Below are 118601 nucleotides of genomic sequence, written 5' to 3' on the forward strand. Positions count from 1 at the left end.
AGCTACCACTTAACCCTTCCTAGAGGTGTAAAGGTCTAACAAAGACTCTCTGTCTTCAGAGAACCATTCAGTTTACCTCACCCACTGCTTCTTTTTTTTCCAGATGTACTCCCAAATCCCAAACCAAAATTGGTGTTGTGGGTTGGAAATGTGGGCTTGTGAATTGTTTCCTTTTGTTCAGCTGCACTGTAATATGAAAGGTCTAGAAAGGGTCTGATTGCCTCTGGTTGATCAAAAGAAAATGCTTTATCTGCTCCAGCTTCTGTCTGAGTGATGGTGGTGTTATTTGAATGCTGTGCTTGGAAAGAGGGCTCTGAACCTAAGTACAATGAGAATTCAGGGCAGGCACAAGCACTGCACTGTTCATCCTAATGACACTGAATATATTCATTCTAGTACAAAAGATATGCGTTCAGTGTGTTTCCTGTGAGATAATAAAAGATTTCATTAACTGCAAGAGTTTATTTCTTATATATTTAGCAATTTTTAATACACTTAATTGTATATAAAATGCAGCTGTGATTTCTTTTAAACAAAAGACAAGGAATCAGATAGCGTGATTTCTGATGTGGTTTCATAGAGGGGCAATCTTAAAATACATCTCTAAGGCCTGTGTTCTGACAGATACCACACTGTCAGATAACAAACTTACTTTAGTTGCAGTTCCATGATACATTTTCTTTAGCAGTTGGGCTGCTTTAACAAGTTCTGACCACACTCCGCTCCTTGGGTGCTCTCCACACATCCTTAGCACAGGCAAAAACTTTATTCAGCTGTGCTGCAAATATCATAATATATATATAATCAGGGTTAAAAATAACCTCTAATTAAAAACAATTGATTAATATTGATGGGTGGAGGGCTGGAATGGTGTGTCTGTGATACAGAATAAAATGAGCAGTGAGGGGGTAGTACAAAAATAACTTCTATTGTGAACTTCAGTGTTACTGTAAAAGCACGTGGCAGAACTGATCAATGAGAGCTGCAACACCAGACTTGCAGAGCCTTGTAAGAACTGGGCATGAGGCTAATTTGACAAGGTATGTTTTTAACATATTGGAATGGTATAGTCAATCTGTTACTGTAGTGATACTTACCTCAAAGTTCAATGAAGCATAGAGCTACAAATAATGCTGCATACTATATTAGCATAAGCTTGGTTATTTTTTAAATTTTATTTTACAGCATTTAAAACTGTTACTGCTCCAAATTACCTTTTGTCATTTATTTAGGAAGAAGAAAACCTTTAGAAATGCTGCAACCTGGTATTTACTGTGTTGTCATTCTTTTACTTTGCTGCATAGATGGATAAAAAATCTGTTGTTCAGAAATATGTACTATTACTGAAAAGAACCCAAAGAATATAGTTTAGACTACTGAATTTATTCTGCCTGGATATTTTTAATGTTATAAGAAAATTCATGTGTAAAAGCAGCTCCCTATTTTGCTTAACACAGCATTTTTCTTTCTAAAAAAATCAGTCTAAGAATAAAACAATTTTACTTAATTCTAGCAATTATATTTACAGTGGGAATTCCTGCTAAGTACTGTAGAAATTTAGATGTTGACAAACTTCAAATAATTCAATTACTACTTAATGCCTACTGGCATTTTCGATCAACAATCCCACAGCACTTACCATAAAGTAGGCTCCAATAATAATTAATTATTATATAATCAATACATTGCCTACTCTAGGGATTGAAAAGGGCATCTGCTCTGTGCCAGGAATATACTTGACTGTCTGTTTGTTGCTCTGTTTATTTAAAGGAAAGTGAAAACTATTTTATCTAGAAAAAAAACTCAATTATAAATACTTAAGTAGATTAACTGTACATGTATTTATTAAGAGCTTGGAATTTTAGTAATATAAATTCTGCCTTCATAAGTGGTGATAAAAATTTTGAGAAAATTTGTGTACTACAAATTACCTCAAAATTATCAACTTCAATAAGCTACTATTAATTATACATTAATTTTTTTAACCTAAAAATTTGATGGACCTTACAGTTAAAGGTTTCCTAAAAGGAAATACTTTATTCCTAGAGATTTGTTCTAACCATTACTGCTTTTTTGAGGGTGCTGCTAGAATCCTCTAACAATTCAGTTCAAAATTTCTGGATTTCAGGTATACAGGTCTTGAACACAGCCAAAAAAAGTAAGACAAAGTGTTATGTTTTGATTAATTTTTATCAATATCATGAAGACTGATAAGGCACGCCACTATACTGCACTAATTCTTGCTTATGGGACCAGATTTCCAGCTTAATTAAAGCCTGTGAACTGAAGCAGATTTACTTGTGTATGATTTAAGGCCTGACACGATGATTAGCAGTTCAAATTCCTACGTAGCACAACATTTCATTCATTCTGCCCAACAAATCACTGGCTTGGAGTATGTATTGCAAGGAGACATCACTTCTAGGGCAGACTTGAAGTGCTTTTCACTGTATCCCATTTTAAATAGTTCCTCTTTCTGCCACTGCTTCCAAGTGTCAAGGTATTCCTGCATTTCTGAATATGGCACTCTGCAGTGGCATGCAGGATCAAAATAGATAACTGATGTGGCTTTTTTCTTTTTCTGTGTTACTTTTAATTTGGGTTCAGCAGACAGTTCACCATTCAACTACACGAAGAGCTGCCTGGCAGAAGTGAGAGAACAGCATGAGAGTAGGTCTAAGTAGTAGAGGATGAGTGAGGAAAGGGCTTCACACAGCTGCTCTGCTATCTGTAGTTGTTCTGCCCATTTTTCTCCTCTATACCATAGCTGACAGAAGGCATGGCAGAGCTGCACCTCACTAGCTGAGGTTCATAGTCTAGCATTTTAGCATGAGCTGACTTCTCAGGCAATTAAAGCAAATGTGCTTGGCTGTGAGCTGAAAGAGTTCTGTTGTGGAAATGTCCTCAGGCAGAGGGGATGGCAGGACTGCTGGGGGTACCAATGCATTAAACCATTGCAGCTGTTTTCTGCTTTGCACTTAGGTCAGAGCTCTCCTAAGTGCACCACGTGTTGAAAAATGTGCTACCCTGCTTGGTGATTCGTTCCAATACTATGTTTCCTTAGGAGGTAAAAATTAGCGTCTTCTTTCTGAATTGAATTCTGCTCATCTTCTTCTCATCTTGGCCTTCTCATATCAGTATGTACCAGCTTCCATACTGGAATCTACTATTGAGAACCTAAGAGAATTTTTTAAAGAGTGGGGGCTAAGGCTTGATATTTCCTAGCTCTCTGAGCTACCTTATAAAGTAAGCAGGAAAGTGCAAGTGTTAATTCAGGGGAAGAAATTATGGGAAATGGGAGTAGGGCATGAAGAAAATGCCAACTAGGCTGTTTATTGGAGAGACCATAAATAGGAATTAAGACTAACATTTCTATTATAAAAGGTTTGTGGTTTTTAACAGATGGCTACCGCAAGCATAAAATAACACAACAAAGAAGTATTTTTCTTCAAGCAGTGTGAATAGAAGTTCAGAGTGGATTGTAACTTTATTTTGCTTATTTATTTTAGAAGTTATTTTCATATATCTTTTAATTCAAAGTACGAAACAGCCTGGATAATTAAGTAAAATAACCATGTTGAAAATAAGTCATCTGAGATTATAAGAGGCTTTCCAAACAGGAAATAGATTAATGCTAGCAAGTGTATTCTGACCATTTAACATTTTAATATATAACATCAATTAATCTTGGGTAAAATTACTGAACCTTGTAACTCCAGCAATTAATACAGGAAGTAGATTTGAAAGGACAGATATGTACAAAGGAAACCTAATTTTATTGGTTGATTAAATCTGAACTGTGTTGTCTTTGTAGACTTTGAAACAATGTAAACATAAATGCAAACTGTTGTTTAGTATTTGCTTACAATTGACCACCTTCGAATCTTCTTCTGAGCACAATATTTCTGGAGTTTTCTTAGTCCTCTAATGTACACAGGATTGTAACATATAAAGCTTTCTATTATGGTTTTTTGAAGACCTATTTACTCTAGATATGTTATGTTATTAAAACACATTTACTGTAATGTTTTTAGTACATTTTGAATTTTAAGAAATATATCAGAATAAAAGAGTAAACATTATGTCTCTCAAGCAAAGTCTTGTCTATCAAATTAATCAGTATCTCTGAATGTTTAATAATAGTGGTTGTATCTAATCTCAGTCAAGAGCTATGAATGAGTCACACACTTGTATATAATTTATCTGATGGTAAAAACGTGATCTTTTCAAGGATATGTGTTTAAATGAGATAAAGGTTTCAGTGGTTACAAACAGCTCTTTTGCTCCCATGTACATCCAAACCACTGATGAAAGGAATCGGAGTGCCTCTAACCTATCTCAGAGGAAAAAAGAGTCAAGATTAGTTCTTAGTTCAGATCATTGATCTAGTTCTTTAGACAACAACAGAAATGTTTGTGCCAACCCAAGGGAGAAGGTAGGCACCAACAGCAAGAGAAGGTGACACCATCTGCTTCAGAAGCAGTGTGGATTTTTGTGGGATTAAAGTGACCATATAAATAGAGCCTTAGGACTGAAACCTGTTGGCTGGAGTAGTCTGTTTCCTCAAATAGATTAATGATTTGTTTATACCAAGTTAAGCCACAAGGGAATCCTTAACAGGCTGTGTCTGCTTTCTGGGTAAGAGATGGCTCCATCTACTCATACAATAGAAGCATTAGCATTAATAAAAATCTGAATAGGAAATAATAGGAAATAATCTATTAGGATAAAATTAAAGCTAACACACTGATTAAGTCAGAGTTCGCAGAAATTTGCAAAGGGGAAGGAAACAGTATCTCTCTGTGAAGGGAACATGGGGGGAAATTTAGACATAAGGGTTGGATGGGTCCCCAGGTCTTCATTCTCATCCACAAAGACAGGCCTAAGAAAGTAGAGTCTGTATAAAAACAGACACCTAGACAGATATGTGAGTAAGTAGATAGCTGAGTAGCACAAAAAGAGAGAAACCTCAAAATTTTTCCAGACTTTACTTTAGGAAATGTGAGTTGTTTTCTTTTAAATCATTACCATACTATATATTGTGTAAATGCACTTATTAAATGCAGCTACAAACCTGGGCAATGACAAATGCTAGGGCATCACATTCTATGGGTGCTGTAATACTTAAAGAGTGCAGTAGCTGCTCAGGATCATAGAATATTTCTTAGGCATATCCAGAGCAAAATAGCATTAATCTAGGAAGCCACGCTAGGCAGAGTGGAAGTTGGTAAAGCTGCTGTGAGAAAGAGAAGTCTTGTGATTATTAACATTAGCCAGAGGCTCTCTGCATATAATATGATGGTGGGGAGAGTGGGCCAACCCTGAGGATTTCCCGTGGAGTCTCTTATGACAGCATTTGAGTTAAATCAGTATGTAGGTGCAGCTGCTTCAAATAACTGAAAGAAGCAAGTCCAGCACCACTACAACAAGTTAATGTTTAGCTTTCATGTGATGTTAAAACCTGTATTACTTGCTCAAGTTACAGAGACTTGCCTTCAAAATAAATTATAATAAAATTATTTATTATACTTTAAAGGTGAACATTACACTGACTATCTTGAAGAATTCACATTCTTCTCTGTAGCTTTTCAGTATTTTCATTTGTCTCATGTATTCATTCCTTATATGTCCAGAATTCCTGGATGCTTCAGTCTTTGCAACCGTTTTTTTGTTTTTACTGGGTTATGCTTAATGTGTAATAAGCTCCAAATTGTCATGGAACTGCAGGTTAATGTAAGAAGGTATTGTAAAAACACATTTACCTTTTGACATTGTGAGTGACAAACACTGTGTTGTACAACTAGCAGTCAATTTCTATCTTATACAAAAACCCTGCATCACTGGAATAACAACATTTACTGTTGTTATAGCTGGATAGGAAACTTTAGAAGTAATAGGTAGCAATAAATCAGCATAACTTCTACTGCTTGGACATTAAGATATACCAAGCTTTGGTGTGGGCCTACAAAAATGGATTATGTGCGAACTGTAGAATGGAAATGTATGAATGGAAAGGCTGTACAGTAAATAATACATCAGTATGACTTATGTTCTACCTGTGCGGTTTTTTCTGCATCTGCCCCCCAGTCTAGAATATTCCTTTAGGAATCCTATGATCCTATCCTCACATCCTATGAGTACCAAGTCAGTGCATGTTACGCAATTCCTTTTACTGTTCTGGTTTATCTGGCCTAGATTTTCATGGGAGTTCTCTACTGAGCCTTAACTGGGAATTTAACAGGTAACTGAAAAAGACTGACTTATTTTTTAGCATTTAGCAAAGCCTGGGCACAAAGAGTACTTGAAGAAGAACTAAACATTTCAGTGCTGGAATAAAGCACCTGTTCTCACAGATTATGAAGATCTCATGTACCAAGTGAAAAATGTATCCCCTAATGAACATATGCCAGTAACTGTTTGGATCTAGATGTAACAGGAATGAAACATTTAGATCCTTGCCAGCCATATGGGACACCGACATTTCACAATTACTCCCAGCCTCTCATTCCAAGGCTTGGCATAGAGCGCTGGATGAAGTAAGGGGTTGATATTATTCAGCAAAATGTTAAAATGTTTTGCTCTGTGGCCTCCTCTTGTGTTGCTGTTCTGTTGCGTGCCCATAACCCACCTGGACTTGTGCAAACCACTGACCTGCAGAGGGAGGTGATGCAGAAAGCACAGCCATCTGGTCCTGCTGAATAGGAAGAGAAGAAAAGCCTGTCAGAGTCACTGGCTGTTACTAAAGCCAGGATTGCTTTTACGGGAGTGCCAAATCTTACTAACTAATTTTCAGATTTATGCTTCAGGGTGACTCTGGCAGTGATTCTGTTATTCAAAGAACGGTCACAGACTGTTCTTGAATCTTCAAGCACAAATCTCTAAATTCTTTGTGAGCTCCTAACATTTGATTTCCATATTCACATCTTTCCATGAGAGTAAGCCCTGCCAAGAAGTGGCAGCTTATCCTTACAGTAGTATTTTGTGACTCGTCTTTTCATCAAAGCAGTGTTCTTTGTGTAAGTGCGCTGAACACCCAAAGCCATAATGTGCTATGTTTGTCTCATTTTTACCCCAACACCTTGTCATAATCTTTGTGCCTATAGTCTCATAGACAAAAACATCAGGACTGGAGATACCCAGCTTCTGGCTTTGACACTGTTAACACTCTGCATTAAAAGAAATCACAATCAAGTCATAAACACAAGAAGGCTGGACAAAATCCAAACCTTGCAGAAGAAAGGATGATTTTACTTGAACTTAATAGTGTTCCCACAAATTTCAATCTGACTGAGGCTTCCCACAATGCAGGAAGGGCTGAGAGATCCCCTGGTGAAGAAGAAACAGGTAACTTTTCCCCACTTTATGGCACTAATGTAGAATTATAGAATGGCTGGGGTTAGAACAAACCTGGAAGATTGTCTTTTTCCAACCCTCCTGCCATGGGCAGGGACAACTCCCAGTAGGCCACGTTGTTCGAGGCCTTGTCCAACCTGGCCTTGAACTGAAGCATCCACAGCTTCTCTGGGCAACCTATTCAGGTTGCTCTCACCAACCTCACGGCAAAAAAAAAATGCTCATCTGTGTTAATGTGGGTCCAGATAAATGCTCCTTCCTTTCTTTGGAGAAACTACTCCTTTTTGGGGTTTTGTGTTTTTTTTTTTTTTTAGGTGGTTGGTGGGGGTCTTTTTGTCTTATTTTGTTTGTTTGTATGTTTTTGGGGTTCTTTTTAGACTGTAAGGAGCCTGCAGCTGTTTTTAATACCTTGCCCGATAAATGACAGAAGCCTGTTGGCAATCAACGACTCGCGTTATTTATTAACTGACTTCTCCATAATTGTCCCCAGACAGCACCCCGAGCACTTTCTGGCAGGCACGAGGGGAGCTCGGGGGTGGCTGTCGGCTCCACGGGCTCCGGGCGGCCCTAGCGGGGCAAAGGCAGCGGGACAGCCCCATGGGCTCGGGCGGGCGGGGCTCGCCTCGCCCCCTCAGCCCCGCCTCGCCCCCTCAGCTGCTGCGTTCGCCCCTCGAAGCGGCGGCGTGAGCGGAGGCTGAGGCGGCAGCCGCCCGCCCTGCCCGCTGACAGCCGCCGGTGCCCGGGGCAGCTCTTCCCCGCCGAGCCGAGCGGAGCGGAGCCGAGCCGGCTGCAGCGGCAGGCGGGGGAGCGCTCCTCACCGCTCCGCCTCCGACCGCCGCCCGCTGCGGGGATGTGTGATTGCCATGGCGAGGCGGCTCTTCCCGGGGGCCTGGCTGAGGAAGCCCCACTCCGCGCAGGTAGGCCGGCGAGGGGCCCGTCCCTCCCCGCGAAGTTCCCTCCGGAGCGGGCGCCCCCCGCAGGGCTCTCGCCGCTTCCCCCGGCCCGGCCCGGCGCCTGGCGGCGGTCTCCCCTCACGGTCTCCCCTCAGCCGGCGCCTGGCGGCGGTCGGGGCTCGGCTGCGCCGCGCTGCCGCTCGAGCGGCGGGAGGCGGCGGCGCCGGGCGGGCACGGCCGGCGGGAGTCGGGGCACGGGAGCGGGTGGCGGCGGCCTCGGGCCCGCGGTGCCTCTGGCCGCCCGCCCGCCGGTCGGGTCGGGCCTGTCCCGGCTCGGAACCTGTTACGCGGCGGGCGGCCCGCGGCTCCCCGGGCTCGCGGCGCTGCCGGCGGGGCAGCGACACCTGCGGCGCCGCCGCGGCCCCGGAGCTGTGCTCCGCGCCCCTGCTTTACCCCGATCGCCCGTGCTGCGGCCATGAGTCCTGTCAGCGCGTGGACCCCGCTTGCAGCAGCAACTCGTGCCCTTTTTTTGCGTGTCTTCTAAAAAATTAATGTCGGGCACTTGTCTTCTGCTGCTCCGCGCATTTCCTTATATGTTCATAGACGCGCTTTTGTATTTCTGTAGGCAGGTACATGTTTGCATTACTTCAGATAGCAGAGTAAGGATGTTTTGGTTGGAAGTACTGTGGCTATTGTGCCGTAGGAAGTTCTGCGGTGAAATGCCAGTCAGTCATGTCGTTGTGGTAGCTTGATGGTTATCCGCTGGGTTTCCCCTTATCAGCTGGATTGTATTTTAACTAGAGTGTAACTAAGGTGAGCATTTGTTGAGTTGGAGGAGATAAATAATGTTTACTTTTCTTATATGCGCTGCATATGTGTTTGTCATCTGTTGATATGCTTAATGATCCTTGGGTTAAAAAATTTTAAGCTTCATATTGGTGCATTTTAAAATCTTGAATGTTTGAATTTCTCCTCATCCTGAAAAGTTCCAGGCGAGGAGAAATCTTCTCTTTCTGAAAGTACCTGGAGCGGAGTGTAATGTTTAATGAGAACCATACAGATACATACCATGAAACAAATGCTAGAGAGGGTAAAATTGTATCTGCAACTCTGGGTTCATATCACTTGGGTTTTAAACCAAAAAAAGGTTATTCTAGATTTAATTACTGAAATAGACACTTGTACAATATTTGGATTCCCATGGCATAAAGCCTTCTGTATAAATAAAAACAAATTTATAATCTATACGCTACCTTTCAAATTAGGAGTCTCCAAATTGTCTGCTTTGCCTCGATAGTCTCTTTCTTATCATCATATAGTAATATGATAATATTCTTCTCTATTCCTCTTCTCAAAATTTAATTTAAGGCCTTCCAAGCAAAGTATGTCATTTTAAAATCTGCTAAGAAACAATAAGACCAAAAAATCATTTATTAGAAAAGCCAAAGAAGTTAAATGTTTGTTTCTATTGCAGATTAAAAAAAATCTGCTTGTGCTTTCTAATACTGAGAGCTGATTTTGGATATTCTACAGAGTTGCTTTAGGAGATCTAATAGTGGCTTTGTGAACTTAAATGTATTTTTCTGTGTTAGTGAATGTATGTTGATATTTGATGCATCCCTGGAATGGCAGCAACTATTGTTATATTGGCTTTTCTTGTCACTGCATGTGACTGTTGGTACATGACAAATGTAGTCATGATTTAGCTACACTGATTGCTGAGTGCTCTATTGAGATTTGTCTCCAAAGAAGCCAATGCTCTCTAAGTAAAGGGTAGACTTAACTCACTGAGGGCTATGAGCAAGGTGGAAAGACTAGTGCAGTGTTTCTGTGCAGCATTTCAAGTACCTCACTGGTGGAGATGTTTGTACAGTGGAAGGTTATCACTGAGTGAATTCCAGCTTTTGCTGGCTGGTGCTCCAGACTTCTTGAATATTATGTTGTGAAATGAATTGCCAGAACATCAGGGTCTGTGAGACAGAACTTAACACTTGTTCCAGCTTTTCTGCCCTAATGGGAGCAGCATGTTAGGAGCTGGGTTGCAACAGATATTCTGTGGCAAATTTCTCATACTTTATGCATGCTTTTGTGCAGAATGCAAGATCCATAGGTAATGAGTTGATGATCTTTGAGCCTAAAAAGGACTTCCTGCCATGTGTCAGATCATGTAAAAGGAGCAGGGCACACTCTTAGCTATCTTGGCTCAGCCCAAAACTTAGTGTTAGGGCCTGCCTGAATAAATGTTGAAGTCCTGTCACTATGAAGAATAGTAACTCTGAAGTACAAAGCTTTGTCATTGCTTAGATTGCAAATCGTGTAATAATAGTAAAACCTAAAACCTGTCAAACTTTTAAACACCACTAAAGACCACAAAACAATTTAGTTGTAGTTACAGGATTTTACAGTTGGGTGAGTAACCCTGGGGTTTTGTTTGACAAGGAGAGTTAGTGTCCCAAATGTAAGAGACATTGCCCTAAAGTTCTTTCTGAGAGCTGTAATTACCAATTGTATTGTGAGACTGAGGGCTAATCAGCATGATTGCTTATGACAATAATCATGTAAAGAGCACTTGCATGTGTAGAAATTTGATTTTATAGATTCTGGACCAAGTTTAAAGACTCTTGAAAGGTGCCTCATGGAATTCAGTGATATACAAGAGACTGTCTTTGAAAGGCCAAAGAATAAGCAATTTTAAGGTCCCACATAGCAGAAATTTCCTAAATAATCTCTTTGCCCTAAGATTTTAATCCCTTCTGCCTTGCTTAACCTTTTAAGGAGAGATGTCCCATTTTCCATCTTGGTCATTATTTTATTTCAAAAGATAACTCAGCTCTGTATCCTCACTTTGGTAACTCAGGATACAAAATAATTTAAGACACTGTCATAATCATAAGCATGCACTGTCTGCTTTTAAAGATGTGAATGTGTCCTGTTCCTGGCATCCAAAACAGTGTGGGCTAATGCTGTCAGACATCACATCAGCCTACCTGGGGTCCCTCCTGTGATAGACAAATCAACCTGAACAGAGAACAAAACAATTTCTGACATGATTGGCCTACTTTTTTTCATCTGTCCTCCTCTACTGCAGACATGTAAGACAAATGGAGTGAGCAACTGATTTGGAGATTACTACACTATGGTTATGTGTAATACTTTCCAGAATTAAGTTCTCTGTACTATTAAACAAAGAAACACTTTTATGGTTAAAGAGTATGAAAGTGTTTTGAATAAAATGTACACTCACCAAAAATCTGTCAAGTTATGTTGCATGTTGATTCACTATTCTCCATATGCTTTGGAGTGCATCCAGGCTTGAGTTTTGCCAGAAGTGGTTTTCCAGTTCTATTTCAGGGGATGAATGTCTAATTATTATTCAGTGCACATGACTTGGCGGAATATACAACTGATAGAAGAAGTTGAATCTGTAACATCAAGCACTGCAAGTGCTTCCATCATTCTTGCATTCCCTGGCTTATATTTAAGTCTTGATGGAACAGTAGAGTTGAAAAAAGAAACTGTTTCCTTGTTTTGAACACTTTCTTCCCTTTTTTTTTGATAATTTTGGAACTCTCAGTCATTCTGTTGCCCTAAAAATGTTCTTATGACAAGTTTCCTGGCAGTTTGTCATAGTCTCAAACAGAGTCCATCTATATGTGTTGTTCCCTAAATGCTGCCTGGGACTTCTTGCTCAGAAGTGAGCAGGTGTAAGTCCTTGTACTCAGAGTACATCACCCGTGTGACCAAAGCAGCTCAGGAAAGCCCTGTCCTTGCATTAGGGCAGCGTGTGCATGTGCCAGGTGAAGGGAGCTAAGTGTGTCTACACCCACAGACCCATTCTGGGAAGAAAATGAAAATTTGGTAGGGGAAGAAATCAAATAATGGTCATGCCTTTTGCTGAACATGATGGGGAAGTCCTTACTAGAGAAGTAATTCCCTCTGAAGCAGAGGGATGCTGTAGTCCATGCTCTGAACTGACTGGGTGGCTTTTGCAAGTCAAAAGCTGCACGACTCCATTGGCACAGTGCTGAACTCAAAATAAATTTAGCTTCTCTGGAACTTCCTGCCAAATACATGATGTAGTCATATGGCATTTGGAGAGGATTTTCGGTCTCAAGTACATTCCCTTTCTGCCTAGGGAGGAGGACAATAAATACAGTATCTGTACTGGGAGAATGGTCAATATTCTGCAGTGGTCCTGAGGCCTGCAGGCTGCTGCTGGTCTCTGAGGTTGTACTAAATGTATACAGTAATACAAAATTTCATTGAACAGCACTTTGGTTTAAAGTGTGTTATGAAGGTTTGTGGCAGGATGCAGGAAGAAACACTGAGGAATGAGCAGGGTTTGCTGTCCCAGAAGCTTTGGTTCCCAAGCAGTTTTTACACATGAAACAGCTCTCCCTAAAATTGTCAGATTTATTTCTGTTGGTCTTCCCCTGATTTTACCACTAGTTTTCTGTGCTTCATGTTCTGCTACATAACAGGGTTATTAGAAAAAGCTTTAAAAAAACCCCAAAATTATAAAACCTGTCTCTAAAAGAAAATCACTGGAATAAAAAGTTAATTGTAGCTCTCTCTTTTTAACTAGGTAGTTTTAAGATTGTCAAGTGAGTGTGTGTGACAATGTGAAGGAAGAGGGATGCACACCTGAGGCATGTGGCAGGACCACAGCTTTGTGAATTGGAATCAACATTTGGGCCTTCTGCAACTGATTTTGCTGGATATTTTGTTTCCAAGAGAGAAGATGTAATGCGTGCTGGTTGTTCGTTATATTTTAATAAATGCTAATAGTTTACTGCAGTCTTTCTGGTTTAAAAAAATTGCTTATTTGCATCTGCTGCAGTTCTGTGTATGTATGTGATGGCAAAACTGCTCATCATTACTACCTTTCTTAGAACCTTTTCCAAACATAGGGAATAATTTCTCTATGATGAACAGTCAAGTTAGGACCTGTCAATTTGGAAAAGAGACGACATCACAGAGAGGTGTGTTATGGAGGCCTACAAAGTCATGTCATATGGGGTCAGAGTGAACAGAGATTGTTCTTTCTTCTCTTCCAATACATGAACTAGGGGGTCTCAAACAAAGCTAATATGAATCAGACTTCAGTAAAATAAAGTCCAGTCCCTCACCTTGGTAGTGGATAGTAGACCTGGGAATTAATTGCTAAAGTTTGTTGTGGATGCTAAAAGCTTATGTGGATTTTAAAGGGAATCTGGGTAAATTGGTGGAAGATAAATGATTTGAAATTTACTAAATATAGAATATTACGTCTGGCTTAGCAAGTCCTTCTAGAGGAAGCTGGGAGAACAATTGATATATATAATATATGTTATCAGTCTTTGAGAGCATCTTTTAATAGCTATTGCTGAAGATCAGGATACTGATAGAATGGATCTTGTACTGTCCAAATATTGCTGACCTCACGCACTTTCCTTATATCCTGCTGCTAAAGCTGATCCTGATTTTCTAATTAGTATTTGTTCCTGATGCATGAAAATCAACCTGTTAGGATACCAGACTCTGAGGAGGAGAAAAAAAAAAAAAAAAAGGAAGGAAAATATCAAAACATCCCTCCTACTTAGTAAGACACTTGGCTCTCCCTCAGTTCTTAATTTATAAATAGTTTTTCCTTCTGCCCTGTGAAAATGCTATTTGTGAGGCCACAGACACAACAGGAAAGTCATGCATACAATTGTGGGAAGGTGAGGCTAGTACAGAAGAATTTTATTTGCATAATTAATGGTGTATTACAAGGAGGGAGTGTGAGACTTCAGCACATGGAACCTGACCCTGATATCCACCCTGCTCATTGTATCTCTATCTTGCAAATTTACACATTAACACAGATTATTTTTTGACCAAATTCCTGGTCTGTTGAATTTGATTTACCGAGTGGAACATAGGTAATTGGTCTTAGAGAAATGTGCACTAGGTTGAGCTCTGGGAGTTTATGATTTTGATCAAATTGGTTCCTGCAGTCTGGCTTGCCCTGTGAGGGTCTGACACCTTTTCTTCTATTTATTTATATCTCAATTTTCCACTTACACAAGTCAAACGGACCTCTGCTGTCAGTTTTGCTCACTGAAGGAAGCAGATGTTCCATATAATGGAGTCTCCTTATTTTATCACTGTGGAAGTCAAGTTCCTTGCAGATGAAACAGTAAATGATGTTGACTGGTGCTCAGTGTATTACAAACAATATTTTCTCTGTGTGCTCTAGGTCCGTCTGTCACACGTGCGGATCAAGTATCTCTTCATCTCCTGGTTAGTAGTGTTTATTGGCAGCTGGATTATGTATGTCCAGTACTCCACCTACACAGAACTGTGCAGAGGACATGACTGTAGGAAGATAATAGTAAGTATATTTAGTATAGCTTTCTGAAGTGTTTGACAAATTCAGTCAGTGCCACATGTGATTAAATCAAATTCTCATAATGCATCATGCTGCAGTAAGATTACAACTTCAGTTAAAGATTAAACCAGCTGTGTCTCTTAACGTTATTTTGGCATATGGTTATTACAATTTTTTCTTAGGTTTTTCTTTCAAGACTCAGGTGTTGGAAGAGACACAGTTGTTGCTTCCTTTCTTAGGCAATTTGTTATATGTTTTTCTCCCTGTTTGTTTCAGTGTGATAAATACAAGACTGGTGTTATTGATGGGTCAGCATGTAGTAGTCTTTGTGCTAAAGAAACACTGTATTTTGGAAAATGTTTGTCAACAAAACCCAATAACCAGGTAAGGCTTTACTCATCCAATCTAGTTTTATTATTTCCCACTGAAATGTCATTGTCTGAAATGTCAGGTAGACCTCAGTGTCCTCTGTCTAATACAGATTATTTCAAACTTTATTTGCTGTGACAGGCAGAGTGTGTGTGTGCTATGTGTGTATATTTATATGTACCCACACATGTATATACACACACCTATACAGAGAAGATACACTGTAATACAAATTAATATATATATAACATGTACCTATATACAATAATATAAATTAGTCCTGTATGTGGAGGTGTATATGGTTATTTTAATCCTTCCACAGTTTGCCAGGATGTGCATACTTTGTACATCATACTGCTGCTCTGCTGTCCTGCATCACCAATAGAAGCAGCAGCCTTGTAAGAAGCTATGCAAAGGTGGCAGTGATGCCAATCTGCTGTTTGGGAAGCTGTTTTGACAGTGCAGTGTCTCTGAAGTACCTGCAGCAGTGGGTTGTCTTTGAAGCTGCCATTGTTCAAATTGCCATATTCATTGTCTGCACACAGGATTCAGGTTCTGATCTGTGTTGCCATTTGACTCTTGAAGCAGTGGCTGGAGGACAAGTGGTCTTCAGATGGACTTCTAGAGTGTTTTATACTTTTCCCTTCTTTTTCTGCACAGATCTATTTAGGAATCTGGGGAAATCTGCAAAGTGTTATAAAATGCCAGATGGAAGAAGCTGCTCAACTTGATTTTGGTACTGACCCAGAACCAAGGAAGGAAATAATCCTATTTGATAAACCAACAAGAGGAACCACTGTTGAGAAATTCAAAGAAATGGTATATGGTCTTTTTAAAGTAAGTATATTCTTATTTATTCTATTTTCACAGAAAGGATTTTCTTGAAGCTGGAGAGAATGCCCTGTTGTATGAGCCTTGTTCAAGAGTATGCTAGAGAAATAATCAGCACAAAAATAGTTCTTCCCCAGAGGTGCTTATCTTGAGGTTTGAAGTAACTGATTATCAGGGGTTTTTCCTTATTCTTTAAATTATGGAAGCTGGCATTCATCTTGTGTGTCTACAGAGTTTGCTAGTATTGGTACAGAAAACATGATGTAAAGCTGATGTCAGTCATGCATTACAACAGCTTTGTCTCTATCAGTGGTGAGCAGCAGGTGTATTAGCGTAGTTTTTAAGAAAATTTGGAAAAAGTTGATCTGCCTAGTTGAAAATGGAACAGTTCTGACCCCAGCAATGGCTTCTTTCTCTGTAGTCCTACAGTGGAGGTGGTTGCATCAAATAACAAAGCATTTCAGTGTAATTATAGGATTTGTATTCAGTTTTGTCTTGGTACCCTTCATAATTGGACAAAATGTAGTTGGTAACATTATTCCTCTATATTTGCAAGGTGAAATCAGCTGAAAACTAAACCTCATCTAAACTTCTGAATTCTGCATACCTTTTCTTAGAGAATATTGAACAGGCTACTCAATAACACTTTTCTAAAGACTGATCCCAACAAGAACAATGATTGAACTTTTAATATTTGCATTTTGAAGTGCAAAGAAAGGCAGTACTTTTAGAGGATGGTATGTTTGATGCCTATGAAGACAGAACAAAACCGAAGCTCTGCAGGCAGCTGATGGCAGGTCCTGTTACATCCATAACCAATGAAGAACAGAATATAACCAGTTATTCGTATTATTCATAGGAGAGTAACAGGAGGTACAGTGGCAGATGGATTGGAGGTAGTTAATGGAGTCACAAAAGTCATCACTTCATCTTTTTTCTTTGTTGCTTTTAGGCAAAACTAGGTGAACAAGGAAATCTTTCAGAACTGGTTAATCTCATCCTGTCTTTTGCTGATGGAAACAAAGATGGAAGAGTCTCTTTGCCGGAGGCAAAATCTGCATGGGCACTCTTGCAGCTAGAAGAGTTTCTGTTAATGGTGATCTTGCAGGATAAAGAGCATACTCCCAAGCTGATAGGTTTTTGTGGGGATCTCTATGTGACTGAAAGAGTTGAATATACCTCTCTCTATGGAATCAGCCTTCCATGGATTATAGAACTACTCATTCCCTCTGGCTTCAGAAGAAGCATGGACCAGTGGTTCACTCCATCATGGCCAAGAAAGGCAAAAATAGCTATAGGGCTTTTAGAATTTGTGGAAGATATTTTCCATGGACCTTACGGAAACTTTCTTATGTGTGATATGAGTGCCAAAAATTTGGGATATAATGATAAATATGATTTGAAAATGATGGACATGAGAAAAATAGTGCCAGAAATTAATTTGAAGGAAATAATTAAAGATCGTCAGTGTGACTCAGATTTGGACTGCATTTATGGTACAGACTGTAGAACACTATGTGACCAAAGCAAAATGAGATGTACCACTGAAGTAATTCAGCCAAACTTAGCAAAAGCTTGTCAGCTCCTTAAAGACTATCTGCTTCGTGGTGCTCCTTCTGATATCCATGAAGAACTAGAGAAACAACTGTACTTGTGCATTGCCCTGAAAGTCACAGCAAATCAGATGGAAATGGAGCATTCTTTAATACTCAATAACTTAAAAACTTTACTGTGGAAGAAAATTTCTCATACAAACGATTCATAGCTTCTCCACCAGCAGAAGAGAATATCGATGCCTGCCTCTAGAGGTGGCCTAAGACATTTGATAAAAACAATCTGCACCTTTTTAAAAAGATATTTCTTTTTTCAGATTTTATTAATGGTTCTTTCAGCCCTGCCCTTCAGTCAGTAACTCGTGACAGGGCTTCTCAAAGAATGAACATGCCACTGAATGATCAGGTAGAGGCCAGAAGTCCTTCTGGTGTTCAGTGCTGTTATGGAAACAGGAACTCTGCATGCTTGACTGTTCTGTGCACTTTGTCAGATCTTGAACAGGATGAAAAGTGTTCACTGTGCCACCACATCAGCTGAGGGAACATCTTCCATTTCTGTGAAAAACACTGCTTGCTTGTGAAATACCTGCAGAGGATTTTTTCCTGAGCAGTTTTATGAAGAATAACCACTACTGCAAATAATGTGTCCAAGTCCAAGCTGCTGTTATGAATAAACTGAACTGTGAGATTGAAGTTTACTAATATCTTGGCATGGCAGAATTTGCACATTAAATACCTTTTTAACTGTGGAAAATGAGAATTTTATTCTAGACTGGATAGGTTGTAAAATGAGACAAATCAGATTCTGTTTACACATTGTTACCTCATGCTTATGTCTTGAATGTTTAAGTAGTTCAACAGTTTAAATTAAGTCATTTTTACAGTGAGCCCTGTGGCAGCCAAGAATTTTAGAATATTATTTCTTTGTCATCTGTATGGTTTAGCAGCAATACCAACACCTGTTTCAAAAACTTCAGTGGAAACATTTAACCCAAATTAAGCTGTAGCAAACAGTGAAAAGCAAATTTGTGGACCAAGCTTTAGGATAAAGTTAGTTTTTAAAAATAATGAACAGCAGATGTGTCCAACTAGTCAAAAAAGGAAGTTTCTGTAGTGTAGGAATCAGCTCTATGCCATGAGACACAATTAATAGTTGTGGATAGTCTTGCCTCTTTACTGTCCTTCCACCCTTAGCTACAGACCTGTAGAAAACTTCAGTTTTCTTAACTACTGCAGAAAGTATGTAAGCAAGAGCTAGACCTGAATTTTAAGACGGAAGCTGGATTGTTCATGATTGTGCAATATTGATCAAAGAGGAGCCTGAGATAGTAACAGCTAGGAATGAGCTGGAAAATAAGTGAGCTGCAGTGTGTTATTATTCTTTTTTTCTAGTAGCATCTATGAGTCACTGTTAAGACTCAAGTCAAGAATAAATATCACATGATACTGGCACTCCACAAAGCATGACCACTCTACCACCTTTAATCTGCAGCCTTGTATTTTTCAGATTTACATCTGTGTTCACAATTATGCAGAATTGGATGTCCATAATACACCTGAATACATGCTCAATACTTAGCTGTTGAATGTTTAATTTACAAGTGCTTTACTATAAAGTTGTCCAATCTTTATGATTTTAATGGCAGTTATCTGTATACTTCTGAATCCTGGCTCCTTAATTCATTTTCAGCAGAGGTTAAGAAGAAACTTTAAGTATTTCCTAGAATGATGACACTGAAGTACAGGACCACAAAGTAATTTCTCTATACCAGATCTAATAACATGCAGCTTGGGTTAGGATTGTTTTGTGAACATCAGCCTTTGAGTTTATGAAATACTATGCTCATGCTAATTATTGTCTTGAACTTGTAATGTGCTCCAACTATGAACTGATAAGTATTTGTAACCAGCAATGCACTAAAAGTGTAAAGTGGTCATGTTATTGGTGAAAAAAATCTGACAGTGACTGCTACTTGAGCAGAGATTACGTAAAGTACCCAATGGCATTAGGTATCTTAACTGGGGAATGTTTAATAGTGCAGTTTGTTGTACAGAATCTTCATTTTTATTACTGTTGCATCAAGTTGAAGCTTTCATTGAAAAAAAAAAAAATACACTTTTGTTTACAGTAAATCACAGGCCTCTTTTTTTTTTTCAAAAGCAGTATTTACACCAACTACTGGAATCTTGGAGCAAAACATTCCTCCACCTAGCCTACTTGACTGGTGTTTAAACTGTGCAAAGTTTCTCTGAGTCTAATGGGAAACCTACTGGCCCACAGAAGTGTCCGTGAAGCTGAGAGGGAGGCAAAGCACCATGGCTGGTGAGCTCAGCCTTGAGCTGAGTGAGCTTCCAGGTGGCCCAGCCTGCAGAGGGAAGCACAGGCTGGGCTCTGGGTAGGAGTCACTGCTCAGAATAAGGAGATGAAAGCTGGTGATGGGTGAGGTGGATGGACACGGTGAGGGAAGGCAGGGCTGAGGAGGTGGAGACTGGCATCAGGGGAAGGGGGGAGTGTGAGGGGTATAAAAGCTCCTCAGAGGGACCATCTCCAGTTGTTCCTGCACCAGGAACACACTGCCTTGTGGAAGGGGATGTTGTGGGCTCTGCTAAAGGAACCCTAGGGGTGAACTGGAAGGGAACGTGGTCTGGCTGTGCAGTGAGCATGTGGGGAGTCAAGGGGAAAGGCTCTGATAACTGCCAGGGAGTGTCATTAACATTTCCTTAACAAGGCCTCTGTACCTGCAACTTAGCATTCATTATCAACTACATAATGTGAAGTATCCAGCTCAAGATAGTACCTGTTTCAGTAGCAGCCAAAGCTTGAAGGTGGTAAGTGCCTGAAAGCCTAAGGTTACCTTGGGCTAGAGGCCTTAGAACCTACACTTTTTTGAGGAAAAAGCCTCTTTTTTTTCTATTGTCCAGACATCCCCCCCCAAACATGAAGCGTGCTGAAAGAATTGTGAAGAACAGGTACAACCTTTTAAAAAAATTTTACATCTTTATCTAGTTAGAAGCAGCAAGCTCTTATACTTAGTCCTTGATACTAACCATGCCAAAATTAATTGAATTGACTTCCTTCTTCTTATAGTAGTAATTCTGATGCAGCAGCCTTGGTCTTTGAAGTCTGTTACCTCTCTTCTCTGAAAACTCAATTCACAGTACTTTGAGAAGGGAGAAAAAAACCCTTTCAGGTACAGAATTATCTATTCAATAAAAAATATTCTCTATTTTTATAAACTATATAAATAAGCTGGTCTTACACAGTTGCTTCCTCAATAAATTTATTGCCACTTTTTCAGAACCTTCACAGAAAACTGTGGAAGTTGTCTTAACTCTCAGTTCTGCGTTCCTGGGCCCTGAGGAAGCTGGCTTTCTTCTGAGCAACACGGTCTTTCTTCTGGGCAAGGGACATCTTGGGACAGTTCCATCTGCAATGGAAGCACAGTGTGCAGTAGGTCCAAGGCAAAATAGTAGCAGTGCATCACAACTGTGATTAAAAGTGCAGTGGAGAATACATTCCCACTTCTGTAACGTGCTTTATTTCCTCATAATGATCTAAGGCTGACAGACTGTCCAGCCACAAAAAGCGTGGCTGGACAATTTTAATTTCTCTAGAGGGAAACTCTCTACTCTCTGTGACCGAAGTATACACATTATCATGCCAATACAATAGCTGTGTCTTGATTTCTCCTACACCCTTAAAAGTCAAAATAGCTTGGTACTGACAAAATAGTAAATGAGCTCTCAGCTGAAGCAGCTTTCCCACTGAAAACACTGGGACCTGACAATACATACTGTTCCAGCTATTCGAACCACAAGCATTCTTCACTCTGATTTTTTTATATAGTTAGGAGCTCTTGAATTTCATATTCCTACTGCTAAAGTTAACTGCAAAGTCATACAGAACTCCTTGTACCTTAATCTGGTCCAGAACACGTGACTGGTGACACAACTGCAAAACTGCATTACTTGTTTTACTGTAACTAAGATATTGCCAACAGAAAAGTCACACAGATGTTAAAAAGAATGAGAATTTTACCTCTTTTTCTTAACTTCTCTCTTGGGTTTCTTTTCATGGACTGGATTATCCCGTATAGCAGCATGGGCTTTTTTATACATTTCTTCCATCTTGGAGAGAAAAAAAAAAATTAAATTTACTATAGTGATCCAGTTTTAGGATTACCAGAAATCCAGGATCCCTGTGCCTGCATTATCCCCAGGCATGCAATAATGCTGCTCTGTCCCAAAGGCAACTCTGGTCTGTAAGGGCACAAATTTTAAGAACATTTTTGCTGGTGGTTAATTAAGACCACTAAGATCTCAGCTGTGAAAAACTTTTTAGATGTACAAAGAGCAAGTGTCTATCTAGTGACCTATGTCTTAGACTCACTTCATTTGAATACAAACTATAACTGCTGTTTGCTTAGAAAGCAGATTAAGCTGGCATTTACATTACTTTCTTTTTAGAATTTGCTAGGAAAAAAACAGCAACTAATTAAATTTATAGACACCCCAAAACCCCATTGAAATGAAGGGACAGAGAATGAAGTTTGCTGTAGCCTAAAAGCGGGATATGAGGGAGCTATGTTTTAAAGGAGAACCAAACAGGAATATTACAGCAGGACAAGCCATCTGGAAAGAGTTTAACACTTGGAAAAAAATAGAAGCAACACCTCCGTATTCTTACCCATCTTCTAGTATTTTGGTAACTAAAATGTGAAGTGAAGCAGTACTAAAATAAAGTGTATTACAGTCTAGGCTTTCATGAAACGCTGCCTTGGGCTTTCTCTAGTCACCTGGAATAGCAGAATTCCCTTCTAGGGTCACACAAACAGCACCACAGATTTGACCCACAACCACATGCTCCCTCTCAGTTACAAGCACTACAGCTGCAGAAATGAGAGGCTGTGGGGCAGGACAAGGAAAGAGCAGAGTCTGTACAGAAACTTCTACTTTAGTTTCTCTAATGGGGAGGGGAGAAACTGGTCCAGCACAAATATAAGTTCTGTAAGCCTGGATTTATAGGCAGAATATTAAATTTCACAGCAGGCAAAAAGGTCCCACTTTCAGAAGTTCTGCAGTATATTACAGAGCCCTTATGAAGGAAAAAAATGCTTGCTCTGCACGGGTAACATGCAACACAAGTCCCATAATTTTACGTATCAGACTTTGCACAGCGACTGCTGGAATAATGCAAGACTCAACAGCGTCCCTGTTAATGCTCCAGCAGCATAAATCTTACCCCATCAGGTGTTACATTGTTCTTTATGTACTGGGAGAACTGTTTCTTGTAGGCATCTTCATCCTCCTCCATCAGGTACCGCATGTAATCAGCCACATTCTGGCCCATGATGTGCTTGCGGTGAACCTCAGCATTGAACTCTTTGCTTTCTGAGTCGTAGCCAGGGAAACGTTTGGTGCTGTCAAACAGCAGGGACAGTCACATTAAGGCTCTAATTTAGAGGCTAAGATGCACACTGAAATGACTGATACACCAGATTCGCCTACAGATAACTGAGGGACAGGAGCCTCTAATAAAAAATAGAAGCCTTAAGTTCATCTCAGCTGCCATCAGTCCCGTCTTGAAACACTGCAGTACATCATATACACACCATGGACCAACTACAGCATGCTCAGTCACTGCAGGTATCATCATGTAGCAGCCAAGTCAAAAAAACGTGGACAATTAGCCAAGAATAGGACAACATGGGAGAGGGTAGGCAAACACACAAAAGATCTCCAGATTTTTTGATTTTTTTTCCTCCACTGCTGCTAGCAGAAAGAAGCACTCAGCTGTAATATCAGTGTTAGGCAACTCTCAAAATATCCATGTGGAAGTTCTATATGAAGGTGGACTGCTCAGACTTACTGTTGTACTGACAACTGGAGCAAGTACCAGTGGGTTTCTACCTGGTATGTTGTTTCCATAGTAAAGTTAATACTTACATACAATCTGGTGAAGACTTAAACCAATTTGATTTTTAGTAAAAGCAACGAGATAGCTCTTTAGTTTCCACAAGTTTCATAACATCTCTTTGACAGTGGTAAGATTCCCAGCAGCACTACCGAACTGCATTTGTAGATTAAAACCCAACCAACCAAAACCTCCAAGCCCAGAACCTAACTACATAACCATTACCATGTCAGTACAAAATTATTTCAGCATAAATTGATTAGTATAAGTAGACTGTCACATACAGAAGCATCTCAGGCTAACCCTGAAGAAATTCTTTGTAACACACATTACCTATGAGGGATAGACAGTCCCCCATCCACTGCACCCTTCAGAGCACCAAAGACTTTGTTTCCAGTGGTAGTTCTAGCAAGACCTGCATCCAGGTAGCATGTAAAAGCACCAGGCTTGCCATCCACACTTTCCACATTGTATTCATCACCCGTGACTTCAACTTGGCCTTCATAGATCTTATCAAGGCCAAATTTATTCAGAAGCTGTGGGGAAAAAAAAAATGCACTTTTGAAATTCCCTCGATTTATTGATAATAATGTAGAATTTTAAAATGAAAAATTAACTATTTAAAAATGTGAATTTGCAGTAGAATACTGCTTTTAACAGATTTCTTCATAAAAACTATGCTCCCAATACTAATAACAAAGCTTTTTAACAACCACCACTGTTAGTGTGTCGGTTAAGTTCCAACCTCCTGCTTCTACAGGTACACCACTGAAGTTCATGAAAGGGAAGGCTGCTGTTTATGTGGTTTTGAACTCTAAAAGGTCTATTCCTTGGACTTTTTATCCTCACTCCCTCCCTCCCTTCCTCCACCAAACTGGAGGGCTGAGACATAAAAGTGCGCTGCTGGAGCCGAGACTGCATGCCGTCATACCCGTCACGGTGACCTGACACTCACAAGACACATCAAATCCATTACTGCAGCAACAGTCACAATTCTGAGAACCCCAAAGAACCGGGTGGGCTGACACACCAGCGGAGGAAGCGGTGTCTCCCTTGCAGAGGAGCCAGGGCAGCACTTACCCTGCGTGCCAGCAGCAGGCCGGTGCAGTAGGCAGCGGCGTAGTTGGTCAGGCCCACCTTGACGCCGTACTTGGGCAGCTCGTGGGCGTAGGCAGCACACACAATCATGTCCCCCTCGATTCTGGCATAGGCAATCTGGCAACAAACCAACGTTAGTGCTCCACCTCTGGGGCTCTGCGCACGGTCCCTGTGACACTTACTCAAGCCAACACAAATACTGGATCCCAGCGTGCAAAAAAACTGCCAACCTCTGCATGGAAGCTCAAGGAGCGGTGCCGCTTTGATTTTTTGGGGGGTTGTTCGTTTCTTCCACCCCCACCTTGTGGTTTGTTTGCTTTTGCAAAAGGAGTGATCAGCTCCTCAAGTAAAGACACAAAGAATTCTAATCCGTGTTAGGCCAGCTAAAATGTTTGTCAGCACCAACTGGTAACTACCCTTCCACATAAATCAAGAGGCCAGAAACTGCCTAGAAAAGCAACATTTCAAAGAACCATTATGAATGGGGATGAATTTTGTCCTATTTTCTAATACATCCCAAAAATTACAAGAAGCGTGTGACACTTTGTGGTAACACTGTTAGTAACCTTATGGAATGATTTTATTAACCACAGTCAGAGACCATCATCATCCCAGGGTCTCCTGTGGGACAGCAGGACTATCAGATACGTTTCTGCTGTTCCTTTTGACTCTCACACCTCCTCTCCACATCCAAACTTGGTCCCATTTCTGCAGGACTCTGACATACTGGAAAGGCACTATCAGTCAGATGCAAGCCCTGCCACCACTGATTTTCATTCTGAGTGTCAAAGAACCTCATTAATGACTGAACTGACTGCTCTCAATAGGTAATTACTCTATGAAGAAACAATTTAACTTTAAAATAGTCAGAAAATTCTAAAAATTGAACAAGAAAACTGAGCCACAGTGAGCAACTGCATAAATTGCTACATACAACTGCATACTTAATGACCAGGAAAAAGTGCCTACTTTTACCAGTCTCCTTTAACTTCACAGGAAAGCCATCATAAGGCCTCAGTGCTCCATGTGAGCCACACACCATCACAGAAATAGAACTCTCAAAAGAGAAGGCACCTTTAGATACAGCACAAGTCAGTGCAGGTTGACAGGTCACACTGTCAACTTGGTTGTCTTCAGCCAAGCAAAAAAGCACCTCTTATTTATGCCCTTTAAATACAGCAGGAAAAAAAAAACCCCAACCCCAGAAACAGCATCCTTTTCCCAAGAATGTTCTACTTATTGCAGTATCATCAAAGCAGTAATACCTCAGACTACAAACAACCTCACAGCAAAAGTGCTAACACTTGTAAAACTGCTTTTCTACAATGCACACGGTTTATTACTGATGTTGTGATAACACTGAAGACTGTCCTCCTCTAAGGAGCTGTCTTACAATACAAACACTGTGCAGACCAGGCCTAAGAAACCCCAGGTGCTCCAAGCCTCCCTCTGTGCTGACTTCACCCTGGCAAGGCTGGCAGGTAAGCAGAGAACACTGCAGGCCTTACCTGGCAGATGATGTCTCTGTTGGTAACACGCACAATCATCCTGTACTTAGGAGTGTTGTACTTGTTTTTATCTTGAATTACCAAACGTTTGCGAGCATAGTAATCAGTTTTTCCCTCTGAAAAACAGTTTCGGTGTGCAAGATGCGTGATCAAAGTAGGGATATTGACCAAGGACATTTAATTGTGTATTACAGAGAATTTAATACCTCTCCTTCTCCTGAATTTCACTTGGTATCTCTTGAAGTATGCCTTATTCTTGACAACTTTCACAAACCCCTTGGGTAAGAAACATAAACTATATGTTATTAACATACAACCCTGGAAGCCCAAGACCATTGCAACTAAACATGCCATGAATAAAACCATAGTGCAATCAGGAATTAAACAGATTTTCTTGTACGTTTAGATAAAAAGAGCACCATAAAAACTAAATGGGAAAAAAAAAAAATCACCCGGCACATCAAACCCCATAAATTCTATCCCTCCCACAGTAACTAATGTTTTGAGAGAAAAGCAAAATCTCTTTTCACTGAAGGCCCTACGGCACGGACCGGGCCGGACCGTGCTCATTTCCTGGCACTCCCGCACATCCAGTGACTTCTCTGGCCCCTTCTGCCACGGAGCCGCTTCCCCTGCGGCCCCCCGCCCTCAGCCGGCCCGACGCGGGTGCTGCAGGGCACCGGGGGCTCTATCAGCGCCGGCCCGGCCGGCACCGTGAGGACGCGGCCCATGAGGGCGGCGCAGCCGGTACCGGGGCCGGGCCGGGCCCCGCCGCAGCCCCTCGAGCTGCCCGCGGCGCAGCGCCGGCAGAACGGCAGCCATTGCCACGCCGGCGCCCGACGGCCGCCCCGAGCCCGCGACAATCGGGCTCCATCCGTGCGGGCAGCGCCGCGCGGCGGGCGCGGAACGACGGACGCGATGCCCCCGAGCCCCCCCGCGCCGGTACCGACCATCGTGCCAGGCACTGTCCGGTCCCTCAGGCCGGGGCCCGCTCCGCACAACGACTGCGCTCCGCAGCGAACGGGAAAAGGCCGCGCGCCCCGCGCAGCCGCAGCTCCTGCCCTGCCCGGGGGGGCGGGGCCGCGCGCGCGCCCTGCTGCCCCCTGCCGGCCTGGCGGACCGACCGCGGGCGGCTCCCGCCGGGAGCGCTCCCGGCTCCGCAGAGCCCCCGGGTATCCCTACACCGCCAGCGCTGCCTCCCGCCGGGGCCGTCACTGCAGGAGACACCGAGGTGCTGGAGCGAGTCCGGAGAAGGGAAACGGAGCTGCGGGCGAGTCTGGAGGATGAATGCGTCCTGTGAGGAGCGGCTGAGGGAATTGGGGTTTAGCCGGGGAGGAGGAGGCTCAGCGGAGACCTTGTCACTCTAGGAATGCCGGAGAGGAGGTTATAGCAACGTGGGGGTCGGCCTCTTCTCCCAGGCCACCAGCGACAGGATAAGAGGACGTAGTCTTAAGCTGCACTAGGGGAGGTTTAGGATGGACATTGATTTGGGATGGGCATTTCTCCACAGAAAGGGATGTTGGATGTTGGAATGGGCTGCCCAGGGAGGTGCCCGCGGTGGAGTCACCGTCTCTGGAGGGGTTTAAGACTGGACATGGCACCCAGTGCCATGGTTTAGTTGACAAGGTGGTGTTCAGTCTGCTGAAGCTCTGACACAATGATCTCAGAGGTCTTTTCCAACTTAATTGATTCTGTGATATCAGAGAAACACAATTCTGAGGAAAAAGTAATATTGCTATCATCTAATGCATGATTGCTTCCAAGTGGCCTTATGTTAAATGCCTGGGTAGTTATTAGCCAGGGATATGTCACAGAAAAGGGGTTCTTAAACAGAAGAAAATCCACAGATTTGGTCTTTTTAAAAGTCACCAATTATATATCTTCTAATTTCCATCATTTTCTAGGGAAAATTCTCACAACCAATCAAGCAGAAAGTAATTAAAAACATCAAACCAATCAAATTTGAGTTGAATACTGTTCTTACAATAAATTATAGCTGCTTGGGATTATTGATATTTGATGAATTAAAGCAATAATATAGACTTGCATATATATATATATATATATATATATATATGTATTCACACTAGATCAAACAGGTCAAGTGGCATCAGACAGTAGTGAATCTTTATTCCTGATGCATTTGTCTGGTTATGCTCATTCATTTCACTAAAAAAAAATACCATCAATCCGCTTTGCTAATTATACATAAGCCAATATTAAAAAAAAATATTAATTCAGTATAAATAACCAAGAAAATGAAAGAAAAAGTAAACGTTTACTACAGCAGGCAAGTACCAGCATGGTTCCTGCTTGGTAGAGGCCTGCTAGCTTCACAAGCAATTTAACTGTCTGAAAGGATGTTGTAGCAAGATGGAGATTGGCCTCTCCTCCCTGGCAACTAGTGACAAGAGAACATAGTCTTGAGCTGTGCCAGGGGAAGTTCAGGTTGAATATCAGAAAGAATTTTTACCCTGAAAATGTGATTAAGCTTTGGAAGTGGTTGCCCAGGGAGGTGGCATAGTCACGATCCATGGAGGAGTTCAGGAAATGACTGGATGTGGCATTTAGTGCTTTGGCCTAATCCACAATGTGGTGATCAAAGGTTGGACTCAGTAATCTTGGAGATCTTTTCAGCCTAAGTGAAAAATGATTCTGTGATCTAAGAATGAATTTTAGAAAGTTCAGAATCCTATGTGCTTTTCAATTTGTACAGAAAGTATCTCCAGAAGAGCACATTGTTTTTTCTCCCCTCTAACATACAAATCCATAGTCTTCAAAAAGTCTGCTGCTACTACTGGACAATTATTTCCATGAGAAATGCCTCGCAGTCAATGATACCATAAGCAAGACTTGTTAGTCTTTTTGTTAAGCAAGGAAAAATAAAATCGATTGCTTGTCCTCTGCAGGACTTTTTACTCCTCAAATAGCTCACCACGGCAAAAATCAACCTGTTAACCTACCACACCCACATGCTTTCTTGCTCATTACCACCCTGCCAAAGGAAGACTCCAGCTGGCTTTATTAGCCCCACCCCAGCATCTCTTACAAATTCAGGATGAATGGCTCCTCTGGCCTTTAGTGACAATGTCTGTTGGAAGGGTGACTGCTGTTCATACACACTCTGAACATGTTAAGGTAAAAGCTACGATTTTCAATGCTTTAATGAAGTACCTTTTATTCATTACACATTGACAGGGAAAAAGTATAAGGTTTCTTTTTTTCCCTTTAATGCTATTTCTCAATTTTTCTTGTATGTGGTGTTTTTACTTAGGTATGTTCTGGAGAGCAATGTATCAAGCAGGGGTTTTAGAGCAATGTCTAGTATTTGTAAGTCTCTTGGACTGGCGAAACTGATGCTTGAGCAGCATCTCCTGCAAGCAGGGTCTCTCTCACTGTTTGTCTGCAGGACTCAAGACAGTGACGCTGTTGTTTGTGACTGGACTGACCCATGTGGTGACTTGTAGGAATTGTTTGGGATTTTTTTTTTCTCTGTTACTTGCAGAAGTGACGGTCTTATTTCAATGAAAAAGTTTGGCTGAAGGCGTGGTGATAACCTATCCCTGCTATTGCTGCATGCTTTTTTTCTAAGAGCGTATTCTTTGCATACTTGGCTATAAAGCAGTGTTGTAGAGTACTATACGTATTGTGGTAGTGTTGGAATTACTTTCATAAATATTTTTAAAATAAAAATACTTATCAAAGGTTTTTTAGAATTCTTCCAAATGAAAATTTCTGTATGGTTTTGTCTAGGAGTCTCTACTCACTGTAGCAGGACGATGGCGAGTGGGCTCATTATAAGATGGGGAGCTGCTCCGGGCAGACAGCCTCAACTGTTTGTGTAACCTAATCGGCATCTGGCTGGAACGTGTCTGACAAATGTGTGTAAGGACGGGCCCGCCTAGCCCGAGGCGGTGTTGCTCCCGGAGAACGCGTTACTGTACGCAGCTTCCAGTGCGGAGACGGCGTTACGGAAATGCCCGGGCACACGCTCTGATGACACCAAACCCCAGCTTTCCGAGGAGCGGCGGCTTCGTCTCGGGCGCCGGCGGCGCGGCGGCTTCGCGTCGCTGCCGTGAGGAGCGAGCGCGGGCGGCGGGGAAGCCGCGACCCGGGGCCGGGCGGGGGCTCGGCTCACGGCCGGGGCCCGTGCGGAGGCGGCAGCGCTGACACGAGCGGGAGACTGCGCGAGGGCAGCGCACGAGCGACCCGCACGCTGCGGGGACGGCTCTCCGCCCGGCCTCCCGGCGAACGGCGGCGGGACCCCCGAGACCCGGGCTGGGGGCGGTGGCAGCTCCGGCCGGCGGGCCCGCGGGCAGCGCGGCGGGGCAGAGGGCAGAGCCGCCGTCCGCCCGCCCCTCCCGGGGGGCCCGCGGGCCGGGGCCGCCCCTCGCGGCGGCTGCGCGCCCAGTGCGCCTGCGCGCGGCGCGGGCAGGGACGTGGCCCGGGAGCCGGGGCCGGCGGAGCGGCGCGCGGGGCTCGGCGGGGCGCGGACGCCGATGCCCGCACGCGCCGCCGCTTCCCGCCGCGGGCAGCGCTCCCAAGGTGAGGCGCGCCGGGCGCGCGGCCCCGCCGCGGGGGGCGGGGGGCGGCCGGGCCCGGGCGGGGCGCGGCGATCGCGGCCGCGCCGTCCCGTCCCGTCCCGTCCCGTCCCGTCCCCTCGGGCGACGGCGGGGCCGGGCCGAGCAGTGTCGGGGCAGCGGCGGCCGCCGCCCCCGCCCGGGCCCTGCAGGCGCGGTGGGCGGTGGAGCGGGCGGCGCTGCCGGGCGGGGTGAGGGGAGGGGAGGCCGCGCTGCGCGGCCCTGCCCTGCCCTGCCCGGCTCGGGGGCCGCGGGGCCGCAGCGTCCCTGCCCCTCCGCTCCTCGGCCCGTCGGGACACGAGCGGGCAGCGGGCGCGGTGGAAGCGCCCTGAGGCAGCGGGCGCGGGAGGGGCCGCGGCCCGGGGAGCCTCCGGCGGGTCTGTCTGCAGAGGGCGAGTTGTTCCTCGGCTTATCGGCGTAACGCCGAGCCGGGAACCCGGGGGTCTGTCATTCTTCAGCGAGATAATTTTCAATTTGTAAATGCGAGAACTCCTGCTGTATCAGCCTGAACAAGATTATATAATGAGGGTAAAGAGTCGATAATAATGTTCCGGCTACTTGTTGTATATTCCAGGTTTAGTTATTCAGTTGTGGTTGTGCTTCCATGTAACACCTGCTAATCGTCGGCATCGATAAAGCAATTTTGTAGCGAAGGAGAAATTGGATGATAAGCTTTCAGTTTCCTGCGTGAGCTGCCATTAACACTGCCTGTATCAAAACACTGCATTCCAGATCAGCCTAGGATAGCTCTTTCTTTTCAAAGATCAAAAGGATAGATACAGAATAGCATACATACGGAAGATGTAGAAGGGAGACAATGATACAGAGAAGGACAGATAATATTCGGTATGTTTTACTTATCTCCAAACGTATTTGCAAAAATTCAATTTTTTTTCTTATTTTTGTTTCAAATCACTTTGCTTCACGTTTCTAAAGGAGATGGCAGTTGGTTTACTGGTAGATAGCATTAAAATATTTTGTATAAATGTGCCTGCTTATTTCTCTTCCCTTCCCCAGTGTGAGTTGTCAGCTTTGATCACAATTGTACAGCTCTCTATTTATGCTTATAAAGATTTAAGGCTTATTTTGAAATGCACAGATACGAGTTCTTTCTCAAGTAAGGATTAGGAGAGGAAATAGAGACAGCCAGTGAAAGAAGGGCATGATCAGGAGGAAAGCACTCAGTATTATGAGTCAGCATTGCCTGAATTTTATCAAGTGGGCTGACAGCAGCTGTAATGATTGCCACTGAGTGTCCATCCAGCCCCACAGCTCTTCGAAGAGGAACAGATGTTTGGAGAAGAAAGCTTCAACAGAACAGCACTACTTCCTTCCCATATCTCTTCCTACACTCCCACAGGCTGAGGCTTAAGGACTTCTTGAGCTACAGCTGGTGGCTTGGATATTTTGTTTTGGTAATGTTGGTTTGTTTGGCTGGGTTTTTTTGAATTGCTCTTTGTATCTTTGTCTTCTGTGGACTTGTTTAATTGCTGTTGAACAAGTAAGCAGGAGGTGGTTGGAGTAGTTGAAAGGAAGAGATAGGAGAAAAGCCCTTCCAGATTTATGGCAGAGGAAGGGATGGAGAAAGTGATGTGCCTAAACAGTTACTGTCAGTTTATTTTCTGAGTAAGGCTGATCGTAAGCAGAGAAGTTTTAAAAATGGGAAGACAAGTCCTTTGTCAGTGAATTTTGGAAAACAGAAATGCTTACTTTGCTATTTCAAGGTTCTAATATCATAATTTAGAAGGGGGAAAACAGCTGAGTTGGGAGTATGCATATTTATGATTACATTTACACTTTCTCATTCTTAAGTTTCCTTGACTTGTAGAAAAAAAGAAATTCTAATACTTAGAAACAGACAGAATTTAACATTTTGCATAATTCAGTGTCAAGTGCATAATTAACAAGAAAAAATGTTTTCTGGTTGATCCAAGAAATAATAATAAAATCTAACCCTGAGTTTATGAGTGTTGCTTTCTAAACCAACCTATACTTGACTTGATTATAGTCTCTTAATTAATTATTTTTTTCTAGACCCAATTAAAACAGTAATAGTTTTAGAAAAGGCAAGTAGTAAATATTATAGTAATATGTAATTTTGAGTTGTTAAATGCTTTCCCTGATGTTCTTGAATATGCCACTGCAGTTTGTAGGTAGCAGGCTGAATTCCAGCCTTCTGTGTTTATAGCACCCAACATCATGTGTTGCCAGTGTTTGGGTGCCTTTAAGTTGGGAATACTGTCCTGCTTTCATTGTAGTGATCTCTGCTCAAGTGTCTGTGCATTGCAGCACATCCCTTCCTTCTCCAGCCAATGGAGGAATGGGTAGCTGGTGATGGATAGTGCCTGGGCTCTACCTCTGCTCATTTTACACATGCTTGTGATGTGTTTTTGTTGTATGTGTGTGCACAGAAACCGTCTGCTCAGAGCAGCAGAAGTGGTTTAGTGAATTGTCACTTTTCCATAATTACTCTTAGTGTCATCTAACTTCTGAGAACTCTGGAAACTATTCAGTTTAGCCACCAAGTGGTGTTTTGGGGACACCCTAGGAAGTGTTGAGCCTGCTCTAGGGTTCAAGCAATGGATCTCCTTTCAGTCATGATGACAGGGATGATGTTGACAGTGTGATATTGACAGATATTGACACCTTTGCTAGTTGTCTGTAGAAGTGATCCTCCCCAGTCCCAGCGAGGCGGTCAAAGTAAAATACTAGGGTGGGTCTTTATTCTGGACAAGAAATAAGGTGATGTGATAAAATGACTGTGGATGCCTATTTTGTTCCCATTCCCAACTTGGAAAGCAGCCAAAAGCCATCATCAAATATCTTTTTGTTCTTTCGCCTGAACAAACTTTACCTGTCTCTGATGGGTTATGTTACATCTTGTCTGATCAATATTGTTTTTGCTTCTATGGTTCAATTCTTTGGGGGGTGAATCCAAATTTAGTATTTTGGTGTAGTAGGCTGTGTTCAAGTGTTCTGCCATATGGTAAGCTATTGATCTTCCCAAACTCCTGAGTTTTCTTATGGCTTATTGTCATGACTAAATCTTAGTGATACTTAGCATAGCATTAAATACCTGTTTGATGAGATCATAACATATTCTTAGAATTCTGACTCATCAGCATCTTATACTGCATTAACTATGTATTATTTTCATTGTTTTCATCAGGCTGGCAAATGGGGTTAGTTTTTCAGTAATGGATTGTTGCCACCATAAATTAACTCTGCACTTGTAGCTAAGATGATGTTAGAAGAGCCTACTGTTAATTTTTGTTATAGAAGGCTAGAACTATCAAACGTCACTTAAAATGGATGTAAAAAATTATTAGCTAGAAAAACCTAACATTTTGAACATGTACTGTTGACATAACTATTGTGTAGAAGTTAGTTTTATGTCTCTCACTTTTCATGCATTCTTCTTGATTGTATGTAGCTCAAGCAGTGAACTACTTCCAGGCATAGTAAGAAGAAATTCTAGCTTCTATGCTGTCTGAAACAGCAGAGCTAAAACTCAATGTTCATTGAGCAAAGTAATTTTCTCCTCCATCAGAATGCATTACTGGTGGAACTTGATGGGTTTGGCTGAATTCTTAGTCTTTCCCAGCCCTTTGGAGAAAGAATTGTGATCAGTCTTTCTAAAGACAAGATTAAAAGCAAGTTTAAATTCTGTAATGAGACACGTTATGTTAAAATGGACTTGGGATTTTTAAATGAACTTTTTGGTGTCAGGGTGTAATGAAAAATCATCTGTTTCATTGGTCTCCTTTTTGTTCTACCCTTAGTAGGCTGTTTTGAAAGAAGTAAACAGGCCCTTATTTCCAAATAAAAGTGCAGAAGTCAGTGGCAAACTAATCAGAATGTAACTGACTTCATGTGATGATTAACAGATACATAATTTCTCTGAAGAGCCATTTCTCTTTATTAAATATCTAAGAAAAATTAGATTTCTCTGTGCTGTGCTCAAAGAAGGCTGCTGGAGCACTATTACAGACTTGAATAGCATGGAGAGAGACTGTTCCACAGCACAGAAATACCCTGCTTCCAGTTATGCTGTAAGTGCTTGTGAAGGCAAGTCATGGCTATGATAAGTAAATTAGTGGGCAAAATGGAATACTACTGCAGGACCACAGATGTTGGCATGGATTGTGTTAAAAGAATTGTCTGTTGATGTTTGCAGCTGTGGTTATATCTCCTCTGTTTACTGGATAGCTTGGACACCTTTTCTGTGTGGAAATTACTAATTAGTTATGTTTCTCACTGCTGCAACTTTTATGTTCTATTTCTTGTCTGTCAGCAGCTGCAGGTTGCAATGAGTTGTAGTTCACAAGAAAGGCTGGTGACCAGTCAGTCATTTAGAAGCTGTTTCACTCTTGAGTGTAACTGGTAGAAAGTTGGCCTTTTAGCTGATCACATGAAGGAGAGGAATATCCAGAAGATGAGGGTCTCACCAGCCTCTGTCATGGTTGTTTCTTTTTATTTGTTTTTTTTTTTAACTTTTATTGAGTAAAGTTTTAAATGTTACCATATTGCATAAGGGACATGCTTTTGTCCTTTGATTTCTTCATTAAGTCACATTTCATACATCCCTTTTGGAAGGGAACTGTGCACAACTTGGTAAATGAGAGATGAGCGCTTCGGTTCTAACCTGCACACTGTGACATAAGTTTATCTGGTCTCTGTAAAAAGGAGAATTAGACCTAGAAAATTCTTGAGCCTTTAGTATGCAAACAAAGTTGCATGGAATGGTGTGTTTTTACGTGTCAGATAATAAATCCTTTTAAACTTACCAATTTAACTGCTTGTAAATTTTGAATCCTTTTAAAATTAAGAGTTGTGTTAGAAACGTTGATTTTGATTAAGGGTTAATGTATGTTTAAAAATAGGACTCAATTGTTTCTCACTTCCAAAATATGGACATAAAGATTTTAGTAAATTTAACTGCATTTGTGTACTTTTGCTTATTTTTGTCCTAATGTAGTGTAGATGACCTGCCTCCTTTCCAGGAGGAAGCTAGGCTTTGGGGAATGAGTAGGAAAATAAAATCTGTAGAGAGGAGCTATAATTATAAACATGTGTGCTTCAGAGTGTGTTACTCTTTTGTAAGTACCTGATGATACTTGAACTCCAGTTAAATGATTGAGTTGCATTTTACTGAAAAGACCAAACCCCTAAATCTTATTATCTATTGCATAAAAAAAATTGACATGGTTTATTTTATGTGATTAATCTGATTGTTCCCTCTGTTTTGTTAGCCAATGGGATGTATATGTGTGTGCCGTTGACATGCTGAACCTCAAATACAAAGGAATTTTCCAGACTGAGGTCTAAGAGAACAAAGGAAGTCTTCTGTTAAAGGTTTTTACTGTAGTCCATCAGTATTTTCTCTTGCTGCTCTGAGGAGCTCTCAGCCATCTTTAATACAAAAGCACTGTATCTAATTATTTTCCCTGGAAAGAAGGCCTCAGTTTCTTGAAGGTTGTTACATTCCTGTGTCAGATGTGAAACTTTTTCTGACAAAGGACCATCTCTAGGTGGACAGAAGATAGTGTCAGCAAAAGCACTGTGATTTGTCTTCTCAGCACACTGGGACAATGCCTGATGGAGTGCAGAGGTAATTAAAAACCCAGAATTGTTCTTGGAAAGAAATGAAATTTAGTACAACTTGGTCAGTGATGGCAATTGTACTTGTATGACTTTGAGCAATGATTTAAACCTTTAGTGGGTTGCTACAACACTTCTAATGAAGTTCCTCTTTAAAACTCATCATATATTAGTTGCACATGTGAACTGCCACTTCAGGTTTCTCTGCGACCATCAAAACGCCATGACATGTTAGTCAGATTATGGATTTTAAAAAATGAGGCTATGCAAAACTTTTGATAGTCTAAATTTTATACAATCTCAAATGTCAGACTGCTCTATTTCTTTGTTTCAGAAAGACTTGAAGAGCTAGTGTGCATCAAATGAAATGGAAGCTAGGGAATGGTAGCCATGATATTCCTCACTAGTGTTAGGTGACATTACAAGAGAAATCAGGAATATGAGGATAAGTGAGGACCTCTCATTTAGGCATCGGCAGAAATCAGTTAGATAAGTTTTTAGTGTGAAAGACCCAAACAAAGTTTATAGTGAAGCCATGTTTGAGCCCTGAATTAGGTTTTTAGCTTGAGCACGATAGCAGGCTGACTCACCAGCTACATCTCCTGCATGTGTCATTGACTGAGTTGGTTTAATTTGTTCTGCAGATATTAGAATGCTATTAACTTTGAAGCAGGAAGAAGACTGGGTCTATGGAATGCTATAAAACTGGCTTGAAAACCACATATACAATTTCAGACCCAATTATGTCAGGCTTCTTTTTATATGTAGAGTAGTATGGAGATTACTTCCTGTATTCTGGAAGTTCGCATTTCTTTCTTTTTTCATGAAGAGAAGAAATTGTTGAAAGTAAATGATACCTGCAGTAGTGTTTGTGTAAGACTTGCAGTTATTTTTACTTCATAATATGGTAAGAATAATTGAGACAGTATTTCAAGATATCTGTAATCTTTTGGGTAATCAAGATATCAAGATATAGTTCTTTGACACCAATGTTCCTCAGGGAAATGCAGGGAAAAGGTAGTAAGCAAATTCAACATATACAGTGAAATACCTTTCTGAAAGAAATTTAAATAGACTTCTTTAGAAAAAAAACAGATTTTGTCTGGCAAATGCAGATACACAGAGTGCTAACATAATTAGGCCTTCTGGAAGGTGCTGCACATTACCTGAGTATTCTTAGGGAAAGAGTTTTATACATTGGTATGTAATGTAGAATGTTGCAGTCTACCTTTAGCTGGCTTGGCTTAAAATATTGTATATGCAACCTTATTGGAGTATTCCTTTGAGTAGTTTGGAAAATTAAACACAGTATTGTAGTCCTTTTGGTAATAAAGGCCTGTAATCCTCAGCTAATTAAAGATACTAAACATAAAGTTGAGATACTGAATTTTTGTATATTTTAGTTGGCATATATATATATATATATGCTGCATATCCTGCATCTGTGTTTAGTATCAATATAAATATTTATTATCTTTGCAGTATCTTAGAGGATGTAACAAACAGGTCGATGTCTTACCTGATTGACTCATCAGGTGGCTGAGAATTGCTGGTAGTTCTGTTTTCCCGATAGAAACTGCATAAGAGTACAAAGTCTTTGGTAATTAGGTCCTGTATCTTGTGTCCCCTCATCTTTTTGAAGATCAGTTCAAACTCAAAATTCACACATTTCTTTAGGAGGTATCTACATGACCTTAGGCAGGCAGATGCCAATGAATTGTTCCTGGGGTTGGGTTCCTTGGCTTGTGTAGCTGTTAATAGGGCTGGGAGCCTGGATGAGTGTGCCTGCTTTGGAGCTGGGAAATGCCTGCTCAATTCCATGTGCCCTCCTGTGCAGGGTAAGGAAGATGTGCCCCTGCCTGCTTGTCTTCAGACCTAGCCATCTTTAGTGGAAGGGGTTGGTGTCCCAGGAGTGGGCTGGAAGTGGCATTTCTGTTCAAAATCTTGGATAAACTGGGAGGTTCTTGAGTGATCTCCCTCCAGAGAAGAAGCACATTTTGAAAATTGATTCTATTTTTGATCACACATCAATAATAATTAGTAATAGCTTGAGCATCCTGATGGTGTTCTTGGTGGTTTGGCATGCATCCCAGCCAATGTAGGTTATCTTTTGTACTCTTTGAAGGTAACTTGGATTTCAGCATCTGAAAAATGCTGGGAATAACAAGGAAACAATTCTCTTTGCAGAGCTGAAAAAGTGGCTGAGGTGAGTTGAGCAAAGAATCGTGTTCACTGGGGACTTCCAGCCTGGGCTGGTTAGCTGAACGCGGGGGGAGCTCGCCTGGATCTGGGAAGTGCTGGGACTCGGGAGCAGGCCGGGCTTGAGCTCTGTGTGCGGCGTTCGGCCGGGGAGCGCCGGGCTGCAGCAGCTCGGAGAGCGGGAGGGCTCCGGCGGCGAGCCGGGCGAGGATGACGGCAAAAGTCCGGTCTCTGTGGTTGGATTTACCCCTGTGACCTAGCTGAGACCGTAGGAGGGGCGCTGTGGCGTATCTGGCTGTCCTTGTTACTGCTACAAACAGCTGAGCGCATGACCACGATTTCTTTTCCACGGCAAGGAAGAGCAGCAAAGGGAAGGACACTTTATAACTGAAGTGCAGAGCCTCGTTCTTGCAGGCAAAAGGCAGACACTGCTGCAGGCCTGCAGATGCAGCTGTTAAAATAATAGCAAGCAGGATTTTAAAGAAACGCCTGTTTTGGAAAGCCTTGCGGATACTATGCAAACAAACCCAAAGATTAAAGGTTTAGTGAGACTTGTTCTCCTGAGTCTTTCCAGAATACTGTGTTAAGCAAAGTCACATCTCTAAAGAAGGGAGGTTAAACCGAATGTTCACACACACTTTTCCCGGTTTGCTGGAGTTGGCAATGCCCAGTGAAATTATCTGCTGTCGTTCATACGGAATGTATTCCATTGCTGCCACTGTGATTTGTAACTGGGGGAGCCCCAGTTTGTCTGTCAGGGCTAGAGTGAAACCTGTAGTTCTCCCCTTTGTGCTGTCAGGGGAGGGGTATGGATCTCCTGGGAGTCAGTAGGAATCACTTGGCTGCTGTGTGCGTGCTGACAGACACACCAGTCTTGGTGTGTGACGGATCTCTTGCTGCAGGGGGTGTCGGCAGAAAGGTGGGAGGCAGCAGTGGTGGTTTAGTGATAGCCAAGGACAGCTGTGCTGTTGGGTCGAGCAGTGTGCGTGGAATTGGAAAGCTGGTGGTGTAGCAGGGACTTTCTGTCTTTATTAAATGTAGGGTAAAGAGTTGATAAAGCAGGTATACTCACTGTGTCCATAGGAATGCTGGTGCATTGCTCTTCATAGAAAGAAAAAATAATTAAACCAAACTCTAGATTTGCAGCTTAAATTTGGTAAAATACTTACTTCAAGTAATTGGATCTTTACATGTTAATATGGGTATTCCATGTTTTCCACATCACTAGAATCAACTCAACAACTCTAACTGCTATTCCCATACTTTCCTGAAGAGAATCATCATTACTAATAAACTACCATCAAAATAATTTGCTTTATTGCCAGTGATTTTCTATTACAATTTAGACTAAGTTCTGTTTGCATGTTAGTATTTAAAGGGAACGAAAAGAAAAGACAAAAGAAACAAGCAAAACCAAACCCCTAAAATTACTAATGACAATATATAGTTACTTTCAAAAATCCTGGTATTTTCTAATTGACTTCCTGGACATTTTAGTTCCAAATCAGAGTATTTTATTTCCACTTCTCATCAAAATTCAAATTTATTCTCATATTAGAGTAAAACCACATGGAAAGAAATGCTAAAAACTGTGCATATTACTTATTACTTACAATTAGTGTTCTGAAGCATATTGGGTTCTGGAGGCAGTTTTCTAGAGCCATAGACATAAAAACCACAGAATTTTCTTTATTAATGGAGTATACATTTGTTCAGATCAGGCTTCTTGTGATACAGTCCAAGGTTTTCTCATTTTCAAATTTCGGTGACCTGTTTTCTACAAGGTCTGAAATCACTTTTCAAAGGTTAACTGTGAAGTCTTCTGCTGCTGTTATAAATTTTGAAATTAGGGTAGATGAAATGATGAAATGTGAAAAATCCTTTTACTGTATCCTATTTAGGGAAATGGATGATGAACACGTAGATAAATACCTTAGTGTCTTGGTTCAGGAGTCTTTGCTGATGCTGGCAAGTTAGGAGAGCTGGCTTTAGATATTTAGAAAACCTGGAAAAGCGTGGCAAAAAGGATGTAGGTGTCACTAGATTAGCTGTAGATCAGAATTGTGTTTTTATTAGTTTAGCTTGGCCCTAGGTGACTGCCATAACTATTTTCCCCCAAACAAATTCTTCATGTGTTTTTCATGCAAATTTCACTGTGAGCCTTTTGATCTTCAAACATTTGATTTTGGCAGTTGTGCACTTTGCTTGCTGTGTGTGTCAGGGTTTTCAGATAGCTGGCTAGAAATAGTTTTTGGGTACTAATTCTCTGATCCATTCCAATGCACCTCTGAGCTGCCCTGAGAAACAGTATTGTTAGGCACACTGTTTTGACTGAACTGCTGTCTTGCGTGGTTTTCTTGACCATACTTTTTTATATTCCTCATGGGATTGGCTTTTTCATGCTTTTGAGTTAATTTTTTAATGCCCAGTGATATGTTGGTGAATGAATGTTAGCAAGATTCCTGATTTCTGTCCCCACACCACCCCCCTTCAGCTCTTTTATTGTCCCGTGTAAGCCTCATCCTTTATAGGCCAGATCGACCTTGAATTTTGTTTTATGCCTCAAGTCTTCCCAGTTACTTTACTTTGTGAAAAGATAAAAATTGAATGTATGTTTTTTCTTCCTGTTTGCACCACATAGGGTATTACTCAAAATATTTGCTTTTCTAATCCTTATACCTAAGATTCTTAGAGCGGGTGACTCCTAAAGCCTGCTGTGTATGGCAGTCATTTTTACTGTGTTAAGATTGGCCCTGTTTCTGCCAGCATTTATTTTTGGAATAGTAGCATTACTTGTGATATTTTAAGCAGTTTAAAGCCTTTGAGAAAATAATCAGTCTTAAGTGAGATGTATGGGTTACCTTCATTATAATGTGATTTTATTCAAAGTGAAACAGCAGTAATTTATCCTTTCATAGCAATAGTGAATAAAGGATATAGACTGAATGAAATATTAATACATGTATTAAACTTAGAATTTTGAAATATCTAATAATTTTCATTCCTTTCTTTTATAAAAGATGGTGTCAAATGCTAGTATTAGAAGGTATTTTTCCAAGATTATATTTTAAAAATATGTGTTGGGGTCTTTGTGTTTTGGGTTGTTGTGGAGTTTATTTTCTTTTTGCTTTTTTCTTCTTTTTATATACCTGACTTTTGCTGTCCAACAGTGACAAGAACCAACTGGAACCTTCCTGGTGCTTATGTCGGTATCTTACTATCCCCACCTGTGGTTTGCCTCCCTGCCTCTGATAACTTGTAGCAAAATTTGATATAATTTTCAGAATGAATGCTAAGCATATGGAAATTGCAAACTTTTTCTAGTCTTTTAGGAGAGCTCTTAGGTGTCATGTTGTTATTGGAGAGTAAGGTTGAGTACCACTTGTTTGGGTTTGGCCTGCATTGTTCCTCTTGTTTTCTGAAGGCATTTCACTGTGTCTTCTTTTTAATGTGAAGTGAAAATAAAATACTGCTGGATTTGATTGATAGAAAGTTCTTTGTAGCATTGTATCAAAATAAAAGCTTCTGTTTCAGCAGTCAGTTTATATATTGTGCTTCAGATAAATGCACAGTGTGATGAGTTTTTTATTTCAGTTGAAATTTTGCTTTAATTAGATTCTATTGGATGATCTTGGGAAGGGATTTTTTTTTTTTCCCTGTAGCTCAGTGTCTTTAGTATCCTAGTAATTATTTTTAGGCTGTACTGCAGAATTGTTTGTGGCATTCAGTAATTCAGTGTTTTGAGGAAATCAGCAAAGCTCAAAATAAGTTACCAGCAGCACCACTTCAGAAGTTCCTCTTCAGCCTTGGTTTTGCCAAGTTTTAACATTTGCTGGGCAGCTAGCTCTTCCTCTAAGGTGCATCTAGATTTCCTCTGAGTTGCGCAGGAAGGATTAAATTCTGAGTTACTTTGTGTCAAAGCCTCTTATATTTTCAGACGCTGAAGGGAAGCTCTAGTGAGGGGTTCACTGGAAGATGCTCTCAACAGCTGCTCTTCTTCCCATGGTGCTGGTCAAGAAGTAGGAGCAGATAATGATCAGCACCAGTTAACCTTGGCTTTCCTGAACCCACTGCTTCCCTGACTCTTGCTTTTTCCCTGAAACCCTGGGGTCTGTCCAGGCACTGGCAGTGGGACTGGGGATCAAGAACACTTGGTGTAGGAGTGACCTGAAGAGAAAGCGAGGAAAGAAAAGAGGCAGCAGTGTGGTGCCTTACTGTGAGACTTCCAACTGTTGTAGATTCATGGGCGTAGATTCTTTGTGACTGTTTTCTGCACACTGGCAGTGCCAAAAGATGCTTTGCTTTGGTGTAAGTCAGAAATATGGTGCCCCTGCTCCTTTGTCCTGGCACCGTAGGGATTAGTGCAGGTGAGCAGTGGGTGGTCTGGGAGGGTTACACTGATATTCTGTTTCAGTATCTATCAGTAAAGTAGTTGATTGTTTCTATATCTGTATTTCTACAGTTTCTGTGCCATTATTTTAGTTTACCAAGATGTTTTAAAACAAGCTTTTATTTCTATTTATTTTTATAATGGGAAGTCGGAGCTGATCCTGGATCCTGTGGTATTTCTGTACTGCAGAGATGAGCTCTGTGAGTATATATCAGGAGTTTCTCGGGGTTTGTCTTTGTGGATTAGCAACATACTTGCATGTTACTTCTATAATACTGTATTGCTGGTGATGCTTGTGTTACTTCTGACAGCCTTGGGGTCCTGGAAAAATAAATAATCTCAGTGTTGCTTTGTGCACATTGTATACTTTTTCCTTTGTTCGATGCAGCAGGTTTGCTGGAAAACATGAGTTTAAAAAGGACAACTTTTGCATCCTCTTCTTTCTGCCAATACAGGTGGCGACAGACAAGGTTGCAGGCAAGCTGAGCTCCACTCTCTCATGGGTGAAGAACACGGTATCGCACACTGTCAGTCAAATGGCCAGCCAGGTGGCGAGCCCATCTGCCTCCCTGCACACCACATCCCCCTCCACCACTCTGTCCACTCCTGCCCTCTCACCATCCTCACCAACACAACTGAGCCCCGACGACTTGGAATTACTCGCTAAACTCGAGGAACAGAACAGGTGAATGGAAAACTTCTTGCTCTTCGAAGTACAGTAATAAGACTAAAATTGGTTTATTGCAATTGTAGCATTGAGGCTGTTAAAGGGGAATTAGTTAAAAGCTGATGGCATAACGCTTCAATTTGAAAGCCCAGAGGTTTACAAATTTGTATTTTTGTGCTGTGTTTTTACAAGTTATATTTTTGTGGAACTCTGAAAGGTGTTTTTCTCTCCTGGTTTTACAGGAGTGTCTATAGCTGCCTCTAACAGTAAGAAATTGCTGATTTTTAGTATCCAATTTAAGGCAGAGTATCTCAGGGATGAGACTTGTGTATAACCTTACCTTCTAAGATCATAACTATAATTTCCATTGATTTCTTGAAATCTTAAGTATTTCTCAATTATTTTTTCCCACTTTTATCCAGTCTTGATTTCAGCTACATAACCTGCTATGTACAGAGATAGAGCTGTGTTCAGTTGCCTTCCTGCTGTCACACTAGTGATTCCAGATGCATAGTATCTTAAATGAATTAAAAGTAAATTGTTAATCAGTTGTTTTCTGTTCATCTTGCCTTTTTATGTATAGTCAGTAACAGTTTTCATGGTAGCCTTTCCATGAGTGCCTATTTATCTGCACCATGTACAATTCAAGGTGCTACTTTAAGGTGGATCAGTTGGTCTTGATGTGCACAGTGAGGCAGATTCACAATATCAGTAAGAAATGAAATTGGACTGTATAGTTTCTTAATGCTGAATTTCCAGAAGCCATACTCATTTGCATTTTTGAGGCAGGACTCCTAAGCCATCTGTCCTTTTGCAAGATCTGGTTATTTTTGACAAGCAAGTTTCAATAGTTTTTGAGAGGTTGGCTGTAAACAACTTGAGCTCCAAGTTGATTTTTAGACTTGGCAGAGAGCTGCAGGGCTTTGTTACCTACTGGAGATGACTATTCCTGAGCTGTAGTGAAGTGCAGGATTGGATAATTTAGCTCAAACTAGCTTCTGTTCCACTTCTGTGACTGTGCTGGCCTGTATACTAAGGCAGTTGAAGTACTCTATTTTGATTGGGTTGGGTTTGTTTGGGGTTTTTCTGGCTTGGATTTTTTTTTTTTTTTTTTGGTTGTTTTTTTGGTTTGGTGAGTTTGGGGAGGGGGATTGCATTTTGGTGACTTTTTTTAGTGGTTTTCTTTTGGTGGTTTTGTGTGTTTGTGATTTTTGTTTTTTTTTAATATTATTCTTATTCTTGGTTGGGAGGGGTTGTTTGGTTTGGGGTTTTGTTTTTGTTGGTTTGTTTATTTGTTGTTTTCTTTACTGAGTCACTTCTGAGGGTAGTAACTTCTAGTGGAGGAAGACAGTAACTGGGGGGAGGAAGACAATGCCTGTGTGTCACCTGACATGTCTTCTCTCACGTCTGCATTCTGCAGCTTGATAGCAGCACAATTTGAATGGAATTTGATACATCTGTCCAAATTTTGACAGTAGAAGGAACTTCCAGGATGACCTCATATACTCTTCCTTGTCTTGGAAGATGAACCCCATGTAATTTTTGCTGTGCAAATGAAAAATTATCAAAAGAAGCAAAAAAAAAAAAAGGTTAAATAGCACTTTTAAGAAGGCTAATTTATATTTAATCTGAGGTCTTGTAGTTTGATCATGACAAACCAAGTTGTATTTGAAAGGCAAACTGTTCTTTGGACTGCTTATCTATGGTGGAGTGTAATGCCTTTATATCTACAGCCTTCTCATTAAGGCCTGCAGTCAGACTACCTGACTTGCTGAAAGAAGAATGTGAGCTTGGGCTTTGTCTCAAGTCAGCTTTCTTCATTTAGTAAGTAAACTAGCCAATCTTGTCTGGTTTTATTTCATTTCAGCCAGACATGTTAGTCCCACACTAGTCCTGTGTGTGAATTCTATTCAGAAGCTGCCCTATCAAGTGTATCTTTGCTGGTGAGATACTGTCCTTTAATACTGAAATTCCATGCTCTTAGGCTGGCTGCACTGTAGTTTCAGAACAGTTTGCATCTGCAGTTTAGCACAGTGGCACTTTGTTGACAATTGTACTCTGTTCACAGGGAACCATTCTTTCTGCTTGCTGGAAGAATTGCTGCTGTGGATGTTTGTAAAGGTTTTGGGTTTTTGGTAGGCTTTTATGTCAGAAGGAGAATATGAATTAGGTAACAGTTAGAAATGGGAAGAACTAAAATTGTTTCAAGCTATGTCTTGTAGCATTCTGTAATCTAATTATACTGAAAGTCCCCACAGAATAAAGAGGAAGCTCAGTCCAGAGTCCTGGTGGAACTGTTTGGCATTAGTAAATCATTTATAAAGTTTTAAATGAAAGAAAACAGTGACTAAACGTCACAGAACTTGCGACTTACTGTGAAAAGAACTTCCTGTTTTCAAATCTAAGGACAATGAGTTTATCCAGGTAAGGTCAAATTACAGAAACTTAGTATAACTTCTACAGAAACCTGTGAAAACTGGAAGTGTCTCATTAGGAACTTGTTTTTATAATCTTAATGTTTATTCTATGCTTTTTCCTCTGTGATTACTTTGAATTTGGTGTTTCGGCATCGTCTTGGATTGAGATAAGGAGTTTCAAACTAACTTTTCATTATGGGTCAGTTTTAAGCCAGGCTTCTAAACATTCAAAGTGGATTTTTAAGGTATTTTCTTTGAAACTAGATTTTATGCATTCCATTAATAAATGGAAAACTATTTGAATTAAAAAAGAATAAAATTCTAAATGAAAATTTTTCTTGAAAAGGCTTGCCTTCTTTTTTTTTTTTCCCTGATGTATTACTGTATTTATTACTGTATTTAACTGTTTTCCAAACAAAATACTCCTGCAGAAACTGTACTATTTGTCTTCATGAGTTAAATTACTTTTTCCCTTGCTTTCATAAACATCAGTAGGTGAAAGCTAGGTACAGGGAAAGCTAGTATAAATATCTTTATTGTAGCAGAGAGCTTAAAAATTGTAGGTATGCTGAGATTTCTGTACCATCTCAGATAATATATGCCTTGCCTTATATTTTGTTAAATATCTAAAACATAACCTGAGTTTGCTGGAATTCTGGGGGATTGACTTTTGTGCTAATTTTTGAGAAATTGTTCAACCACATGGCTCTGACATACTGCTGTTGGAACTCTTAGGACATAAAGCATAAATGAAGCTCTTGGTATAGCGAAACACTTTGAAATCAGTCTGAATTCTTGCTCTTACCTAACACATTGTCTGAAAAATGTCCCCTGCTTATGGGGCTCAATGTTGAGGATAAACAGAGCATTACCTTTCTGCCACATCCATGGCCACAGCAACCAGCTCACAGGGAAGTCTCCTCAGGAACTTGTCTAGCACTTGACACATCTTTATTTATACTTTGCTGCTGGATAACCCCAGAGGTTCTCACGTGTGAGCTCCTCACTTTAATTACATCTTCATTAGCTCTACGAAGCACTTCTGCCACCTTGTCCTTGGTGTGTAGGTCTGAGATTTCTCCTGTGCATTTGTAAAACACCATGGTGATTTGTGAACAGTTGTCAGCAAATGTCAGTTGTTTTAAAATTACTTTGAAGGTTTTAATTGTTCTGTCTTTCTTTACACTATCAATTTTTTAAAAGTGTAATCGCTTAGGAGGCTAATCTTTTGTCTTTTAAATGACTGTATTTTATTAAAGTTCTTTGACATTCGATGTTTTTGAGGACATTTAACTTCCTTAGGTTTTCTTTGTCATGACAGCTGTGGGTGACATTTTTATCTGTTTCTTAAAATGCTACAGTGTCAACTATTCTGTTGGTGGATTTACTTGCAATCTCAAGAGAAGGCAGTAACACTGAATAGTTCTTTTCACATTTAGTCCAAATGAATGCTGGTAAAACTATTTCACTGAACCTCTGGGTGCATTCTTTGTCAAGAAAACAATTAATAGTGTAATCCTTTGATTAGAAGAACTTGAATGTGCTTTTTTGTGTGCTTTCTTTGTAGACTCTTGGAAACAGATAGCAAATCCTTACGGTCAGTAAATGGGTCAAGAAGAAATAGTGGATCTTCTCTTGTATCTAGTTCCTCAGCTTCTAGCAATCTCAGCCATCTTGAAGAAGACTCGTGGATCCTGTGGGGGAGGATTGTGAATGAATGGGAAGATGTACGGAAAAAGAAAGAAAAGCAAGTTAAGGTAGTAGTTGGAAACTGGTTTTGGGATGTATTTTTAATGTGTTAGAAGTGATACCTTTTTATCTTTGTGATGGGCTTATTCTTTTAAAATAAATATGTAATACAAACTTTAAGTTGAATCTTTCCATCCCTAAGCCTTAGTGCTTCCTTTGTAACCTTATGATGTGTTGTCACCCGACACATGTCTCCTGCTGAAAATCAGATGCATTTGCTATATCTTGAATACTAAAGCTTTCAGTTTAGCTCTGATGAGAGATTTCCATGAGTACAGGGTTGATTTCCGAAAGTGGAATTAATGAAAATCAACTTAAGGTCATCTGATAGCTTGATGCCATGATTATGTATGTGTATGCTATGCTGCTGTATACTGAGCAGCTCTCTTTTTAAAGCATTCTTAATAGGAGAGCTGAGAATTCTACTCAAAGGCTACACTGAGTTTAGGTTTTTGTGCTTGCCAAGTATGTTGACCCCAGATATGACCTTAGGAAGAAGAGCGCAGAGTTTCTAAATTCTGGATAGATTGGACAAACTTTGACCAGTGTGTCTGGTCTGGGTTAGTTGTGGTCATGTACAGAAGTGGAGTTCAATTACACTTCAAATTCAAACTAAAAAGCATTTAGTGCATTTGAACATATCCATGTTTCAGTGGCAGCAATCACAGCAGCATGGGATTTTTTGTTAGTAGGCAAGTCTGTTCTGCTTTGGTTCTTTATTGGCTGTAGTCTGTAGTTCTATGTGCAGAATACAAATGTGTCAGGGTCTTTTGAACAGTTTGAAATGTGTGGCTATGAATAGGTTGTGGGAAGGCAGAACAATGGGCTAAAGTAAAGTATCTTTTATATGAAGCAGTTGTGAAGAGAGAACATGACTTGAGAGAGGAAACAAGGAAAGAAAATGAACTGAAGATTTCCTGCTTGCATAGGGAAAGCAGTTTCTGGAAAGGTGTTCCAAAAGGCTGTGAAAAGGAGGTCCCAGAAACCTGGCAAAGGACAGGAAAAGTGAGATAGTAATAAGAAGATCTGTTTAGTTAGAATTTGTTTGAACATTTTCAAGTATCACAAGTATCACTTGTTTTTACAGCTGGCCAAGTACAATTTGAAAAGCATTTGACTAACTTTCAGGGAATATTTAATTATATTGCTGAGTAATATTATATTGAAAACTAGCCAAGCTTTTCTTTGCTGTCAAATAATTCTCAGTATTTTTTTGTAGAAAGTCAACCTTAACTGTGAGTCTGCATTTATGATAGAATATCAGAACATCCACACCTATTCACTGATTGTGCTAGGAGGTACATAGGTGTCTTTTTGTCCTGGCTGTAAAAGCTGGTCTTAGGTTATCAGAAATCTGGTAAGTTTTTAGGTTTTTAGATAAAAGCGTCTATACCTTCCTCCAAAGATGTTGTGTTCCATCCTTTACATCTCTCAATCCACTTCAGAACTTGCTTCTCATTTATGAAGCACTTCTGAAGGATGACTTAAGTCCTGCAGTGCAGTTCAGTTCAGGTGACATGCCTAGTAGATGTGTTTTATTGCTGTTCCTTTCAGGAAAGTTGGAGGAGTTAACTCTATTATTCTGTCAAGTAGGCATGTTAACAAGGCATTAGCAAGAAGTTTCTTGCTTTATTAGTAGCCCTTGAGGCTTTAGATGACTGATGAACAATCCAGTTGTGTTGTTGACAGACACAGTTATGTAAAGCTGATGTATTAGGGTTCTTATCTTGGAGTTGGGAATCTTTTAGGAAAAACACCTTGGTGTTGTGTTGTAGACAGGAGAAATAGTTGTAGTGGCATTACTATGGTGGTTGGTGTTCTGAAGAAGGATGGATTGAGAGCTTAGGCATATTAGAAAATGGGGGTCAATGATGCAAAACTCCTGCAACAGAGTTCAAGCTCAAGAAAAACCAAACTTGAAAGCAAGAGTCTCTTTGAAAGTTATCAGTGTTGCACTAATTAATTGTAATGTTGGAGAAGTAGGAGGAATATGTGTAATAGGAAGAAGAGCAATAGGAGATTACTCTGGCTTCAGAATAAATTCTAATGAAAGAAATTAGCCTTTAGGAGACAGAATACTTGGTAACAGTTAAGGTACAAAAAGTTATTAAGATACAAAAACGAAGTAGTCTCGAAGAGACAATCTTGTAGTCAGACTGATTCTAGTTGCAGAACGTTCCAGCAAGACAGTCTGTTAAATTCCTGAATAATGCTTCTTTCTCACTTCTCAAATCAAGCAACGAGACTACTTGTCCTTGTGGTGTCTTAAAGGTCAAGGAACAGGTTCTTGGGTGTACTCATCTGGGCATGTTTGAATCACGTAATACCTAGCCGAATTTTTTTTAAACCATAAAGTAAATTTAGTCAGTTTAGTAGGTGTAAACTTAATGTTTTCTTGGTCCAGTGTCTGAAACTACATTTAAATACTTTCTTAGAAGATGGCTTGGAAATACTGGCACACCAGAGAAATTAGACGCAACTTGTCAAGTTTGTTAAATGAGACTTGTACTGTGCAAATTTTTTGTTGCAGTTGACTGTGCTACAGTCAGTTCTACTTTTTGACATTTGCTGATTTTGGAAGTAATTTTTAGTCAGTGATTTCTTAGATCTCAATTACTACAAATATTACTAAGGGTGTTCTCCTCAGCCATCTTTCATGGAATACAGACATAATTGTATTAAATGCTGTTTAATTGAAGTTCTTGTATAAAATAATTTCAATATTCAGTTTTTCACATAGCTTGCCATGGATGAGGGATTACTTTCAATAGCTAATTTAGCCACTAAAAGTGATTCAGAGACTGCTTACTTTTGTTAACTTAATAATCCCACTAAATTTGGCGTTGTAAACTCTATGAGTAGTTTTTGCAGTTATGTGAATTTTTTTGAAAATTGTGAAACTGTGCAGAACTTGAAGTTGTTTTTTCTCTAGGTTTATTTTCTGTAATATTTTCAGGGAATATAAATTGTCTTTTTATGCCTTAGGAGCTGGTTCGAAAAGGGATACCTCATCACTTCAGAGCAATTGTTTGGCAACTTTTATGCAGTGCTCAAAGCATGCCAATTAAGGATCAGTATTCAGAGCTTTTAAAAATGACATCTCCTTGTGAAAAATTAATAAGAAGGGACATTGCTAGAACATACCCTGAACATGATTTTTTCAAAGAAAAAGATAGCCTTGGGCAGGAGGTCTTGTTCAACGTAATGAAGGTGAGTTGGTATTTCAGCCCTTGAAAATACATTAGCAAGAATATGCACCAGTTTGGATTGCCTTGTATATAGAGAATTTGCACCAGTTTCATGTGTTGTGTTTTTTTAAACCATAGACACTCAAATGGTTTAACAAATCCCATTTTAGTTTTGATGGCATTCCTGTAACCTTTTTTTATACCTCACAAAGTTAAAACCAAGTTAGCGTTAAAACAAAGTCACATAGTAGCTGCTGATAGTGTAGTGGAATGAAGTGTGCCATGAATGGAAGTAAACAGCATTGCCCAAGACAAGAACATTGGCAATCAGAACTAGTATTCAGTTTGCAGGTATTTCTGAAGTGCCCGTGACAGCAGCAAATGGCAGGTACAAGCTAATGTACAGTTGTTCCAGTGCCCAAACACAAAGTGAAAATGCCAATGTAGCATCATTTGCATTACTTAGTCTTCACTAGAGGTTAAACTTTGAAGGTCAGACCTTTTCATAGAACATAGTTTCAACAGAAAAACTGGCAGGTTTCCAAATAATAGTAATTTCCATAACTCTAAAACAAAGATGCCACCTGCATAGAGATTATCACATTCCATCCATCTGTAAATGCAACTGCAAAACGTATTTTTTCTGAAGACAATTTGTTTCATTGTCTGGTCTGTCTCCTATAAAACTAGTACTTTGTGAGATGTGTATACCAGTAGTCTCTCTTATCTTTTGGCAGATTCCTGTAGTTGAAAATTGCCTCAGAGAGCAGTAGCAGCAGGTAGAAATTAGAATGTCAGACTAAACTTCTGGATAGGTTGTCTGACCTTGTTGGATTTGGGGAGAGGAAGAACAAAGTATTAACAAGATAGCAGGATGAGCCATGATTACTTTTTAATGATAGTGAGGTTTTAATTGTTGAGAGTTTGAACTTTATTTCCCAGGCTTACTCTTTGGTGGATCGTGAGGTTGGATACTGTCAAGGAAGTGCTTTTATAGTTGGATTACTGCTTATGCAGGTAAAAATATTTAAAAATATGTGAACCTTTAAAATCCATGCTAAAATACATAATATACTGTGGTGGTTTGCTGGGAATTTTTGCAATGGTTTTCCTTCATAGTTTTGTTACAATGGAGTTGTCAAGGGCAGCTGTTTAGTCTGGAAATCAAATGAGATTTACTTTGTGTCATTCTATTTTCCAAGATACTGTATTGGAGTGGGAGGATGTATTTGTTTCTCAGAGCTAAGGTGTAGGATTGCAGGCTTGCAAGCTATTTTGGTGAGCGATATTTCAAAAATAAATGAACTTCTCATTTCTCTTCTGTTACGTGGAATCTCCTCAGAGTTCAAATGAAACTACACAGTTGATTTGATTGCCTTAAAGCTGCCTTTGTATTATTGGTTTTTGGTTTATGACAAAATAGGATATGTAATAAGAAACTTACAGATCTCCTTCAGTGTAGAAGTTATTTGCTAGAATTTAATATATACAGAAGTTCATTGTAATGGAGTAATTGGCTGTAAAATCCCTTAAACAAAACAAAAACCTCAAAACAAACAAACCAACAACCAAAAATAAAACTCCACTCTGAGCACATGCACACACACACAAAGCCCCAACCCTAAATCCTCCCAGGCTTTTTTACTCTGATATATCATTATATTTGTCCAGAGTTTTTACTGTGCTTTTTTATTTTTATATAGATGCCAGAAGAAGAGGCATTCTGTGTGTTTGTTAAATTAATGCAAGATTACAGACTACGAGAACTCTTTAAACCAAGCATGGCTGAACTGGGCCTTTGTATGTACCAGTTTGAATGCATGATACAGGTACATACAAAATCTTATCAAACTTGCTCTTCAGTAACTATTAATAAGGAACTTGGGAGTTACAGCTCAGGAGCAGGCATGTCTGTTGGCTAACAGGCTGAACTCTTGACAATTGCTAGCTTCAGAACTTCAGAAGTAAATGCATGAGGCTCTGTGAGCAATTTTTTTTTAACTTTGGCAGATAGTGACTGGCTTTAAACACCAAAGCATGAAGATTTGTGTTGCTGCAGTTTAAGCATATGAATGTTTAATTTTGTTTGAAGACTCTCAAAGTCAAAGTCTTCATAGTCAATTTATAGTATCTTAAAGGATGAAAATTGGTCGATACCTCACATATAGAATTGAAATTGTTTTCAGATTTGGAATGCAGGTTCTTCCTGGTCAGGCTGATGGAGAAAAACAGGTTTCTGTTTTGTGATCCAGTTTCTAACACAATAGGGGTGAAATATCACATAGTCTTAGACTTTGTCAGCTCTTTTTAGTTGGCCTTTCTAGATATTGCAGAGGGGATTTACAAGCTTGACTTCCCCATAGGATCAGAAAGTGTTTTTGTTATCTGCTTTGCAGGGTAGACATTCTATAGGGCATTCTATATTGGGATTTCTGTTGCATGCTTCTTGATAATGAGTCATATCTCTCCTAGTCCTGTTGCTAGTACAGACAGCTGCCATCTGTACTAAGTATCAATTATTTTCTTGTATTCAAAATTTGTCAAAAACATGCCTGCACTAAAACTACAAGTAGAAGCTCAACATACTTGTGTATTTTATTCCTCTTCTTTTCCAGGAACATCTTCCAGAGCTTTATGTGCACTTTCAGTCTCAGAGTTTTCACACTTCTATGTATGCATCATCATGGTTTTTAACTATATTCCTTACAACTTTTCCACTACCAATTGCAACGAGAATATTTGATATCTTTATGTCTGAGGTAACTACTAAATAGTAGTCATATGTTATATTTCAAGAGTAGCTGTTGAAAGCAGTTATTTAGGTAGTGGTATAAATCCCATCATGATGGAAAATTTTCATAGTCTTGCTTTTTATTTCTTATGGTTATAGATTATTTTAAGGAAAGGTGTCTGTGTGTGCAGTTTGTCAAGGAAGAGCAACTAAGTCACTGAATGTTGATATTGTGTGTATCTTGGTGCTCTAAACCTGTTGAAGTGTTCCCAAATGTGTTCTTTCTGGATGCAGTGCATTAGCATTGCATGCAGCAGGGACATCCATTCCTCAGTATTATGGTGAGTTTGCAGTGGAAACTAATGCTGCTTTTGGGCCAAAGTCAAAGTTCCCTGGGGATATGCAAGCCAAGAAGAGGGAGTGTAAGTTCCTTTTATTGTTCACAGGATGATTGGTGCCAAAGAAATTTATGGAGTTATTCAGTGTCATTATCACAAAGACACCTATGCTCTGTTTAGGGTTAGAGCTTTGCACAGCTATAGCTAGTAACAAACCATAACTTATGCTTGCTCTGCAGTCAGCTTTTAGAAAGCAGTAAGTCAAAGGTGGATCCTTTCAGCTTGCCCTCAGGAAAGTCCAAGATGGGGTATATAGTGAGTATAGTGAGACATTCTTTTTTTTTTTTTTTTTTTTTTTCCCAATAGTTTAACTGCATTTTACTATGTCTGAAATTGGAACAGCTTTTTTGAGATGTACTGGGGATTTTTCTACTAGATGTACTTTAAATGGTTGATAGAGCTGACCTAGAGAATTCCTGTCACTTGAGATTTTGCCTCATCACTAATTTCTCTGAGGGAGATGTCTGGCACCAGGACAGATAGCCAGACTGCTTGTCCTTGGAACAAAAAAAGAAACACAGAAGCAACGTGTTTAAAGATTTTTTTTTCAGTAGGCCTTTTACATATGCTTGCTTGGGTGAGATTTCCAGTGTTAGAAAATAGTAGAAAAACTGTACTGTTGACAATGCCATGAATAATTGTTGTATATTTTTTAACTTTTCAGGGTTTAGAGATAGTATTTCGAGTAGGTTTAGCATTACTTCAGATGAACCAGGGAGAATTACTGCAACTTGACATGGAAGGAATGTTACAGGTAAGCTATGTTTATAATAATTTTAAGGGAGATCTGAAATGTGTAGTGTGTGCATATTTCCTTGCAGCTGTTAATTATATGTAATCTTGTGCTCTGATTGCTTTTAGCACTTTCAAAAGGTCATTCCACATCAGTTTGACAGTGGTCCAGACAAATTAATCCAAGCATCTTACCAAGTCAAATACAATGCAAAAAAGATGAAAAAGTAGGTATTACATTTTGAGAAAATAGATTATACTGTTGCTGGGTTACTGTTTGTTTACCCTTAAGAATTGTTATTCAGTGTTTCATTTTGAATTTTCCGTCTTTGCATTTTTGGGGGATTTTATACTATTTAAACAATTAAAACTGAAGTTCTGTCTGGGAAAAAATGGTTCTAAAGTAGTATTTGATATTTTTTCTTAAATATAGTAAAGCTTTATTTAATTTACAAAAAAAACCCCTAAACTAGCATTTGAAGAAAACTGAAAGCTATGGGGAATTATAGCACTTCTATAAAAAGGAACTGAATAGGATGGATGGGTATGGGGTGGCTTCTGGTGGGAGTTTTTGGTTTTTTTTAGGGTGAAGCAGGGAGAGGAGATGAAACTTTTATGATCTGGCCTAATCCTAAAAATTTTAGTTCTCAGGAACTGGAAAAATAATCATGGTGCTCAAGAGTGCATTTGTAGTCAAAATTAGTGCTTTTTAAAATATAAATTGTTAAAACTTTGTAGTAACATTGACAACAGTAAAGCAACTTTCATTTGGGGTTTGAAATCTTGATAATATCACTACTTGTTGTTGTTATTATTAAGGTTAGTTAGTCTCTTCTGCCTTTGGTAAATTCTGTTTTGGTTAGCCAAGCTGCAGATAGTGCAATTTGCCAGGGTTAAGTTTGCTGGGTGACCTGTTGGTTGCAAAGTATCCTATGTTCATTGTTGCACTGCAGTGGGGTCTTCCAAGCTGAATTTGTCTATCTTTTTATTTTCCTTCTGTCAGCAGCCTATGATCAGTAGAGTGAGCAGTTTTCTCTAAAAAAGAAGTAACAAAGCTTTCAGGAAAAATATTTTCTTTGCAAACCAGTACAAGTGTATGTAGTTGAAAATCCTACCATTCCAAGTCTGAACTTCTTAATGTGCCTTGTGTAAAGACATTGTTATCTCAGCTTGTGGGTTTTTCTTGCTGCCTTTTACTTGGTTTGCTGGGGAGAGGCTAAAATTGGTTTATGTTTAAGGTATTTTTCTCAGATTTCTCCACATCTCTTTCTTCCAGGCTTTCCAAACTCTGATTTCTTTTGGCTGAATCTGTGGAATTGATGACTGTATTACATAAAGGGGTTATTACAGAGTAGCTCCAAATTGCTGCCACTGTATCCAAGCAAGCTCCTGCATTTCAGAGTGCTGGTTCAGTCTGTTCATATCTACTGGAATCTGTGTTTAAATTTAAGGTCCAGTCTATGCAATTACAGGAGTGCATTTCAGAGGAAATATCAATAATCTGTATCTTTGTTCTACTGTTATTTGTTAGGTATTACACCAACAAGTAAATTATCCACAGTGTTTCTGATCATGATTTACTATTTCTAATTTTTAGGCTAGAAAAAGAATACACTACAATAAAAACAAAAGAAATGGAAGAACAAGTTGAAATTAAAGTAAGGAAATTTCAATAAATTTATTTATGAATAAGTTTAATTCCTAGATGGGGGGCTACGTATTTTATCTCTGCATGTAGCAGGACATAATTAAGGTCCCCAAATTCTTTTCTTTTCAGCATTTATATTTGGAATGTCTGTTCATAAAGGACACCTACAATAAAATTATAAAGGCTTCTGGTGGAACATTAAAAAAAAACTTTTTGGGGACCTGCTGTACTTATGTTTTAAGTATTTCCTGCTGACAAAAGCTTAATAACAGATACCCTCATTTATCAGAGGTTCCAAATATGCTGGTTTAGATGTAGGTGCTCCACACAGGAGGGTTTGTATGAGACATGTTAAGACAAATTTCATAGAGTGCACTTGAGTGGTTTGTCTTTGACTTTAAGATATTGATTTTTCTTATACATTGGACCCAAATTGTAGTATCTTGTGTCTGCAGTCATGTTTTCTTTTAGAGCTTTTGCAGTTAACACAGACTGTGGGGAAAGAAGCCAAACTGCCAGTGGAGTTTAATTTTCCCTTTTTACTAACTGACCTACTTCCTGCATGTACTTAATCAGTGCATCTTTTTGCTTTTGTGACATAAATAGGATTTTGATGCCTTTTTTCCCTATTTCACTTTTTTTTTCTGCAGGATGTTGTTTGATCTGGATTTTCTTCCTTGTGTTTTTAGATGGTTCTATGAGAAAAGACAGTGGGAGAAATGATGTGCAGGTGTATTATATAAAGCTTTGTTGAGGGAGTTAGGTACATCCTTCATTCTTCCTGTCCTCTGCTAGTCATTTTGCCTTTCAATATCAGTTTTTAAGGCATCAGTTCCTCAGAAAAATGACTGTGAGACGCACCTGGGAGCACAAAGGTATTAGGAGCCTTTTCAGGCAGTTTGCTATTGTGCCAGGCAGTGAGGCAGCTAGCAGCAAGAGTACCTGCTGTAACAGCAGCCGAAATCAGATTTGCAGGGCTCAAATGACAGCTCTCTGCAGAACAGGACAAAGCAAAACTATATGAAAGCAACTGAAACTTTAGATTCTAGTACACAAATTCATTTCAAATACTTTCTGGCTTCTTGCCACCACCTCCCCCCCAAAAAAAAATAAGAAGGAAGCAAAAAACCTCCCCAAAACAAAAATCATGAAGCCCACCCCAACAAAAACACAACCAAAAGACCCCAGCCAAACAATGCAAAGCTATCTGTTTCTGGCCCTACTTTGGGATATATGTAAATAATTTCTTATAATTTTATAATAATTTATAATAATTTTAGCAGATCTTATTAGCAGAAGAGACTATATTAGGGGAGATAGAAAAACCAAACATATTTTGAGTTTGCCTTTTAGCCTGGCAGAATAAAGCATTTACTGAACTGACATCCAGTGCCCTGTTCAGAATGGTATGAATCTCTTCTATCTGAATGCTGACTACTAAAATTTACAGAAAGTGCACTGGTAAAGCATAGAGTTCTGTACAATTCTTTCTTACTTCTGGGACATTTGAGGTAATTCTCAGTATTACAGATTAATGTAAATTCTTGTGGGGAGAGGGAGGGAAGCCTTGTAGCTGCCTCCTTAGCCTGTCCTAGTGCAGGGAGTGCACTTTCACGTCCCTTAACCATGAGGACTTTGACTCTGTTTATGAAGGGGAGGCTGTCAAGTCTGGTGTGGGGTTAAGCCCCACAGTTCACCTGCAGATACACAGCTTTCAGCTAATGCAGCAGAGATGCTTTTCTATAACATGACATGTGTTCTTGTTCTTGCTGTACCAAGTTGTTTAAACTCCTATTCTGAGCTAGTACGTAATATGAAAGGATGTTAAGAAGGTCACTAATTATTTTTGTATTTATATTTATTTTCATGGATGTAATGAGATAAAAATGTTTTTAGTTTGCTTTGCTTTTATCAGACTTTCAATTCATAACTTGAGAAATGGATTTGTGAACTGTTTACCTTCCAGAGGTTACGAACTGAAAATAGACTCCTAAAACAGCGCATTGAAACACTAGAAAAAGTAAGTATGTTGGGGATTAGATTTAATCTCTGTTAATTTAGACTTTATTGGTGGCAATTTAATTGTATGAAATGTGATTCTCAGAATTATAGTTTACCTGATAATATATAGTTTTCCTGATAATCTCTGGTGTTTACTAGCTGTGCTTAGCAAATAACACAGCTATCACCAAGCAATTAAGGTCAGTGCTTTGAATATGTAAGGTTTTATCTGCTTCTTAGTGATTATAAAATCAAACTTTTGGACATACCCAACTTGTGTTATACTGTTTTCTTTCTGAATTAGAAGCATATGTTCAAAGTCCAGAAGACTCCATGAAATAATTGACTGGTCGGTTGGAAAAGAGGTCATTGAGAGAGAATCCTCAGTTTTGAAAATCTCAGGTTGCTTGGTGTTTTTACGTAGGAGCAGAATGACAGACCTACCAATGACCAGAGAGATATTGCAGCATTTGTATGAGAGCAGGAGCACTGCCACACATTCATTCTATGTAGTTTTGAGGTTTGGTGGCAATTTTGGGTACATGGTGGGGAGAATATCTAAAGACTTATTTTTCATATGTTTAGTTGGGAGTTGAGTTTTGTTAGATTGTGTTTTAACTGCCTGAAACTTCAAAGTATGTGCAGGGACTGCTGTGGGTACATTGCAAACTGTTCTCCAGTGGCCTCTCCTGTATCCTGGTATGACACCTCCTGTGGCAGATTGCATCTGAACTGCTCTGCTCATGAATGAGAACATGCCTGTCCATCTTACACACAAATAGGGACCATCTTTCAACAAATGGAATTGAATGCTCTTGCGAGTTGCAAACAATTGTGCACATTTCACAGGGAAGAAAATGGTAACATTTCAATTGAGAGTGACATAATTGAAAGACATAACACTTCAGATGTTAAACCCTATTGCAACTTGTTGAAAAGCAGTCCATCTATGTTACATTCTAATTAACTGATTTCAGAATTTAGCTTGGAAAAGATGTGTAATAAGGACACATTGTGAAAGTTGTGACCAAAAATACAATTTTATGAATATTTTTGTTTCTAGTATTGGAGATTTATAAAATTAATGGAAAAGAGTAGGCTCTCTTTAAGAAGCTTGAAGCTGTAGTGAGTAATTTTAATGCCCTTAGCAAATATATAATAGTTAATATCCTTGTTTTATACTTTATGTGTAGAGGTTTGAAATATGTTCTTGTTTTAATTATGAAGTCCATGATGAACTGCCACATGCTAGTGCTTTTGCAGATTCTGTACTTAGAATTTCAGAATTCAGACTATCCCAATCTAATTGGAATGAAAACAATTCAAAATGGGAAAATATTATCTATTAATAAGAATTTCTGAAGATTGTTATCATCACTGCATTTGAAAAACATTATAAAGTGTGAAAAATACATTAAGTTCTGTTGGAAACTTAATTTTAAAATATTACTGCATCATTCAAACCCATCTGATTTAGTTGTGATTTCCTTAGTGTACGTTAACTTCAAAGTAATAGCTCTTATCTACTAGTTTGAACTTCAATTTTCATAAAAGTTTCAAGGACAAAGGCAGCCTATGAATAGATGTGTTTCTCTGTTGTAGAATGTTAAAAAAATTGAGTGGTTTCAGGGTGGTAAAGTAGAAATTAATTAAATATAACTGCAGGGGGGTAGGGCTTGTCAGTGTGCAAAACCAAAAATTTTTCTTGTGAAAGTTTGTCAAGGAAAGAGAATCTATTACTGCTCAATGAGTTACTGCAAGATTTCAGTAAAACACAATATTAGCTGTCATAGTTGACATTTCCTACTTGCCTTGTCAGTTTGCACCATTTAACTTCCCTGCTTCATCTTAGTGGAAGCTGTAGTTCTGCATGAGTGCCTCAGTGCTTAGTTGAGTTCCCTCTGTGCTCAAATTATGCCTTTGTTTCATGTTGGGGGGGGACTGTAGATTGTGTCTTGCATCTATCTATTTGATCATATCAGATAATGCTTCAGTAACTTTGGTTAATTAGGGAAGCAAGCAATTCAAATAAAAACACCCAGTCTCCTGTAGGTGAATGTTAAATACTACGGAAATCTGGCTTTGAAACCTTTTTGTACCAAAGATGGACTGTGTTAAATCTGTTGCAGAAAAGGCTGCTTCCTGGGACCTTCAGGCTGAGTTGCCTTCATTTATATGAAGAGTTCTTAATTTTGCAAAAAGAGTTTGCACAGAAAATGGGTAGAATTTGGGCATTTTCTTTCTATCAGCTCTTGGTCTTTTTTGTCACTATTATCAGCCCTTTGTATTTTGGTTTCCCTTTTCCTCATTCCTATCTGAATTTTTCCTTTATAGGAAAGTGCTTCCTTGGCAGATAGATTGATACAGGTATAGTCTTTTAGTCTTTTACTGTATGACTCTCTTCCTACTCATAAAAAAACCCAACTGCTTTAATTCATGCATATTTGCATGCTGTAGTCTATCCCTGCTTTGCTGATTTGAAATAAATACAGAGCTAATACGTCTTGCTAGAAACTTGTTTAATTTTGTTTACTAAAAATATATAAGCTCAATACCTGCACGTCATAGTAAATTTCCTAACCTGTTGTAATTTTTTGTACACATTCCTGTGGCAAGTGGATTCTATGACACTGTATTAACAATGAAACTGAATATTGTGAACCTCAATCTGTGCATGTACAACTGAGTAATAATGCATGAAAGGAATTTTATTGAATGCAAGTACAAAACTGTGCTTGCTAAATGGGTGCTGAACTTTGTAATAAAGTACTAAAGCAACTGCTTAGTACTATTTTGCCCTAAAATTTCTACCAATTGGACTCTGCTGTTTGCAAAATCAATCTGATTAAATAAGTAGCTAAGCATCACAAAGGCAGTTTTCCTTGGATTTGTGATCAAGTGCTTAAAAAAATAAATTATGTCCTAAGGGACAAGTGACAAGGGCCCAGGAGGCTGAGGAAAACTACCTCATAAAACGGGAGCTGGCCACCATCAAACAGCAGAGTGATGAGGCCAATACTAAACTGGAGCAAGCTGAGAATACCATCAGGGAGCTCCAGCAGCAGCAGCAATGGGTAAGGAGCCTGGCAGCACATCATCTCATCTTTTTTCACTCATGTGTTTATTTTTCCTCATCATAACATGACATGGTCTCTGTGCTGTCTTTGTAAATCCCTGTTCATTGTGATTTGCATTCTTAAAATGACACAAATTGGATTAAATGAAATTTTGCTCTGTTCTACTGATAGATGAGATTCATAACCCTGGATAGGTGTAAGTTATGAATTAATTAAAAAAGCTAAATGACATATCCACAATGAAACACACCAAGCAAAAAACTCAGAGAAACCCCACAAACCAACCCAAAGCCCTTCCACCACAAAAGAAATACTAACACAAAACCACACATACAACCTCTCATAGCTCTTAATGCTAAGAATCTAGTCATTGTAAGTTGTCTCACTCTGAATACTCAAATTTGAGAATTGATTCACAGTGCCCTTACCAAGTGTGTAATTTAAGTCAGTTTCTTTGAGTTAGTTATGTTTCTTCTGAGTACCTGCATTTTTTTTTTCCCTGAGAATGCTAAAATTTACTGCTTGCTGAAGTAGAAGAGTATTGTCCCTGATTTTGGAGCTACAGAACTGGACTAAAAAATATGGGTTTATGTGCATATGGAGCAGGAAAGTAATTTTTAGTAGCCTTTGATAGTACTGTATTTGTGTGCAATCTGTGGTTTTGGTAGTAAAATGTTCAAGACTTCTGGCTGTTGCTGTAAGACTGAAGTTACTTCCCCTAAGACACTTGAAGTGCTCAGTATCTTCTCTTTGGGGGAGCAGGGGAAAGCATTTTAGCAACTTCACTTGCTGAATAAACTGCACTACTAGTGTTGATGTGAATATCCTCATACTGTTTTAAGTAAGAGGTATCCAAGTACTTGTCTGGAATCTTGGGAATTTCAGGTGTATGAAATACGACTTAGCAGCTGCTTACCAGGTTTCTTAATACCAGTGTGGCAGTTTGTTTTACATGTCTTCCACCAAAGCTCTAGAAATACTTGTCTCATATTGGAAGGTAAAGTTGAGATTTACTGTTGGACTGAAAAGAAATCACAACTGAAATGCAACGTTCTAGAACTAGTTTATTAGGTCTAATGCATTTCAGTGTAAAAAACATACCTGTTTTAGATTAGTTGTAAGAGGTGACTAATGAGCTGCATTCTCTCATGTGAAATACTGCTTTTTATAGAACTTGAACAATTTCTTTAGGGGTAAAATATGAAGAAATTATGATTAGGAGGATGGGAATGGTCTAGTAATGCTTTCCAACATTGTAATCTTTCAAGTGAAATGCAATGAGAAGCATTTATAGACTTTTGGCTATCCAGCTGTTTGTTGTCTGATTACAACAGTACACACACTTTTGGAATAGGTTTTCTAGAGGCATCCATGCTAATGACCTGTATGCAATTGAAAGTTATTAGGAGACTAAGATACTATATTTATTAATTCATCATTTGGTGGGAATATGGCTTTTAAAGCTTGTGCCTTTAACTCTGCTGGGCACCTTAGTGAGTAGCAATGATGGGGAGGCCTGAGAGGTTGCCTAGGGATGGGAACTGATCCTGAGCAGAACCTTAGATAACTCTGGATTGCAAATTTGGCTGGGTTGGAGCTGTGAGTGCAGACAACTAGACAAGTACTATGGGAATGGAAAGTAACTTCCTTCTTTCCATGCTTGCAGCATTGTTTTCTTCCACTTAAACGTGAACATGGCTACAGGAAGTTGTCTGACTGCGTGTGTGGAAATGAGACCAGATCCATATGGTTGTAGACAGATTTGTGCCTCCTATCTGGTTGATTCTGAAGTGCAGGGAATAGCACTGTGGCTTTGAGACGCATCAGAATTAGACAACGTGATGAAAGTGTTAACATGGTTGAAGTGCGGAGCGTTCGCTAGATTGTGCCGCATCAGTAGGAGGTGTGAATGAACAGGCTTTTAACTCTTTCCAAGCATGCAAGTGGGAGCGACAGATGTAAGCAGCTGTGGGCGTTTCGGCGCCACCTGGTGGGAATGCACAGATTTATTTGGAATTTGGGCATTTTACTGTACACTGGTAATTTTTTTGCCACTTGCTAGTGCTAATAGCTTTGTTCTTTGCAATACTCCTTTTCAGTATTTTCTTGAAAGTATCAGCTTTAATGCTTTCTTCTCTAATTATTTCAGCTTTGTTTACTGTTAGCAAAAAACGATTGCACTGTAAACTTGTACATATTTTGTCATCTACATATTTTTCAGTCTTGAATTGTGTTTCAGCATGATAAAAACTGTAATGTTTGGCTATGAATCTCTGAAGAGAAATGTATGAAAAGAACTGCCTAAGGGTACTTGCAACTGCCTCTTCTAAACAGCACTGTGGGATTTTAAAAAACCCCAGTGTTTTGTTGGTAGCAAAAAATAACCTAAACAATAGTATTTCTAAGAAGGTTAGCATATCCTTTGTAAAGAGGTTATGCATTTGTATTTGAATATTATCAAGGGCTTAGGTTATCTCTTCTATGAGATTGGATAGCATAGGTTGGATGGCTTAAGGGTGAGTATTGAAGGTACTTACTGGATTTGTATCTGAAGAAATTCTCCCCTGCAGCACTTCTGAATACAGAGAAGGTGGAGGAGTATTCCTTTGATCGAAGCCCAACACCAGAAGCCCAAATTACATACAAGTTTATCTTTTTTTATATGCTAAACTATTTATAAGGAGTTTTTTAGCTGAACCAGGGTGACTTCATTGTGGAATCTACTTAAAGAGGTAGTCATTATACTAACGAATGATACTAATCTCTCTGGCTTCTCTGGTCTTTAAATGTAGAAGCTTGCCAAAAGCAAGTTGTGATGGGTTTCCAAATGATTAAGAGGAAGGTGGCTTCTTCCTCATACTACTAGTAAATCAAGAACTGCCTAGAGGAAGTTGTGCTTGACTTGAACAAAATACAGTTTTCTTTTGAGGCACGATAAGAACAGTGGTATTTGAAGAGTATGGGGAAAGGGTAATCAGCCTGTTGTAACTTACTCCTGATAAGTACGTGCTAAAGTTTTTATTCTCTGTACTTTTCCCCTTGTGTTTCTAAATGAAAAGGGTAGCTTCTTGCTGGATGTAAACACCTCCAGAATGCAAATCCTGTATTTCCCTGTGACACTGTAATTGTCAATGATTACCCAGTTCATCAATCTGAATGCTTTAAAATTGAATCTGATAAATTGGTGACTAATTAAGCTAAAATTAGTTCACATCTTATTTTTAAATAGGCTCTTCAGCTATATTATATGAAGATAGAATTTTAATTGACTAAGCATTCAGATGGAGGCATATGCATTTTGCAAGGTAATTTATAGTGATATATTTGGTTATTGTTACAGCAATTTCATAATGCATAGTTTCTTTTCAGGAACTCATGCTGAAATGACTGATTATAATTAAGAACAGAGTAATTTATACTTGGAATATATGCTTGTAAATCAATGTTGCAACTTTATGGAAGGCTTCACTTTATTTTACAGTATTCTTTCCTAATATTGTGTTCTGATTTGCAACAAGAAAGCAGAAAATAAGAATACTGTATTTAGGGAGGTACTACAGTTAGTGCTTAAATATGTAAACAAAGCTGGCTGGGAGCTGCTGAATCATCTGTTAATTGCTCTTCAGCATAGTGTACTGGAGAAACATTGTGTAATTATATTTGTCATCAGCCAAAATAATATTTGATATGGTTATATTTTAAAAAAAATTGGGTGGAAATAAATCCAGTTGTATGAAGCAGACCAAGCACTTGTTTCTTTCAGAATTAAATGGCTGTAGAACTACAGTTTTAGCCCTTTATTCTATGTATGTCTCTTCAATATAGGCAAGAAAGTCACTGTGGTTAAAATGTTTGGTGGTGCCTGAAAGTCTGTATTTGTATTGTGGCTTTTGTCAGAAATTCCAGGGCTTAAGGCAAATATATTAAAGCATATATTTTTCCTGCAGCCAGTTTAAAAGTAATTTTCAAACATTGTTTTATTACAAACTTGTGTTACCTTTATATACTAAATTATTGAAATTATGCTTTGTTTTACTAGGTAGCAAAACTCACAACTTCTAATTTGTGGATCTTGATTCCTTCAGTCTGTTTTGATCTTGGCTGGGGTTTTTTGCCAGTATATCAGGATTTTACTTGGAGTTTGTTGTGACTAAGTAAATAAATACTCTTAACATACTCTTTAGGCAGGCAAACTCTAAAGACATTTAAAGAAAAAGATTTGTGTCTGAAACTGGATTAATAATTTTTTCTTACATTCCCTATTACTAACCATTTGGTAAACATCAATTAGATTTTTATAGAATACACTTACATTATTGCAGAATCAGCATGTATTCAGTTCTTCAAATCTGCTGTTTTCTCTCAATGTCCTGGAAAATACTAGAGAACTTCTTACCTTACAAAAGAGAGAACACGGCATTTGCTCTCATTCTGTATGTACCACAGACAGAAATCTGGAACACAAAATGTAGAATCTATCTGAGCTGCTGTGTGTATTGTGGGATGAACTCGTACAAACAGCCAGGGAATAAAAAAGAGTGGTTGCTGCTTCTCTGCCTCTGCACGGTGTTACATATGGTACTGGTGCTGCTAAATGATGTGAAGCAACTGTAGAAACGAATCAGCATTGTCCACCATCCTCTTCCTTATGCTCAAATCAGGTCTGCCTCTGCTGCTTGCTGAGGCAAAAACACTGTGTGGATTGAAAACATGAATTTGATTAGTATTGTACTAGGGAAAATTAATATTAATGTACGGAAGGTCATGCTGTGTCTGTATTCCATGTGCGTTCACATGCACACAGTGTGCTGAGTGCTTAAGTGGACAGTGTCTATGACACTAAAAACTGCCTGTCTGAGCTGCCTTTGCCTTTGAATGATTTGTATGTATCTCCTCCATTACAAATTCCTGTAGGCACATATATACAGGAAATATAGTAACCCTAAGAGTAGTGTACATTTTGAATTTGGGTCGTAAGCCATGACAAAAGGTTTAGTTGGCATGCAGAAGTATAAAAGCAAAAGAAAAAAATATTTCCTTGACCATATAGTTACATTTAAATCCTTGTTTTGTCCTGTTTGCCTTATATTTGTACATAAAAGGTCAGGGAATGTCACAACCTAACAGAAGCATATAGAACTGAAGACTTCAGTTCATTTTTTTACTGTTTTTTAGATACAGAAAACTAAATTGTTTGATGCAAATGTAAAGTAAGACACAGTTGTATCTTTAGTATAATGAATAATCTTTGAAAGTTTAATTATTAATTGAAACTTAATCTATTAATACAAGTGTAGTACTCATATTTCACAGTGTTGTTAATGACACCAAAAGTATATTAAATTATTTTCCTCTAAACGTAATTTTCAGGGCAGCTACATAAACACAGTAACTAAACAAATGTGCTTTAAGGATTTCAACACCCACTTTTTTTTCTTCAATTAGAAATTTAAAGGCTGATTTAGGTTGGTGTTGCCTGTCAAGCACGTTTGACAATCTGTCAAAGTGATGAGTCATTTTAAAGTAACCCAGGAAAGAAATAAAATGTATTTTTTAACTATTGATTGGGAGGAAAAGTTAAGTGAGTCTTCTGAATATAAGTGCTTCAGCTGGATGTGTCTGAATCTCAGAAGGAATATACAGAGTGTGAGCAAACAAGAAGCAAGAGCTGGAGTGAATAAAGGGGCAAACCAAAGTCATTGTGCATTGAAGTAGTTTTATTTAAAATCCAAGATTATGGAAGGATTCTCCATATGAATTGGAGTTCAAGTGAGCAGCGAATGAGTGATACTTGTATTAAGCTTGTAATTAGCTGGTCTTTCCTGAACATCTTTTTCTGCAGATCACTAAATTTTCACAGATTGTTTGAGAATCTTTCCATTTGGTTGACAATGAGAGAAGTGTGAGCTGTTGCTTGTCAGTACTAGCAGGGGTCTCAGTTTTGTCAGCCACGTTTGGCTGTGGAGGTGCAGTGGTTTGAGAGGCAGAGCAGTAGGGATACATTTGTTAGCAGTCTGGATTAACATTAAGAGACTTGTATAAGGTAAGCACTTATACTGGTATTCCTGATCTTAAGCACTTGAATGTACTTTTCCCACCAAAGCTGGTATATAAAAGCCCTTTCAGACAACCTGTACCTCATACTAAACGTATTTCTGCAAACTTTGTAGCATAAATGCAGTTCACGATACAGTGAAGACTTTGTGCTACAGCTGGAAAAAGAGCTGGTCCAAGCCAGGCTGAGTGAAGCAGAATCCCATTGTGCCCTGAAGGAGATGCAAGATAAAGTTCTAGAGATGGAAAAGGTAAATCAAACCAGGACCCTCTATGTAGAACAGCACTAGAAACAGACTACAGGTCCCTGTCATTCTTTGCAGAACTGTACTCTAGAATCTTCTCTTCTATGCTTCTGTGTTTGCAAGATGCTTTTCAAACCTGAAAGAACAATAATAAAACTAAGGTCTGTTTGCAATGGGAAAGGTTTGTGAAGAGCCAATCACTTTTCTTCTATTCCTGAAGCCTGCTGTAGTGGAAAACATGGGTTCTGGTGAAGTCTTGACAGGAAACATCAATTGTTTCAAAATTATATCTTGCAACAAGAGCAGTGGGCTTAGATGGAGCATTGAGATTATGTGAAACTAAATAGTTTGGAAGGGGAAGAAGAAAGGGTTCAATATTACCATTCCCATCCCATTATGGGCAGAGAAAGAATTCCTTCACTGTTCAGTATCAGAATCTCTACTGCTTTTTGGGTGCCATGTTAGCTTGTAACTTATTGATGCCAGAGTTCAAGCTGTATTCAAAACTACTGTCAAACATTTACCTTTCTTTGAAGAAAAATTTAACTGCAAGATAAAATAGCAAAAGAAAAAAAGCAAAAAGCAAATAACTGACCTGATATAAAGCATGCTTTTCAGATCCTGTTTCCTGTTGTACTGGCTTTGGAATTAGTTTCCCTAGGAAATTTTAATGAGCTATATACCCAGGCTTTGGCTGGAACTTACTAGCTAATTGGATTAACCCACTAGAGTCAAGATTTATTTTTCAATTATCTGATGGACTTAGTATTAGTAGTGTGGTAGTTTTTATTATATTGACCATTGGTAAGAATCCAGGATATAAAGTATTTTTCAAAATTCAGGAGACTAGTTAATCTTCATCAGTATGGAGAGAGCATACAATGGAAACTTTCTGTGAAGAAAAACTGGAATAGTGGGGTCAGTTCCAGTGTACCAGACAAACTCAGAAATACAATAATATTTCAGTCTGTCAAGATGAACTTATGCACTGAAGTGCATAAGTGAGAAAGTGGCTGAAGTGAACTCCTTCAAATTCCTCCAGTACAGCTCTTTACTGCTGTTAGTGATGAGTGGTGTAATCTGGGGAGCTTCTGCTGAATAACCTGAGACTTGTGTGGCCATAATGCAAGTGCCATAAACATTCAGAACCATAGCCTCTCATTTCCTATATTTGTCAATACTCAGATCCCTTGATTTTGAAACATGGAATGCTTCAAATGCAACAACGGCTGTTGTGCTGTGTTCTGTTAATGTGCTAATTTAAATTATGTGCTTCACTCACCTCTCAACTGTTATATGTCACAGTATTACACATCTGCAAAAACACTTGATTTGGCTGAAAACCAGTCCTGAGAAATAAAGTAGAAAGTGATGAAGAACAGTTCAGCTTTGAGTATTTGGTGACCAGTGAATTTGTTGTAGGGATATTGTACATAGCCTGTCTGTTTTCTTCCCCTCTTGTTTATCTCCCAGATTTCCATTATTAGTATTTTATCTGTTTTGCTTTTCCTGGTGTTTTCATGTTTTCTGTTTAGCCTTCTTTCACCTTTCTGCTTTTTCCTCATGTGTCTTGCACTTTCATCTCTAAGACCTCTTGACTGGTGGCTGTTTATAAATATTAACAGATGGTTCCTTTGTCAGCATAGCTGTTCTCCTTTTCAAAGGCTGATTACCTACTTACTAAATAATAAATTTCCATTTATTATTTTTCCTGTAAACCTGAATAAAAATTATAGCTTTAAGGTGTAATTTCAATTCCTTGTTTGCTTTACTTTTTATCAACTAGATCAAAACCTTTGAGATTACTCTCCATATTTTTTTATGATGTGTTCAAATATTGTAAATGTAATGTTTTGTTAGGGATAACATTCAGAAAAAAATATTTAAGTCAGAATACCTAGAACTACTACCTTTTCATTTTTTTAGTAGCTGGCAGTTGGAAGTTACTTATACACACTCACTGTATCCAGAAGCTTAGATTTTGGATAGTTTTTATTTTGCAGAGGATGTGCACTTAAAGTTTTCTTAGTTATTGTTCCATGTCTATGCTTTTGGACTCAGTTTCAAAAAGCACAATTTTATTCAAATACATATTTAAGAGGATGGTCCTTGTTGCAGAGGAACAGCTCCCTCCCCGATGAGGAAAATGTTGCCAGACTACAAGAAGAACTGATTGCAGTAAAATTAAGAGAAGCAGAATCTTTGATGGGTCTCAAAGAACTAAGGCAGCAAGTCAAAGATTTGGAGGAACACTGGCAGGTATGGGTAGCAATATAGTTGTATGAAATTTTATTTTCAATGATAAAGCAAAAGAGTATAAAATTTTGAGATCCAGTAGAAACTAATGATTATGGATCTAACTGCTGAGGTGAGAAAATCCTTAAATTCAGCTGTCACAAGAAAATTAATTTCAAAAATATGTTAGAAATTGGTGCCTAGTTGTTGTAGATGGCAGAGGGCCTGTGCTACCAGCTAACTGTAATGGTAGCAGGGAAGTACGTGATCAGTACTCCTACTTTGCTAAATGTTGAAAAGGGCTAGAAATAGACAAAAGTTTCAGGATATACTTGCAATTCACTGACTTACTGTAGTTGGGAATGAATGTGTTAAGTTTTTTAATTGTCTGTTCTTAAAACCAGTAAGTTTCCGTGGGTTTCTAGCTTTTAGGATCAACAGGGGAGCTCTAGCTGTTTGTCCTCATATGACTCTGAGGCCCTAGATGAAGTAAGGAAACAGCAGGAATGATCAGGCATTATCAGCAAAAGCATGCTGTTTTTCTAGCGTCATCTAGCTCGTACCACTGGAAGATGGAAAGATCCTCCCAGGAAAAATGCAGTGAATGAGCTACAGGATGAGCTGATGACAGTGCGGCTGCGGGAAGCAGAAACTCAGGCTGAGCTGAAAGAGACCAAACAAAGAATGATGGAGGTGGAAACACAGGTATGATATTGAACACCAGGATGTGTGAATTGAGCTGGATGCTGGCAGTTTGGAGTTAAATGGTAGATACCTGATGATGATCTTCACTGTCTATAGGCAGGACTTTAGTGGGATGTTTTTATTTCTGTTAGGCGGGGATGGGAGAATCTAGTGCACACAGTCCAACTTTCATGTCTCTTCTTTTATCTTTTCCAGGACTATGCTTCCTGAATTTCTGATTTGGGTTAGTTGGTAGACACTGAATGTGTGTGCATCTTAATTCATTAAATTTTAACAGGTGTAATAACAACAAAAGCATGTTTAAGGTGTTTTAAATGTCAGAAATCTAATTAGCAATTCAATAATAGTAATGTTTAGATGGCAGTTTGTGCTTTCTTGGATGACATTGGTGACTGATTTTCTGCTGAGGTCATGAATCTGGTTACTAAGATGCGGACTCAGCAAAGCAGCTGTGTATCAGTCAAGGCTTTTTAGCGAGAGGTTTGCCTTCTATGTGCCAAAATAGAAAAGCATGGGTTACTCCTGCTGAGGTTTGTGCAGAAAAGACAATCATACCTTGACTGCCAAGATTCTTTTAGTATAACTAGAGAATAAGTTGCTAAGCACCTGAAATGAAAGTGCACTAAAGTGGTGAGTTCATATTACATTAGTTAACTTTCACTCAAGTTAATAAGCACAATATGCTGATGATTGAGAAGGATTTGTAATAGACTTCTAAGAAATCTTCCCATGAAATATCTGCTAAATGTTACTTTTCGAAAAGAGATCTATGCATCCAAAAAACTAAACAAACAGCAACTTTACTTGACAAGGTGCAGCAATTCCAGAAACCAGAAGAGCGTGTAAGGACGTGCTATTGAAGAGAGATTAACCAACTGCAAGGCATATGAAGGCTTCTTTCTGGCAGAGGCACCACTTCTTCTGTACCGACTGAACAAGTTTTCTCTTGCCTTACGGTTCACAATTTTCACTGACGTGTCAATATCGTTTTGGTCAGCAGGGGGCGGAGAGATCCTGCTGTCTGACTTAGATGCATTTGGGTACTTCCCAGTGTTCACATGCGGGTAGGCTGTGCAGAGGTCGTCTGAGAAAAATGCCATTCTCGTGGTATGGTGTGCACAGCTTCAGGTACAAATGCTGTGACTTGTACTTGTGCACTGATCTCAACTAAAGTGCCACGTTGCTTTCAGGAGTTCTCTGGACAGGGAAATGTGCACAGTACTTCTGACATACCTGATCTTTCCTGGATGCAGAGTGTCATTGGGATACAAGTTCACAAAATCTGCCTTACCTAGGCAACCAATCGGGAAAAACAGATCTACTGGAGCTTTGCAATTATATTCTTACAATGAGTCATCTGTTTAAGAACAATTTGAATATCACGGTCATAAACAAAATGCCATGCAAACCCTTCTGATTACCCTTGGAAAGCTCTGAATGCTTTTTCATCAAATGTTCTTTATGGTAAATGTTCTCTGTTTTTTCAGACTTCAGGGAGTTATATTAATATCCTTTCCTTAACATGTATTTTTTTCCTTTTTTTTTTGTCATAAATTTCAGAATCAGATCAATAGTAATCACTTACGAAGGGCAGAGCAAGAGGTTACCAACCTACAGGAGAAGGTGCAGTATCTTTCTGCACAGAACAAAGGACTTCTGGCTCAGTTGAATGAAGCAAAACGTAGACAAGCAGAGATTGAATGCAAGGTAAACAACATCCTGGAAAAAAATATTTATGTGCTAATATATGTACATTTTAGTCTTGTCTGCCATTGTTGGATAAAATTGTCTTAACTGAGAAGCAGAAATCATAAAACCAAAATACCTTTTACTGATTTTGACGACACCATCTTGAATTTACCACCTCACAAAAACTAGTTGAGGTTTTGACAGAGCTGCTTCTTTGTGGCCCCACGAAAATAAACGTTTACTTTAAAGCACAATTATACTCAGAAAAATGTCTGTGTATAATATGAAAAGACACTCCTCCACAACAGGTTTTCATTTTTCTTATTGTCTTGCTGGTCCTATTTGTTTCTAGTGGGACCTGAATGTACAGTGCAGCAAAGAAGTAACTTCTGGCTCGTCAAACTCCATCACAAGCTTTTAGGAAAAAAGACACTGAATCTTAACTAGAAGAAATTGCTTCTACTGACTTTGTTTTCCATCATCTCTAGTATCTTAAGTACTATATTTTTAATGCTGAGATGATTTTTACTGATTTTTTTTAATAATCACAATTTTGCTGACGTCTTTTTTATATAACACATAACTAACTTTAATTGATCAATTTTTGTTACTAAGGGTGCTCATTAATCCTTAAGAGATTGAGAATTGAGAGTGTGTAGTCAGTGTTCTGGTTTTTTGTTGACTATATAAAGAACAATATGTCTTTAGCTTGATTAATGAGTTAGTACACATGACTGTTCTCAGTGGGATAAAACATTTGTAGAACATTGTTCTAGCATGGGCTAGAGAAAAGTGTGACAGTAATAGACAGAGCACCAATCATACTCCTCAGAGATTCTTTGAAAGTAGCTGTGGTCAACAGCCAGTGAAATATCTTCACTGACATACACTAACATTAGATCCTGAAACTTGTTTTGCAGCTAATAGAAAAAATTACAATTTACACTGTAAGATATTTTACAAGTAATGTTTGATTATACATCAGAAACAACAATTATTCCTGATTCTATTAGTAACTGGTGTTGGATTATTTTTTTCTTCTGTTTTTTCAAGTTGTTTGAAATCATGCTCTAGTTTTATACTTGGCTAGGTAGCAACATTTCTACTGTCTCAAAAAGTATGTATTTGGGTTTTCAATTCCCCAGTTGTTTAATGCTTAATAAACTGGTGTGTTATTTCAGGAGCTTGTATTTTTCTTTTAAAAGATGTCTTGAAATACTTGAGCAGAAATTAAAGTTTTTGTTGCCAGTTACATCTCATGCCATGTACATGCATCTCATGTATGGCAACTGTTTTTGTCACAGGTGTGTCTTGTTACGTTTTTCCCTTTTTATCTGACTACTGCTTCTAAGGCAAGGACTCAATTTCAAATTTTTTCTTGAAACTCACCACTGATCTTTCTGATCAGTTGTGCTAAAGAATTTAGAGCTTAAGATTTGTGCCCCCACCCAATCTTGTCTTTCCTACCATATCAAGTTCTGTGGTAATTATTGAGAACACACTCTGTTTCAGAGATAAAGCATCAGTGCCATCTAGAGCAGCACTATTGACTCATCTCTGGTACCAAAGTCAAAGCCAGCCAGTCTTTCCTCCAGCTTTCAGTTAAATACATGCAATCCTGTGGACTTGTCGGTTTGGCTTCATTTGAGCAATCGTGCAACAGAATTTAGCAAGGATGGCTAAACTTTGTCTAGCACATGATAGATTTCTCTGAAATGGGTGCCACTGATTACAAATGCAGTCAGTTGGGTCCTGTAGATTATATACCTCCACTACAGGAATATTTAAAAAACCCAAAACAAACAAATAGCATGTTTAGAAGTAGCTACTATGGATAAGCTTTGATATGTTTGATTTGACCTCAGCTGTCTAATGAAGGGTGATTGAGTACTGTTAGTTTGAAGCACACATTAAAATAACTGAAGTACTGGAACTGATTTGCAGTAAATATAAGAACACCAGTCTGCTATAAAACTAGGTGTACCTGAGCCTAACCTGTCTCTTCCCCAGAGCTGTTTGCTCTTCAGCTGATTGTACTGCTCACTAATTATCTAATATTCTTTTCTCTCTGCGGTTGTACCAGGCTGCTGACAATATAACACTGTTTTGTTCTCTGAAGCCTTGAGGATGTGTCTCATAAAACAGGACATTTCTTTCCCTCTTTTATAAACTCAAAATACCTATCATTTATAGACAGACTTGTAGGTTAAACTTTCAGTGGGAGGCCGATTGTAGGTTATATGCATTAGTATTTTATTTTAAAGTGTTTTTGTTACATACTGTGACTAAGATAGCTGGACTAAATGAGATTGAAAATGCATTTTCTTTTGTATTTTTTTTATTATTTTTTAGGACAAAGGAAATTATGAAATAAGTAACTCACGTGTAGCTTTGCTGTTTCTATATATATAAAGTCCAAAATTAAGGCATGAGCTAGTTTCTTTTATTATGTTGATTATTTTTCTTACAGTATATTATTTCTGGAAAACAAGACAGTTGTTTTCTGGACCTTGAAATTGAGAACAGCAAGTTTTCAAAATTGCAGATTTCTTTTTAGAATATTATAGTTTTGTTTATATTAGATTATTACATACTCTTCCTCAGGGTTAAAATTAGAGTTCTTTAGAATAGTGATAGTTTGTACAGCAGTGTATTAAGTTTTCTCAGGATTTTGGGTAACAGCAGTGCACAGTCTTTAATCAGGTACAACTGGTACTAGTTAGCTCCCATTTGTGACTTGTTTCAGAGTAAAGAAGAAGTGATGGCAGTTCGGCTCCGTGAGGCAGACCGCATTGCAGCTGTGGCAGAGCTCCAGCAGCACATTGCTGAATTAGAAATCCAGGTAATGAGCAATGCCATTAAATGTGCAGCTTGATACTGGTTAGATTTCATACTTTTAAGTTTTGTTCTTCCTCTACTGTGTTTCTTCATTAGCCTACTGTGAATACAAGACACTGCTTTGCCAAGTGGGATAATGCTGTATTGCTGAATTCCTGTACAAGCAAAGCCTTACATCTAACTTGGGCACGTACTTGTGAGCTGTTAATAATTCCTTCTGTACAAATACCATGTTAAAGGAAACACACTTCTTAACTCTGTCTTCTGTTTTGTTGGTTTTTTTTTGGCTTGTAATTGGCAGTATTTACCAATTATTAGATGATGTATACAATTTACAATTTTGATTCCAGCAACCTTTTTTTTTTGTGTGTGTGTGTGCTTACTTGTCTGCTATGATCAGTATTGAAGGATTTATTATAAAACTCTTACTTCCTTTATGTAAATCTTGAAACCAGAAATATTTACTGCTACCATGTCACTGTAGGATCTAAAGATGCATCCTTTGGCCTCTGTGTTGTTCCTTACACTTTCAGTTCCTTTTGGAGCTTTCACTGTCCCATGAACTTGCTGTTCCCTTGATGAGAAAATCAGAAATTGCTGTGCTTTATATTTTCTTGGCTTTGGGAAATCATGATCTCTTACTGTAGTCTGACCTTTCTATATTCATATACTGTTGTCCTGTCTGAATTCTGATGCAAAGTTTTTCTTCTTTATTTTTACTGAGTTACAAGCTAGTTACTCTCTGGTTTACTTTTTTAAAAACCTGGTGCTGCTATTGTGTTTCTTCCCTCTGAAATCTTTCCTTTGAGGTGATGATTTTATTATACTGTTTCAAAGCCACCCTTTCCCTATGATTTCTCAACTAGTTGTATCTTTTTTCATCTCTTCATATATGGAATGTACAAATAAATTTCATTAAGCTTGCATAAAGAATCTTTGCTATATTTCCTCTAGTGCAGCAGGCACTAAATTTATTGAAAATTAAAGCAATCATTTCTTTAAATCATTTAATGCTTAGATAATGCTGTTATCAGTACATCAGAAATACTCAGATAAGTATGGTAAGCATTACATATGAATCATTTATCATCTAGTAAGATAACAAGAGAGTAGCTGAGTTAAGGTCAATCTTCTGCTCAAATTAGCATTTTAGAAAAAGAGAGGGGAAGTTTAAAGGTTACTTCAAACAGTGTGATTTTGTAGGTGAGAAGAGAGAGTACTCATTTTGCATTATTTTTACTTTAGCTCAGACTTCAAATGCCATCCTGCTTCCATTATTTGATTAATACATGTCTCTCAAAACACAGTCAATATCTTATGAAATGGTGACTATCCTAAGGATCAGTTGGGAATTTTTTTATAGTTGTCACACAGTTCAAATTGTTCATTTTTAGTGTAAATACATCCAACTTGGTTTTCTGTTGTTTGACTGATCAAATCATCAATGGTCCATCTTTTTATTGCTCTCTCCTATTCCCTTTTTGTGTTTCTGCTTAACTTAAGGATCCCAGATTTGCATGTGTATTTTTACAATACCTTGTCATGAGACAGAAGTGCAGAAAAGTAATCTGTTTTATCACTCTAACTAATACATACAAAGATCAGTGCTCTTGTTTTGTCATAATAGTGCACTCTCTCAGGTTCAGCTGTTTATCCACATCATCTCTTCTTCCTTTTCACAAGTACCAGTTTGCACAATGCAATTTTTAGTTATGTTTTTATTATTCTAGGTTTTTTGTTTCCTTCCAAAGTGCATTTCGAGTTCCAGTCTTTATGGTATTCTCAGATTATCACCTATTAATGATTTCTTGAGTTTGATCTTAGTAAAATTCTTGATTTTCTTCATAGAAGTGAGAGTGGCTGTGCTTTCTTTGTATATAGTGTGGAGTATTAAGTCATTTTGTGGCTGAGGTTCATGTTTGTTTGATGAGTTTGCACTGTTAGGTTTTTTGGTGAACATCTGATCTCAAATTTATGCTAGCATGAAAGATAACTTCTTCAATTGTGAAATACATATTTTGAGTGTGAACTTTATAGTATTTAAAACAAATTATTTAGTAGAAATAGGTTCTGCTAATGTTAATTTATTTATATTTGTTATAGACATATAGTCTATATTGTCTATAGTATAGGCATTACTTGAAATGTTCTTATTGAACTGTGATAAATGTTTTAGCTTTTTTAAGACTCTAAGCAGATATTTTTGACCAGTGTGTTTTGCCAGCAAATATGAAACTTATGATCAAAACTTCCTTTTTGGGTACTCATGCTCAAAAGCCTTTGAAACACGTGCACCAAAAGAAATGTAATAACAGAGCTGGAAATCCTGAATTCCCAAAGCTTGTAAACTATAAAACATGCAGTTGATAACAGGGCTTAAACAAAAGTGATTTTTAAAGGAAATTGAAAATCTAGGTAACTTCTTCCTTGTTGTGGAGAGAGCTGCCTCCCATTCTCTTGTGTTCAGCTTGTTGCTGTAATTGCTATCACCTGATGTGGGGAGCAGAGACCTTTTTAATCAGGACTTTCCTTAATGGCTTGAAATGCAATATTTAATACATTTACCCAGTCTTGGAGCATAGGCACTAGGATTAAAGTACAGATGCACAGACCATGACAAATAGGTCTGCTTGTCATGCTGTTTCAAAGCTGATAAAAATGAAGGGAGGAAGTTAACCTACCACATAACCTTCCCTTTTTTTTGAGGGGGGTGGTGCTTTTCTAAGAAGCTCAAGGGATTCATTGGCACGTCCACACAGGCCATAGTAATGCTTAACCTAAATTGCAAGATTTTCTTTTAAATGTTTATGTAGGTGTAGGTGCAAGACAGTGATGTTAAATTTGTAACACAGAGTATCACTACTCCCACATAAGAAATGATCTGACATGACACACACAAATGCTAGATTTAAATCACAGTTTCTGGGTCTCTCTTAGTTTTGGTTAGTAATAATGACAAGGATGGAGAGTGAACTATCATTCAATAACAGATATAATTCTGCAACAAGTTGTCAGTTTATTATGATGTTAAGAAGTTTCTTCTTAATATATTCTAAATGTCACTTGTCTTGTATGAGCATTCAGTTAATGATGCTAAGCTTTTTAACTTCTGTGTAATATATTGAAATGTAATGAGTTGTCCAATACATGATAGATATACTAACTCTTTCTTTAGACTTTCCGTGTAAAAATAGCAGGAAATTGAAGTATAGCTGAAGTTAACTTATGTTGCACATACCTAAGCCCCAGAAGTGACAAAGAAAAAGCCTGATGATATAACCTTGTTATGTGGAAACAAAAGTTTACTTTGTCAGCATTTTTTTACTCCTCTATCATGTCTTTATTTTTCTCTTACTTGCCAGTTCAGCTTATGTTTGGGAGGCAAGCAGAATCACAGAATGGCTTACATTGGAAAGAACCTTGAAGATCTTTTTCCAACCTCCCTGCCATGGGCAGGACAGCTTTCCCCAGACCAGATTGCTTCACCATCTTCAAAGTAAAGAATTTCTTCCTAATAGCTAATCTCAATCTACTCACTTTCAGTCTAAAGCTATTCCCTGCTGTCCTATGACTATATGACCTTGTCAAAACACCCTCTCCAGCTCTTTTGTACCTGCCTTAGGAAGGGGGTTCTCAGGTCTCCCTGGAGCTTTCTCTTCTGTTGGCTGAGCAGCCCCAAGTCTCTCAGCCTGTCTTCCTAGAAGTGCTCCAGCCCTCTGATCATCTTCATGACCTCCTCTGGACTCATTACACCAAGTCTATGTTGTTCTACTGCTGGGGACCCCAGAGCCCCCAAGTGGGTTCTCACAAGTGTGGAGCAGAGGGGCACAATCCTCTCCCTCAAGCTGCTGCCTACACTGCTTTTGATACGGCCCCAGGACACATTTAGTTTTCTGGGCTCCAAGTGCACATTGCTAATTCATGTCCAGTTTCTCAGCCACCTGCACCCCAAGTCCTTCTTGGAGAGGCTGCTCTTGATTCATTCATCTTCTAGTCTCTGTTGATACAGGGGTTTGCCCTGACCCAGGTCTAGCACCTTCCACTGAGCCTTACAGAACCTCATGAGGTTCCCATGGGCCTGTTCCTAAAGTTTGTTCAGGTCTCTCTGGGCATCCCTTCCCAAAAACAACTTGGACATATTTAGCAGGTTTCTGGGCTTTGAACAGGACATTTGAGCAATTTATTAACAGATGAAGGACTGAGCTGCTATATTTTGTATTTCCATACTGGGGAGAAGCTTGTATCGAATCATACAATCATTTAGGTTGGAAAAAACCTTCAAGATTATCGAGTCCAACTGTTGACCCAGCATTGTTAAGTGCACCACTAAACCATGATCGTAAGTGACACATCTACATGTCTTTTAAATACCTCCAGAGATGGTGACTCAACCACTTCTTTGGGTAGTCTGTTCCAATGTTTGACAGCCCTTTCCATAAAGAAATTTTTCCTGATATTCAATGTAAGCCTCACCTGAGGCAACTTGAGGCCCTTTCCTAATGTCATTTCACTTGCTACCTGGGAGAAGAGACTGATCTGCACCTTGCTATAATCTCCTTTCACGTGGTTGTAGAGTGCTAAGGTCTCCCCTTGGCCTCCTTTTCTCTGGACTAAGCACTCCTCAGCTCCCTCAGTTGCTGCTTGTAAGCCTTAGGCTCCAAACCAGCTCTCTTGCCCTTCTAAGGACATACTCCAGCACCTCAACGTCTGTCTTGTATGAGGATCACAAAACTGAACGCAATATTCAAGGTACAGCTTTCACTTTCTCACAAAGGTTAGAGATTTACACCCTACAACTAAATGGCTTGTCCTGGTCAGGTTGCATGAAGTGTGATCCTGTTTGTCTCATCCTTTCCTAAGATGAAAAGAGATATGGAGTGGATATTGTCTCTCTCTCTCTATGTCTCTAGTAAATCAGCAAAGCTTCAAAGTTTGCTTCCTCAGGAAGATGGTCTTGTTTGCAGCTGAACTGAGAGCTTCAAACTGCAGCAAGCAAATATTTCTGGCCTAATAATTAGCAAGTGTTCCTTCTGATTGCATGTGGGCAGTCCTGTTAGTCCATTGATATTGTTTTAGTTTTGGGTTTTTTTTAAGGTTTTCCCTACAGTAATTGAAAGAAGAATGGAAAAAATCTGGCAAGGCTAAATCAGTTAAAATCTGCAGTCACACAACTACCTAGGGTGAGGAGCACTAGACCAGTGGAAGTGTAGGCAGGTTGAGAAAGCAGAGTGGGGCAGCTGTAGCTTCTGCTTGACAGCTTAGTCCCTTTCCCTCAATTTCTATGCAGGCTGGTGACATGTAGTATCCTCTTAAAATCATCCGTGGCTGGGTTGAGTTGGTCGGTATAGAGCACACTAGTTATATGAAAAACTAGCTTTACATCTGAGTAATCTTAAAGCAAAAAAATATCCATAAGAATTCATTCTTCTTTTGGTTAGGTTGATCTGCACAGACAGTAACATCACTTCTTCCTGCTGTGTTTCCTGGCAGATTCAGACATTTCACATTTACCTGTCACATTTGCCCTATCTCTAACCCGGTCAAAGCTGCTTTGAGAACAACTGTAAAGGAAATCCATGATTGTGCTAGTAATCTCCCCACAGTTTAAACTTTTAGCATCATTTCTTTAGAATGAAGCCTTTCTATGACCTCTGTTTAATAACTTTTCCAAGTGCTGACTGTTCAGTAAAGAAATTGTTTCCATCTTTTCAAATTACAGGAAACCCTTTTTTACTCTTATCAATAGTGGTGTGTGATGTTAGTGATGTATTTTTTGAAAGTCTAGAATGAGTCACTGTAAAGTCACTGAAAGGACACTAGTTACCACATCTACCCTTCTGAATGTACTTCATTTACATTTTTAATGCAGTGTCTTTTGCCACAAAGTAAAAATTTTAAAGCTTCTCCTGGAAAGTGGCTGAGGCAAGTTGTTAACAACTAAATATTGCTAAGTCAGAAAAGATCAAATTAAGAGTGCTAGGGAAACATCCTATCTTCCAGTCACTTTTAGTAAAGATGTTATTGAGGAACAGCAACTGCCTAGTGTGCCTGGATTTTGACTGCCTATGTAAACATTTTTTTGTTTTTCTGTGTGTTTAAGTTCACAGTTATTAAAATGAAAATAACCTTGGATGTTTTCTTCTTATTTAAAATGGCTTATTTTCTTATTGATGTATATTTCCTTTCCTATCTGATGTGACAATTGAGTGTTTTAGAAAACTTGTACTCCTCTTGGGATGAAACACCTGAAACTGGAATTTGATTACGCTGGTGTCCTGTATCTTAAACTTTGATCAAGCAACAAAAGCCAGCTTAAGGCCTCTAGTGTTTTTCAGGTGCTTTCTGGAGATTTATTTATTTGTTGTATAAACCCTTTTTTATTTTGAGTACTAAACTAGATTTTGGGAGGCCATTATATAGTAATGGTTTCAGGTATTTTAAATCAGCATTTTTTAAAAGCAGTCTGACCCTGCACTCTTGTGTTGCCAGCTATACATCCTGGCCTGATGCTAAATGAGTTTGAAAGGTTTCCATATGTTCAGGAGTTCTCAGTAGCATCAGGTGGTTTTTTGAGACTAGCTGTTGTTTCTTTGCAATATGCTTTTCTCTTAGAAAGCCAGACAAAAGAGGATTTGAGTGTGATATGAAAACCATGATTCTCAGCTGATAATTTTTGTTGGACAGAATTTTTCCTCATTTTAAGGATAAAATTTTTGGAGTGCAGATTTTTCTTCTCATGCGCTCTCAGTGTAACTTGGTATACACCCAAGTGCAGTCTCTCTGCTACTTCACAGCAGGATGAGAGAGGTGAGAGCTTCCAAAACTGTGAAGGGGCCTAAGTGAGTTCTGTTTTAGCAACGGGTTCTTTTGATCTCTAGAGCTCATTTCCTGCTTCGCTGCCCGTGCTGCTCCCACTGTATACACAGCCTCTGGGGCAGGGGGCTGGATTGTGTATTAGCTGCATACACTGCTACAAGCACCTGTCCCTAGGGTAGAGGTGATACCTGCTGATGGTGTTTGTTACACTGATACAGATTTCTAACCCTGCTGGTGCTCTTGGAGCTGGTCTTTCAGGAGAGACTAAAAAGGAGCTGTTAATCTTCAAAAGCAGTGAAATTGAGTTGATGCATCTTTAATTACAGTTTAATACCAATTGGCATTGCTTTTCTGAAAACCCTTCTGGGAGGAGAGGTGGGCACTGCAGTGGTGCCAATATGCAGATACAGAACACCAGGGATGTGGGTGTAGAGAGGTTCATTCACGTGTGACTGCAGGATGTTTTAAACAAATTCCTACATTCTAGAATTGGCTAGCTTTCATTATTTTGCAATTCTGATAATACCCACACTTTGCTTATTGATATGTTCTCTGATTTTTTTTCTCTGTATATTAATTTTAAATTTAAAATTACTATGGTTTGCCTAGTGACCAGCTAGTTTTTGTGTTGTGACTTCACCAAATATCACAGATTTGCTGTAATAGTGCTCCCCCCTCACCCCGCCACCACCAAAAAACCAAACCAGCAACTCACATCCTACATGTTTAGCTCTAGATTTAAGCAATTAAACATGGAGATTACTAATTGCTTATGCTATTCTCTATTAGAAGATGTGACATTAATATCTAAAGACTTCTAAATTGTACATGGAGTCTTAGCATGCAGTTTTGAGCCCATACTGTTGATCTGAATGCTTTCCTCAGAAGTAAAAAGCTACTTAAGCACAGTAGTACAAAACTATTTGGGCACAGTATACACGCAATGCAGTTAAATGTCCAGTTCCTACTAAAGTAAATGCCACAATAGGAAGCATTAAATGAAATTAATTAAAAGCAATTTAATTTTTCTTATGTCAGTGTGACTGTGTAGTAAGTGGTAGTGTGGCCTCACCTTGACTATTGTGTGCAGTCTTGGGCTCCGCTATTTCAGAAGGATGTGAAGGTCCTTGAATGTGTCCAGAGGGAATAAAGCTGGTGAAAGGACTGAAAAGAAAGTCCTGTGAGGAGTGGCTAAGGATTTTGGGCTTATTTAGTTTGGAGAAAAGGAGGCTGAAGAGTTGTCAAGCTCCCCTAATGAAAAGCTACTGTTAAAGAATATTACTACCAAATTTAAATTCCTCACATTAAAATTTGCCTTTGATTAATGAATGCTCATCAGGAGGTAGGAATTATTTACATTAAATTCGGATTACTTTCTAACATGAAATGTCACTGGATGGTGAAACAATTTGGAAGATCATGGTAATACTTTGTACTTGTATAAAATTGTAAGTATTGATGAGAAATATCATTCTCATTTCACAATATTAAAGAACATTAGGTAACTTAAAAATCATATGACAGATAAAACTTTTAAGGACTATTTTTGGTCACTAGATACAGGTAAGATTTCAGCTGTCTATTATTTATTCTCTAAATTAGATAATTTTCATAGAAATTAAAATATATTTTAATGCTGTGATGTCTGAATCCTGCATGTTTTCCAGTGGTTTGCTACCACACTTGCATAAGAATCTTTAAAACACAATGGCATGATCAGCTTAGCAGACTATATTTTTCTGTTTGTCAGGGAGGAACAGCAGCTGTAAAAAAGACAATACCTTGTCCTATTTTTTTTTCTATGTCATCCTTCCAGTTTATCCACTGTAGACAGACTTGGTAGCCCACAGAATATGGGATTATTTAATTAGGAAGATGATTTATTTTTTTTTCAGCAAGTTAAAAGGATCAGCTTCTGATCCCTTGCATTTTGAATGTTGCAAGAGGAAGTTACAACATGACCTTTTTAAAAGTATGTTTGTACAAAATGCCATTGCAGGGTTACTTTATTTTTATTTTTTTTAATTGACAGATCTACAAAATCTGTAGTTCTGAAAGGAAAACTGAAACTTACTTGCCTTTCAGTAATAATGGGCATCTTGCAAGCCAGGCTGATGCCTTCCATTCAGCTCTGACTGTAGCTACAGTCAGTTCTTCCATGAGCAAATACACACAATTCTGTAAAATCTGCGTTAACTTTATAGTGTTACTTTATTTCTAAAAGTAACCATAACACCACTTAAATGTAATGGAAGTGTAGAATTCCCATATGATAAATGCAAACAGCTTTCAGCTATTTGTGTGCCAAACCCAACCTGCTAAATGTCCCTTCTTCTGCTGCTAGTTTCTAGGGACTGACCTTGGGAGTGCCTGTTTCATGGCCTCGTGGGCAGCTGGTTTCTAGTAAACTCAGCTGTTTATTACACTTCTAGTTTAGAAGGGCTATGGTACCTCTGTTCTATTTCTGCTGAAACCTTGCTTTACTGTTGCATTTTGATTGCACAGTGTGTAGTGACATAGCAGAGTCCATAGAGTAAGAGGCTTAAATGGGAAAGGCAAGGTTTGAAACAGAGGGAAAGGACTTAAGCATTTCTGCCATATATTCCTGCTGCCTCAAGAGATGACATCATGCTCATTGTGTGGAATCTTAGTGTCTCACAGCAAGGAAGACTTTTCCATATGCTGATGTATTTTTAGTCTGTAGGTTATGTTGCTCTTGTTTCATAGGCCAGTAGTTATCCTCAGAGAGAGAGATTAAGGGGTTAGGCTACATTTGGGGTTTTTTTTTATATTGAGGACAGGAAGCGTTGTTAATATTAATACTACTTTAGTCTATGTGTGTGAATTTGGCCATAGATTACCTTGGAAACTAGGTTCAGTATGGAATTATGCGTTAAAGGATCTTGTTCTTCACGTTGCAGATTGTGAGAATGAATAGTGAATATGAAAAAATTATTTTTTGAGTAATTTTGTAATGCGTACCTCACTTCAAGTAAAACAAAGCCTGGAAAAAGAGCTATTGCTTTGATATTGCCAATACTGACAGTGTTCTATATTGCTCTCTTCACTCAGCAAAAAGGTTTGGAAGGTATCATGTTATCTCTCCTCATAGTTTTGTCCTGGGGTTTATATTTCAGAGGGGTGTTTTGAAGGAACCTCTCCATGAAAGCTTTTTATCTTGTACTTTGGTGAGCAGTTAACACTTCATTCTAAAAGGTATTTAACCTCTCTTTGCTAATGACTTTCAATTTGGCTGTTGAAGTAAACTGTTTTCTTTCTTCAAGTGTAATTCAAACTTCAGCAAAATGAGCTATAGGTAGGAAAAGATTCCTATTATATTTGTATTTCTGTAATATATTGCTTGCATGTGATTTATAGTCAAGGTAAAAAAATTACATAAAACCACAATGCTTGCATTCTCTAGAGCTGGTGGCTGCTTCAGAAATTACTTAGCTGGGAAAAGGCAAGAGCAGAGTTGTTCTGCATTTTATTAATAGCAAGTAGAACACATGGACTGCATTCCTCATCAGGGTGTTTATTTATCTCAGAACTGCCAAGTTTGGTTGTCACATTGGGATTCCCTTTAGGGACTAGATGGATACCAGTGCTGCAGGCATTCAGTGCAAGTGAAACCTTTCTAAACATTCTCAAGTGTAGGAACTGCATTTGACTGGCAAATGAGGGAAATGTTATATTCCTCTTCATGTATTTTTCTTGTTTGGCTGCTTGGTTTATTGGGGTTTTTTTTGCCTTTTTTTTTTTTTTTTACTTGCCAATTTTTCTGTATACATCTTGAAGCATTGGTATTCAAGGACATGCCTCTCTTCAGTTATACACTCTGTAACTCCTATGTGACAAATGCCACAATATTTTGGATGTTACAATTCTTCTTACAGGACAAAAGAAGCTTGTCATAAGTAATGTTTCCCAGTGCGTGTCCCACAATGAAAGGAAAGAACTGTTTTGTTTACTCAGAGACAAAAGGAAATGTCTTGTTGCTAAATATAAACTTTACATTAGTGAAAATAAGATACACTAAGATATGTTCCATGTATTGATAGTATTGTGTAGGAGTGGTTTAATAAAATGCAATCTCATGTACTTAGGATGTGGATTGCACCTGTGAAGCTGTTAATTCTTCATGCTCCTCCATAGAATCCTACCTTGTACTACTGAGAGAGTCAGTTTGGTCTGAGCCACTGTCACCTCTAGATACCTGCTGTAACTTCAACCAAATGAAAATGCTGGGTGGTGTCTTGGAATAGCTTCTGTTTGAAGACACTTAAGATTTTTACTATAGCAGATTTTGAATAATTTGAACATTATTCCTTTTATTTTAACCAAAACAGAAAGAAGAAGGAAAAATTCAAGGGCAGCTTAATAAATCCGATTCTAACCAGTACATCAGAGAACTGAAAGATCAGATAGCTGAGCTGCATCATGAGGTAAGTGATATTATACTACAGTTTCTGATCACTTGTACCTTTTGTCCTTTCACCTGTAGCAGGTTCTGCTCCTTATTTAATAGTTTAATAGTTATTACATCTTCAGTACCTGTTTTTGCTGAAGTAGATTTTTTTAAAATGAACTCAATAAAGCTCTTATACGTGAATCTTGCCTTTATCTTGGAAGGTAAGAGAACAAAATAGTGTTTAGTTATGTGATTTGACATTAAATGGGATTGGCATTTCTGTCTCTGCTTTTTCCTTTATTTCATGAGTTGATCATATTTGCATTGCGTTTACTGCATTTGGAAATGCATATATGAAAATAAGCCCCTTTACGTCTTTATTTGCTACAACTATTTAGGCTACTGTAGTTAGAAACTAAACCTCATTTGTGCAAGTAGAAGAATCCATGCATAAATTTTCTGGTTCTTGCTGTTGTGAGGACAAATTTTATGTGGTAGTATACTGAGATTGCTTAAAAAAAAAAGGATGTTTGCTTAATACCAGTTAACAGATTTTTAAGTTTTAAACTGCCAAAACCTTCAGTCTATGAAATGTCTGTCTTCAAACTTCCTTGCTCTAATAGTTGTAGTAATTTTCTATTAGTTAAAAAGATCAGAAGGTCTTGAAACCAAAATGGCTTATGTAACTCTTGTGCTCACTGGCTCATTTCAGTTCATTCTGCATTGTGAAGAAATTTCTTTGCCTAATACTCCATCGTGTGCAAAATGCCTGGTCATCTTTGCAGCAGTCTCTTTCTAGCCTATTCATATATAGCTCTGAGAGTGTTGCTTAAAACCATAGGATTACAGAGCAATTCAACCTAATTGTTTCTTGCCTTTTTGGTTTATTAACTAAACACACCCTTTCTTTAAGAGTAGATAGTGTTTTCATAACAATCTGAATAGATCCAAGCTTTTATATCGATCCCTTGAGACTTATAACACAGTTGAGGATCTTGGAATGTTGTCTGTGCTATAGATCACTATGCTGTAGATGGAGGATAGTCTCTAGGGCCATCAGTCCAGCACCTTTACCAACCATTAAGCTCACTTAAAAACAGATTTAAAAATCAATAACCTGGCTTTCTCCATTAAAACACTCTAATTAGTTTTCTTTGCTGCTTGCTTGAAGAATTTCCAGAGAGCCAGAGATTTAGTCTGTTTTTGCATTATGAACAAAATAAGGCACTGTACTGACTTTTTCCTCTGCTCACCATAGGTTTAAAAGGTAAGAAACATTGCTTTGGGGGAAAAGTAGAATTAATCTTGGAAAGCTGTTACATAATTTTCTCCATACAAGCATTTGTTATATGCCTGGCTGAGCAACTGAATTGTCATGAAGGCAGGCAATAGATGGTACCTCTTTAATGTGTACAAGTTAATGTGAACAGGTTGGAAAGAAGATGAGGTTCATAAGCTCACAGAATAATGTTAATTCTGTGTAACACCAGCAGTCTAGTCAAATCTTTATCAGCATTTCAATTTGACAAAAAGGAAATGCTATGATGAATGTGAATTTCAACAATAGCAGAGTTTGAGTAATTCCATGTGGAAGAGCACTCCTCTTCCAGAAGTGTGCTTTGGGCTGGTTAAATTTTTAATTTCCAAACTAGCTAAACACTGTAGGAAGGAAATCATCCTAGGATATATAAGAACAGTAAGAAGAAAAGGTTTGACGTGATGATTTTACAGAACTCTTCTGACTTTAGTCATTCTGTGATTTTATGAAACTCTGTTTGTAGTAGACGTGTGCTACCTTGGCAGCATTTTCCATGTTTCTTCACACAGACTTTATTAAAGCCTGGAAGTCTTTGTTTACTAATGATTTATTTTCCCTTTCCCCCTTACTGTTACCTATCTATTTGTCTAGTTTTTAAATAAAATCTTAAGAGGGAAAGCAGTGTTTCCTGTAGTGTTTCCTCAAAAAGCAAAATCTGAAGAAAATGGCAACAGGAAGAGGCAAAAATGTTTGCTCTCTACTGCTAAATGTTAGGAGAAGTATAATTCGGTCAATGCCATTAAATAAACAACTTCCTTAAATCTGCACTGAAGTGTCTTCATGCATACATCCATTAATGACCATGTTCTTTGTTTTTTGGCTAGCTGCTTTCTGATTCTACTTCTGCAAAAGCTAAAAGGAAACGTTACACATTTGCAAATGCATCTTCCTGAAGATAGGGTGATGGTGTATGTGACATGCTGACCACAATCTCCCAACTGGTTAGCATGTAAAAGGCACTGGAAAAGGAACAGAGCTCTTGGTGACTGTATGGTTACCTTCTAATATATTGTAATCGTGTAACTTTAAACTGCACATAAATGCAAATGTTAATTAAAGCAAAAGTTATAATTTAAGGTAGGGGTGGGACAGATATGTGTGAAACAAATTTAAATGTCTTGGCATGGCCATCAGTGTTGATTCTGCTTATTTAACTTTTGTTTCCTCTCCTGCATTTTTATGGAGTTTTACACCAGAAAAGTTGCAGGTTCTCCATCTGAAGGATGGAACAAAATAATGACCAAATCTTATATTGACTACTGCAGACTAATTAACTGCAGACTAAGTCCATATTCTGGCCTTTGGATAAACACTATTTCGTGCCTTTGGGCAGAAGTGTGAATGTAAATGTTTCTGTGTCAGTGGAGCCTGAAGGAGCTACATACTTTAATTCTATTCTGTGATATCATCCATCAGATGGCAATGGTGCCAAGTTGTGGCAACAGCATGATTCATCCTCATTGCAAACTTCTTGTGAAAGGTCTACTGTTGCATCAGTGTTTGCAAGCCAGGCTAGTAGCCAGGCATGAGACAAAACTAGAACAATGAAGAACCACCAGTAAGGACAGCAGAGAGTCTCTATTACTGTATAAAGCTGAATTCTTCACTAAAAGGTGGGTTAGGGGTGGGAGTTTGCTATGGCACAGGTGCAACAAGCTGCTGCTGCTGCTGAAAATCTCTTGATTTTCTAGGTGAGAAAAGTTAGGCCTTTAGTATTCATTTGTTCCAGTGTGGTAACCTAAATCAGCTCTGTTGGAACTCTGCATGCTGTGTCAAATGATTAATCAATTGATTCAGATTACAAAGGGCAATTGGTTGGAAGTTTTTGTAAGTATAAACAAAATTTCTTAAAAATCAAATTAATTTTGGTCAAAATTTTGCATGCTTCTTAAGCATAATGCAGCTTGCAGCCTAAGGGATAGATTTCAGCTGCTTTTATTACTCATCTAGGAATAGTAATGCTATAGTCAGTCTTCAAATAATGTTACAAGAATACTTATTTGTAGTGAATTCAAGTTGCGTTCCTGTTACTCAGTAAAACTGCACACACTGGAAAGCAGTAGTATGACACCCAAAACTGACCCAATGAGCCACATTGGTATTAAATGTACAAGGTAATTAAATAGAAAAATATGTTTTTTTTCTTACCATTCAAATACAGTAAAGTAACAATAAATGGAATTATTGGATTTTTGTCTTGTTCTAACAAACTGCCTTGTCTGATTCCTTTTATACCTAACCAGAGGATTTCTGTAGCATGGTAAGCTGAGTTGAATATTAACTACTTCAGAGTAAGGCTTAAACATGCTGTTGAACACTTCAGGAGAACATACAGACAAAATTTGTAGCTTTGAGAACATTATAACCAAAAGCTGTCAACTTCTGCTCTACTAGACTCTAGACTCCTGTAAACTTCTGCTTTACTGGTGAACACTGCAGTGTTAAGTTCATGGTTGGACTCTGTAGAGGCCTTTGCCAACCTTAAGAATTTCGGGGATTCAATGCACATTATCTTAAATTTATTTATATGCACCTCTTTCTTTGCACTGATTTGAACAACCAAATATGGGTTAGAATATAAATATTAAGTGTAATTTGTAATGTTATATAAAATAGTGAATTCTTAAATTCCTCAGTGCAACCATAACTTCACTCAGAAATTAAATACATGTAGATCAATTATTACTTACTTGCATTTTGAACTTCTGTAAACGTATCTGGGTTTATGCTCATTCCCTAGAAACTACAGTTACTGACAGCTGTCCTGCAATCTTTTACACAACCTATCCGTATTCAAAGAACAGCTGATGCATAATGAAAGGATGCTCAGGTTGAAGTATTTCTAGTTAGCCAGTAGCTAATCCTGTGATAAGTCATGTATATTAAGTGCTGTACTTCCTTTCTTCCTTATTGGCTGAGTTTGTGATTTATTTGACACAAAGTTGTTAGGTGTTTGTGACTTATGACTTTATTGTTGAAGGCTGAAACTAGTATGAAAACCTGAAATGTTGAGGATCATCACAAACAGAAAGTTGTGATGTAAACTTCTTTGAGAGCTTTCAGTATGTACTAGCCTTAGACACTCTGCCTTTTCAGAATCTCGTGTTCAGTTGCCATTTGCTCTTTTCATTAATTGAAGTCTTTCCACCTAGCATTTTCTTTCTTCTTTCATTCCACTCCCATTCTTAAAGCAATCTCTAAAGCCAGCATTCTTGACTTCTAGATGAGTGAGATTTTAACTTAAAATGCTTTCTCATTGTGCAGCCCCAACAGGCTGCAGCTTCTGTGGAGCAACTTTTGTAACTCTTGTCAGTAACTACAGAAGCTTGGTTGCCCTGTGTCTGGCACAGGAGAAATAAGGTCTAGTGATCAGAATATTCTGTCACTTAACCTTCCAGTTCATGTGCTTTAACTGATGTGACATAAAGGTGCATGGGCACACAGACACTGTAAGGTTGTACCCCGGTTAGATACTTTCAGGCTGCACCAGGTTTGCTAGTATTTCACAGAAGTTGCCTTTAATTAGGCACAGAAATATTGAAAGCTACTTCTGTGAAACATTTTTACTGTTCAAGAGAATATCTCACTAAGCACATAGTACTGAAGTAAAGTTGTTAAGCTATGTGGAAATGAATACGTTAGAAGTTTGGCCTGTTACAAGTTTCTATTAAGTAAATTTGAAGGCTTAAGAAAAACTTTGACTATTGAACAAGCTCTTATTCTTTTAAATACAAATCATATACTGGAGAAACAAGGAGGAGTTGTTTGTAGTTTCCCACCTTTTCCTTTTAATCCAAACGGAATGGAATTAAATGATTTATAAACTGCTGAAGTTCTGCATTTCATGCACTACCTCTCTGTATGTGCAGACACTTTGTATATATTACCCAGCAGCTGCTTCTGCTTCCTGTTGGATGTTGCAAGGCTTGTATGTGTTACCTAGATTACAGGGGTGGTACAAAAGATTAGAATTGATGTGCTTACCCACAAACTACACTGGCAGACCACAAGACACCTTTGGAGACAAAAGCAAGTGGTTTCCAGTCTTTCAGACTTTGTGATTTAGGACTGAAGTGCTTAAGTTTAAGTTGTTTCACATTAAATTTTACAGAGTTCGCCTTTGTCACATTGTTAGGTGATTTTTGTTGCTCTTGGAATCCTTTAATGTGTTTGTTTTGCTGTAAAATTTCCCATTTTTATCTTTATATACTATACTATTTCAAATGTGGATTTGGTTTAATCTTATGACAGTTTTCATATTAAAAGCTGAATTCTGCCTAACGTGTTGTTCGTACAAAAGCAAGTAGCCTCTGCAGTTTGGGAGTGCAGATGTATATTGGCTGTGTGTTAGAGGACAGCTTTATGGAGGCAACAGCAACGTACAGAAACAGTGATTCCTTCACTAAAGACATTTTTTTCTTTAGAGAGCAGGAATGCAGATGTTGAAGATAGCCCGTTTTTCAGTTTTACTATGACATCTATGCATCTGCAGGGACTATTCCACCCCCCATAAATTTAGAAAGGTGATTGCTGGAGTTTAGAAAGAATATTGTGAAAGTACCACTACATGTTTTGTCTTTTTCTTTTTGTGCATGCATCTGCTACTGACCAATGTCAGAGGTAGAATACAGAGCTTTCTCCTTGCTGTTTCTTTCTAATGAGATATTCTCTTGACAAATAATTAGTTGCAATATTTTGAGAGGAAGCAAAGATGATGTGCAAATCTTATGCAGGTATGTTTGATATGTTGAATGAAAACTAAAATTCTGATGTTAGTGTGGCATACTGGTCCAACATTTAGAAACTGCAACTTGTCCAGTTAATGATATCTCAGCATGGCTGATGAAAAATAGCAAGATGGCAAATAACTGGAGCATTACTATTCTGTCAAAAAAAGAAAATTCATGCATTTAGAAACTTTATTAAAGTGAAATTCTGGAGATTAAATTCTTGCATGTTGACAGTGCAGAAAATAGGGGATTTTAAAGGTATTTCCATTTCAGTATCTGAAAACTTGATTCTTGAACTTCAAAGAAGTAGTGAGCATTAGTTTACTACTCTTCCATTTCCACATAGGTATAGTTTATCTAGGAATGGATCTGATATTATGTTTTAAGAACCTAATGCAGTCAGTAAGATTCTGATACAGGTGCTATCTCTTGGTCTCATCGTGCTCCTGGTGGGCTAACATTTTACGATTGGCTTAATGAAAAGAGATATAAAAGTTGGAGATTAAATACTATGCTTTTAAAAGATTTTTCTTGTGTAAATAAAATTCAAGACACTTTAAGTAATGACTTTAAGTATAAATAATGTATAAGTTGTGACAAACAAAGTAATTGGTTGCATAGCTGAATTAAGGATACATCCTGCAACTTGCATTAGCTTTCTAGGCTTTCACTGCTGAAACTAAAATAGAGATGGGAAAGTGAACTTGTAGCCCATTAGTGTGAAGGATTTAAAAAATTCACCTATGTGGACCACACTATTAAATACCTAAATAAAATTCAATGTACCATAGTACACAGAATGAAATATTAAACCACATTAATAGTTCCTTTAGTCTTATATACCATAAACTTATATGGTAGGTAAACTGTGTTTTAAAGCTGTCAAATTATTTTGTTGTTGTATTTTTTATTATTAGTTGATAATCTTAAAACAGTGACTGGTTCTGAGCCCCAGCACAGATTGATCCAGGTTGTCCCCTGAAGAGATGAGGGAATGTCTTTGCAAGCAGCTAAATGATGATTTCTGCATTGGCCATAGATGAGAACAAGATTATGATGCTGCTTGTGGCCCATTGGAGTAGCATAAGAAGGGCCGGCCACTTCTAGCAGCATTCCTAGCTACTACTTCTCATAATAATTGCATCTGGGCTTGGTGATGGGATACCAGTGGGAAGCATTATTCCTTTTGTCTGCTAATTTTATTATTAGGTTTCCATTGAGTCAAATTCAATGCTTACCAAATCAAATGTTCTCCTATCTTATGCACCACTAGACTACATTCAGAAGCAGGGCAAATAGCTTGGAGTAAATAGCATAGCTTTGCATAATGGAGATGAGGAATAACTGGGGAAAATGAATTCTAGTTAAAGTTCAACCTGCCAGAAGTTTTTTCAAGTTCTCTGAAGACATACTTAGACAGTGATGGATAGCACCAAATCAGATCATATGTGCAAATGAGAATGAGAGAAGATCAGATTTATCACTATTTAAGTACCTGAGGAATGGGTAACATTTCTTTCATCAGAACTAAGGCAAAACCAGCAAGGCCCAAAAGGCTTCATCCTCCTTCTGTAATATTTGCAATTAAATTTAATGTTCTCTTAGCTGCTTGCCAAGTTATTCTCCCTTTCTTCTGGAAGAAGTGTGCTGTTCCTTTTTCATGTAGTGCAAGCACAATTACATTTGTCTCTTGTGAACTGTCATTTTACTTGCTCACTTTCCTAAAACCAGCTAAGATCTGTGGGACTCATTCCAGTATATTTATACTTCAGTCAATTGTTTTCCCTTCATAGTTCTCAGTAAAACTTAATTCTCTGTTGGTTGAAAGTCCTGTATTAACTCTTATAAAGCACTTGTTTCTCCATAGAGACTAGAGTCACATTAACATCTTCTAATAGGTTTTTTTTTTACTAGACAAAAGCTTTCAAAATATGTGACTCTCTATAAATGTTTTCTTACTTGATAAGAAATGTTGTCCCTGAAAGGAAATATGTTAGCCCTCAGATTTACAAAGTAAGCATTTTGGCTTGTGGTGGAAGTTTATAGCACAATAAATCATGTGCTTTTCTTTTACCGTATCTTGCAAGAACAGTTGGACAAGAGATGATCAGATTTTTCCCTCCCCACAAGTAAAGCTCTTGCAAGGACAGCTAAAAATGTAGTTGCTTTACTAATATGTGTCAAAGTTACAGAAGCTGTGTGCTAGCAGAGTCTGATTTAAGTGGTTGTGGTCAGTCTGAGGAACCTGTGATGTGATAAGATAGCGCTTGTGAGGTCATGTGGTTTGCAAACAGCCAGTCTAATGTAGCAGCTTTGTCTACACAGGATAGTTAAATACATACTCTGTACTTTAGAAAAGTGAATTGCTTTATTACTTTAACTCAGCTTGTCCTTAAAAGAGTCAGAGATGTTATACTGGTTTGATAATACCCAGATTATTACTGAAAAACTGAACTGATTGGGAGAATTAATTATCCAGTAACTTTCTCCAATTTAATTGGCCTTAATAAAGGAACTAGCTTTATAAACTATCTTGCTAAATAAGCAATCAACAGGCAGATGGAAGATACAATGGAATTGCTGAATATGTTATGACTGTCATTTGTTTAGCTCAAATAACTTTGAGTGGTCACAGTGTAATTAATGTAGACATGTTAAACTTGCCCAAAATGACAATATTGATTCCATAATGATGGTACTTCATTCCATGAATCATCATCTTTGCATCAGATAAGGCTGATTCCTCTCCCTTCCCCTGGTAACACCATCAACAAAATATTTTCCATCCTTCATGAGGGTGGAGAAAACCTCTAAATGTGATCAATGTAACCAGGACAGTGATGTAGTCTGTCCTTAAATGGAGCAAGTATTTGTTTACTTGGATGAGGGCAATGGTTTTTGGTATGAATCTTAACTGTTTCACTGCTACTAGTGACAGATTGAGTTCAAGGCTAAAATAAATTAAGATTGGTGATTGCTGTTTTTATAAACATTTTCCCCCTTGTTTTTCCTGACTGTATCCTACACATCACAGCACCAGATCTTTCTTGCTGAGGAATGTAATAGTTCTTGACTTGCAGCATTAGCGATGAATATAGTTAGCTATAATTAATTACACTGTGTCCTTTAAATTTTGTTGGATTGCCAAAGCAAGTAAACTGATTAAAGTTATTTCATTATCGTGGCATTATAATTTTCTTGATTGTTGAAGCTGTGTAACCTGTCTGCTTTATTGATTAGAACTATGTCAGGGTCTGTCATGTTTTTCTACCTGTAAATCGAGTTTTGGGGATTGAAAAATGGAGGAATTGAGGTTCTACTGGTTTATATGAGTGGGCTGTTCCTTGCAAAAGTTGTGTGTTAGCATCCGTACACAGGTGTCAGCTATGGGAGAAAACAAGCTCAGGAGAAGTTTGCTGTATATTAGCTTGTAACAGATCCCTGTAAACTTCTCTGAATATAAGTGGGAAAAACAAGTGGAAATGTGGTGGAAACATCTCCTAAAATTTTTTTATCAATTTGAGTGGCAGCCAGCACAGATGAAAGTAGTTCTGCAATCAGGGGCAAAAATGTTACTTAGTCCATTTAAAAATGCTGAATTTAAGTCCTGCTTTTAAAGGACAGAGTAAAAGTGTGAAATGCTTATTTCCTGTAACTGTTGCCTGTAATGGGTGCATTTTCAGTCTCTATCAGCCGGTACATTCTAGTTAATGCTTGAGGTTTCAGTAATGGTTGTATTTATAGATGCATACAGTAGGGAAAAGGAGTATTGAGATTTAGGTGTTTTCTTGAATGTATTAATTGCAGTATATTAACTGTGATGATACCGCTGTTTTAAAATATTTTTCTTGCTGTATCCTCACTCCAAACAGACACTTCCATTAGAGCTTCTTGTAGGAAGACTTTTTGGGAACTTTCTATAAATAACTAGCTAGTAGGTAGAAGGAAAATTGTTAGGCCTGTCATCCTGAAACTTCCTTTGGAATTGCACACAGTCTCACTACAATAAACATGTCACCTCTTAGAAAAATTCCCTCAAGAAATAAAACCTGACACAGTTACCAAATACTGACTTCTTTTCAAAACAGCATTAAAGTTGGATATTCCTCAGCGCTGTTGCTATTTCAATTGTATATTTGATACCTAACTTCAAAGTTTAACTTGATTATACTGCACTAGATCAAAACCAGATACTTAAACCATACAGTGCAGTGATCAAAAAGTCGTGACCTCCCATTGATCGCTTTATTGGTTTCCTGTTCTGATTCACTGGAAACCTTCTGGTCTGAACACTTGTTGCTGGTTTTTATCTTTGTCACGTTTACAATACAGCAGACTTGTCTATGGTAAAATTGATATACAACTTGTTTAATTTAACATCATATTTCATTTTAGCTCTAGTAGTCTCAAAATGATAATGTTGAAACAACCCACGTTTTATAAAAACTTAAAAAATTTAAGAGTACATTCAGAGCAGTATGAAATAAACAGGTGGACAACTGGAGATGAGCTTTCTTTTAATGCATTGAAATTGTTCAGTATATTTTATTTAAACTTCCTGACAGCTATAGGGATTTTGTAACACATTTTGTATTACTCATAGACTGAATGACTTACAGAAGCTGGCACTTTAAAACAGAGGCCAAATATTTAAATGCTGTTAAAAAACCCCCAAAGCCTGAAATTACTCAGTCTTGGAAATTTTCTGCTGCTCTTTCGCTTTTCACTTGCAATACACTGGAGAGGTTTTCTCTCTTTTTAGTGATATGGTCAGCAAAGTTCATTTGAGATAAATATTTTAGATTGTACAGCAATATGTTGGTCATCTTTTTAGAAGTATGAGTTTAAAAAACAAAGGTAATAGTTTCTGTAAACAGAAGACATTAGTAATTAATCGCATACATACTCTTGGTTTCCAAAGACCTAATAATGAGTGGGCAGATTCAATTAATGTTGTAGTACCTCATGACTGTTGCTTTTAAGCCTACTATAAGTGGGGAAAAAAACCCCAAACAACTCAGTCCAGAGACTCTCTAGATTTTTTTTAACTTTTAAGAATGGCAGCCATACTGGCACAGCCAGAAAAGGGAGCCTAGGTCTGTTCAGCTATTTAATACTGTCATTCGTTGCTGTTCTGGCTTGGGCCCACAGCAGGATTACCCAGCCTGGAGTTAACGGCTTGCTCTTGTCCTGTTGTCACTGTTGGAGACACCATATTAGGCTGCTCCTCATGGGGCTTGTGTTCTAGACCTTTCACCAGCCCTGTTGCCCTTCTCTGGACATGTTCAAGCATCTCAACATCCCTCCTGAACTGAGGGGCCCTGAACTGAGGTCTGAAAACAGCACTTGAAGTGCAGCCTAAGCAGTGCTGAGTACAGGGGAAGAATGGCTTCTGCGTTCTAATACCTGCTGGATATAGTATTTGTCGGGACTGATATTTGTGTCCTTAATGGCAACATATTTTCCCCTAATTCCATTGGAAATGCTCTAATTACTTGATTTGCTGTGATAAGCATTTTTCCAAAAGAAGTTAGTGGGAGTGTTTTAAAGGAAGGAATAGTGTACTACTGTATGCTGTAAACAGGAGTCATCTTGTTACAGTGAGAATCATCAGTAAGTAGCAGTCTGCTGTTAAGTATGGTAAGGGATCCCATTAGATGCTGTTGGAGAGTTCCAGGAGTTTTTAAAAACTCCAATTCATTTGCTTTTATTCATGTTAAATGTGATTATAATTTAATAGATCATAACAGATTTCTTTGTACTGGCTTGTAATTTTCTAAATCTCTATTTTCATGGTGCCAAATTGACAATGTTTTTCTGAAGTATAGGAAAGATATTTGAAAATCCTTATGACTTGTTTCTTCAGCTAGATGTGGTTAGATCATATTTTCAGTAACATTCTAGTTTTCTTTTGATTCATATTTGGGTTTTAAGTAGGAAATCTTATTAAGAGTTTCAACTGTTACTAAGGCGGGAACAAATAAAGGGGGAACTCTGATTTTTAGATTCCTCTTATAAATAAAATCACTGAGAATTCAAGATCTTTCTTCTTGAAATAAACATTTAAATTGACATGCCGCCTTTTGCCAAAACCAATTTTATTCAGCCAAGGTAATGGTTATGTTTTTATCTCACTTGTGTATTTCTTGCTTATCTTACTGTGACTAGATTTAATATTTATTGGCAAGCTTTGCTAAAACCTGTCTTTGCTGTTTTGGAATTGAGTAAATTTCAAGAATTAGTTACTGAAGTCTTTTAAAGGGAGCAGAGAGTAGTATTTTAGTTCGACTTTTCACCAACGAATTCTTATCTTAAAACCTCACCGGTTACAACATAAAAATGTTTCCCAGAGCTTAAGTCAGACTCTTTCACAAAGTCCCACTTGAAAGTTTGACCTATGTTCCCTATTCAAAAAAAACCAAAGGGACTCAGAAATATAACTTGCTTGCAACTGACTATCACCCTTCAAAGTTGATTCTATGATTTAATACAAAACACCTTTTGAATTGTTTAAAACTTCTAAATTTCTCTTTACTGTCTCTCCTTCATGCCTGGCTTGATGAGGCAGTCAGCACCAGGTAAGAAAGTTTATTCTAAGGTTAAAGGACCTGATTGTTAGCCTTTTTTTAGCTCTTCTGTATTTGTGGAAATACACTGCTACCTGTTAAGAGTATGTACAATTAAGTATTTTTATATGTTGACCGGTAGACATGCAGTTTGTCTTTAAAATGCTGAAGTCTTTAGACACAAGAAGGTATATAAATGCACACATTATTAAGATTTTGTTATTGAATCAGCTGGCTTTTGAAGAGATAATAATGGTATGTATTTTGATCACATAATGTTATTAACCCTTTGAAATATCCTAAAGACTGTGCGAATTTGCTGTAGTGAGAACTGGGTTGAAGCTGCAGCCATCTAGACAATATGACCTGGATCTGAGAATTAAAAGCAAAACACATGGGGTTTACCAGACCTGGTTTTTTATTGGCTGCATTTTTTTTTTTTTTTTAGCAGATGTGATCAGATTTGAGATTCTTGCCGAACTGAAGCAGTAAGAAACAGGTTCCTCTAAAAGTTATTTGTTGGAGTGACAGAGATCTAGTTCCCTTCACATGAAGGAAGGCCAGACCCAAAACTGAAAGCCTTTAACCAATATCGACTGTACAAAAGAGAACAGAAACTAAGAGACCCTGGGGTGCAAGTCCATACTTTGCTCAACATGGCTGCAGTTTCTTCAGGGATAAGTATAGAGCAGAACTAGGGTATGGGTTGGGTCCACGCATCCTGCGTTCCAAGCCCTTAGCTGGATTTCCCATTCTCTCAATATGCCTGGCTAGATGAATGACAAGATCTTGGCCTAATGCTTTAATTCCTACCTTAAGCTCTTTTTCCACGTTCAAATGAAACACTGACAGCAAGAATCCAAGTCTGTCTTAAAAAGCTGAGAAATGAATTTCAGTGTGAATAAGGTGATTATTCAACTATGGCAAAATCTAAGCCATATCTACACAGTGGCAAACATAGAACTGGTAGTTACAAATTAGGAAAGATGTTTTCAGTAGGCATTGAGTCCTCTGACACTGGCTTAACATGCAGCACCAGCCAAATCAGACAAGGCAATGTTGGGCATTAATAGGAAATATATTAAAAACCAAATAAAAGGAGTTGTATTGCCACTCTGTACCCAATGGATGTAGAGAGTTTAAAGGTCTGTAGGGAAGTTAAAGGGAACTGAATGATGGTTGTCTTGATTACTGCCTGTTTATGCTTTTCACCACTTGTTCCTGCACTATTAGAATCTGGGGGCAGTTAATAAGTAGATTAGTTTAAAACAAATAAGTAGATTAGTTTAAAACAAATAAAGGAATTTCTGGAATTTACTGCCACAGGAAGATGTGGAGGTAGATGGCAAATGATATAATCAGTCATGGACAGCCAGTCTATAAACGTATGCCAGAGCAACTAGGAAAAGATTTCACTCATATTTGCTACAACAGCTTCTGGACAAGTGAATGGAGACGTGGTAATATGAATGTCCTGTTGTCACTGTTGGAGACACCATATTAGGCTGATGGACTGTTGCCCTGAGCCAATAGGACAGTAATCTTCCTCCCTTGAAAAAGAAGATACTGCTTTTTCTTTTAAAAGTATGGAGCCTCACTTGCTAAACTGTAAAGTTATGTGACAGTACAAAACTTCATTTCAGGAAACCTCCATTTAGAGCTTTATGCTAGCATTGGCCACTGGTATTTTTAATGCATTGGAGTGCAGGCTGTCTGCAAGTTGTTTCAAATGCTTTGAGAAGCCATACAAAGCCTTCCTGTTGCAATAAAAATTCCAAATAATCAAGCTTCTTCAGAAATGCTCCTGAACAAACATTAGATTGAAGGGCCCCTGAATAATCTTGAACTATTGAAAGTGCACTTGCCCTTGTCAGTGCAGCCTAGTATACTGCCCAGGGACAGTGTGGATTCCAGCTTAGCCTCCCATGTGTCAGGACCCCATTGTCCTCTTCAGCAGTGTTGGTCTCCAGCCTGTTGATCCCCATAATACAAATAAGGTCTATGCCACAGTGTTCTGGCTGAGGTGGCCATTTCTGAAGCAGACCATTGATATGATGATGGTATCAATGCTCTATGACCATTGATAGATGTGTAGTGTGTATTCTCTGCAATATGTTAATATTTCTTCACAGCAGTCTGTTTCCCCTTGCATGTGAGGAGTGCTTAAGAAAAAAAGGCAGGCAAGTGTAAAGCTGCAGATCAGAAGTGTTTCTGGAAAGCCAGAGATTTCTTATTCTAATGAAAGGATGCACAAAGATAACACAGTGTTTTCTGAGACTCCCTTTAGGAACTGGCAAGGGCTCTGTCTATTCATGATTATTTTCACCAACAGCATTTTCCACAGACTCTCATTTGGAAAGGTTGCTGCCTAAAACTGTGAAACCATGATTTTGTCATGTTACCTAAATAACTTCATCTACAGGTATCATGCTTAAGTCTTCAGGAAAACAGTTGAGGTCATTGGCTTGGCTTTCTGAGTGTTCAAAACAACTAACACTGAGTATCAGCTTTATAATTTCAGGTGAACCAATGGCTTAACTGTACAGACCTAAAAGCATATAATTTCTAACTCTAATATGAAGTTTGTAGTCACTTGTACAGCAGTTCTTTTTTTTTCCTGTGGTGAGGGTGGAGAGAAATTGTTGGGTTTCTGTGTTTTATTTTCTCAGTGACTAAAATTGATAGCTGTTTTGGAAAATTCATGTGGTAGCTAATCTCATCATATTGCAGGGTATTTTCAGGAATAATATTTCTAAATAACACAAAAATGTCTGTATCAGGCTTTCTGCATTTAGGTATATAAACCAGTAAAAATTATCTATTTCAGGTATATTTATATTTGGTATAAGCTGATTTTGCTTGCATCATGAGTTATGCTGTACAAGTATGGAGGTGTGTTTTGCTTGTCTTTATACAAACTCCTCTTGAAAAAACAGCAGCCTATGTATATATGAAGAAAATGCCAAAAACTAATGTTAGTGTGCGTAGTAACGACAAAGGTTTAGATCTACATCGTGTACCCATACTCCTAAAAGAGATTTTTTGCTATAACATCAAAAGCTGGATTTTTAACATGCTAACATGCAATTTAATGGCTTCTAGCATGATTATGACTCTTGTGATCTTTTTTCAACTCTTATTCTCATCTTCTGCACAAGCCCATGGTAAGTACAGAGATTCCTTCTTCCCCAAATGGACAGGTAAAGATCTCCTATTGGTGTCAATACCGAGCAAATACAAGCACTTCTTATTTATCAAAATGAATATTGCTTCAGATTTCTGAAGCATCAGACAGATTTCAGTAAAGAAACTCTTCAGCATTTTTTTTCCTTCTATTCTCCAGGTCTGTTACTGTAAAAAGTCACTTCCAAAGTACAACTTGGTGCATCTTCCTTTTTAAGTTTTTAGAGTGACATTAGGAAGGTTCTGTAATACGTTTCTAATATTTATCTGCATCCTCAGGGTTTTTTATCTTAATACTCTTAGACTGTCAAACTGACCCTGAAGTATTTTCTACTAAAAGATAACAAAAATGAAATTCTAGATCAAACAAACCAAAACACCACAAAAACAACCAACTTCCAGAATGTCTTCCATGAGCTGCAGTTATTTTCTATTAAATTAATAGGGGACTTGCAGACTTTAGTGCTTTGCATGCATCTTAGTTTTGAGTAGCTTGAATGTATGGTTGAAATTGTGTATCATTCTGCAGCACATTGAATTAAAATGTTATGTCTGTGGTCAGACAATAATTTTTGTCTTGCTTGATATTCTCTTAAAATTGCAACTACAATCTTTTTATGCTGTAGACAGACATTTCTCCCATACTACTTGATCTGAAATGTCATTGGATCTGAATTAGATAATTAAGACACTTAATGTTAAATGCAGACCAAACTAAACATACTCTGAGGGATTCTTTCTTGTGACTGTGAGAAGTGGCAATATTCACGTAGGACCCTGTTCTTTGAAGGGAGGCCTTTCTGAAGTAAGAAATCAGTCAATATGGGAAAGAATGGAGCTGTAAAAGTAAAATGTTGAGGCCAAAAGTGCTGTCAAGGCCTCTAGAAGATAGAAACCATCCTTGTGGGGATATTAAAGATGCAGTAAAAGAAGAATCTCTCATTATTGATTCTAGGTACCTTGATTATTAAGCCTTATAACTTTTATACTCAAAGTGATCATCAAATGTGCTACTTTCAGATCTTTCATTTTATCCAGTAAAAGTTCTATGAGGCATTTCTTGAAAATGCACTTATTTTTTGGTTTGATTTTTGTTGTTTGGGTATTTTATTGCTGGACTCTTGAGCTCTGATTAACTGTCAACTTCCACTTTTTCTAACAGATCAAATGTCTAAAAGGCCAGAGAAACTTCTCAGACCAACCCACTTTTGATGGGATTCACATTGTCAACCATTTCACAGGAGATGATGAATCATTTCATTCTTCTGATGAAGATTTTATAACTAACTCCATACATGAGAGTGGGGTGAACTTTCATCTTCCCAGGAGGACTGGTCAGATGTCTTTGGATGACACTCTTGTAGACAGCAGTGACAGTGATACCGAGGAAAGTGCCCTTCAGACTGGGAATTCAGACAAGATGGTTTCTAAGCAGAGAAGAATGGAATCTTACTCTACTACTGTGTGAATATCACTGTGACTAGCACTGAAGACTTCCATATTTCTTTAAGGCTGAAATTGTGAGGGAACCGAAACCATCCAGCAGTTGATTTAGGTAACTATTGGATTTGGTCTGGCCTGTGATAAATATATACATGTACTGTCTATCTGCCTTCTCTCTTTGCCAAATCTTGCTAATGACATACCATTGCCATAAAACAGGCTGGGAAGGAGTTGATGGATGACAGTTTTGACAGTATTACTGAATGTTCTTTGGTTTAGAAACTGCAAATATATTATTTCTTTAATGTGTAAGAAGAAGTTTTGCTGTTCACAAACACAGGAATTATTTTCCTCAAGAGAAATTGCTTTTGTGCAATATTTTATGCTCTGAACAAATGTGTATGTTTTACATTGTTATCCTTTTGTGATCAAGATGGACCCTAGTAAACCATCTGATCGTGACACACACATATATATATTATTATCTTATGCTTCTCAATTAGTTTTGGTTTTTTTACTAAAGTTATTGGATGCCCACAGAAGGCTTGAAAGACAAGTCTTTATCTGTACTACTTCATATATGCAAATAATGGTCACTAATGTCATAAAGGTGTTTTTCACCATTTTCACCTAAATCTATGTGCATCTGCTTTTGATGTTGCTAAATAATAAAAGGTCTGATATGTTAATTACAATAATGTTTATTTTGTACATATTTATGTATCTACACCAAGCTGAAAATGTACATTACTCCATTTTATATGAGGAATGTAAATGTTGCGATATTAATGTCTCTGGTATTCTAACAGGAAAATGAATTCTGTATATACACACTAAAAGTGAATTACTAAATAAAGGCAAAACACTAACTTTGCATTAAGTTTCAGCCTAGCTACACTTAACAGGTTCATGTCAGAAATGCTTGTTCAAAACACTATTGACTGAAATCTTTTACCTTCATGTATATGTAATGAAAATAAATTTTTCATGATTTAACAAGGTTGCAACATTTACTGTGTAGTCCCTTCCAAGCCATAGTCCTTGGTTACCACATAGTTATCTGTGGGCTCTAGCTAGATTCAAATAAGGTGAATAATTATTAATGTCTTAGTTTTAATGAAGACATGGTCAGTGCAGTGGAAATATGTACGTTCAGCCCTCCTACAGTTTATATTACAGAGCTGTCTAGGAAATAAGCTATTGGTGCCATCACCAAATAGCTGTGAATTGAGCAAAGCAGTAAGAGCTGAGCTGAGCAATCTGCTTCCAGCCTCCTGAAAACTGAAATCCAGTCAAACAGCCTTAGCTTCTTCAACAGAATGAGATATTCTACTATTGTCATATGAACATTTACATGCACTTGCAGACATGTTCTAGTAGAGAATATTCTGTTATTGCCATCTTACGTAATTAAGCAATCCTTCAGACTTCTTTTAGCAATGTTTGCAACTGTTCTATTAAATCAAAAATAGCAATGCAGAAGTTTGGTACTGATAGGCAGCGTGATGTTAACTCATATGCTACCCATAAGGAGTGTAGTTTTATAAAATTGCAAAAAGTGTGGAAGCATTCTGCTGAATCCAGCTGCGAGTCCCATTAGGCATTTCCTTTCCCTTTATTTCAAATATGTTTTCAGAAGAAACAGCATGACTAGGAGATGACAAATGCTCAAAGAATGATAAAGAAGATTGTATGGAAACAGCAATATTATCTGGTGCAATCTAATTTAAATCTTTAAGCATGTAGGTGACAAATTGCAAATTACTGATTTCTGCAGCTCCTAACTTGTTTCAGTTTTCTGCCAAATTTCCCCACGTCCTACCAGTGAATATGTAGTTCCAAGTACAGCCTGTGGAAATTGCCACTTCTGACTTGGATTAGCTGAGTGATTCTTATTCCTGTTAAAAATGTCACGTATGCAAAGCCAAATCAGGAGCATTTTCGTTCACAACCGAGTAACAGTTGTCTTCTTTCCTTCCAATGAGCATCTGCTAACTTGTTTGCACCTGGATCATTGTTGCCCAAGAGGATAGGTGACAAATGTCTTGTTGCCTGTCATCAATACCAGCTGCAAGCCTCTCTTAAAGGTAATGTTCTGTAATAAGTGGCAGGCGTAAAATTCAGTTGGAGGGCCATAAAAACTCTGTCTGTTTGAATAGTGAAGTGTTATGATTTTGCAATAACTGCCTTACTGTTCAAGTGATAGCAAATGAGATTAGATGGCAAGGGTTATTTCCTGAACTTTCGTGGTTTTAAAGTATACAAATAGAATAAATACTAAATAACAGCATAAATAAAAATAGGCAGAAGTCCTTATCCAACTGACTACATCTCTTCTAGTGGTAAAATTGAATCACTGAACATACTGTAATTTCAGACGTGGTTATACACAGACTATCCTAGAAAGACAGCCCAGGATAGGCTCTTCAGAATCGTTCTGCTTTTTTCCCAACTCTTCTGGCAAATAAGTAACACTAATCTCTTGGCTTTTGTATATTATAATTTGAATATATGTCAGAATAATGACAAATCATGATCATAATAGACAATATATATAATAACGTGTCAATAAATAAAAACATACTAATTATGCTACACACCATGATATTTCTTTCACAACCTTCTAACAAACATTGCTATTTTCTTAGATTAGCTCTTGCATGCAGGTTGTAAAAGCTCAATATGAATACTAAAAGCATAAGGTAAAAAAGCATGTAAACATGAAAATTCAGATTCCTCAATGTGCAAGCGCTACAGCTGAGGAGACAGGTGGAATAGGGAAGGGGAATGCACTGCTATATGTGGAGTTTTTGTGCAAATTACATTTTATGTTGAGTAGTGAAAATGGTTGTGATTTCCCCAATCTGTTAATCAAATGTCTTTGCTAATCAAAGAATCCTCAACATTTACATTTTCTTATTTCTCCATGCTCAAGGAGTGAATATTTTAGGTACTAATAGCATTTATTATTAGACCTCTTTTAAGTAATTTCGTTTCATGTGTTAGAAGTGCGTAAGATTTATGAAAAATCTGTAATGTGACTAGTTGGGAGAAAGTATATTTGTGGAGTTAAGAGACGTATATTGCATTCACAGCTCAGCAACTCTGTTCACTTTGGTCAGGCTCTTTTTTTTTGTTGTTTTGTTTCTCAACAAAAAGCAGGTATCATCTATATACACATCCACAAAGTACTATTTTCCACTTAATTCAATTTTCAACTGTATATGCAATTTCTATATTAACTAAAACACATTGCTACAAAAAGGATTGAAAGAAGCATTCACATTGGAGTTTGCATAAATTTCAAAACCATTTTGTACAACCTGCTATTGATCAGTACTGAGCCCTTTTGTGGAACTGCAACACAGAAGAAACTGCATGTTTTTCTGAGATATTAATGTGATCATTGTTTGATATCAGAGACACTGTTAGTGACTTAGTGAAACTTGATGCTTAAACACTTAAGCTAGAATGACCTAAAGATATGTTAGCATACATTATGCATATATTGGCATAGCACCACATTTTATAGACAATATGTTGCTAATTCCCCTACCTGTAGAGGCTCCAAATAATGTGATTCATTTGGGGGGAAGGTAGAGATCCCCTAGGAAAGCCATTATGGTAGTCCTGGAGACTAAAATGAAAAAAATCAACCTGTAAGATAGAAGTTAGTGTAATCTATATGGAAACTACAGTGTTATATTAAATCATGTATACCAGCTACTAACTCTGTGTTAAGAGGGAAGATAAAAGCTATTAATAACTATCGGATTTCTAGATTCAATGAAGAACATTTTTTGTCCTTTGAGATACTCTTATCAGTATATATTCTGTAATTCTCTGAGAGTTTTACCTGCTGATGGAGTTTTTTGAGGTTTTTGTGGGTGGGGGGTGGGTTGGTGGGTTGCTTTTGTTTTGGGTGGGTTTTTTGTTTGTTTGTTTACAAATTAGTCCAAGACATAAGAAAAATCAGTAAAATGCTTTTACACAGGAGGCAACAGAACCAGAAATTCTGAATGATGGAAAGTACACAGTAAATTGACTTTCAGTATAACACCTATATAGCATGAAATTTCAGCTTCAGAGTAAACATGCTAATGTATGCATGCCTATTCATGCCTGGACACTGAGATACAACTGCTAGATCCAAGATAAAACAGCTTAATGCTCTCCTTTTCCAATAAGTAATGTTTATCTTATTTCACAATTATGAAAAACAAAAGCAATGTGGCATGCCCTTTGAATTGCATAGTACTGCACAAGTGACTGAAATTTCTAGCACCCCACTATGAGAACTAGAATTCCTATGAGAACATTTTGCATAGTCCATGTTCTATAACCATTGATTCAACTATTTGTGTTTTTTTGTTGTTGTTGTTGTTTGTAATTGAGGTACATTCTGGGTACACTCCTTCCCAAAACTGGAATTCCTTATTTCATCCCAGCCTTCAGCACCACAGCCTATCATCACTTTCTCTCTCCAGTTTGTGCTCACAGTGATCACTTTCTAATCTGCTCTGGGGGCAGCTGAAGTTACTTTGGTTTCCCCAGCAATCAATGAAATTGCAATCAAAATCACTGATTAATTTCTGACATATTTACAGCATGTGTTTATGTCACAAGGAGGACCATAGAGAAGGTAGTGACAAGATGCTAGGAGGAAAAAAAAATAAACAATCAGCAGCGTGTTAAAAGTACCTTTTAAAAAGCTTTTTAAATACACACTTCCCAACAGAATGCACAGTGCTACAAGTTGTAGCAGATTTTCATAGCAGAACTATTCTGCGTAACTGTGATCGCAAGTTTTATCACTTTAAAGTGGGTATAAATTCCCCACAGTATCATCCTTTTCGCTGCCTTCTCCAAATCCTGACTCCACACAGGAAACTGTTTCTCCTACCCTCTGTACCAAGCAGCTAACCTGTCAAATCCTGGTTTTCAAATGCCTCCTCCTGTTACAAAGTGTCTCATCACATCTGAAAGCAAAGATCTCACCTCCAGCTTGTCACCTTTGGTGCCTTATCTGGTGCTGTTTTAGCTCTAGTGCTGACACCAGGCAGCTACAGTAAACCGCTCAGTGAACTACGCTGAGTAGCTCTTCAATCTTAAACACGACTATAACATAATCCCACCCTACTTTAAAACTCTCCTTTTATTTATTTCTTCCCCTCTCTTATCACTATGGTGTAACAATCATGTGCCATTGCATTCAAACGCATCTCACCAAGTTTTTATGTTTAACATGAACATCGCTCTCCCTTTGAGAGAAGCATTAGAGTAACTTCGTTAAAACCCAGTCCTACGTTTCTCGTTAATTACATCGCTGTGCCAGCTCCGGGCTTGGTTTATGGCTTTTCCATGCTGGACCACAGGACACTTGGCATTGTCACACAGCTCGACACTGCACCCGCAAGACCATCTCAACGGTTACTGAGCTGCAGCACATAGCTCACACCGTAATTCTAAAATAAAAGCTGAACCCCTTCACCTCTGTTCGGGTGCCGATACTGCAGACAGCAGCTCCTCTCGGGGCGGGAGCAGCGCAGGGGCGATGGCTCAGGAGGCCGCGCTGAGGGCTCCCCTCAGGACCGAGCGCGCGGAGCGCCTTCTCGCCTCGCCGGCCTCGCGCCGCCGCCCGCGCGCACGAGGCGGCCCTGCTAACGCCGGCCCTGCCGGGCCCCGCGGGCACAGCGGGCTGTGCCAGCCCTCACGGCCCCGCTAACGCCGGCCCTGCCCGGCCCCGCGGGCACAGCGGGCTGTGCCAGCCCTCACGGCCCCGCTAACGCCGGCCCTGCCCGGCCCCGCGGGCACAGCGGGCTGTGCCAGCCCTCACGGCCCCGCTAACGCCGGCCCTGCCGGGCCCCGCGGGCACAGCGGGCTGTGCCAGCCCTCACGGCCCCGCTAACGCCGGCCCTGCCCGGCCCCGCGGGCACAGCGGGCTGTGCCAGCCCTCACGGCCCCGCTAACGCCGGCCCGTGCCATGACTCGCTGCCCGCCACATCCCGACGAGGCTGCTGCCCGCGCACCTTCCTGTGGCAGAGCTAAAGACAAGACGTCGCAGACAGCCTCGGGTCATCCTCGGCACTGCTCGGTGGGCAGAGCCTGCGTCCCTCTTCCCCCGTCCTCACCGGCGGCGTGAAACCAATCGGCCGACCAGCCGAGATTCGGGTAGCAGAGGATGTACTTCAGGTTCGAACTAGATTTGCAAAACACTAAACACAGCCAGTTTCGTACCATTTCTCCTCTTATCGTTCGAGAAAGCTGACACTTCAGGAGCCTATGTGCCTGTGCCCGTGCAGCACCCACCTTCACACTACAGATTATATGCTGGATTTAGCATTTGCTTTGTTCACTCGTTTGATTTATATTTGCTGAAGGGGTTTAACCTGATTAGGAAGCAGTAGGTGAGAAAGAGCCGTCCGCAGGTGGGCTGAGCACAAGGGGCTTAGCAGTGTGCCTCCCTCCCGCAGGACAGCCCCGAGCGGAGCCACTCGGTGCCCGGCAGCCATCCCGCCTCCCGCTTCCCGGATGGCTGCAAGCACCCTCCGAACAGAGATCACCCCGCCTTACAGCCCACAGCAGCACCTGTATACATTTTCAATTTGGATGTATAAAGACGTATGTGTGTTTTCTTGTAACCAGGTCACAATTATTTTATGAGCGTTACTAGTAATTTAATGTGTTCTGGTGCTTTCATTACAGTCTAAGAAGTGTAGCAAGGTAAACGAAAGAGCATAAATTTATCTTCCCATTTCAGAGGCAAATGAGAAAGACTGTTTTGCAAAATGTAACAGTGAGTCAACGAAGATGCATACACGCAATTACACCCAGTTGTTCTAATCTGGTTATTTCGATTTATTCCATTATTGATTCTTGAAGCTGAAGGCATGAATGATTTTCAGAGTAATCAACCTAAGGTGCAGCAAGGTGACCGCGGTACACAGATGCTGTAAGTAAAACTGCTGTGCCCAGCACCAGGAACTTTCCGGCAAAAATGAAGGTGTCAGTCGTGTTCTTCAGCTTCCTTTTGTGTCACAGTAAAGCATCATACAGTTGTTGGGCAGTTTTACTCGAGTAAAGCTTGCTTGCTTAGTTAGATTTTGGGAATTCAGGCTAGTCCCATGAACCGTAGGGGCTCAAAACCACCAAGTAGCTAATTTTTCTGTAAATGCTTCGGGGCTAATAGAGAAAAAAGAAAAAAAAAAGAAGAAGAATAAAAAAAAAAAGCAACTGGTCTCAAAGCCAGCATACTCCTGAGCGTGAGAGATGCTTAAATTTGCTTATGTCATGTCCGACTTCAGTCTCAGTCGTTTCTGAAGGGGAAATTGTGTTAAACCTCGATTCGCTCACTGCAGAGTGGCTCTTTGGGCGACCCTACAGTCACCGAAACCAAGATGCTGATGGCCTGAAACGTCTGAGAGCGAAGCCCAGAACCACCTCAGAAAGACACCAAAGACGCGAGCCTGACTTCCTGGCTGCATTAAGAATCCGAGTTCAGACCTGGAAAACTATATTTTGGGGACACGTATGTGCTTAAAGCAAGGCAAACAACATTTTTCTTTTTGCAGAAAGGAGCAGGCTTCCCCGTTGTGCAACGCAGGGGTCCCCACAGGGGCAGGATGCTGCCTGACACGAATCCCGTTACTGTGCTCGTCGCCGGTGCCCCACGGATCCTCCCCGAGTTAGCACCTGAGCAGCGGCACGCAGATGAGGAGGGCAATCTCTTCCCACTTGCCCGGCTCCGCTGCGCTTTCGCCTTAGTGTTTGAATCGCTGTCAAGCAATAGTAGCCGGAGGAGGGGGGGGGGGGGGGGGGGGGAACGGGACGGGGGGACGACACCTCTCGCCTACCCCTTCCATATTTAACCATTACCTAAATCCGAAGGGAAATGAGCAAACCTCTAGGCTTGGGTCTTAAGGTATTTTCAGCGCCGTTGGGCGTATTTATCCCAGAAGAGTTTTCCACAACAAGTTATTTCTAGTCTAGGAGAGGTCTCCGTCGCCCAGGGCCCGGCCTTATCCCCGATTACAACGCCACGCGCGGCCCGATGGCGGTGGGAGGTGTGTTCCCCTACTCCGCGCCAAGGGCGGCGGATGCGGCGCGGAGCGGGCACGGCAGGGCGGGCGCCGGCTGCCCCAGCCCCTGCCCTCTGCCCGCCCGAATCAATCTGTGTTTTGAATCTGTGACTTGTTCTCGTTGCGGAAGTCGAAGGGGATCCAAGAATAGTTCAGATAGATATGTGTAATTTCTAGAGCAGAACCCCGAGAAAAACGAAACGCCCGATTCCAGAATGACACTAAGATGTCAGTCACTTCAGCGAGCTCTGTGAGGTGGAATACGGTAAGACGTTTTCATTTAAGGAAAATTGAGAGAGAAACAGAGGCGGGGAACACTACTGATTTGTGAGGCTTTGGCGCTTTTTGTAACTTTTTTTTTTTTTTTTTTTTTGGTAGAAGCTCCTAACTAACGCTCAGGAAGTGGAATTTGTGGTTTAGGGGGCCGAGCTCTGAAGGAGTTGAGAGAGACAGAAAAGTTAAAGCCAAAAAAAAAAAAAAATAAAGGCCAACTCAAGCACCATTGCTCGTTAAAGGAAGGCTAAATTTAAAGTCATACAAACTAGGAGGCTGCCGCGCATACCCCGTCCACAGCCCAGCTTCCTTCAGCCCTCCAAAATGGGTAAGCGTTCTCGCTTCTCTCGCCTCGCGTGGGCAGCTGCCGGCGGGCGGGCCGGGGCGGTATTGACCCCTCTCCTCTCGGCTGGGACCCCGCGCTCACGCAGCGACGGCCTCTGGCCGGGCGCGGCCAGAGGGAGCATAGAGAGAACAGCGGCCAGGTGGGCTGCGGGACTCGTCTTCCCACGGGCTTGGCACCTGCCTGGCCACCTCCGGCCTTGGGAAGCTGGCGGCGCCTCCGCGGTGTGACTTTTTGGAGGGAAACACGAGGCAGAAAAGGCCCGGAGTCCCCAGAGGCTGCGGCGGCCGTTGCTGTCGGGGAGCGGGCGGGTAACGCGTTATCAGGCCGCTTTGATTTTGCTGCCCCCCCCGCGGGCCCGCTGGCTGCTAGCCCCTGATCAAGGATGAACGCAGGCACAGGTGGGTCTGGACAGCAATGCTCCCACCCGGCTCCGTGCCGGGGGGGGCGGCGCCTCCCAAGCAGCGCTGAGCAGCCCTGCCCCTGCCGGGTGCGGACGGGCCGGAGCTTTGTGGCGCAGAGAGTGCCGCCACCTGCGGGGCAGTTCCTGGGTCCCATCTGACGGGCTGGGCTCATTCCCTCTCTTCCCCGTTTGCAACCCTCCGAAGTCCCCCAAAAGAACGTGGATTAAGCTCGCTATTTGCATAGTCGAGTGTAAAGGCAGAGACCCGGTGCTGGATGGGTTCGAATGAACCTCTCCAGCCTTCCCGCGAGGAGTCGGCTAGGGATAGTTTCGTTTAACTCGTCCCCCCGACTCCCACAGGAGGTTTTCCACCACGTCTCCTTTCCCCGCCCCGGCTTTCGATGCCCGCAGCTGCAAGGCGGCGCGGCGCCGACAGCTGCGGGCTGCAGGAGAGATTCCGTTTTGTTCGGTTTCATGTTATCGTGGTTCGCGCGGGATGGGTGAATCAGTCCCTCCGACAGCAACAGCCTCTCAGGCGCCAGGTTTGGGCTGTCGGGTTTGCAACGACTCCCCCTCCCGTCCCGGTAACAACCCTGCGCCGGCCAGCCCGTCCAGGGTGCTGGGATGTGATAAGCTGTTTCGTACAGAATATTTGTCGTCGCTTCTTCTACCGTGGCTGCCGGCGCAGGGGCACACACGGAGACGCGGTGCGCCCACTTGGAGGGACAGGATAACGTCGGACCGCGGCTCCCTCAGCCCCCGCTCGTCCGAAGAACGGTGCCCAGCTGCTGTTATTGCCTGTTCCCCGCAATCCAGCAGCAGCCGTCGGAGCGTGGCCGGGGCGGCCCCAGGGCCACGGTGGGAGGAAGGGGGTAAAAGGTTTTGGCTGAGGGCGGTTAGAGGCTGAGTTATCAGCGCTCCTGGAAGAGGGGGCGAGGCGAGCGGGGCCGGGGGCGGTGGCCAGAGCCACCTGCGCGCCACCACCTGGCGCACCGCCCCTGGCGAGCGGCCCCTCCTGGCCGGCGCCCCTGGCCCTCACCGGCGGGCGCGGCGCCTTTCCGCAGGTCGCCTCCCCGCCGCCGCCCCGCAGGAGATTCGGGGGTGACGCTCCCCGCCGTGCCCGACGCTTAGAGAGGGAGCGCAGCAGTGCCGCCCGGGGCAGCACCCCACCATGCCGAGGTCCTTCCTAGTGAAGAGCAAGAAAGCGCACAGCTACCACCAGCCTCGCTCCGCCGACGAGGACTATAGCCTGCGTCTGGAGACGGTGCTGGCCCAGATCTGTGCAGGTAGGAGTCCCTCGGTCGCAGCCTCACTCGGAGACTGCCCACCCGCCCGACATCACCCCCGGTGCTCGCGGCACCGGGCGGTCGCTCTGCAGGCCCTGGGGGACGCCGGAGTGGTTTGATGCGGGTTTGGAGAGTCGGGCATCAAACCTTGGCGGGAGCGGGAGGAGGCTGGCTCCCACCACGGACCCACACTGAGGGAATTCCCTCTTTTCCTTTGCCCTGCAGACAGCAAGATTCCCGAAGACACGGAGCTGTGCCGCACCGCCCTGCCCGATGCGGTGCCTGCTCAGGGGCGCTTTTCCCCGGAATCCCACCTTACCGAGGCTGCTGATGGTACCTCCGAGTCAGCGCCCAGCTGCGAGGGCAGTGTCTGTGACAGAGTGTCCGAGTTCGAGGATTTCTGGAGACCTCCCTCGCCCTCCGTCTCGCCAGGTAGGACTGGGGCGAGCAGCGCTCAGCGAGGGTCTGACTGCATATCCGTGCCCGTGCCGTCGGGCAGTGGAGCATGCATCTCATGGCTAGGCGCCACCACCACAAACGAGTCGAAGGGACGAATTTGCCTGTCCCTTTTAAACCCCCCCCCCCCCCATATTTACCAGAATCTGTTCCTTCTACTCGTTTTCAGGTTACCTCTTTTGGGTTGCTTTTCCAGCTCGTACCGTGCTGCTGAGGGAGCAGTGGGTGACAGGCTGTAGAAAAGTTGTTATGACATCGGGTGTTGATTTTTTTGGTTTGTGTTAATTGTTAGAGGCAAGCCGGGTTATGTTTAAAAAGTCCCAGCATTCTCCTACAGGGTCGTGCCTACACAGAGTTTTAAAGTCTTTTAAGACAGTACAGGCAATCTATATATCTGTAGTAAACAGCTGATTTTCTGTTTTGTACAACCTGCTAGACATTTTTCCTAACACCATTTCAGGATATTTCTTGCCTCTTGCCTATAAAAAATACCTAGCTCTCCCTTTCCCTGTCCCCCTCTCTTCTGCTATTTGTTTTTGTTTGTTTGTTTGGTTTTTGTTATTGTTGTTTTTGTTTTGTTTCTGTTTTTTTCTTGTTTGTTTGGTTTGGTTTAATATTTATTTTTATTTTCTAAAAACACATTTGTAAAAACCAGAGGAAAAAAACCCCAATGACAGTCAGATTTAAACACCCCAAATCCAGGAAACTCACACTTATGGCTGCAGTGTCTGTCTCTAGCTCCCCTGTCCTGCCTTTGATGTGGTTGGAGCAATGGGAGATGCTGTCCCCAGCCTGGCACAAATACTTATCTCGTTTAAAAATACAGCGGTGTCATTTTAGAACAAAAATATGTGTGTGTGTATATATATATATATCCGCTTTTTATTGCCTCGATTAAAAAGAGACAGTTGGAAAAAAGGACAGTTTTTGTCTTGATGAAGGAAAAATTGTGTCAGCTTTACCGACTGACAGCCGACACCAGCAAACAAATACTTCATCCCGGTTTGCCACCATTTCCCACTTGCCTTTATAGTGTCCTTGCATATGAATGGCTGATTGTAATGATGTGGATTTGCATTTTTAAAGCCTCATTTTCTTTCAAGAGTCCTAAGCTCCTTTGAGGGGGCATTCAAAATGTTGTCCAGGATCAGCCACAGGACACTTACAGTCTGTGCAAATTACATACCAGACCAAAAGCTTTACTCTTCTGGTAATATTTCTGCACAGACTGTAGCAATGTGTGTAATTTTTGTTCTAATGAATTTTTCCTGCTTCTCCTTTCCCAAATAACTACAATTTCTGCACAGGAAACAGACCATTTTCATGAGGTATCAAAAAGACAGATGTAAAATAGAGCAGGTATTTTACCAGATCTGCTCTGGCTTTTCCTCCATCCCTCTCATTTCTTCCTCACTGTGGGATTCATCAGCTCCGAGCCAACCATCAGGCTATCCAGGGAAGATAACTTTACAAAATGAGGATGATGTCCCCAGATGAAGATTTTTTAGGGTGGGGTGGGCAGTCCTGGGGCTATCTAATCCCATTCACAGGAGGTCCAGGAAGGTATGGGACTCAAGTACTCTAAGAGCTCTATTAAATGAATCTCAGTGCATTGAGAGAGGTGCTGTTATATTAATGATTAAGGCAGTGGCAACAGGATTAGATAGCTGGGCTTCCTCCCACAGCTCACCTCCTCCAGCTCCTCTGCCTTCCAGCTGCTTTGTCAGATTCAGTGCGAAGCTGGAATTTGTGTCTAGGTCACTTCTGCAAGATGCAGTGGTGAGAGACTGCATTCCTACAATTGTGTTTGGATGGGACATGTTTTTTTTGCTTTGCCAGGCAGAGCAGATGAGAAAAGATGGTTCTAAATCATGGTGAAGGCACATGTAGTGAGCAGTACTACCACTTCCTTGTCTCTAGAAGTGAACATAGGTGCAGGTTGCACTTCAATATGTAGTGAAAGCTGTATTTATTTCACTTTTGCCTTTGAGCTGTGCTGCTGATGCAGGTGGTCATACAACATACAGACATGGTACCTGTTAACTCCATCAGTACAAATCACTTTGTTATTTAGCCTCACTTTCTACATGTGTCTGTAATCACATGCATGTGCATATGCACAAGGTGCATAGGAGCTCAGTGCAGCAGTATTAGTATCTCCTGATGAGCCTGTTGATGCTGCAGAAGGAGAGAGACTTTTCCTGGTTATAATGGAGTTGTGCAGAAAGTGTGGTGTTTTGTGTAAGAGGACACTTGAATCTTTCTTTGCTGTGCACATCAATCTGTTCCCTACCATTTAAGGTTGAGTTTGTCTTGCCTTCAAAAACAAGCAATGTGGTTTTTTTTTCTCCCAGAAGTAGTCTCTATAATGGCTGCACAGAATTTCTAGGAAAATGAGGGAGAATATTTCTCTCAGTCTCTGCTCCCCCCTAGATGCTGTGCAGAAGAGGCACACACAGAAATGCCCCGCAGTTTGGCAGAGCAGGGTTTGGAGGTTGCTTTGCCACTGAGCTTGGACAGCTTGAGTATAACGTGAGGAACTCCCCTGCATCTGTGCTTGAAAGGGCTCCAAAGCATGTCAGGTGATGGAGGGAACATTGCACGCAAACTCATCTGTGGTGCAATGTTCACTGTATACTGTATTGCCAATTCCAAGGGCTCAAAAATCAGGTCAGCCTTCCCTCTCACTCAATGAACTGGCTCAGAAATCAAGACTGTAAATAATACCTTATGGATATTCAGTTCTAGTGTTGAAATGTTGAGGGCTTATGTTTTCATGCTTTTCTTAGAGTTTGAGATATAAGTTGACTTTAAAAGGAAAAAATAAAGTTACAACAAGAACAAACAAAAGCAAAGCTGAGGGTCTGATGAAATCATGCCATTTTAAGTTCTTCTTGGGACTTCAAGATAGGTTTGAATTTTGTGATAAAATCGTGAGAGATGGCAACACTGAAACTGGTTGCAAAGACACAAGATAGATGATACGATGCTGACCACAACTTTGCAGAACAGGAAAAATCATGCTGAACACCATGTCAGCTAATTTGATTTCATCATTCTCTTCAAATGTCCCAGCTGGCATGTGTGCATATATGTCCAACCAAAAGATTGCTAATTTCAATGGAAGAATTTGAGACTGTTAACATCTGAAATTATGTAAAAGATAGGAAAAACTCAAGTCATTCAAAGCTCAGTTTCAGCCTTTTTTCCTACTGCCTTCTGTAACCCCTCAGTGATCACTTGCCTATCCAAATGAATAGCCCGAGAGACCATGCCTTCTTTCCTTAGTCCACTCCCATTTATCTTGGTTTGCCAAAGCCATGAGAGCTGACATGAATAAGTAAGAGATCCATTGTGGGTGGACAAGCTTCTGGTTAAGAGAGGTTACTCTGGAAGCCCAAGTTATAAGGGATGCCAATGTCTCTATGAAGGCATCAGCATTTCAGTAGTTAATTGATTCATCTCTTCCTTGGCTCTCTAAAATTGTTGTCCAGTGGGGACAGTTGACTCTTCCAGTGCTGCTGCCTGCTATGATGAGGAGTGAAAGCAGTGCACCTCGGGCATTAATCAGCATCTCTGGCAGACGCAGTTGGGGTCTGGTGCCTCATGTTCCATGCTCGGTTGGGCTTTTCTCCATGTGAGGCTCCTTGTGCCTTCACACTCCTCTCAAAGGCTGTGCTCCTGTCATTGTATGCCCTCTGCTATGGGCCCTCAAGTGTGATTCATGTGCCCACTGCATTGGTCAGATGCCACTGCTGAAGGCAAGCCTCTTGGAGCGTGCTGAAGCCATTTGAGCTTGCCCTGGTGGAAATTTGTTTTGATTACGACTGCTAAGAGAATGGGTTTGTGTCTTCAGGTTTTAATGTCGCACATCCCAATGATTTTACAAAGCTCTGTGTTTTGGGTGGATTCAATTTCTTTATATGGAGAACCTCAGAGCAATCTGAAAAATCCATGATTTTCTTTTAGATGAGGAGGACTAATTTTTTTTTTTTTCCTGAAAAAGTGAAGAATAACATGCAAGCACCTCAGAAGGTGTTACTTAAGTTATGCTGTAATATAGTTATGGTCAATTGTGGCATGAAGCTGAGAGACTAGATTTGGGCATTAAATTATGCAATGAGATTTTTTCATTTTGTTGACCAGGTAAATCTTAGCACATTTGTTGTGTCTGGCACCTCTGTAATGTTATACTTGCGCGCACACGTATATATAATTTGTATGTGTGTATGATCTCCACTGGAGATTAAACATGTGGACTGTCAGCTTTGATGTCCATC

The 118601-nt window shown here is 39.5% G+C and overlaps 4 protein-coding genes and 1 non-coding gene across 8 annotated transcripts in view; 3 read left to right on the forward strand and 2 right to left on the reverse strand.

Annotated features, from left to right (window-relative positions):
• Window positions 1–8216: 8216 nt before the first annotated feature.
• DIPK1A (divergent protein kinase domain 1A) lies at window positions 8217–17563 on the forward strand. Of its 3 annotated transcripts, XM_062497915.1 has the most exons (5): window positions 8217–8270; window positions 14467–14601; window positions 14875–14982; window positions 15628–15804; window positions 16751–17563. In XM_062497915.1, the coding sequence occupies exons 1-5, from the start codon at window positions 8217–8219 to the stop codon at window positions 17561–17563; spliced, it is 1287 nt and encodes a 428-aa protein (XP_062353899.1). The 3 variants fall into 3 exon arrangements, with proteins under 3 accessions (XP_062353899.1, XP_062353902.1, XP_062353901.1); XM_062497918.1 differs by lacking the exon at window positions 15628–15804; XM_062497917.1 differs by lacking the exon at window positions 14467–14601.
• A 3052-nt stretch (window positions 17564–20615) lies between these two features.
• Window positions 20616–27037, reverse strand: RPL5 (ribosomal protein L5). 2 transcript variants are annotated; one of them, XM_062497385.1, is made up of 8 exons: window positions 26822–27037; window positions 26078–26147; window positions 25872–25987; window positions 24346–24480; window positions 23599–23801; window positions 22594–22771; window positions 21391–21479; window positions 20616–20779 (listed from the first exon to the last, which is right to left on the reverse strand). In XM_062497385.1, exons 1-8 carry the CDS (start codon window positions 26822–26824, stop codon window positions 20680–20682), a joined length of 894 nt encoding a protein of 297 aa, XP_062353369.1. In that variant the 5' UTR covers window positions 26825–27037; the 3' UTR covers window positions 20616–20679. The 2 variants fall into 2 exon arrangements, with proteins under 2 accessions (XP_062353369.1, XP_062353368.1); XM_062497384.1 differs by lacking the exon at window positions 26822–27037 and having other exon boundaries at window positions 26078–26222.
• Window positions 22916–23012, reverse strand: LOC134047045 (small nucleolar RNA SNORD21). The gene has a single exon (XR_009933396.1). It is a non-coding gene; the product is annotated as a small nucleolar RNA SNORD21 (small nucleolar RNA).
• A 15722-nt stretch (window positions 27038–42759) lies between the features above and the next one.
• Window positions 42760–104308, forward strand: EVI5 (ecotropic viral integration site 5). The gene is made up of 20 exons (XM_062497914.1): window positions 42760–42841; window positions 43097–43326; window positions 47293–47482; window positions 50460–50684; window positions 51605–51679; window positions 52366–52491; window positions 53278–53421; window positions 54456–54545; window positions 54653–54750; window positions 56121–56181; window positions 58138–58191; window positions 60507–60539; window positions 61100–61246; window positions 67420–67554; window positions 69667–69807; window positions 70330–70488; window positions 72049–72195; window positions 74924–75019; window positions 86181–86276; window positions 103202–104308. Exons 1-20 carry the CDS (start codon window positions 42833–42835, stop codon window positions 103505–103507), a joined length of 2562 nt encoding a protein of 853 aa, XP_062353898.1. The 5' UTR covers window positions 42760–42832; the 3' UTR covers window positions 103508–104308.
• Window positions 104309–113750: 9442 nt separating this feature from the next.
• The window catches only part of GFI1 (growth factor independent 1 transcriptional repressor), a 9802-nt gene continuing 4951 nt past the window's right edge, over window positions 113751–118601 (forward strand). Inside the window, exons 1-3 of the mRNA XM_062497466.1 lie at window positions 113751–113926; window position 113998; window positions 114156–114297. Coding sequence (XP_062353450.1) covers window positions 113751–113926; window position 113998; window positions 114156–114297 — 319 coding nt within the window. The remainder of the gene's footprint in view (window positions 113927–113997; window positions 113999–114155; window positions 114298–118601) is intronic.

Source organism: Cinclus cinclus, chromosome 8 (assembly GCF_963662255.1).
Source record: "Cinclus cinclus chromosome 8, bCinCin1.1, whole genome shotgun sequence".
In the NCBI taxonomy this organism is placed as follows: Eukaryota; Metazoa; Chordata; class Aves; order Passeriformes; family Cinclidae; genus Cinclus; species Cinclus cinclus.

Bases quoted from the DNA above. Each gene is read 5' to 3' on its own strand.
- RPL5 (XM_062497384.1), bottom strand. From the start codon at position 26,207: ATGGTCTTGGGCTTCCAGGGTTGTATGTTAATAACATATAGTTTATGT. The intron at 25,988-26,077 runs GTATTAAATTCT...ACTGTTTTTCAG, and splicing joins GAAATTCAGGAGAAGGAGAG to AGGGAAAAACTGATTACTAT. The intron at 24,481-25,871 runs GTAAGGCCTGCA...GTTTGTTGCCAG, and splicing joins ACAGAGACATCATCTGCCAG to ATTGCCTATGCCAGAATCGA.
- EVI5 (XM_062497914.1), top strand. The intron at 51,680-52,365 runs GTAAAAATATTT...ATTTTTATATAG, and splicing joins TTGGATTACTGCTTATGCAG to ATGCCAGAAGAAGAGGCATT. The intron at 67,555-69,666 runs GTAAATCAAACC...TCCTTGTTGCAG, and splicing joins AAGTTCTAGAGATGGAAAAG to AGGAACAGCTCCCTCCCCGA.
- DIPK1A (XM_062497915.1), top strand. From the start codon at position 8,217: ATGGCGAGGCGGCTCTTCCCGGGGGCCTGGCTGAGGAAGCCCCACTCC. The intron at 14,602-14,874 runs GTAAGTATATTT...TGTTTGTTTCAG, and splicing joins ATGACTGTAGGAAGATAATA to TGTGATAAATACAAGACTGG. The intron at 14,983-15,627 runs GTAAGGCTTTAC...TTTTCTGCACAG, and splicing joins CAACAAAACCCAATAACCAG to ATCTATTTAGGAATCTGGGG.